Here is a 144,179-nt window from a genome sequence, read left to right as displayed (position 1 = left end):
ATTTTCAGTTAAAGGTGCCATCGGTTTTGATGTAAGCAGTACGCTACCAATTACCTCAACCTCCTCCACCATTTTCTCCAGGAAGTGTTCGATTACATTTGGCCCGCGGTATATATATGGTTCATTTATTTTATCACGTCGTACAACAACATAGCCGAAACTATTAGGTTGATGAAGCTGGTACGGCGTTGTGCAGGAAATTTCAGGATCCGGTTCGCAGTAGGAGAGTGGTTTCAGGAAAGACTCGAAATCTGCGACGATGATTGCGGGATGTTCTAACAATGCCTTGTGCATTTTGAATTCTTCGACTTCGTTCGTTTCGGGCATCAACATTCTAGCCGGTCTGTTGTCACCGCAATATATTTTATGTTCGACAAGTTTATCGATAGCAATTTGACGTCCGGTGTAATTTTGATAATCGAGTTGTTATCGATCGTCGAACATGGTTAGGCATCTCGGACAAACTTCGATGCAATGTTCATGCTTGGTTGTTTGGCTTCCTAGTAATCGAGACATTGAACGAATTAGCGTGTAATGATAGACATCCTCGTTGGAAATGAGAAGGAGATTTATTACACAAGCATCGTCATCGTCGATATCGCTTATCCTGACGGGATGCACGAGATATTTATCTGACGTGAAGGAATATACATTAATAGCGATGCGATTTCCTGCACGATTTTCGAACTTTGTTATATCCGACAATGTCACCGGGTATTCAATGTCAGACATTACACTTTCAAACTCGGACTCGTATTGTTTGTAATGTCCAACCCACTGTGGAATATTTTTGCAATAAACAGGATGCAGTGCTGCCAATATACACCAAAGGAAACACTTGTTATCGCTGTTCTGTATATTTAACACAGCCCTCTTGTGTTGAATGTTCGGTGGAAAAGGAACGTAGCTTCAAGCGCGAAGAGGCGAGAATTGGTTCACGTAAACGGTTAACGTGTGAGGACTTCCACACAGAGACCATCCCGACCCTTTAGCCTCGAAATCGTCATGTTTCTTAACCAGTTCATTTGAAAGATCAGAATAAAATTCGTCCAAATTATCGACGTTCGCCAAATGAAGAGCCTGGTTTTTGTTCGATGATAAAAGACTCTTGTTGTACCATCGACTTTTTCGTATTCGGAAAATAGATCAACGTATACTTTTATGGAATTATTTTCCAATTTATTTTTTAAAATATTTATCACGGATGTTTTCGTTTCACGCAAGAAACTGAGAATGTCGCGGCCTGGTTCCGAAATAAAAGGGAAATCCTGAATATGACTGTTAAATGCAGATCTAATTGGTTTGCGTTCATCGGATAATTTAACTTGTTTGGAAGTAGAAGCTTCGGTTCCTGGATCATCGATTTTTCTTTTCAATGTTCCTTGTTCGGTCGATGGTTTGCAAATTTTCAGGTGTTTACTTAAATTTGTAATGCTGATCATTTTTCCGCATCGAGCACAAGGCTTAGAAGGTAACGAACGATTAATTCTCGAACCTGTTTCGCTACATCTTGCCCTGTGTACCGATAAATTGTTCCTTGAGATTAGCTTCCCACAAGTAACACATTCAGTTTTATTATTTTTAAGATTGAAACTGGTGCTGGATGCCATTGCTTTCTCCAAAATCACAGAAATCAAAAAAGTCTAGTATATAGCGATACAATTTTCAGGTATGTTATTTTATATAGAATTTCTTGGGTGTGAATACAAAACTCAAGAATTTCAATCTATACTGTGAATAGAATTTCAGGTATGTTATTTATATATAATTTCTTGGGTGCGAATACAAAAAACTCAAGAATTCAATCTATACTGTGAATACAATTTTCAGGTATGTTATTTTATATAGAATTTCTTGGGGGTGATTACAAAACTCAAAAATTCAATCTATACTGTGAATAGAATTTCAGGTATGTTATTTTATATAGAATTTCGCGGGGGAATACAAAAATCAAAATTCAATCTATACTGTGAATATAACTTCCAGGTATGTTATTTTATATAGAATTTTCTCGGGATTCATACGTCCCTCTACCTGAGCGTCATGGTTGCAGCGGGTCTCTCGCCACTCCAAGTTCACGTTAAAGGGCGTGAATTCCACACCGGAACCACCAGGCACGGAAGTGGACGTTTATCGCGGCAGCACGAATCCCAACCGGCTGCACGGAAGCGGATCTCCACGTGTATTTTTCTCCCGACACGCTCAACGCTCTGTGCATCCGCAAGATCATGACCTTGCGTAAAAAAATCAAGGAAGCCAAGAACTGCAAGACCCTGCCGCCGGGCAAATTGCTCGAAATGGACGCGAAACAGAACACTGCGAAGTTGATGATGAACAGCATGTACGGTCAGATGTACGAGCTGAAAGACATTCCTGATGAAATTCGCGCTCACGTGAACCAACCTTACATTCGCAGGCCGTACGGGAAAAAAACGTTGGGGGCTCGTTCGTTTCGAAGAACACCCCGTTTGCGCCTCCCTCGTCACTTTTCTGTCGCGAAGTTTGAGAAAAAAACAAAAAAAACACGTGAAACTCTACAGAGGTGTGGTTATCCATAACCGCAGCCGTTAGAGAACCTTTTTTGGGTTGGGCACCACGCACTCCTGGCGGGGTTATAGGGGCCAGGAATCCTAAAAAAAACAAAAACAATTATTATTTGTTTTGTTTGCTTGCGTCACAATACAGAAATAATGAGAGGCGCGCGCGCGTGTGTGTGGCACATCGTTCCCGAGAGGTTTACAAAATGTCACGATATATAAACATGGTCCCGGACTTAGAAAATTACGATAAGGCGCATTCATCCTTCAAGGATGAGAAAGTGCATTTACTCGTACCGGCTTTTTTTCTGCGCTGTGAAACATCGTCAGCGCAATAAATAAGGCGCGGAACGTGGAGAGAAAGTGAGTTTTTGAGGTTTTGGTGAAATTTTGTTAGAGGTCAAAAAATCAGGGGTGGGTTGGCAACACTGAACCCCACTTGATGACGTTGAAACGGGTTGATTTTCTGCGCTGTGAAACATCGTCAGCGCAATAAATGAGGCGTGGAACGTGAAGAGAAAGTGAGTTTTTGACGTTTTGGTGAAATTTTCTTGCAGGTGGGTTGGCAACACTGAACCCCACTTGATGTTTGTGAACTGTCCTTACCCCTCTACTCTCTAAAGTAGGTCAAAGCACGTAGAGGCTCTCGTGTAGTTTAGCAAAAAAAATGAATAGGTTAATTTATATCACGTAAGATCGTGATATACCTACAAGTACGAGGTGGGAAAAAAAAGTGGTGCATTGAAAGTTGTACTAAAACATCGCTAAACGCTAAAACATCGACAAAAAATTGTCAAAATATGTCAAAAACTGATATTCAATTGATAAAAAAAGAGGATACCTACAAAGTACTACTTAGAAACAACAAGTTTACACTACTTTCGATGCATCGTAACCAGGCGTATGAGGATTGTTGGCGAGAGCATGGCGTCGGGGACATTGGACAATACCACCGCTCTCCATGAAAGCATACTGTTCTTTCTCTGCGATGAGGCCCAGTTCTACGTTGGTGTATTTCATCATAGATTCCCAAGTCAATCCCGGCGTCGTGAAGAAATACGCAGGATCCAACTTGTAGATCGCGATGCATCTCTTACGAAACGACTCGAAAATGTCCATGAGAAGGGTCACATCCAATTTCAGATACAGGTCGTGAGAGTCGCGAAAAGTTTGGCAATTGAAGGCCGTCCACACACTACGAGCGTGTTCGTAGTCCTCTTCGGAACAGACGTCCTCCGTGAGATGAGAATAAAATGCCTCCCGGGGTGGAAGTTCTGTCTCGTCAAATTTGTTGAAATCATTGACGTACTCGTAGGGGTAGACGCCCTTGCGACGCAACAGATTCAAATTCTCATCCCCGAAGCATTGCTTGGTGGCCACAAGATCTTCGTCGCCAAGTTGAGTTGCAAGGGTGGCGAGGCTGGATGACAGGAAATTGTAAGAGTCCAGGATTCTAACTTCCACACTTCCTCCTTCTTCAAGAGGGATCCACACTCTTACTGCAATATACTTCTCGCTCGTTCTAGGGATGATGCTGATTCGAGTCGTGATATTGTACAACTCCTTGATGAACAGATGCGTGTCATATTTTTCTGTGTAATGCAGATACACGGCAACAAAATGCGACTCCTTAATTTTAAGATTACAGGAATTACAGATGGTGTTCAGGAAAAATCCATTCTGATGGTTATGGTGTACGACCTTGTGATTTTCGGGGGTGAAAGCCTGATTACACTCCGCACATCTTGTTGCCTTGTCATGTCTCCGTTGTTCTTCCGTTGTGAGAGGAGGTGGAGAAACGTAAGGGCCTTTCAGGCTGGGTGCAAGTTCTCTTGCACATTCCGCTATCTTCTTAACAAAATTTATTGCCGCATCGGGTCCGCAATACAAGATGACATCATTTAATTTTTCTCCGTAAAAAAAGAAACTGCAAGGTTCGTGGTGAAAAATTTGTATTGTGCTTGAGGTAGAGGGATCAGGGTTGCAAGACGTCATGGGAACTTGGAAGCTTTCAAAGTCGGCATAAAGGACAACGGGATGGTGGAGAAGAGCTTGGTGTTTCTGAAATTTCATCTTGGTTCCGGGTTCCGGCATAACATATTCGGGTTCTGCATTCACGGAGCCAAAACACTTGTGCTGTTCTTTCATCTTCTTTCCCCCGCGAAAAATTCTCAAACACCGATCGCAAATTTCAATCTTATCGTGATTCTTGCTGATCTGTCTTCCGACTAGGCGAGAAAAATTGCGAATCAAACTGTAACGGCCATCTACAAGCAAGAGTCGAATTACATTATTCTGGCTTCTCGCAGGTCTTAACACACAAATGTCGCCGCAATCGTCAATCCCGAAAACAGAAATATCGACATCTTCTTTTTTTCCGCTCTATAGTATTTTAAAAATTGATTGATCTTATTCAGGGGCACAGGATAGGAAATTCCTTTCATCACATTCTTATATTTCTTTTCGTATTGTCTGTAATTGGACAGACGACTCAGTTTATTATTATTAACAGGGTGTAATGCGGCGATGACAGACCATAAGAAACTCTTCGCATCATTACTTTCTATGTTTAACACGGCTTTTTTTTATGTCTGGTGCAACATATTTTTTTTTTTAGCGCTGCGTAACGGTTTGAAGTTGCACACTCGAAGCTGTAACATGTGGCTGCGACCGCAAAGACTCCATCCACTTCCGAGACCTTCAAACTCTTCTTGTTTTTGTCCCAGATGCTCAAATAGCCGTGTCACAATCTCGTCAAGATCGTCGTGATTGCCCTCATGTAAGCCTTCGCACCCTTCGTTAAAGCTGATAGTGCTTGTCTTGAACGAGACAACTTTCTCATACAGCAGGGTCAAGACGAGATGAATTTTAACTGCAACATTAATGAGGAAATCCCGTAATTTATCAACTACCAGAGATTTCACATTGTCGAGGAACGTGGCCGAGTCACACTTTTTGTTACTTCCAGATTTATACGTCATGATGCGTGCACTTTTATTCAAAGCACCGCCTTCATGCGCATCAATACGAGATTTCTTTGCCGGGGGGACATCATGTTCCGGTAGACGACATTTTTTCAAATGCCTAGCAATATTAAGTTTAGAAACCAGCTTCCCACAGTTGCGACATGCTATTTTCCCGGAGGGGCCTGGTTGCGATTCCATTTCTCTGTATATATATAGTCTGTTTTTTATATACGTGAAATTTTTTGGGGGTTGGTGGGGGGGAAAGCGCACTGAAACAGAAAAAAAATAGAATCAAAAAACCTGAAAAGTGCTTGACATTTTTTCCTTCCACAAGTGCATATATATATATATATATATATATATATATATATATATATATATATATATATATATATATATTGGATAAAAGCAAGGAGGGCCAAAAGGGCTAAGTAAAAATCAAATAAGGTAAAAGGAAACACTCACCGGACAGTAGGAAAATTCAAAATTTTCGCTAATTTATAGCATCATCGGTGTGAGAAGAAACAGAAGACGGAACCGGTTCCGTCCGGTTCCGTCCGGTTCCGTCTTCTGTTTCTTCTCACACCGATGATGCTATAAATTAGCGAAAATTTTCAATTTTCCTACTGTCCGGTGAGTGTTTCCTTTTACCTTATTTGATTTTTATATATATATATATATATATATATATATATATATATATATATATATATATATATATATATATATTAGACGCGAACAGTGTATGTATGTGTGTGTGTGTGCACTGTTGTAGGATGTAAAAAGAAAAAAAATGTGCAACATATGTGTGTGTGTCAATTTTTATGACTCCTCTGAATATGTGAGTATCACACGCAAAACAAAATAAATATATCATGAAAAAATAAAACACACTTGAAAAAAAAACTTACCTTTTAAGAGAGAGACTTCAAAAAAAATTTGTAGCTCACCGAACTTCCACGATGATATATGTATACTGCCAGACAAACAATTAAGAATACTGAACTGCCACGATTGACGTTCACTATGATAATGATGTACAAAAGGAGAAACTGGTGCGTTATATAGGAACCCCACCCACGCGACCCCTTGGTTAAAACACAATAAGCACTATAGTCAATGTCCTAGCAATGAACCCCGTTGAACGATTCACTCATGCATGTATGTGTGTTTTGCCCTGGTACAAACGAACAATGCTATACTTCCTATTTTTTTTTCAGCAAGACCTTTTGACACGCACATGTCCTGGGGGACAAATGGCAAAAATGTTCGTTGACCGATCTACCCATTTCGGGCGTTGGTCTGGTACAAAGAACAATGCTACATCATACCTTTTTCAGCGGACCGGATGTTTCTAAAGCAAAAAAATGACAAATGATCGTTGACAGATCCACCCACCCATGAGTATTTTGGCTTGGTACAAAATGACAATGCTATACTTCCTACTTTTTCACCCGAGAGCAATTGACATGAGAGAGAGAGAGAGAGAGGGTGATCATTTTTCCGACATCATGAATTGTATTTCGACGAATCCGACCGAGCAGCAATTTAGATTACGACGGCGATCACATAATTCAGAATGTCACCACGGACGTCGTGCCCGAAATTCACTCTGCTTACACGAATCACTTGATGTTTCAAGGGGGATGATCTATAGTTGCGGTATGTTCACCAATCAATTTTGGGCTTCCGATTCTTTGGCGATTTTCAAGAAGATCACGGCGAGAGTTTTTCTTACTATGTTTCCTACACGTGTTTCAAGTTGCAGGCTTTTTACCAAGCTACGAGCTCGAAGAGGTTTTATAGACCGGCTCAACAATTGCTGCGCTGAATGTTTCACTGAAGGCCAAACTTGTTTTTCCTTCGATGACGTTCTCGAATTATTAGATAGACACGAAGAAGCAGCGGCACTTGAATTTGACGAGACGACTTCCCCCCAAAATAAAAAAAAAACCTCCCTGCACTTCCTCGCGTCCGTCGGGTTCTCTCACGGTTCACACCTCCAAACCATCCTGGAGCAAATTTTCTCTTCGATAAATTGTCCTTGCGAAAAACGTGCAATTACTTCAACGGGTACGGCGCCTCGTGTCTGTGGGAACGTTTTTCCCCAAGAGTAGAAGTGCCCAAGTGGATTTCTCGCTTGCTCAGCATCCCAAAGGATACAAGATGTTGCAGTGGTTGTTCGGCACGCCCGAACGCTGATTTGGAACGATCACATGCAGATGATCGAGATCATGTCCAAAAAAAAATCCAGAGGGAGAAAAACGCTCGTCTACCTGAGCAGGAACGTCCAAAATTTCGTGAAAATGGACGATCAGATTTTATTCATGTGTCGCATGTACGATTATTTGAAATCTCGACATTCTCTTACCGATATACGCGCAGCGTTGCATAAAGATGCCGTCACGACCGAACCGGTCCTCATCCGCTGTTTATTATACGTGTTGGATGTTGTAGACAGGATAGAACGGCATGGACGATGATGATGTAAATTATTTTGTCGCCTGCGCGACGAGCAATGTCGGATTTGAATTTCGGATGGTTGATTACCAGATCCTTCGTTGGAACGCTAGGGTGAAAGAAGCGAAACAAACCGAAGAATTCGACGCATCCGTTAGAACCTTTTTTTTGGTTGGGCACGATATATAAACATGGCCGGACTTGGAAAATTAAGATAAGGTGCATTCATCCTTCAAGGATGAGAAAGTGCATTTACTCATCACTGCTTTTCTTCGCTGTGAAACATCGTCAGCGCAATAAATGAGGCGCGGAACGTGGAGAGAAAGTGAGTTTTTGAGGTTTTGGTGCGGTTTTCTTAGAGGTCATCATTTTAGGGTTGGTGTAGAAGGCACATTTACTGTACTACTATAGATGTTTTAATTTCACTCAAGAAACTAGAAATATCACAGCGTGGGTTCGAAGTAAAACAGAAATCCAAGAGTTGGTTGTTGAATGCAGATCTAATCGGCTTTTGGTTATTTGATATCTTAATTTGTTTAGAACTAGAAGCTTCAGTTTCAAGATGATCAATTTTTCTTTTCAATGTTCCATGTCCGGTTGATGCCTTGCAACTTTTCATGTGTTTACTTAAATTAGCAATGCTAATTATTTTTCCATATTGAGTACAAGGCCTAGTAGGTAACAAACGATATATTTTCGAACCTGCTTCGCAACATCTTGCCCTATGATTGCTAATATTAGTTTTCGAGATGAATTTTCCACAAATGACACATTCGATGAAAGTGGTAGATGACAATTTTTTTTATATGCTTTAAGTAAATAACAAAAAGACGCACAATCAAGTCAAATTTCAATGAGATTTTTTTAAACTTACGATAATAGATAGAATGTAACTTAAATAAGACAATAGTTATAATTACAATATTTTTTCAGCTCTGGTATTTATATACAAATTTTCTCCGAAAAAAATACAAAATTCAATACAAATACAAATTCATACAAATTCAATCTGTATGAAAAACGACTTGAACCCTCTTCAAAATAAAATAATTTTAGCTATTACGACAAAATTTTCAGCTATGTTATTTATACAGAATTTCCAGATACAACAAGTAACTCAAGCTGATCGAAATTACTATGCGCTATGTAGCATTAAAAATAAATTGAATACTTAACTTTTAACAAAAAAAAATATGATCAGCACTTCAACAACACGTCCGCACTCTTCAAACGCTCTCAAGATATTGACTGACCTGTAATGCTTTCGCATTTAAATAACCTCAGCGCGGACCGCGTTGAAAACATCAGAAACAGTGAGCCAATCAGAAAACAACACGTCTTCGCGTCTCGTCATAATCCAACCAATCAGAAAACAACACGTCAGATACAAGGTCATCACAATATTGCTTAATAACTTGTTACGCAACATGATGCAATAATTTACCCTTACATGCCATCGCAATGTAGCGTAATAACTTGTTGCGCAACATGATGCAATAGAAGTAGACCGGAAGTAGACCAGAAGTAAATTTGCGTGGGTGTGGGTGGGTGTATGTGTGTGTGGGTGTAGGTGTAGGTGTGCATGGGTGTAGGTGTAGGTGTAGGTGTGCGTGGGTGTAGGCGTGTGTGCGTGTAGGCGTGTGTTAGAAATTATGACATTCATACGAAGTACGAGAAGAAAAATTACAGATTTGCAATAGTATAAAATCGACAAGAACGTCATCAAAATAGGTTTTCCATTGTGCTTAAATTAATAAAAATAATAATGGGCCTCGTACCACTCGTATCAAGTACGAGGTGAAAAAACACAGATTTGAAATAGTATGAAATCGACAAAAACATCATCAAAATAGGTTTTCTATTGTGGTTAAATTAATGAAAATAATAGGCCTCGTACCAAGTACTGTCGGTGAACCGGCTAATCTACTCTACTATTCTGGATGTCAGTTAATTTGCAACCCCTTGTCCAAAAAAAACTCTGGTAGCATGTAGAGAGCGGAGATGAACGTACAAAAGCAAAAATATTGCAACACAAATATGTACGTCTAATCAGAAATCACAAAGTTTTAACATCCATGGACAATACCGTACTGCGACTGTTGGAAAGATTCACGGCCACCCCCCTCCCCATGTGTAAAGTGCTTTCCTTTCTCGTTGGCTGAACGCGAAGATGAGGATTGGAAGATGCTCGAGACTCCCCGTTTATTCGGGGTAGGGACATACGTATAACATCTTCCCTTTCCTAAAGCTCCATTTCCTTTTCTGTAAGAGAGGCATTATTTTTAGATACCAGGAACACCTGTCTGATGTGACCGCTCTCACTGTCCTCTCTTTGCTCCCAAATTTGCCACTTGACCGTTAGAGTAGTTAACAAGCCAACTTTTATGCAAATCATAACCGTTGGGTGATGTGTAAATATATTCAGCGATACTGAAAACTCACAGTCGTCATGATGATTCAAGCAAGCATGTAAATACATCTTATTAATACACACAGAGGAAATTTCTTTCAGCCTCGCATCACGATACAGCTATATCCATGTAAAAATAATTTTCATCAGACACAGGCAAAGGGGTAAAAGGTAACATTTCTCTCCTTCCCTCGCTCTTAGCCACCTTAAAAAATTATCGTCTAGTGTCCTAGATAGCAGATGAAACCGTGACTAGCGAAAGTATTGAAATCGAAATGTGAATTATGTGTTATGGTCTCCCTCCCTTCTTCGCACAATGCACAATGCACGCTCGCTGACATTGAAATAAGCGGAAACGCACCGCTATGCTCACAAAAAAGAACGTCTATTCATTGCCAGATTGTACAACTGTATAGGTCAAGGTTCATTACGTGGAAGGACTGCAACTCGTCACTTTCGATTTACTCCATCATGGTTATTTATTACACGTTGATCTCCACAACGGCGGTGGGCGTGGGTCCTTCGAAATCCACCACCTCGCCCTTCTCGTTGTTTACCGCCAATTCTATGTTGTCTATGGGGTTGCTACACACGGGAAAGTATATCTGTGACGAGAGTGTGTAGATAATCGGCTATATGAACTCCGAGTTCGGTTTGAACGTGGCGATGAACCCCGTCTGCTTGTGGCTGCCTGGGATGTCGTCCGAGGACTTGGTGATCATGCCTTCCGCCACGTTGCAGTGCATGTTCAGAGTCTCGATGGCTAGAAATTTAGGAATGTTGGCGCCGATGGGCTTGATGCCACGTTCAAGCTTGGTGTCATTCTCGAATCTCAGGAGCTCTCCGACAGTACTTAGGTCCACAGTGTCTGTAGCAGACACCAGTGCTACCCTGTGGGTTACGGAGTTTCGTGAGAGCAGCACACCTCTCGGCAAGTGGGCCTGCAAGGCAGACAGGTTGTACTGGACGGTGGTGACGCTGGTCCATAAGAATCATCTCGCACGGTGGACAAAATTCTGGCGCTATTTTGCTTAACTCGACAAGCCTCGCGACATCCTCACCTCCGTCGAACGTGTACGCAAAAATCTTGTGCAGCAGTTCGAGCGGTAGGTCTTTTATACGAGATGCCATTTTCACGAGGTGTTATTTAATTACAGTCCCAACCAAAATATTCGTTTTGTGTTCATTGCGATGATCGTGCCCAACACAGCGACCCGCTCACCCAGCGAGGCGTCTCTGCTGACGAGTCTCCCGAAAGCCGCTTGCTGTCTGCAACGAGCGTCAAGATCGGTGTGAGCATTGTAGGCAATGTCATGATCCTTGCATGCAGCTTCCAAGGTATTCACACCCTTGTCTCCTCTCTTCATTTGCTGTTCGAGTTTGGTACCAGGGCCACAGTACTGGTAACCTGGCAGGTGCATCTCAAAGGGCAACTTGTTGATAATATCGTTCACGAGACCTCCACCCTCGGCCACGTTCCAAAATTTTGGAGGCAGCGTGTTGATGATGTTGATGAGGTACCCTAAGCCTTTGCTGTCGTTCACAATAAAGTTGGCGAGCTTGGAGCTGATCGTGTCCTTGATGCCCACCTTCTCGTTGTGGAAATTACGGTTGCCAGCATTCTCTTCACTTGCAATGACCAGCAAACAGTCCACGAGCTTCCTCACGTCGTCCACCCACACAAACTCCTTGGGCAGAGTGTTGTAGAGTTTGACGCCACTGCCAGTCTTGAGCTAGGTCCATGTCGGTTTGATGAGGTTCTTGTACTTTTCGCCGCTACTGGATTTGACGCGATTCTGATCAAAATTTCCGTGTAACTTTGGTAATCCTCGTCCTTGTAATCTTTGGGTCGCTTTTTGGTGATGAGCTCCCACAGTCCCACCGTGCCCGGATACATGATCCAGCTGTTCTTCTCGCCCAAATTGACTTTCACGTCGTCGCCCTCGAACGTCACTTTCGATTTTCCGATCTTCCAAACCACACCCTGGTTGAGTTCCATAGTCGGGCACAATCCGAATACCTCGTCCTTTTCGAATTTCCCGGTGCTTAGGTAATCCCTCGCCAATGGATCCAACTCGACTAGCATCTCCGAAGAGATGCTGCCTAGACCTTGACGTTTCGGTGGCGGTGCGAGTTTGAATGGAGTAGTGTGAATGCTGGATATCGGCGTGGGTACGGCATAATTTCGAGCCGTGAGCGGCATAAGCTCGTTGATCAAGTCTTTGTTTTGCTAGGTGACATCCTCGATTTCTTTACCGAGTCCGATAGTGGCATCGATGATAGGTTGGTCGTGGCGCTTTTTCTCTTCGTAAATTCTACGATTCTCTGATTTCCACCCCATGAATCGTTTCGCTAGGTAGTCGCGCAGCTTCAGGTTGTCGTCTGCGAGTTTACGTTTCGCTATCATTTGGAAGTTATGTTATTTTATGGAACGTTTCAATGTTCGTGAAGTCGTTGATTTTGTTCCTGTACTTTCCATCTTTCGGTTTCCTCGTCATGTCGATCGTTGCATATTCAAAGTCGTCCCGGTTCCAGCACAACCCGCAGAATTTTGAAAAATCGTTGTAGAGCAAATCTCCACCCACATAGTCGTGCAGGCCTTAGAGATGGGTGGCATCCTGACGAAACAGGCATACAATATTGGCGTTGTCCCGGAACAGCTGGTTGGGAATCTTGGAGAAGGTCTGAGCAAGGTAGAAGCAGTCTGTGCCTCTATGGCGACCTTCGGTGAAGAAGTTGCGAATCTCATTCTGGTTTTCGAAGATCACGTTGTCGAAGAACACAACCGAATTTTCGAGGCAGCAATCCAGTGGTATAACTTCAGAAGCGAACGTGGCTATACTCAGTCCCTCGTACAGTTTCGACAGCTGGCGATATTTTGGTTGCTCTAAACTTTTAGAGAAAACGTACAGGTGCGTGTTCTTCCAATCCAGTCAGTTGGACGCTAGCAAAACATTGTCCACAACCAATATTGTCTTTCCGCATCCCGAAGAACCGACGATGAGGCAGCGAATGTTGTCAGGGAGCAGCTCGCCATTTCTCCTAGAGCGTTCCCAGGAGGAATCGGGCAGTCGCCTCACCACGTCCCACGCACCAATCACACGATCACCTTCTTTCCTCGAGTACCAGCCATTTGACCAGCAGCTTCTTTCCTTTCTTGCGCAGAACCTTCTCGATGAGGTAAGCGTCCCGATGTCTCGTCTTCGAGAGTTCCTCCTCGTAGAATCGCCCTTTCAAAATTTCGTCGCGAGCATCCTTTATTAGGTACGTGTGCCTCGTCCCTAGCATAACCCGAACAACGGTAAAAAGTTCCGTGCTCCAGTTTCTGGTGAACCACTTATCAAACGTGCGCTTGAACTTGCTGATCCTCACCTGGTCTCCTACTTTGTATTTCGGTTTTTTGGTAGTAGGTCGGTACTTGGGACAGTAAACAGTGGCGATCATTCACGACTCATCAAACCTGGTAACGTCGGTAGGTTTCATGCGTAACGTACGGTGGACCGAGTTGTTGTAGTCGTTCACGAGTTCCTGCAGCACGTCGACCCACTTGTAGTTACCCTGAAGCGTGAATTGTTTCCACATGTGATGTTTCAAAGTTAGATTGAAGCTTTCTACAATGCTGGCCTTCAGGTCGCTGAAGGTCGAATAATGCTGGATACCATGCTTTTGAACAGACTGTTGGAATATCGAGTTGTAAAATTCCTTACAGTGGTCCGTTTCCAGGTAGCATGGTAATTTAGAACCTTGCTCGAAAATAGATTTGAATGCTTCTGTAACGCATGCACCGGTTTTGGCTTTGAGTGGCAGAGCACATTTGGAAAATGTGTCTATGACTGTCAGGAGGTACATGTAACCCTTGTTGACTTTGTGCAAGTTCTTCAAATAACCGCTGATCATTTAGACTAGTTCCGCCTGCCACAGGTCGTCGATGCCCTTGTTGACCACCGGCAAGCGTTCCTAGTTGCGACGTGCTGGTTTGTGCAGCTCGTCCACGAGAGCTTGCCTACACATTCAGTGAGAGATTTTGTCTGAATGAGAAGATTACGGAAAACGGGTTATCCTTGGGGTACCATTATTTGACTTCGAAGAATAGTTTGTCTACCATTTTATAGTGATCTCTTCATATGTAATTTAATAAAAATAAAAAATTTAGCTGCTTTTCTAAGTGTAAAAAGTGTAAATTTGAAAAATGCAGTAGTACAACATTCACTTTTTATAGGGTAAAACCGAAAGATTTAGATAATTTCCCCTTATTTTTTAAAAAATTTTACTTTTTAAAAAATTCTAAGTGTAAATAAATAACTAATTCTTAAAAAATGTTATTTATTTGTTTTGAGACATTGAGACGATGAATTTCAAATCCAGATGTTTCTAATTTAAGAAAACTTTTTCTTAAGCAGTAACTTCAAGCAAGTTAAATATTAACACAAATGTTGCAAGAATTCTCATGTCGTGCATTCCAAACATTCCCGAGTGTGTGTGTGCGTGCGTGTAGAGATTGATGTGCCATTGACCTGTTAAGAATGTCACATCAATAATACTGGCTCGGGAATTCCATGACCTTCCTTTTCTCTATAAAAGAGAGAGAGAGAGGGTCATGTAACTTGTGCTGATTTTGGTTGGCTAAGGGGAATTTCCCGATTAATAGTTTTGTCACGATAATTATTGCATTCCAACATTCCTGAGTGTGTAGAGATTGATGCATTTACAACTGTGAATGAACATTGAGGCATTAACCTGTTAAGAATGACACATCAATAATACTGGCTCGGGAATGTCATGCCCCTCCCCTGTGGTCATCTTGTCATGCTGACTAGTTGCCTAAGAGTATAAATAGAAGGTTGCTGTCTATTATTCTCACCTTTGCTGGATTGGCAAGGGAACGCACTTGTGGGTGATAGAAACTGAACAGACTTCACCAGAGCATCGGAGACTCAAAGCAGATTATTTGGTGAATGAATCTAAGAAGGGTCATAGGTTTTTCGTAGCTTTTATTAAAGGTTAGCATGTCTCACTGACCTACCGAAAGTGACGTTTGTGTATGGAAATTAGTGCCAGAGGATCTGAGTGGACATGTCAAGGGATAGGTTGGCGAAACTCTATATAAAGGTATGGGGGAAAAAACGAGAAGAAACATGATCTGCTCAATAATTACAGCTTTAAGTGCCATGTATTCTTTCTTCGTTCGTAATAAAATTAACAAGTTATAAAAAAAGGATAGCAATCCATTTACGAAACTTGTCATTTGAACTCCTTAGCGAAGCATATTCTAAAAAATGAAATTATTAAAAGTTTTCAGTTGTTTTCATTTCGCGATTTATCCTCATAGCCACGATAAACTTAAGAAGCACAGGCTTATATATATTCCATCTTTCGTTCGGAGGGGCAACGTAAACCGAGCACCTAACTAACTATTCAATGATAATAATATTCATGAATTTGTTTGGATCCAGAAAGCAAAATTTATGAGGAAAGAGCCACCTCCATTTGAATATCACATCTGCTCTGAAGCATTCATTCGCTGATCATATTTTCCGTCCTTAAATTATAATATGTGTTTTGCCTAATAATTGATTAAATTAAGTACCGAACATTATCGGAAAGCAATTCTCAAAACATTATACTGAAATGTTTACATTACAATAAGTGTCCTTGCATAGCCGTTTCAGTCTTCAAACTGCTCCCAACACGGCTTCTGCTTGCTTTTCAATAAAATCTAAGTTATGTGCAGTTCAATTTACGGTGCTAGCGTGTCTCACTGTTACACGGAAAATCCTACAGAAGTTTATTTTTCCTGGAGGTCTAAGACTCACCAAACCCCATATGGTACTGACTATCCTCATCGTTGCGATGTAAAGAAAAACATGAGTGTCTGTGTTGTGAATAAAAGAGCAGAAAATCGCATGTCACGGCTTTTGATGTTATATGTAAATAAGCATAACAAGAGCAATGATCATGTCGGAAATAAACTTGTAGAAGGCGAGGCTTGCAGCATGAAGCTTCGAGAATGCCAGTTCCTAATTAGCTCGGTATTAACCAACTAATTTTCTTGCCTTCTTAAACCCGAAGGTTTAGCAACAAAACCCTTCCATCTCTAACCCTATTCATAAACAAGATCAATCCAATTTGTATCCTAACGATCCGTAGTGTCTTTTAATTATTATGGACAAAGAACTCCAACTTCCAGTCATTCAACCATCGTTTTCCAATCAGGAAATATTCAGAAACATCACAGGAATGCAGTGTCAGACAGCCCTGAATCTCTTCCTGGTCATCAGCGGTATGTAACAGGTTGCCAGATTGTTAGAACGTTGTCAAACAGTAACTCACAACAAGCACTAATGAATTAAACTCAATTAATCGAATCACGACATAAATCATTGGTACTTTACGGGGACAAAAATAAATTAAAATTCCGATTGCTTTATAGGCACTACCCTATTTTCTTTCTAGATTCTGGGATAAACCTGATAGCTTTCACGAAGCTATTTTCATCATATTTCTTTTTGTATTTTTTCCACTAGGAATTAGCATTTTAATCATATTTTAATGGGTACAATATAAGAGTTTATTACTGGTTTAAGTATATTTCAATTGATAATGGCATTTTTAAATTATGAGTGGCAAAATATTATTCTTGAGTGTTGTACCAAAAAGATTGGATCAAAATAATCTTTTCCCGGAAAAAAAATCCTATCTTAAATCTACGCTAATATTACCATTACCTTAAACCTGTCTCAAATTCGAAATTTATCAGCTGTCAGCCAGAGAACAGCCAGTGTCAGCCGCAAGGGAAACAATTCGGCATTCCCAAACCCGAAAGGAAAATGTCGAACCAGGAACCACTAGCAGCATCCAGACAGCATTCGCCAGCTTGGGAGGCAGAACACTGAAACATGTTCCAGCTTTACTATACAAAGGATCAAGGAACCCCCCCCCCCACTCCTTGTTAAGGCAATTCGTAAAGTACACCACGACGTGCCACGTTCCAGAGAATCTACACAGCCCCTCAAAATTGTCGTGCTACGTCTCGAACAAGATCTTCAATAGAATCTACAAGTCAGGCAGTAAAAAACTTTACAAACAACGACATTTTCCAGAGGGTAAACTACATGATTCCTCCATTAAAGTGTCATGCTACACTACAAATATACATATTACTTGACACACTTTCATGTCATGTACAACTCTACGAACTTACGTATATTCTTCTTCACAAAGCCTCAAAAGAAGAATAGCCCAACGAAGTGTTAGCAGAACAAGAAGTTTTCACACCAAATGTTCCAGTTTTTTCATCAAAGTGGTAAATTCATTGGTCTACCCCACGAAGTTCGTCTCCAAAACAAGCAGTACACATAGTGATTATTCCTCCAGGAACATAGTTCTCCCATTCCGAGGACACATACGACCACACATTCGATTGGTCGTTATATGATACACTCAGCAGCAAAAGTGTATTTGTCAATATTCCAGTGCAGAACAATTCTCTTTGCCAGAAGAAATCACTTTTCTACCCTTAAGTTTGAACTTCCCCAAATTGTACGAGAAACGCAGACAGCAAAACTCTACAGGGAAGATGTTCATTCAGTGTGCATACAGTGATAGACAGAAGGAAATGTACAATCCAGGCTTTTTTTTCCTTCTAACGAAAATTTTACGTTGTTTTTGGAAATTGCCTAAAATTTCAGGGTCAATACGTACCAAATGGTCCAGCACAGCACCAAATGGACCATTTTTTAAATTTTTCATTTGTTTGTCGTTGTAACTCCTGTAAAAGGGTAGTTCAAAACAGGCATTATTTTTCTAAAACTAGACTTCGTTTGAAAATGGCGGCCATTTTTGTTTCATGACTTGCAACATTTTGAAATTTTTAGGCAATTTCCAAAAAACGTAAAATTTTCGTTAGAAGGAATAAAAATCAAAAATTTTATTTTTTGTAGAGAAAGAGCATGTCTTTGCAATGATTTTCAACATCAAAAGTTTTTGGTTCCATCCTACCCACATGATGAAAATTCAGATTTTCGTAACCTAGTTTTCCCACCACAAAAATTAGGCTACAAATCCATTATTAGTCTTTTTATAGGCATTTGTAATTTTTTTTGAGTGCGGATGTATTTTTTTCTGAAATCCTCATTATTTCATTGAACTTTCTGTAAAATTTCAAAGATGTCCGATGATTGGTTAAGGAGAAAAGAAATAAAATGTAAGCAAGGATATCTTGTGTCGAGGGTCTCAAGAGTGACAGACAACACTGATTTGATGGCATTTCAAAGTGCTGTAAAATGAAAACTGTTTGAGATAGAGTGAAAAAAAATATAGGGGGTTTCTTTCAACCATGAAGGAAAGATGTATACCAAATTTCATCGCAATTGGAGTTGGTGGGTGTCAAAATCTTAGTTTTTGCGTTGATTTGATATGGAATGACCCTTATCCTAAATGGACAATGTTACGATTCATTTGTTCATCGTACTTTAGGTGAACGACATCAAAGGTCAACGATGTTGGACGTTTCACTCTCAGCGTGTGTTCAATGCATGTTTATGGAATTATCAACGAACAATTTTAATAGAAGAATAAAGACAATATTGATATGCAAAAGGTGTAACAATTGCGATGCTTAAATATTATTTCTACGTGAATTATTAATTCATATATGAGTGTGTACATATTTCACATCATAGGGCGGAGTTGAATAAGTAAATATATATTTCTAATATAAAAATAAAGACGGTGATCCATCGATAATAATAATACAGGAAAACTATAGTAATACCTGCTACGATTATATTTATGTGCGGTAAACTCAGTTCGCAATATTCGGCATACGTGTTGGCCCTATTAACCAAAAATTACTAGCAACACAGGTGAAACGAATTATACGTATATTTATACAAGTGCTTCGATTTATTTCTTATTCAGTGCTCCACATTATTTACCGTGAAGGAAGGCTATTAGTTATCTATCATTTAATGTTAACACAACTTTATTATGTAATTTCGAGTCTCTTACCTTCAAACGGTGCAATGACTGTCTCGTGTAGACAAACACGTTTTGTGTCGCAAGAGGCTGGTCAAGTTCTGACGTGACGTATTAAATGAGTGTGTTTTGACGGCCGACGCCATGTGACGTCAGTTCTCTACATCAACAAATGCATGGATTATGTTATGTCCAGAGCTAGGAATTTTAGGTGCAAAACTTTGCTAATAAAGGTGCAAAAAAGGTGCCAATTTTTGTACAAAAAAGGTGCTAAAATAGGTGCTAATTTTCAGATGTAAAATTTATTGTGAGCAGTGCATACATATATGATTCAACTTGTCTGGATAATCACAGAGTATTCTCTGGTTTTAAATCGTTTAATATAACTAAACAAAGAGAATTCTCTGATACATTAGAAAGCGACATAAAGGAAAACATGCTTCTTCTTACTTGCTTAGAATTAGTCATCTAGAAAACTGTTAAAATAGATTCCATTCAAAATTTCTATGTTCTTCTGAGTGAGGCTACATCTAGGGTCACTAAGCAGATACTTGTAAGTTGAAAAAGAATGATCAACGTCAATAGACACAAGTGATGCGTATTTTGTTTTCAACTGGTAATCCACATCCTTGTTGGTTGCGACTTCTTGAACATCAGGGTTTTTGGCTAAACTTTGTTCAAACATCTCTTTCCCGACCCTTTGCGGTTCTCGTTGCACATCCATCAGAACAGCCCACTGTGCTTCCTTTTCAGGACACTGCTCCTCCAGTTTTGTGATTGCAGTAGTAAGGAAAGGGAAGCCATGTACAATAAGGAAAGGGAAGCCATGTACAATATAGAGTTCATCTTGCAATTCCTGTTTAAGTGCAAGTTTTTTGGCTTTTTTTACAGCTGAGGAATCACTAGGCAAAGCATCTAAAAATTTCGATATTGTATGGAAATGATTGCAAATATATACTGCAGCTTTTAACCATGTACCCCATCTAGTGAGATGGGAGAGGGTGGTAGTGGAAGTTTTGTAATTTCTACGTACTTCTGTATTCTAGAAGGAGCCATTTTCAGTATTTTCTTAATGCTAGAAGCAAATTCGTTCACATATGTATATTCATCTTTACGAGCTTCACAAACTCGATGCAAATCATGAACAATGCAGGTCACATGTTTTAAGTTAGGACACATATTCTTCAGATTAGAAAATGCAGCTAACATGAAAGATACTTGGTCTGTAAGAACTAACCACACTCTATCATATTTTACGCCCTACGGCCACAATACAAAACATACATCATTGAAACTTTGCATTACACTTGCATTATCTGTTTTGCCGAGAAAATAAGCTTTTAAAAGCATGGGCTTCACTTGATGTCCATTGAGAGGTGCTACTAAAATGTTCAAAACGTACCTGTTTTGCCTATCTGTGGTTTCATCTAGTATGAAATAGACTGGATAGTCAGCTACTACCTGCTTGATCTGCGAGATTTTAGCTTCATAAAGAGGTTGAATGTAAGATTTTCTTAAGGTGCTCTCATCTGGAACTGACTTCCCAGTTTATTTTTGCAAATATGATTTCATGGCAGGATTGTTAAGTTTCGAAAGAGGTATTCCACACGCTATAAATGTCCTTGCTGTCTCACTGAAAAATTCATTTGTAGTTCTGGAACTTGAAGATGAAAGCGCCTCACCAATGAATTGCTGTCGCTTCCCACCTTTACCATCTTGCAGTTCTTTATTCCTGCAGTTACCTTGCTCGCTGAGACGGGAGAAGGAAACGAAAACAAAACAGCTTTCCTACAACAATTCGTAAACAATACAGCATAGGACAAAAAGAGCACAACTTCTAGCAATTATTGGCACTGTTTAAGGTCCGCGCGCTTACTACATTAACGTCCAAGAACTGAAGAACGCCGATTCATTGTTGTGCGGTAAACAAGAATCGCGTGCCAAGAAGCCGTGCCTCGAATGTGGGTGGGGTTAAACAGCGCGCGAGTTGTATTTAAAAAAATGATAAAGATGCAAAAAGGGCGAAAAAGTGCAAAAGGTTCTGAGATTCTGAAAAAGGTGGAAAAGGTTCTGAGATTGTGACAAAGGTGCAAAAAGGTGCAACCGAAACACCATGAGTAGAGTTCAATATGTGCTTATTTTGGGGATGAGTCACTTTTTTTACCCATTTTCACACAAAAAAATTTAACGTGCAGCACCTAAAATTCCTAGCTCTATATGTCACGCTGATCCACTCACTTGTTCAGCAGAAATAATGCATTGTGTTATATGTTCTTGTGTGTCAGTGGGTTTATAGGAAATTCACTTTGGATGGGTTCATGGTATTTACTTTAATATTTTCATGTTTTGGGTATTTTATTTTTGATTTTGTTTCTTATTTTATAATAAACAGTACCCCTATAAGATTGGATCAGACATAAAGACGAATTCAAAAGGGAATTCCTTTCCAGAGAGGGACTTCGTAACGATCCGTAGTGTATTTTAATTATTATGGACAAAGAACTCCAACTTCCAGTCATTCAACCATCGTTTTCCAATCAGGAAATATTCAGAAACATCACAGGAATGCAGTGTCAGACAGCACTGAAGCTCGTCCTGGTCATCAGCGGTATAAACATGTAAACGGACGAAATCCAGGAAGAGTCTACAGTCCTGACTGTGCATTTGTATAGTAAATTAAATTGCAATAAATGTCTGGGAGGCAGAGAGTTTGGGGTGAGTTCTAATTGAGTTATTGAGGAGCAAGTTACGATTGAATAGAAAGAGAGGAGTAGGTTCTAGGGAGAACGTGTTAACGCTAGTCGCAAGTCAGACTCTACGTACAGTCACAAGCATAACCTCTCACGACAGATCTTCAGTTGCAGTACAGAGACAGGTATATCCTTACATTAGCCATGCTGATCCAGTCTTTAGGGGTGTGAAACTCAAGTATGATGTGTTCCCATTCCAGTGTGTAAATTTAGTACCTCTAGCGCCTTACCACCAAGCTCTCCACGAGCAGAGAGTGCTTTACCATCAAGGATGAATGATGATTAGTGAGCTACATTCCGAAAAGATCATCCCATACCTAAAGGTATGATACGGTATTTAATTCTGTTCAAATCACACGGCTAGAAGCTTGCGTGTATCACCCTCACTGTTTATTCTTTTCGCCATCTTTTGACCTTGACTATTGATCATGCATTTTTATTGCATGTTTCCCATGTCAGCACAAAATATATATTTTTCTCTTGGATTAATTTTGACTATGAGGATGAGAAGATCAGAATAGAACAATGTCATTTAACAAGCAGTATACGTATATGTTAAAAGTTCGTAGAGAGGGATGTATTTGACACAAGAATATAATTACCAGGAATGAATTGTAGTTTTTAGTCTACTTTAAGCACGGAAAAGCTAATCGGGATCGGTGACAACGCTACCACTGCGCCATCGGCAAGGCATAATTACTAGAGAATAACTGCAACCAAGACAGTGAGACGGGTCTTCATAATGTAAAGCAAGTTTTTCTTCTTACTATTAAAAAAATGCCAAACATTGCAGGACATCCGGGAAGCCTTAAACTATTCTTGTTGAGACTTAGTGACAGTGCTGTGAAGTTAGTCGCTCGGAGTTTTTTTAGTATTAAGTCACCAAGCCCGTGGTAACCATTCTAGCATCTTAGAAAAGTAGTTGAGTCGATATTTCACTGGAAATTATGTTTTCCATTGTTGAGGGGGAGGGGGGAAGCAAGCTTCCAGTTTGTATAAATAAGCTATTTCATCCACTCCTGCTAGGTCACCCAGCAAAAATTTGAAAAAAAAGTTCCTTGAAGAGGAAAAAACAACATATTGCTTCTTGTCACATTTCTACCAAGCATTAAACACACTTACGTACATAAGAAATATGCATAATTTATTTATTTCTTCTTCTCTCTTTCTGAAGGCACACGCGCATCTTATTCAAGAACCAGAATATTTGTGACTTTCCTTTTTATATTTTAATAGAATTTAAGAAAGGGTAGAGAGAGAGAGAGAGAGTACCATAACAAATAGCTACTAAAATTTTAAGATATGTCCTACCATATTCCTGCAGAGTTTTGTATGTTCCCTCCTAAGTCAGTGTCTCATAATTGTGTTTTTGGTTTCCAATGTGGACAGGTTAGAAATGATTGTAGTAAATAAAATAGTGAAATAAAAATCCCTTGGGGCCTAATCCTTAATATAAACGTTGATAAGCATATTGTTATTATTATTCTGCTGGAAATGATGTTATGATAGCATATGTGTGCTCCGTCGCCATTTCAGAGTGGCAAATATTTAACTCCATTAATAACATTAATTGTTGAATTTTATTTTTCAACGTTCAATTAGGTTAAAGAGAACTGTTCTGCATATTCAACAAATTTATTTGATTACAATGCAACTATGTTTTATTATTACGTCATATGTTTCAATGTTTTCGTAGTCGTCTAAATACTATTTGACAAAACATTTTTCTTTTTTTGGTTACGAAGATAGGAAGTGAAAAAGAGAGTGGTTGAATAATTTCGAAAAGTATTTCTTAATAGGGGACATGGTTTTTATTTTTTTTCTTCCTTTCTTTGATGTAACCACTATGTTATCGATGGGAACAAGGCAAGACCAACATTACCACTATGCTATCGTGGTGAAGGGCATTTTTCCATTATCAATTGTGTCCACACACAAAATTTAGTACCCGTCTGCATCCATACACATACCAAGAGAATCAAACCATGTCTCAGTCCCTTGTGACTCATTTAATTATTTACACTTGTGCTCGTATTTGCTCTCTTCGGGTTTAAGAAGCCTATAGAGTTAGTTAGTTAGTTGTTTCCCACTGCACTATTTGAATTTTGAATAATCACATGTTAGTTAAGAACGCTTCGTTAACATCATGTCTGATCATATATGTGTTTGGGTTAAGGCTTCGTATCTGCCCGCAACATTTATTTTCTTCTTTTTCTTGTTATCTGCTTTCTATATAGAATATTAGAAACGACACATTTCCATTAACAGGATTTCATGTTATGCAAACATTGAAGTCTATACGCCATTAGAGAAGTGATTGCAACAACCTTACTACTACGTCATCCGAAAAAGGCCAGGATTGGTATTGTTATATTTTATTGCTCAGGTCATTTCTTTTTTTAATATGTACAGATATAGGTGCACATAGTAATGTAAGCACTTAGAGTCGTAAACCGACAAAAATACACCTCTGTTAACTGCGTTGTGTGGGGGAAGGGGGGGCAATTGTAGCTGTTGATGCAATACACTTTGAAGCAGACGTGTGTTTTCTAAGTTCCCAACAAATTTTTGTACTGATATCTGTACGCCCTGGGCTTTTTCAGATTAACAGAAATTGTCTGAAGTTTGAACTCGTGACCCCTCTCTATACCGTTGCAAGCTTTTTTGTGATTGTTCTCCTCAATTATTCAAAGTGCCTCATTTTCGCATATTCAAATACACACAAGTGAGAAGATTTCATATCACATTAGTGATTTTCTTGGGGCCATGCACACACTTTCTAACATTGTTGCCTGATATTGAAATAAACGAAAACACACTGCTATGCTTAATAAAAAGAAACATCTATTCATTGCCAGATTGTACAACTGTATAGGTCGAGGCTCATAAGCCTCGTCCATCTCATTCCAGGGACAGCATATTTTGTATACAGTTTATAGTGGCATCATATTCCTTCACCAGATTTCAAACTCGAGAGACTTGCAAGACAGAACAGGTCATAACTCATTATTAGGTCTGTTAAAAAAAATCGTCAGTATATATGACAATTCTTGCTGTCCATGATGAAATTTTTATGCTGTTTAACCTAACAGGATTCGAATCCCTGAGTGGACTCAAGGACTGAGCTTTTGCATTCCACATTAGCAAAACCTTTATATTTATAACCTCAATTTACTAATCGGGAAATTCCCCTTAGCCAACCAATCAGTACAAATCACATAACCAGTATTATTGATGTGACATTCTTAACAGGTCAATGTTCATATGCAGCCGTAAGTGCATCGATTTCCACACACGCAAACACACGCACACTTGGTAATATTGGAATAAAACTTGCCCCATACCTTTATATAGAGTTTCGCCAACCTATCCCTTGGCATGGCCACTCAGATCCTCTGGCACTAATTTCCATACACAAACGTCACTTCCGGTAGGTCAGTGAGACATGCTAACCTTTAATAAAAGCTACGAAAAACCTACGACCCTACTTAGATTCATTCACCAAATAATCTGCTTTGAGTCTCCGATGCTCAGTGAAGTCTGTTCAGGTTCTATCGCCCACAAGTGCGTTCCCTTGCCAATCCAGCAAAGGTGAGAATAATAGACATCAACCTTCTATTTATACTCTTAGGCAACTAGTCAGCAGGGGTCACATGACCACGTGACCACATGACCAGATAACCACAGGGGAGGCACATGACATTCCCGATCCAGTATTATTGATGTGTCATTCTTAACAGGTTAATGCCTCAATGTTCATTCACATCAGTAAGTGCATCAATCTCTACACACACACTCAGGATTGTTTGGAATGCAAAAATTATCGTGACAAAACTATTAATCGGGAAATTCCCCTTAGCCAACCAAAATCAGCACAAGTTACATGACCCTCTCTCTCTCTCTTTTATAGAGAAAAGAGAAGGTCATGACATTCCCGAGCCAGTATTATTGATGTGACATTCTTAACAGGTCAATGGCACATCAATCTCTACACGCACGCACAAACACACACTCGGGAATATTTGGAATGCACGACTATTGATTTTGTCTGAGTAAAAACTAGGTTACATGAGAATTCCTGCAACATTTGTGTTAATATTTAACTTGCTTGACGTTACTGCTTAAGAAAAAGTTTTCTTAAATTAGAAACATCTGGATTTGAAATTCATCGTCTCAATGTCTCAATATCTCAATGTCTCAAAACAAATAAATAACATTTTCTAAAAAATTAGTTATTTATTTACACTTAGAATTTTAAAAAAGTGAAATTTTTAAAAAAATAGGGGGAAATTATCTAAATCTTGCGATTTTACCCTATAAAAAGTGAATGTTGTACTATTGCATTTTTCAAATTTACGCTTTTTACACTTAGAAAAACAGCTAGTTTTTTTTATTTTTTATTAAATTACACATGAAGAGATCACTATAAAATGGTTAGAGTTGGGGGGGTGATATGAAACACACAGTTTTCTCTACTTGTTGGTCGCGTCGTCCCAATAGGTATTTGGAGAGCTCTGAATACCCCGTCCTTTCTTTGCATGGTGAAGAGCGGCACTTCCGGATGCTTTCCATTTTTCCAGTATCTAAATTTAGGAAACCGAACGGTACCGTAGACGAAAAATTCGTGAGAAGTTGGCCAAGGCCGATTCCTGATTCGCCAATCTGGAGCTTGAGGTTTGCAACGATCTGCTGCAAGCTTTCCTCAAGCCTTAATTTGGAACTTTGGGTCGCGAAGTCGTGGACTTGGGTCCTGACCTCAGCAAACAGCACGTGGAGGTCGGCAACATTCTGGTTGATGGGTAAAGCAGCGACCGTGTCCTGAAGTTGCGCGATTTCGGCTTGTATGTTTTTGACGTCGTCGGATTTGAGTATTTGGTTCACGGCCCTCTTCACGACTTCAGTTCCTGCGACGTGGGAATGGTGGCCACCGTGCCTTGAAGCGACTCCAAAGCCTTTTTCAGAGCATCCAGCTCGGTGCCATCAGCCACTGTACGAATGGCATCTTGAAGTTGTGCCATGTCATCCTGGGTGGGCGTCATCGCTGCAGTGTTTCCAACTTGTTCTGTATGTCGTCTCTCAGGTGATGGAAATGCGAGAGTTCGGCTTCGGTGTTCAGACTTTCCAGCTTGGAGATCTGCTGTTGAACGGTGGCCAGAGTTTCGGCGATGCCAGGCAATTTCGATTCCAGAGCTTCCTGAACGTTCGAGAGATCGATTTTCATGGTTGCCAAGGTATCCTCGATGTGGGCTACAGTACCTTGAATTTTCCCGAAATCCTCGTAGTTCTCGAGCTGGAGTTTGATGTTGGCTACGCTGCGAGCGATGGCGTTCAGTTCGCCTGACGAAGGCAGGTTGTCTATGAAGCTTTCCAGCGTTTGGAGTTTGTCATGGACCTTGGTGATGGCGGCGTGCAGGGCATCCGTTTGAAGTTCCATGTTGATGTTTTCCAGCGTGGGAATTTCCAATGACAGAAACTGCTCGCGTATATCTCCGTAATCATCCTAACTTTTGATACTCTGGACGATGGATTGCAGTTCGGTCTGGATGTTGCTTGTTTGATCCTCTAACCGCTGCTTCAGTTGTTCCACATGAGTTCCATGTTTGAGTTCCTGTTCCAACTTGCCGACGCTCACCTCCAAGTTTCCAAGGTTGTCGATGGACGCGAGGTCGGTGTATTTTTGCAGCAGGGATTTATGCTCGGCATTGATTTTGAGGATGGGGTCCAGGCACTGAGACTGCAGGCTAGCTATCTCGGTCTGGAGGCTGGTGTTGAGCGTGGACTGCAGAGCCAGCTGATAGGTCCGAAGCTTCTATACCCTGACGTCGAGCATGAGAAGCTCGTCGCCGTGATCGTCATGCTTGGTGTGACCAAAGATGTCGTTAGGCATTGGTACTATGCTTATTTATTATAGGGTAGGTGATTCGTAACTCGACGAAGAGAGGGATGAGTTTGTCGTAATCACCAAGAAGCTCAACATACAGGCAATCGTCGGCATACACATCGTACGTGGTCGCGCTGTCCATCCTATCGTGCTTAATGCGATAAATGTTCTTGCCAAAAGAGACCTTGACTTCACCCGCATTCTCGGGATTTACGATTATCTGAAGTTTGCCGCTGATCTGAATTTTGTAAAAATTTAAATTGTTGTTGAAGACGTAAAAGGTTTTGCCAACATCATCATCGTATTTCGTCCAAATGCTGTTCAGGTGAATGATTAACAACCCATTCAGTATAGACAATATGGATGGCAGCAGGTCGAAGCTTGGCAGTGCAGCCTGACTCGGTGCTTCCATGACACTCTGTCTCCTGAACCCGAACAAGTTCCTAGGCATGGTTATTTTTTATGCGTGCGAGTTGAAATGCCACGTCAACGCTGTGGATGGGGGTGCATGCAACTGCTAAATAACCGAGACGAGCCACACCGCGATAAGATAAGATGCCATCCATTTTGGTTAGATTGGGTCGTAGTAGAGTACGATGTTAGTTTAGATTAATCTGTGAAACAGTAACATAAGTCAGTAACACTGATTCGGTTGCTAGGGTAACATGCGTTGACAACACTGTTTAGTTGCTAGGGTAAACATACATTATAAAACACTACGTCGAGGGCCCTCAAAATATACATCGTAGAAAAACTACGCCGAGTTGGCAACACTGCGAGCCCCACTGTGCCCCATTTCCAGTTTCTCAACCCGAGCACCACCACTACTATCGTCTATTTCTAACTGCAGCTAACTGTCTTTGCTTTGCTTTTATGATGCAAATTCCTAACGGAATTTGTCACGAAAGTCTGCGTAATCTATAATGTTGTCAATGTTTCCTCACAGCTAATATTCAGCTTTGCCTGTGAAAACGAGTGGCAATAACTCTAACCGATAGTTCTGAAGGAGTTGCAACAATTCAAAACTAACATTCAATTCCCAAAGATATCTTTCCGCAGACTGGTGTCTAATATCCCCGTTGAATTTTGGAATGTGAGCTATGTCGGCCAGGCGAGGCATCTAAAATCCCTGGCGTCTTCTAGGTGTGAATTCATCAGTGATTCATCCCTCACTGGTTATCTTTCTTTCCTCATTAATAACTGGATCTTTATGGCCAGAATGTTTTCTAGTGGAAGGAGATAATTCAAATGTACATGCTTCTGGATTCAACACTTGTAACTCTGAAGAAACTAGTGTAGAACCCTCAGGTATCACAACTTCGGCTTGAATTTGAAAACTATGGAATTGCATCTCTAAATCGTTAACTCTTTCGACCAACAAAACCGGTCTGTTCCTTGATTTCTTGTCACAGACAAACCTCAAACTTTCTAGCGTCATTTTTTAGTTCTTTCTACTATTTCCTCATGTTGCTGCACTGATTTCTTAATGCCTCCTGTTTCTTGGTTCATGGTCTGAACAGCAGCCTGTAATCCTTGTCCAATTAAATCTACTGCGATCTCCAGCGTTATCAACTTTTCGGGCCGGAAATCAACTGGTCCTTCCTTATTTATAACTATCTGGATTAATTCAAGACAGGTATTTAAGTTTTTATGCACTTGCTCTTTCCAGTCACCCAGAGTTTGTAACTGTTTTTGGACAGCCAGTCCAACCTTCTCATTGACTCTCTCGGTTACCAACTCAAATTCTTGCTGGATAATTATTCTAATTTTCTGAAGCTCCTTTCTCAGTCCTTGAACTTGGTCTTCCTCAAATTGTAAAAAGAGAGCTCTAAGTTCATTCATATCCGCCTTACGTTTATTTTCTTATTCTTCTTTCTCTTACCTTCTCCTTTGATCTTGCTTCTCTATCAAAGACTCAAGTTCTCGCCTTCTTTCAGCTTCATCTTCAGCTTTCTCCTTCCTTCTCTTTTGTTCATACTTCTCTATCAAGGACTCAAGTTCTCGCCTTCTCTCAGCTTGTTCTTTAGGTTTCTCCTTTACTTTTTCCCTCTACCGTTCTTCTTTTTTTTCTTTCTACCGTTTGAGTCACTCAAGGATCAACCATTCAGGAGGTGACAGCGTAGATAGGATTACCTCTGGCTCAATATCTTTGGGAACAGTGGTGACAGTTACTACAAATCAGTTCACTTTTAGAACTTGCCACCTCTTGTCAATCACAATTAGAATGTTTATATTTCAATCAATGGGAACACTGGAAGTAATCCTTGTCGTCTGCCAGATCTTTACTCTACGTACAATATCCAAACAATAATCATACCATCTAAAGACACAACGTACTGTCATCCTCTTGATGTATTTTCTTCGCCAATATATTGCACGACACCTGAAAGAGTGTATACGAGGTGTGATTGAAACATTCTTAGAGACTGGGCATTTCATTTCCAAATGACAACACTTACAGGTTACGTTCACCTTCAAAGTGGTCCCCTCCTGATTGAATCCAACAAATCCAACGGTGTTTCCTCTTTGGAAGCATTTCTGGAAGTCCACTTTCTTGAGGGGGTTAAGCCACTTTCCCTCAAACCGCTTCACTTTCAGCAGCAATTTCAAATCAGAAATAGGTAGATGTCTGCTGGGCCTAGATCTAAAGAATAGGGTGTTGGAGAAGCACAGGAATTTTGAATTTGGACAGAAATTCAATGATTTGGAATGCACGATGAGCAGGTGTGTTATTGTGGTGCAGGATCCAATTCTTGTATCCCCAAAGTTCTGGCTTTCCTTCCGCATCTTTTCACGTAACTGCTCAAGAACACTTTGTAATATTACTTGATGATTGTCTTTACCTGAAGGGCATATTCCTGGTTCACAATACCGGTAGTATTGAATAAAAAGAGTAACGTTGCCTTTACATGCGACCCACATTGCCGCGCTTTTTTCGGCCATCTTTAAATTTACTATACCAGTTTAAAACACTTGTCCTACAAGCATACGTATCCACAAAAGCTATTTTCAACAGTTCATAGGTTTCCGAAGCTTATTTTCCGATTTTGAAGCAAAATTTTACGAACGTCCATTGTCCTGCAGACACAATAATCCGCAGAATATATTACAGATGTCCAGACTCAACAGGCTGTAGCTCGCAACTAAACAAAGATAGAGGCTTGATTTTCTTTCAGGATACTTCAAGGACAAAACACGCAACCCCTAGAAAGCCTAACCGTTTAACCGTGGGGCCTGTAGTCTACGAACTTTTCAATCACACCTCGTATGTTATGATTCGGAGTATTCCGTCAACCTTGCATGACACAATCTTCATTTAGAGGTTATCAATTTTTCACATACATTTATGATGTGCACCATCATACCAGTTATGCTGAGCTGTGTGGAAATCGTCTGGATAAGTTCGTAGTGGCAATCGTCATACCATTTTTTACGTGCCTCTGGACGTTTTCTGGCTATTTTATTCGATTGTATTCGGGAGGTCCGACAACCTCATTTGTAAGCCAAGACCACTCGATGTGAAAATTTGCTCCACAAAAATGATTCAGAAATTATATTATTAAATAAAAACAATTCTAAGCATTATTTAATAATGGTGTATATTTTTCTTCCGTCATGATTGTAAGAAAAGTAGTATTTATGTTACATTATCTTCGCTAATCGATAACAAGATCGCACAAATTGCTGGCAGTGATTGGTACATATTGGATATTAAACTCATGTAACATTCTCTTCCATACCAGCCACAACAATCATTATGGTAACTAACATATAGTATTTTGGTAATTGATATAGTTAATCTACTCTCTGCAGCATTGACGATATCACTCTAAATCCCAGCGTTCTTCAGGATCCAGTTTCTGTATGAAGATACGCGTGTGTAGACAGTTGGTGCAACGGGTTTAGCACACAAGTCATCATCCATGTCCGTGAATGAACCTATTCCTACCAGAACTCCATCCAGTGCCAACGATACGCCAAAGTCAAACTGGAAAAGTAAGACATAAATAAATTTTAGTATTATAATATATTCGAAGTTTCAACGAAGATTGATTGATTGAATTTAAAACTTTGGGTGCTTCAGCACTTAAACTATTTTGAACCCGTCACATTATACGGGGTCCAGCTCCTTACCTTATCTAAAATATAACTAAGAACTAATGTCGGAGACTTAAGTATTCTGACTTCAGTTAAAATCTGAGGTTGTAAAGGGACACTCATCACACATAAGGACAAAACACAACATACACACACACACAGTGCTACGACGGTTGTACTGGTCGTAGGTCCAGACACCAGAGCAAAATGCAGTTCAGGGTGTACTATGTAGAAGTGATTTTTATAATTGTGGAAGGGTCACCCCTTCACCCCAAGTTTCAACGTGAAATTACTACATTAGTAAAATAATGAGATCTAATTTTATGGAATAAAGTAAAAATACATTTAAAGATAATATTAAAATAATCCATTTTATGTAACGTACCACAAATATTCGAATCATAACTAGTCATTCAACACTAGTCAAAACAATTAGAGGGACACCTTTTGAACGTGATTTATTTCATAAACTATTTCGTTGTCAGGGAAAACACAAGTACATTCTAGTACACCAATCTTTCATTGTCAAAGAACAGAAATGTCATTTACTTGCCACTTGAAGTATTCCAATTACAAACGAAAGTGTGTGCCATGCTGCTAAATCAAACTGAAACGTCCTTACAATGAGACACTAGTTCTTGATGAAACACTATTTAGTACTTTGTATTACCACCATTTGTCACTAATAGTTCCGCACACCTTCGAGGCATGCTTCTGATAAACCTCCCGATGTCCCCTTTGAGGAAAGTTGTCCATTCCATGTGTAGGGCCACTTTCAGTTCCTGTCTGGGGGGCTCTTGGGCGGTTGAGGACACTTCTATCCAAGATATACCAGATGAGTTCAATCGGGTTTAAATGTGGGCTCTTAGCAGGCCAACCCATCGTCCGAATATCGAAGTCGTGTAGGACAGTTCTTGTGGCCACTACAGTATGTGCCAAAGCATTATCATGTTGCAGCAGAAACTCTGGGCCTCTATCCACTGCAATAGGCATCACATGATCCAGCACAACCTCCGTAATGTACCTGTCTGCATTAAGTCGGCCTCTGATGGTGGCAAGGTCCGTACTGTTGTCTAAACTGATGCCACCGCAGACCATTATCGAGCCGGCTCCAAATCTAGGACTGCAGCATTTGTAAGACGCTCACCAATGCGACGATAAACACGCACCCGTCCATCACAGTTTGTTAGGCGGAAACGAGACTCGTCGCTAAACAATACATTTCTCCAACAACGAAGTTGCCAGTTTCTGTGCTCTTGAACAAACACTACTCGACTTCTCCTATGCCAGCCTCAAGTCTTATTGTCTGGGGGCCTTCTTGATCGCAGACCCAATTCACTAAGCCTATTTCTTACAGTCCAAGTACTTACATTTACTCCAGGAGCGGCCCGAAGATCATTTACATGATCTTGAGCAGTTGCAGTGCGGCGTCGAAGAGCACAATGTTTCAAATAAAGGTCCTCTGGTGCTGATGTCTTCCATTTACGGCTTTACCCTGGTTTTCGTTTCTAACTGCCTGTTTCTGTCGATCACAGAAGGGGCCACATTAAACTCAGCCGCCACTGTTCTGATAGAACTCCCCCCTTCCAGCATTGTAACTGCTAGGGCCACATCAACCTTGCTCAGATGCCACCTGATGACTGACTAGTTGTACGTCATGGACAATGCCGGCTTGTAATAAATACATTGACTTTCAATGGAATCGTTACAAGCCGGCAGTGTCCGTGACGTACACACACCACAGAAATGTTTACACAAACCTACGTCCCCTAGACTGTGCTTGGCGTATGGACCTTTCCTGTGCGGCCACTTTGATTTTTCTCCGTTCTTGCTATGTTTCTTTCTCCCTGATTCATGGTCGCACGAAAAATTTGTTTGGTTGATGATTTATGTACACAAACCATGAACAATCAATGTGCAACATAGTTTCTAACTGTAACCTTGGAATGTCTTCCGATTTTCGCAATGACGACAGTGTCCCTCTAATTGTTTTGACTAGTGTGTATGCTTATGTACCATAAGACATGTTTAATCGTAAATTACGGTACACAGTACCGGCACCTTTTTATGAGTAAGAATAAAACTTAATGTTTAACGCTCACTGAGACGCAAGGAAACGTGGCAACAGAACGCAACAGACACGTTTCCGGAGTCTCAGTTGACGATAACCTTTAAGATAGCCTGTAGACTTCTGGCACAGAAATTCTTGATTCTGTTCCGCACGTTTCCCTGTAGTGAGCGATACACCATTTGGTTTCAATAGAAGCAGACAACAGAAGTTCTTAGTGGGTGTTAAACTTAATAGCATTTTATTTTAACGAAAGAAATATGTTTCTGTGCATATGTGTGCTTTGAGTAATCCTCATCGTGAACATAGTAACAAGCTACATTTGAAGAGTACTAGAACATTTCCTCCCAGAAAAAGAACACTGTAAGAACACACATGAACGCGTTCAAATTGACCAATGAAAAGTGTTTTGTCCATGTGTTGCATCAGGAAATGTTCGGTACATGAAATTTCCTGACACACCAAGAGCCTCGAATTCTACACACCATTCCCACCTCAAGTGGTTGTTCTTGCATTTCTCGAATAAAATCTGGTAATTTTAAGATATATCACACTTACAACGAAGAAAACATGGAGAATAACCATTTTAACCCTAGCTTACCCAAAGGGGAGTGGTGGCTGTCAGGTCAACCACCTCTATTCTTTAGATTTTTCAACTGTGAAAATTTTTATAAAAAATTGAAGATCAGTTACATTGTTCCCATAGTGTTCTGAATATTCTGTATTAGTTTTGTTCATAAAAACATAAATGTAATGTAAATAGGAGGCAAAATGCACTTGGAGGGCCTATGAGGCACCATCTTTGAATGCGTGTTTCTCGAGACACACATGCCCGCGAGAGTGTACAATTGCTTGATAATGATGGTATTTTTGTAATTATTAAGATTAATAAACAACTGCCTCTCTATAAACAAAGAAGCATTAATAAAAAAACTATTATGGTTTCTGTGAATTTAAGCGAATTGTAAAATATGTGTGTGACAATCATGCAATAATTGGTTATAATTTTTTATTAATTATGGTATTTTTTGTAATTATTGTAATTAATAAATAACTAAACATATGCAAACAACAAAGCAAGTAGCGATTCAATACCAAATTGGTTTCTTAAATATTAGTGATAAAAAGTTGTGGGCCTGTGAGCGCCCCTCTACCCCTTAGGTAAGTAAGTTTCTCTTGTGCCACGGGTAAGCTAGAGTTAAAATACTATTGACCGGGTTGTCCAAGGTTCGTTAGTTTATTATGAAGCGTTAAATTAACGTGTCTTTTTGTGCAACTGTGAATGTTTTTCCCAAGAATAAGCTCTTTGGAATGTAGTACTCCACACAAATAATAGTGTAGTATCAAAATTCAGATTTTTGCCAAAACTGGGCAAATTAAAACATGAACAATGCCATTTGTGTGTACATAACGAAGCACTAAGAAATTGATTATTAGATTAGTTAGTGGCCCTTGACTCCGGAGAAATTCTTTGTAATTCTTCTTCTTCTAATGATGTACTTACGAAATGGTTTGCAGTAGTTTACAGCATTAACGAAGAACTAACTATGACATTAATAGGTTCATTAGTGTTCTAAGTGAGATGCCAACGTAAACTCAGGCCCCAGAAATTTCTCTGTAAATAACCTGTTCTTCTAATGAAGCTAAAATAAAATGGGTGGCAGTAGTTTTGAGCATTGTTAGATACATTAAATAGTGTGGCGGGGGAGAACATAGTCAAATTATGACCGATGTAATAATTACCATTTACCATTACCATCGGTCTTTCTACGCACTTCCCCCAAGATTTCATTTTTCTGCTCTCTGAGAAACGGACAGCTGTCTCAAGCGAACCAGCGTTCTTTCCCATGAAGCCCTGCATATATCACAGCACCTACTTCGAGAGAAAGAAGCCAGTGTGTTCCCGCAATAAACTCTGATATTCATCCAGTTCACGACACCTTCAATTCATGTTTGGCTTGATGGTTGGAATTTAGGGATGAAGGTGGCCAACAGTCAGATGCCGTTAATCACGAAACATTCAGGCATTTTAAAATTTAAAAACCCCAACGAGACTCTCGCCCTCGTCCTGAACAAGGACCATCTCTTCTCAAGGGAGTGCGCAGCCGGTCAGGCCCGGAATCAAAACAATGGCTCCACACATAACAATCTCTAACAGACGACATAGTTTCTTTAAGCGCGCCAGCCAGTCTGCAGTTTGGACATTTCCTTGTCCCGAAAGTATCTCTTCGCCTCAGTGAAGTTTAGACAGCCATAGAACGCATAACGTTAACGAACTTTAACCAACTGTCTGCATAACTTTAACGAAGTGTCGATCTGTGAGCAGTAAAAATTAATTAGAGCGAAATACTTTTCGTCCTCCAAATCAACTCTCAAACAAGGTGTTATTGTGTTTCTGTGCCACGCGATTATCACCCTTCAGTGCAAACTTTAAGTTACGTGGGGGTGGAGCTATGGCAGATTGACCATAAGCGAAGAAGGCATTTTTCCACCCCGATGTCAGCGTAAGGAGAATCAAGGAAGAAACCAGGATACATCGAAACAGTTCCGATACATCGCTTCAACCTTCGAGGAGGAAAAAACTTTGCTCGATATAGTTTTCGGTACATCACTTGAAGCTTCAACACAAGACTCAGAAAAGGATTTTCCTCTTCACTTCAGTGTGAACAGTCGTAGTAGTGTAATTGGGCCGGTTCAACGCCACACTTTGTAGGTATCCCTTTTTTTTATCAATTGAATATCAGTTTTTGACATATTTTGACAATTTTTTGTCGATGTTTTAGCGTTCAGCGATGTTTTAGTACAAATTTTCACTGCACCACTTTTTTCCCCACTCACACTTGGTAGGTATATCACGATCTTACGTGATATAACTTAACCTATCTTTTTTCTTACGATTTTTTAATTTTTTTACGATCCTAAGTGATATAACTTAACCTATCATTTTTTTTATTTACGCACCAAACTAACCTACAAGGGACTCTGTTTGTTTTAATATTTCAGTATTTTAAGGTTTTCACAAATTTTATATAACCTAAAATGTGTTGGGTGTTGATTTTTTTTTTTTTTAGTATGTGGCAAATTTTTTAATGAATTTTAAAACTGTTCCGTCACCCTCTCGTTCTTCACGTCGTACGAGAAGAACTTCTCTGCAATGAGGATGACGCTGCATAGAGTATCGGCAGGCAGCGCGTCGTGGAACTCACAAACGATCTTGATGTTAGTTCGATCGTTGACCACGACCTGCTTCCTCTTTGTTGTATTGATGACGAACATGGGTCTGTGGGTTTTGAATTCGCTGGGTGTGTAGTACATGTCCATGTTTCCCTCTGTTACTCTCTTGTAAGCGGTGTACGCTTCGTAAAGTTTGAGGTAATCATCTTTGGTCATGTCGAGGTTGTAATTCTCGCGCGGGAACACTTCGTTCCTGCCATTCTTGAGATAAACGTTCTTGATCTTGCAGTCGTCGAATCAGCAAAGAAATTTTTCCTAGGTCTTACCGTTTCCAAGATAACCCCACTTCCGGTCGCCATTTTCGATTTCCGAACATAGGTTCTATTCATACTTTTTCTCACGTATAGGTGTACATGATGAATCCGCAAACAGATTTTTCCTAAGTCTTACCGTTTCCAAGATAACCCAACTTCCGGTCGCCATTTTGGATTTCCGAACATAGGTTCTATTCATACTTTTTCTCACGTATAGGTGTACATGATGAATCCGCAAACAGATTTTTCCTAAGTCTTACCGTTTCCAAGATAACCCCACTTCCGGTCGCCATTTTGGATTTCCGAGCATAGGTTCTATTCATACTTTTTCTCACATATAGGCGTACATTATTTTTACTAAGTCATGAATTGGAGGGTTCTATGACAACCTATATTAATTCTCGTAAGAGAACAGAAAACACAAAAAAAAACAATACTGTGGTCACTACAACAAATAGTCTTCTTCAACCCCAATCCAACAACCCAAAAATCATCATCCTAACTAGAACCATGTAACTATCTGCCATCTGTTAGAGGTTTTGTGAACTAAGTGGTGCTTTGTTTGTGTGTAAAAAAAATGCAATGCTTTTTGCACTTGGTTATCATCACCTAAAATGTTATTAATTGCTTTTTAAAATTAATTACAATTGAAAACTAATAATTAATATTATCTAAAGTTACTAATTAATATTATACATGTAATTGATATATTTTTTTTGTTCTTGTTGCTAGTGTTGGGTAATTATAGTTGTTGCAAAATATAGCTCTCGCGTATGACAGTTTCTGAGTTATGTTGGGTATATAAGAACAATTATACACGAACTCTCTCGGTTCTCCTCCGTAGCCGTGCGTGTTAGGGCGTTCACTCGTTCTTGTCATTGTTCGTTCTACGTGTGGACTATAGGTTCGAACCCGGTCGTGGTTCGAAAGTTTTTCAGTGTGTCTAGGAGTCTTGAACAGTGTGTATATTTACTTCTGTCTGTGTTGAGTCTACGGATTCTGAACGGGGTGGTATAATGTATATGTTGTTCTTGATATATATATATGGTGTTCATGTATGTATCCAAAGCACATTGGAAACAATATTCGATCATTAGCTGCGTTCAACCACTGCTGCGGAGGAGTGACCACCCCCTGTCCCTGGACCCCTGTCCCCGGGGTCCTATCCCTGTCCCTGGGCTCGTGTTCCCGGGAGTCCCTTTTCCTTTGTCCCTGGACCCCTGTCCCCGGGGTCCTATCCCTGTCCCCGGGCTCGTGTTCCCGGTTAAGTTGTCTAATGTCTATGTCTATGTGTAATGTATATGTCTATATGTAATGTCTATGTCCATGTCTCTGTCTTTGTAGGTTGTTTTTTTTGTCCTAAGATTTTTTAACGCAGGACTTGGAAAAAAATTTCGATTGATGAAAAAAAATGGTTCCATAACGACCTATGTTTATTTTGGTATGGGAGGACAGAGGACACCGAGACTCGACCAACGCACTAAACCCGACCTCTCTACGACTATTCGTTCAAAAGTTACGAGTGATCAAAGTTTTTGGGAGGGGGTGGGCTAACTTCTTACCCCTTGACCCCAGGACCACCAAAACTTGGTACACGTATTCTACACCTCCAAAATCGACAGGGGGCATCTAACCATGTCGTATGGGGATGTTTTTCGATATATTTTTTCGATAACTCTTACCATTTTCGAGATATTTGCAATTTAAGATTTTTTTAACGCTGTGGACTTGGAAAAAATTTTCGGAAAATTTTTGGTTCCATGAAGGTAAAAAAAAAAAAAAAAGGTAAAGTGTTCCCCTGTGCATAGCACCACGCCATGAAGGCGTATAGGGGGTGTGGGGGTAACGCCCCACACTTTCTTGATCCGGTCGTGAGTGTGGGGGTGATGTGATCAGCATCACGCCCCTGACCGCCTTTACCCCCCAGGGTTTCCCCCAGGTACCCATGTTATTCGACGCTGGGTGGGCGCCGGGGCCGCTTTCACCGTTAGAAAAGTTCCCGGATTTGAACCGGCCGGGGATCGAACCCGGGACCTATAGCATGGTAGTCAGACCTATGTTTATTTTGGTATGGGAGGACAGAGGACACCTAGACGATGCTAACGCAAGAAATCCCAGCTCTCTATGATCATCCTTTCGAAAGTTACGAGCGATGAAAAAAATATTTTGGCAATTGGCCCACCCTTGACCCAGGACCTCTAAAAATTTTGTACACGTACTCTGCATCACCAATATCGACAAAAGGGTCAACGGGGAGGATATTTGCACTATCTCTCTTTCTCACTGTTTTTCGAGACATTAGCAATTTAACGCTGGACTTGGAAAATTTTTTGACAGAGGTGTCAAATTAGGTTCCATGACAACCTATGTTTTTTTTTGTTAGAAGATCAAAAAGGACACCGAGACTCGACCGACGCACTAAACCCGACCTCTCTACGACTATTCGTTCAAAAGTTACGAGTGATCAAAGTTTTTGGGAAGGGGTGGGCTAACTTCTTACCCCTTGATCCCAGGACCACCAAAACTTGGTATACGTATTCTACACCTCCAAAATCGACAGGGGGCATCTAACGATGCCGTATGGGGGTGTTTTTCGATATATTTCTTCGATAACTCTTACCATTTTCGAGATATTTGCAATTTAAGATTTTTTTAACGCTGGACAGAAAATTTTCGGTACATTTTTTTTTTGTTCTATGACGACCTATGTTTATTTTGGTATGGGAGGACAGAGGACACCGAGACTCGACCGACACACTAAACCCAACCTCTCTACGCGTACTCTACGTCACCAAAAAAGGTTAAAGGTTCCAAATAACAATAGTTAGATTTTCCCCAATCTAGTAAAGTGGATTGGTTGAAATCTCCAAGGCGTATTTTGCATTTTTTTTTTCAAATATGAATACGTTAAAACTGAACTGTCTCGGATTTTGAGTTTTGTATTCGCCCCGAGAAAATTCTATATAAAATAACATACCTGGAAATTATATTCACGTTAAGTTGAATTTTTGATTTTTGTAATCACCCCGAGAAATTCTATATAAAATAACATACCTGGAAATTATATTCACGTTAAGTTGAATTTTGATTTTTGTAATCACCCCAAGAAATTCTATATAAAATAACATACCTGAAAAATATATTCACGTTAAGTTGAATTTTGATTTTTGTAATCACCCCGAGAAATTCTATATAAATAACATACTTGAAAATTGTATTCACAGTAGATTGAATTTCTTGAGTTTTGTATTCACCCCAAGAAATTCTATATAAATAACCTACTTGAAAATTGTATTCACAGTACATTGAATTTTTGAGTTTTGTATTCGCACCCGAGAAATTCTATATAAATAACATACCTGAAAATTGTATCGCTATATACTAGACTTTTTGATTTCTGTGATTTTGGAGAAAGCAATGGCATCCACCACCAGTTTCAATCGTAAAAATGATAAAACTGAATGTGTTACTTGTGGGAAGCTAATCTCAAGGAACAATTTATCGGTACACAGGGCAAGATGTAGCGAAACAGGTTCGAGAATTAATCGTTCGTTACCTTCTAAGTCTTGTGCTCGATGAAAAAAATGATCGGCATTGCACATTTAAGTAAACACCTCAAAATTTGCAAACCATCGACCGGACAAGGAACATTGAAAAGGAAAATCGATAATTCAGAAACGGAAGCTTCGACTTCCAAGCAAATTAAATTATCTAATGAACCCAAACCAATTAGATCTGCATTCAACGACCAACTCCAGGATTTTTCAATTAAGTCAGAACCAGGCCGTGACATCCTTAGTTTCTTGGATGAAACAAAAACATCTGTACTAAATATTCTGAAAGATAAACTTGAAAACAACTCTATAAAAGTATACGTTGTTCTGTTTTCTGAATACGAGAAAGTTGATGGGACAACGAGTATTTTTTATAATCGTACAAAAAACCAGACTCTTTATTTTGCTGACGTCGAAAATTTAGACAACTTCTATTATAAAGTTTCCAACGAGCTGGTTAAGAAACATGACGATTACGAGGCTAAAGGGTCGGGATGGTGTCTATGTGGAAGTCCTCACACGTTAACTGTTTACGTGAACCAATTCTCGCCTCTTCGTGCATCCAGCTACGTTCATCTTCCACCGAACATTCAACACAAGAGGGCTGTGTTAAATATACAGAACAGCGATAACAAGTGTTTCCTTTGGTGTGTGTTGGCAGAACTTCATCCGATTCATTGGTCAAATCATCCAGAACGGGTTTATGATTACAAGCAATACGAGTCCGAGTTTGAAAGTGTAATGTCTGGCATCGAATACCCGGTGACATTGTCGGATATAACAAAGTTCGAAAATCGTGCAGGAAAACGTATCGCTATTAATGTATATTCCTTCACGTCAGATAAATATCTCGTGCATCCCGTCAGGATAAGCGATATCGACGATGACGATGCTTGTGTAATAAATCTCCTTCTCATTTCCAACGAGGATGTCTATCATTACACGCTAATTCGTTCAATGTCTCGATTACTAGGAAGCCAAACAACCAAGCATGAACATTGCATCGAAGTTTGCCCGAGATGCCTAACCACGTTCGACGATCGTGACCGACGTGATCATCAAAATCTTCATAGTCGTCAAATTGCTATCGAGAACCTTGCCGAACATAAAATTTATTGCGGTGACAACAGACCGGTTAGAATGTTGATGCCCGAAACGAACGAAGTCGAACAATTCAAAATGCACAAGGCATTGTTAGAACATCCCGCAATCACGTCGCAGATTTCGAGTCTTTCCTGAAACCACTCTCCTACTGCGAACCGGATCCTGAAATTTCCTGCACAACGCCGTACCAGCTTCATCAACCTAATAGTTTCGGCTATGTTGTTGTGCGACGTGATAAAATAAATGAAGCATATATATACCGCGGGCCAAATGTAATCGAACACTTCCTGGAAAAAATGGTGGAGGAGGTTGAGGTAATCGGTAGCGTACTGCTTACATCAAAACCTATGGCACCTTTAATTGAAAATGAACTTCAAAATTACAATTCCACTGAGGTGTGTCCGGTATGCGATCAAAGTTTCACTGATGAGAACAAAAAAATATTCCACCACGATCATTTCAGCGGAAACTACATAGGTGGAATTTGCAACACGTGCAATCTTAAAATCCAGAAACCTAAATTCATCCCCATATTCTTTCACAACGGAAGCGGATATGATTTTCACCACCTGGTGAGACATCTTGGCTACGATCCGAAACGTATAGGTGTCTTGGCCGAGAATGAAGAACGCTACATTAGTCTCAGCAAGCAAGTGTCGATTCCGGGAACGAAAAATACAATCGAGATGCGCTTCCTGGATTCGTATAGATTTCTCTCTGCAAGTTTGGATGCTTTAGCGAACAAACTCACCGACGATCAATTTAAAATAACTAGAGCTAGTTTTCCCAACGTAGACATAGAACTCGTTAAACGTAAAGGGATTTATCCTTACGAATATGTTAGTGATAATTCTAAATTTAATGACGACGCTCTCCCACTTCCAAGAGAATTTTACAGCAGACTCAGAGAGAAAGGAATTACGGACGAAGAATACCAACACGCGCAACTCATGTGGGAGAAATTAGAATGTAGGACACTCGGAGACTACCACGACGCATACTTAAAATTAGACGCAACGATACTCGCGGATGTTTTTCAAGCGTTCAGGAAAACGGCAACGAATATTTATAAATTAGATCCAGCGTATTTCTATAGCCTACCGGGATTAGCGTGGTCGGCAATGTTATTCCAGACAAAGGTCAAGCTGGAACTGATATCGGACGTTGACATGTTGCTATTTATCGAAAGAGGGATACGAGGTGGAATGGTGCAATGCGTACAGAGACATGCAAAAGCTAATAACGTACACATGAAAGAAGATTACGATTCAAATCGAGCATCGAATTACATCTTCTACGCCGACGTTAATAATCTCTACGGACAAGCCATGGTTCAGAAACTTCCTTACGGGGGATTCGAATGGTTAGATCCCACTTCAATAGACATTATTCATTTCGAGGATAGCGAGTGTGGTTTCTTCGGAGAGGTAGATCTCCAATTCTCCGACCACCTGCACGACACGTTTTCGGATTTGCCTCCGACTCCCGAAATCAAATGTCCACCCCACTCGGTTCAAGACAAGCTTTTGTTAACATTGGACCCTAAACAGAGATACGTCGTCCACTACAAGAATCTCCGGTTTTTGATTGGGAAGGGTGTTCAGATAGTAAATGTTAGAAGAATACTAAAGTTTAAACATTCCACGTGGTTAAGACCTTACATAGAAACTAACACACAACATAGAACAACTGCCACTTCCGATTTAGACAAGGACTTCTTTAAATTAATGAACAATGCGGTGTACGGAAAGACCATGGAGAATGTTAGAAAGCACGTAGACGTGAAATTAATTTCCGATAAGAATAAATGTCGGAAGTGGATAGCCGATCCTAGATTCAAGTCGAGAAAAATTTACAACGAGAATTTGGCACTTTTCAATCTAGATATAAAATTGATGACATTCAGAAAACCAATTTACGTTGGCGCAACGGTTCTCGACTTGTCGAAACTTTACATGTTCGAATTTCATTATGACGTGATGAAACCCTTCTTCAATGATAAAATATCACTTTTGTACACGGACACCGACAGTTTTATTTACAGCATACAAACACCTAACCTATACGAAGACATAAAAAAATCCTTCCATGCTTGAGTATTTCGATACTTCTGCGTATCCTCAACCCAACAGATTTGGAATTCCATCTCGTAACAAAAAAGTCCTAGGTAAACTGAAAGATGAATGTAACGGTGATATTATTGTCGAGTTCGCGGGTTTGCGTTCGAAGTTGTATGCCATGAGAACAGAGAGTAGCGTAACGAAGAAAACAAAAGGTGTGGGCAAAAATACGGTGGAGAAAAAACTCACCTTCCACGATTACATCGATTGCCTTTACTCACAATCGACGATACTAAGTATAGAACAAAGAATCCAGAGCGTCGACCATATCATCACCACAAACAAAGTTAGAAAAATTGCGCTGGATCCCGATGACGATAAGAGGTGCGTCCTCGAGTGTGGTATTCACACATTGCCTTGGGGACATCGTCGTTTAGAAATAAATAAGAATTGCGCACAGTGCAAATAATTAGCACTCACCACCACACACAACAATTTTCACTAACTCAAAAAAAAACATTTTGTTACTCAGTATAAAAAAACACTTTGTCATTACAAAATAAAACTTTGACCGTATCCTTAAATAACCAGCATGCCTATGAACGTGTTCGGTTTCAAAAAACAGATCATCATGGAAACTGCACCGTCCATACCAGATCATGAAATCTTACCTTCCGTGTTACCTAAACTCAACGGTCTGTTGATCATTCACCTCAACAGCATTTGGACGAAATTGGATGAAGACGTCGGCAAAACCTTATACATCTTCAACAACAATTTACATTTTTACGAAATTCCGATCGGTGGGAAACTTCAAATCACCGTGAATCCGGAAAACGTAGGCGAAATCAAAATATCTACCGGCAAGAACATTTTTCGAATCAAGCACGACAAGATGCTTTCTAACATTACGTACGATGTTTCCGCAGGAGATTACCTGTACGTGGAACTCCTCGGAGATTACGACAAACTCATTCCTCTCTTCGAGAGAATTACGAATCGTCTATCCTATTATAAATAACCGTTAACAAAATGCCTAACGACATTTTCGTCCACACCAAGCGTGTAGACCACGCAGAAGAAATACTCATGCTGGATATTCGAATTAAAAAGTAGAGGAGCGATTTGATCGCTTTGCAGGAGACATTAAACAAAAGTTTAGAGTCAGAGATCGCTACGCTCTAAACGCAATGTCTCGCCCCTATTCTGAAAATCGATTCCGAGCTGAAAACGCTAATAAAAAATTATGTTGATGTACCTTCTTACGACAACGTTCAAAAAATATACAGTTGAGTGTGGATTCGCTTCAAAATGATTTGGCCAAGTTACAGCAATTTCAATCGAAAGATTTGGAAAAAATGAAACTCGAAATCGAAGAACGAACTTCCGCAATTGAAAAGAATTTCTCTGAACTTCAAACCGTTGTGAATGATATCGATGTAGAACGGTTGCATGTCGTCGTTTCTAAATTACAAGAAGAATTCACCAGAACGTTGGAAGAAATTAAATCCAAGTTACAGACTTTGGAAGATACCATGAAGAACCTACCATCGTCAGACGAACTGCAGGTCATCGGTAAAAGCGTTGCGAACATAAAAATTCAATTGGAGGCCTATCAAGATTTCGAACACATTCAAACCACCATCGCTACGCTTCAGGCGTCTCTGGAGTTGATCAACGAAGAGATTAAAAATATTCACGTTCAAGCGAACGCGTTGACGAGTATTCAAGACACGTTAAGCACGGTTCAGCATAAAATCGACTACCTGGAAAATTTGAACGTCGAAACGAATCTTGCTCATTTTCATCACGTACTCGACAACATACAGGGCGACTTGGAATCGTTACGGACGAGTGTACCTTCGAAGGAAGATTTGGAAAAATTGAAAACGGCAGTGACGACATTATCCGATTCGAGTGACATCAAAAATTCATTGAGCGATCTCGAAAGCATGGTGGCCAATCTCCCCACCTCCAAAGAATTACACGCTTTGAAAAGGAACATATCTCGAATGCTGAAACGACTAGAAACGGAAACGGCAAACGTGGAACAGTTTCGAGATGAAATTACTTCGCTGCGAGACACGGTTTCCACGTTGCCCACTTCGCAGAGCGTCGCGGATCTTCATACACAGTTTACAGAGATGCGAAGCATCGTGAACGATCTTACCGAGAAAAGTTCGAAATTGAATCAAGTTGACAACCTTCAGAACATTGTCGTCAACATCAGAGATCAAGTTGGAGTGCTGGAATCCACGCAAGTAGTGGGATTGGCTATATAACCAGGACCGGAAAGTATGAACCCCCCTCAGGCAGATTTGCCTACACTTAAAACTAGCTCAACATGCCCATATGAGCTTTTTGCTCAAGTGTGGAATTCTGTCTAATCCAAGATTTTTGTAAAAATGCCCTCGAGAATTTCTCGGAAAGTATGACCCCCCTCAGATTGATTTGCCTATACTTACAAAAGGCACTTCTGTGAGATTGTTGTCCATAAATTTGTTAAAAATATGCCCCTCTTGATATTTTTTTGGCCACACTTAAAACTAGGCCACCCTCACCCACACACACACATATTTATTTCCGGTTTAAGTTCAATTGGGCACCAGGCTCAACTTGTATATCTAGTATTAAAATAATGTAATTCTTCTAGAATTGCTCCGTGACTCTCTCATTTCTTACATCATAAACATATGATTTTTCACCTATGAGAATAACACTACATATGGTGTCATCAGGTAATGCCTCATGGAATTCACAGATAATTTTAATGTTTGTCCTGTCATTAACCACAACCTGTTTTCTTTTTGAAGTGTTGATTACAAACATGGGTCTCTGTGCTTTGAATTCATCTGGTGTGTAATACATGTCAGTATTGCCAGTAGTGACCCTTTTGTATGCTGTAAATGCTTCATATAATTTGAGTAAATCATCCTTGGACATGTCTAAATTATAATTTTCTCTAGGAAAGACCTCATTTCTGCCATTTTTAAGATATATGTTCTTGATGTTGCAGTTATCAAATTTACTTGAATTTTTTTCCTGATTGTTGTGTCTTCCAGTCTGAAACAGTACCACCACAAAATCCGGCATGTCATATTGTATGCTGGAGAAAGAATTTGTAGCATCAAACTCATAATAGGTACCAGATGCGGGCTTCTGTACACATTGATATGTATAAAATTGTAAAGGAATCTGTGGATTTTTTATTACATCAGCTTTGTATTTAAGAGCATAACTGGCTTCATATTCAACAACTGCCACTCTTAGCTCCATAGTCTGAATAATGCATTTGCCCTCATCAGGTAGGGTATTAGGCAGAGCTTCCCCTGTAGAGTTTAATGCACTGTACCTCATCAAAGCATTATTATCATTTGCAGCTCTTCTAAATGTGATTCTTAAACCACCCTTCCACATAATATCTTTGTAATCTGAGAAGAATCCTGGCAACAGGCGCATAGGGAACAGCACTGTGTGGTTCTTAGATAATATCTAATCACCAGCCTCAAATCCACCTATTTTGTAGTAAGAAGCCTCGGTTTTGGATAATGTTTGTGTGGCCAAAGCTGTGGAGGTAATGCCGGGATAATCCACTCTGTTTATAACAACACCATGTTTTCTGACCTCAATTTCAGAGAATAGATGTGGCACAAAATTGTCCACCAATCTTATATTTGAATTTGCCGGATAATCTGTTCCATCGAGCTTTACAACATCAAATTTGATGTACAGATCTGCTCTGTGGGGGTGTATAAAGCCATCCCCTACATCAAGATCAACCTCAATCTCTGTGTTGGGTTGATTTAAATTTGCAAATGTCCTCCTGTTTGGAGGGAATGATTGTAGCTCATAACTCTCAATATTTTCCATTTTTTCTTGTATGTATTTTTATTTAAATATTAATCTCTATGATTGCAGTTGTTGTGGCTCCAGCAAAATCAACTAATTCTTCTTTTTCATTAGTGACCATCAATTCAATATAATCTATTCTATTATGGCACACAGGAAAATATAATGTTGGGGATGGATTGTAGATGATGGGCTCCATAAATTCAGAATTAGGTTTGAATGTTGCAATGATGCCAGTTTGTTTGTGAGTGCCTATGCCATTTGATTTGGTGATCATACCCTCTGCCACATTACAGTGAATATTTAGAGTCTCTATGGCTAAGAATTTAGGTATATTCATAGCAGTGTGTTTGATGGCTGCTTCAAGTTTTGTGTTGTTCTCAAAGCCTAACAGCTCTCCTATAGTACCCAGATCCACTGTTTCTGTAGCAGATACAATCTCTACTCTGTGAGTGACAGAATTTTGACTTAACACTACACCTCTGGGTAATTGAGCATTTAAAGTGGACAGATTATACTGCCCTGGAGTGATGACAATTTTTTTATCCCCTACTGCAATTTTGTTGTTGTGGTGTGTAATATTAGGGATCAAGTACATGCCATAAAATGCTCTGAGAGCTATTGTTTTGGGATACACTATGTCATCATGTAATTTGAGTTTCAATATTGAATTTTGGCTGGTGAGATGGAATACCCCCATGATGTTTTAAATACCACAAGGCTTTTTGAAAATCTTCAATTGATGGTTTATTTATTTGAGACATATATCTAAGAACAGATAAACACAAATGTCCACAATTAACATCTTTGAAGTTTTGAACACGGGCATTATTGTAATAAAGATTAGCTGATTTTAGATATTTTATTAAATTTTCAGGTGGAACACCTCCAAATGAATCAAACACAAATGCCTCATTTTTTAAATATTTAAGATAACAGATCCAGTGAGTGCCCTGATTTTTGTACTTATCCAAATTAACAATGCCACACTCTTTGTTGAGTGGTTGTTCTGGTAAAGAATCAGACATGTACACACCTCTAAAATGTTTGATGCCCAGTGGCTTGATTAAAGCTTCAATATCTTGGTTTGTAAGCGGCTCTTGTTTTTTTTAAACTTATTCATGGCTCTCTTAACACCTTTGCCTTGTTTCTCAATGGCCAGGTTATGGCGCTTCTGCTCATCTAATTCTGCCCTATTTTTTTTTGGCATCTATTACTGTTTTTGCTATGGCAGCTGATCCCCCGGCCAAGCTCCCAACAGCCCCGAGAGCAGCTAAGATGGCAGGGATGGTAAATATAAATCCCCCCACATGTGATTTTTTTCTTGATTGCTGTAATTTTTTTAATTGGGGGGTGCTAAGCAACAATTTCATACCATGACCCTTGGTAATACAAGAATTTTTTTTCTTGCGCTGCTTTTTGGTTAAAAGGCTATCAATAGGCCCAAGAGATTTAAGACCTGCATAAGGTATTTGATACATAACACCCTTGGCCTTCATTGTAGGTTTATTATATACATATTCACAACCCCCACCCCAATTTTTGTTTGGTGCTCATAGCTATGGTGGTCCCCAATGCTGCTATTTTTTCACTTAAAGAAGCATTTTTGCTTACAAATCTACCAAATGCAGCCTCTTCTAATTTCTTGTCTGCAACATGTCTCTTGTCAAGATCAGAATGTGTGTTGTATGCTATGTCATGGTCTCTACAAGCAGCATCTAGGGGATTAATACCAGGATCACCTCTGTTTAATCTATGGTCCAATTTTGTACCGGGTCCACAATACTGATAACCTGGAATGTGTAGTTCAAATGGCAGCTTGTTTATAATGTCATTAACCAAGCCCCGGCCCTCAGAAATATTCCAAAATTTAGGTGGTAGAGTATTAATTATTTTTATAAGATACCCAATCCCCTTAGTGTCATTTACTATAAAATTAGACAATTTTGTGCTTATCATGTCCATAATTCCAACCTTTTCATTGTAAAAATTGTGGTTGCCAGCATTTTCCTCCCCAGCTCTCACCAATAACCTATCTACAAGTTTCCTGACATCATCAACCCACACAAATTCTTTACGCAGGGTGTTGTATTGTTTGATTCCACTGCCAGTCTTGATCTGTGACCATATGGGCTTGATTAAATTGTTGTATTTTGCTCCACTGCTAGACTTGACTCTTTTTTGTGTGGGATCATTGTTCTGGTATAGAGCATCTGATTTTATTAATATTTCTTTGTAATCCTCATAGTCTTGATCTGTATAGCTGCCAGGCCTTTTCCTAGTCATCAGTTCCCACAATCCAGGTGTTCCGAGATACTTAACAAAACCACCCTTTTCTCCAAGATGAGATTCTGAATATACAATTATATCATCTCCCATAAATGTTACTCTGAAATTGCCAATTCTATGTATGATGCTACCATCACGCTCTGTGTCAGCATATAAGCCAAAAACCTCATCTTTGTTGTCTTTAGGTGTGCTTAAATATTTTTGAGCAAGAAGACCCAATTCAATAGGATCCTGAGTAGCTTCAATTCTTCTAGGAGCAATAGGACTAGGTGTATGGATACTGGAAAGTGGGGTGAATGGATAATCTAATATGTTCCTAGCAGCTACAGGTACAAGCTCTGTGATCAAATTTTGATTTTGCTCTGTAACAGTTTTGATATTTTTACCTAATTCACTAATAGCATCAATAACAGGCTGTTCTGTTTGTTTGTGTTTTTCATAAATTCCTCGGTTCTCTGATTTCCATCCCTTAAATCTTTTTACAAGATAATCTCTTAATTTAAGATCATCAATAATTGGCCTTTTCATGTTTATTTATATATGTTTCAATGTCTAGAAAATTGTTGATTTTATTTCTGTATTTGCCACTATTGGGTGTTCTTGTCATATCAATTGTGACAAACCCATAACTGTCCTGGTTCCAGCACCTGCTGCAAAACTTGGAAAAGTCATTGTAGCTCAAGTCCCCACCTACATATTCATCATGTATGTGTTTGAGGTTGGTATGATCTTGATGAAACACACATATAAAATTGCTGTTGTCTCGGATCAGTTGCTTCGGAATTTTAGAAAAAGTCTGTGCCAGGTAGAAGCAATCAATGTTTTTGTGTCGGCCCTGTGTAAAGAAATTTCTAACCTTGTTTTGATTATCCAGTATAATGTCATCAAACACAACAACAGAATTATCGAGACATTCATGGAGTGGCTTAACATCTGGTTCAAAAGTGGCAATATCCAATCCATCATATAGCTTCATCAGCTGCTGATATTTTAATTGTTCCAAGCTCTTAGAGAAGACATACAAGTGCCTGTTTTTCCAGTCTAACCAGTTGGGTGCCAATAAAAAATTATCAACCATTAGTGTAGTTTTACCACAAGCAGATGGCCCAAAAATAAGACACCTAATATTATCAGGTAGCAACTTGCCATTTCTCTTATTCTGTTGTTCAGGTTCTGGCAGACTCTTTATAACATCCCAGGTGTTCATATTATTATTTTGTTTGCATCGATCCAGCTGTGTTCTGGGAGTCCTAGCCATTTGACAAATAACTTGTTGCCTTTTCTGCGGATGATTTTTTCTATGAGATATGTGTCAGGCTGTTTAGTTTTGCTGAGCTCTTCTTCATAGAACCTGCCTTTGAGAATTTCTCCTCGGTGATCTTTTATTATATATGTGTTAAGGGTCCCAGGTTTTATTTGAACCACTGTAAATAATTCAGTGCTCCAGTTTCTTGTAAAGCCCCTTTTGAATAAGTGCTTATATTTACTGATTCTTACTTGATCACCCACCCTGTATTTGGCCTTTCTTGTTGTTGGTTAGTATCTAGGATAATAAACAGTGCTGATCAATTTTTGCTCATCAGATGAAGTTACTTCAGAGGGTTTCATGTTGATTGTGGAATGGACCGAGTTGTTATATTTATGTAGAAGTTCTGGAAGAATATTAATCCATTTATAATTACCTTGAAGTGTAAATTGTTTATACATAAGATTTTTTAGGGTTCTGTTGAATCTCTCTACAATTGAGGCCTTGAGATCACTGTAACTCGAATAATGTTGTATTGACTGGCTTTTAATAAATTGTTGAAACACTGAATTATAAAATTCTTTGCCATTATCTGTTTGCAAATAGCGCGGTGATCTTCCACTCTGATTGATGATTGTCCTGAAGGCTTCTGTAACACATTTTCCAGTCTTGGATTTGAGTGGCACAGCCCAGGCAAATTTTGAAAATGTATCTATGACAGTGAGTAGATACTTGTAGCCCTTGTTGATTTTGTCTAAGTTTTTCAGCTGTCCACTTGCCAACTCAACCAAGTCGCACTGCCATAAATCATCTATGCTTTTTGTAACTACTGGCAGTCTCTTATAATTATGTCTGGCTTGTCTGTGTAATTCATCAACAATAATTTGTCTAGACATAATATGTAAACAAGAATATTGCAACTATAGGGTGTTCAGCAGCTGATACTACAGGATTTTCTAAATATAATTTGTCTCCTATTTGTATTTTAAATTCCAGAGAGCATCATCTTCAGCATAAGATGTTTCTAATGTATTGGGGTCTGTAAAATCCTCCAATTCTACAATGGTGATTTTTACTTTGTTATCAGCATTTGTTATTGATAATGTAGGGTAGTGGTGTGCCTGTGGTTGAAGCCAATATTTGATCTTGATTGGTCTCAATGTGCCCCCAACAAAAAACTGGTAATAAAATTGTGCAGGGGACAGCATATATATTTTGCCACCTGGTGTAAATGGTGAATCATATTCTCTGTTGGGGATACTGTACAATTCAAGAATTACTGTATGTTTTGGATTCTCAATTATGCCTGTTATTTCTTTTTCTGCTGTGAGCAATCTACTTGTTACAGATTCAAGGTGCTCATTGATGGTCCTAACAACATCATCATGGCCTGGCTTGATTTTTATGTCCACAACAAGTCTCTTGTATTGTTGCACAATTTCTTGTAGCTGTGTGGCAAAAACAGACAGAGCATTTGCTTGATTGGATTCCATGGTCCCTAGCTGTTGCTTGATATTAGCTACAATTTGCTGTAAATTTTCAACAACTGCCAATTTTGAATTTTGAGCTGTAAGATCATGGACCTGTCTTCTGATATCCTCAAACAGGGCATGCAGTTCATTAATATGTTGATTGGTTGGAAGAGTGGCCACTGTCTGAGTGAGTTGTTTGATCTCTGTTTGGATATTCTTGATATCTTCTGATTTCAATATGCGATTCACTGCCATCTTAATATTTTTAAGTTCCTGTGATGTAGGCAGATTTGATACAGTATTCTGCAAAGATTCAAGTGCAAATTTCACATTGTTTAATTCAGAAGCATCAGCCACATTTTGCATAGCATTTTGGAGCAGGGCTATATCTGCCTGAGAGGGTGTGGATTGTTGTAAAATTTCAAGCATTGTTGGGATATCATCAATCAAGTGATGAAAATGAGATAGCTCAGATTCAGTGTTGAGGTTTTCAAGCTTTGTGATTTGTTGCTGGACACTGACAAGGGTATCTAGAATCCCAGGCAATCGGGATTCTAGAGTTTCTTGTACATTTGTCAAATCACTTTGCACTGCTGCTATTGTACCTTCAAGATGGGTTATGGTACTTTGAATTTTTCCAAAATATTCATATGTTTCAAGTTGCAGCTTAATGTTTGCAACACTCAGAGTTATTGCATTCAAAGCATCAGAAGATGGCAAGTTGTTCATAAAATTTTCAAGTGTCTCAATTTTTTCTTTAACCTCGGCTATGGTATTGTTCAGAGGGTCCAGATTAGGTATTTGGAGTGACTGAATCTTTTCTTTTAGAGTGGAAATCACTAGATCAAAATCTTCTTGTGATTTTATGCTTTTGACAATTGTTTGGAGCTGTGTCTGGACATTATTAATCTGTTCCTCCAATTGTTGTTTCAATTGCTCAGAGTTGGTGGCCTGGGTCTTAAATTTGGCTTGAAGAGCTGCTACAGCCTCTTCTAAACTTTGAAAATTATCCAATGTGGCCAAATCAGTATATTTCTGAAGCAGCAATTTGAGTTCAGAATCAATTTTAAGAAGAAGGTCCATGCATTGTGATTGCAAATTTGTAATTTCTAATTGAAGACTGGCATTGAGTGTAGTTTGTAAAGCTTGTAAATCACTTCTTAATTTCTTGACTCTGACATCAAGCATCAGAATCTCATCACTGTGATCTTCATGTCTTGTATGGCCAAAAATATCATTAGGCATTTTTGATTTAGTAGTTATTTATTATTGAATATCTGATTCTTAATTCTATAAAAAAGGGTATAAGCTTGTCATATGATCCCGGGACCTCAATATATAAGCAGTCACCAGCAGAAACAGTATAAACAGTGCCAGAAATCATGTTTGAGTGCTTAATTCTATAAATATTTTTCCCTATTGAAATCTTGACATCACCCTCAGGGGTTGTAATAAATTGCAATTGCCCACCTACAGGTAATTGGTAATGATTTAAATTATTGTTAAATATGTACAATGTTTTGCCTGTTTCATCATCAACATCTGTAAGTATGCTGTTCAGATGAATAATTAACAAGCCACTCAGTTTAGATATTATATCAGAAGAGGGTTGTGGTGTTGGCAGCTCCATAATAGCCTGTTTTTTGAACCCAAATAAGTTCATAGGCATGTTTATTTATTTCAAATCATGCTCTGTAATTGGGCATTGATTGCCATTTTTCAAATCACAATGACCCCATGGTAGAGTATGTATGCCACATGACAAAATGCATCTCTTATCATCATGTGGGTCCAGAGACACTTTTCTTACAATATTGCTAGTCAATAAGTGATCCACACTCTGAATTCTGCATTCTGATGTTTTGATTGTGCTACATGATTTGAGGCAATTTTTGTAATCCTCAAATTCAAGCTCTTTGTCAACAGTCACTCTGCCAATGCCCTTGGCTTTTTTGGCAACAGCACCACTACATGTCTCAAAACTGTACATCTTGGCACTTAACCCAGCAAATGCCACAATAACATCACCAAGTGTCTCATCTTTTAACTTGCCAGGCACCTTTTTGTTGTGGGGTTGAATCTTTGTATGTTCACTAGTATCAAAATATTCAAGCAATGCAGGCTGTGCTATATCTTGATAAACATCTTCTGTTTGAATATCAAGAATAAAACTATCTGTGTCCATGTACATCAATTTTACACAATTACCATAAAAAGGTTTCAACACATCATAATACCATTTTAACATGTGTAATTTGGCCAATTCCAATATCACAGCCCCTACATAAATAGGTTTATCAAACTTAATCTTTGTTTTTTTCATGTTGAAAAGTGCCATATTTTCATCATAAATTCTTCTATAATTGAAATTAGGCTTTGCAACCAATTTTTTGCTCAGGCTGGGGTCAGTAATTATTTTAACATCAGTATGTTTTCTGACATTTTCAATTGTTTTGCCATACACTGAATTGACCATCAATTTAAACAAAGATTTATCAAATTGGCTCATTGCAGATGTTCGAAGCTCTGTGTTTGTATCAATATATGGCTTCAACCATTTTAAGTGCCTGAACCTCAAAACTTTTCCAACTTTGGTCACTTGAACACCATGTTTCATCAGGAACTGGAGGTTTTTGTAATATATGACATAACCCTGTTTTGGCTCCAGTGTCATCATCAATTTCTTCTGTTTAGAGCCAGGTGAGCACTTAACCTCAGGAATTGGGGGCAGATCAGAAAATTTGTTATGTAAATTATCTGGAATTGTCAGATCAACCTCTAAGAAGAGGCCATAGTCACTGTCATCAAAATCCTTAAGATCTTCAATATTGAAATCTTCAACCCATTCAAGCCCTGCATATGGCAGTTTATCCATCATAGCATAACCATAGAGGCTGTTTGCATCCACATACAATATATAATTTGATGGCCGTGCTGGATCATAATCAGGCATATATTTGTTATTTGCTCTGGCATATCTCTGAGAGCATTGCACCATGCCTCCTCTTATACATTGCTCCATGAACAAATACATGTCCTGATCTTGGATTAGATCCAATTGCTTTTTAGTATTTAAAAACATTGAAGACCATGCTAGGCCCGGGGCACTGTAAAAATATATTGGATCCAGTCTATAATTTTGCATAGAAGATTTTCTGAATGCCTGCAATATATCAGTTAAGAGGGTCACATCAAGTTTTAAATATGCCATGTGATAATCACCAAATGTCTGGCATTTTAAATTGTTCCACATCAACTGGGCATGATAATAATCATCATCAGTGATTCCAGATCCTCTGATTTTGCTGTAAAACTCATGTTGCAGTGGCAGAGAACACTCATCAAATTTAGAAAAATCTGTAACATAGTCATATGGATATACACCCTTCCGCCTAATTAATTTCAGGTCCTGATTTGGAAACAAGGCACATGTGATTTTGAATTGATCATCAGATAATTGAGTGGCCAGTGTAGCCAGGCTAGCAGATAAAATTCTGTAGGAATCAAGAAATCTTAAGTGAATAGGAACACCATTAACTTTAATTATTTTGCTAATAGCAATATATTTCTCATCATTTTCAGCTAAAATATTTAAATTCTGCTTGTCAAACCCCTCGTACCTGATCAAATGATGAAAATCATAATTGGATGCTCCATGGCAAAATATAGGGACAAATTTTGGTCTCTTGATCTTAATATTACAGCTATTACACAGGGCCAGTTTGAATTTACCATCTGTATGAGAATGGTGTTTCACCTTGATATTTGTATCTGAAAATTCAGAATCACATACCGGGCATTTTTCTGCATTGTTGAAATCTTCAATCTGTTTCTCTGTTAAAGGCAACATAGGTTTTGATTTTAATAAGATATTAGATGCTATGTCATGGCACTCATTTTCTATTTTATCTGCAAATTTTTTGATGGCATCTGCTCCCATGTATGAATCTTTTTTACTAACAACACCATCCTGTACAACAACATAATAAAAACTAGAAGGTTCATGTAGCTGGTATGGTGTAATTGAAGATTCTTCAGGATCTGGATTGCAGAATGCAAGAGGTTTGAGATTTGATTCAAAATCACAAACTATATATGCTGGGTGTTCCGACAAGGCTTCAAACTTTTTGAATTCTGCATTTTCACTTGGCATTGGCATCACCATATGAACAGGTTTATAGTTGCCACAGTATTTCAGATGCTCAATTAACTTGTTTTTGGCAATTTCTGCATTCACTTCCCGAACCCCATTCACCATTTTTCTACCATCAAATACACTTAAACATCTTCTGCACAACTTGAATATTGTTTTGGATTGGTCTATTTGCTTTCTTACTAAAGCTTCAAGATTATGTATCAGAGTGTAATGATATGTGCCATCCCCTTCAATTAAGAGCAAATCAATCGGAACAGCAGATTCATCAACAAATGTACTGATTCTGAGAGGTTGTATCAAGCAATTGCCACGGCCAGTGGAACAAATAAATACATTAATAGATAATTGTTTGCCATTGATATTCCTGGCCTTTTTTCAAATTTATCAATATTCTGAACAGACATTGGATATTCGAAACCCTCCATTGCCTCATCAAAATCGTGCTCATGTTGTTTGTAATAAGTTATTCTCTCAGGATGCCTTAAAACTGGAAACAAAGCAGCTAAAATACACCACAAAAAGCATTTATCATCATTATTTTTTATATTAACCACGGCTTGTTTGTTTTTTATATTGACAGGTAATGGCAGATATGTGGAACCTTGTAATGGGCTGAATTCAGAAATATTAACATATAACTTGTGTGGAGAACCGCATAGGCTCCATCCAGACTCTTTTGCTGCAAATTCAGAGTGTTTAATATTTAATTGATCTATCAAACTGCTTCTTATTTTGTCTGAATTTGCATTTGAATATACCGGTACAGTTTCTGTTATGTGGGGCTGTGTAAATTTTGTGCCATTTGGTTTCTTATATTGTGTAAACAATTTGAGGGACAGCTTATAAGAGTCATTTTGTGCATTTAGAATTGCCTGCAGATCAGGATTTATATTGTTCAAAAAATTCTTAATACCACATCTTGGCTCTGATACAAACCGATAATCTCTTAATTGGCCATTAAAACTGCTATGGATGGGTGCATAGCGTGGCTGTTTTGCCGGTCTAGCATTAACAGGTGCTTCATGCTTTCTTTTCAGACCAGATGTAGATGGTTGTGGGGGCAATATTGATGACTGTGCAGAACAAGTATTTTTATGTGTATATGTGAAGTATTGCATGCTATATTTTCTATGGCATTTAGGGCATATTTTTGTGGGAGTTCTGTATTTGTCTGGATTACAAATCTTTTGGTGCTTGGCCTAATTGGGGCTGGATATATTTTTTTTGCATTGATTACAATGTTTTTGATTTGGCATTTTTATTATTAGTTTATTATATAAAATTTCTTGGGTTTCAAATCAAAATTCTATGCTTAATAAAAAATATCAGTTGGGTTCAGCAGTGTGTATGTGTGTGTATGTGTGTGTGTGTGTGTGTGTATGTGTGTTAATATTTTTGGCTTTGGTATTTATATAAAATTTCTTGGGGTTCAAATCAAAACTCTATACTTAATAAACCTATGACAGGTTGTCAAAAATTCTGTATATTAAATCAAATAGATTTGTAATTCAATTTATAGAAATCTGCAATATTTTTGTGTTTAAAAAATATGAGCAGCTCTGCAACAACACACCCTTTCTCTTCAACAGCTCTCACAATACTGGCTGATATGCAATGCAAAATCTCTTTATATAGCCTAAGCACGGACCGCATTGAAAATATCTGAAACAATAAGCCAATCAGAATAAAACACATCATCACATTATGTCATAAGCAACCAATCAGAAAACAACACGTGTCTAATAATTTATTGCAAAACATGATGCAATATAAATAAACCAGAAATAGGCCACAACTTGGCCACAAGTGGACCGGAAGTAGGCAAACCGGAAGTGGACCGGAAGTGGACCGGAAGTGGACCTGAAGTAGACCGGAAGTGGACCGGAAGTGGACCGGAAGTGGACCGGAAGTGGACCGGAAGTAAATATGTGTGGGTGTGTGTGGGTGGGTGTAGGTGGGTGTGTGGGTGGGTGATATACAAGTTGAGCCTGGTGCCCAATTGAACTTAAACCGGAAGTAAATATGTGTGTGTGTTGGTGAGGGTGGCCTAGTTTTAAGTGTGGCCAAAAAAAATATCAAGAGGGGCATATTTTTAACAAATTTATGGACAACAATCTCACAGAAGTGCCTTTTGTAAGTATAGGCAAATCAATCTGAGGGGGGTCATACTTTCCGAGAAATTCTCGAGGGCATTTTTACAAAAATTTTGGATTAGACAGGGTTCCACACTTCAGCAAAAAGCTCATATGGGCATGTTGAGCTAGTTTTAAGTGTAGGCAAATCTGCCTGAGGGGGGTTCATACTTTCCGGTCCTGGTTATATAGCCAATCCCACTACTCACGCAGGACTCGACGCTGGCCTCTTTCGGTGCCAAGTTGCAAGAACTCAACGAAAGTTACAAGCAGTTGAACGTGGAAGTGAAAACCAAACCGTCATTTTCTGCCATAACGGATCACGTTGCAGAACAATTTGTACCTTTAGAAAACACACTGGGTCAGCTTCACAGTAACCTGCTCAGCGTCGATACTAAAATCGCCAAATTGCATTCTCTGGATGCCATCGAAATCAACAGCGTACCCAATCAACAGAGAATCTCTACGTTCGTCGAAGGTAACAAACTGTACATGTTACATCCTTATCATCCGTACTACAAGTTTCTTCTCGATGGCACGATTCAGATAAACGAATTTTCGTACTGGTCTCACGGCAGAAAAGCTAGCGTCCCCACCATGACGTTGATATCGAATCGTGGTGTCCAGAAAGCAGGAAACATTCCTCTGGCACGTTGGAACGAAACGCGCAACATATATGAAATACACGAAGACGAAGATCTTACTGTGTTCGATGTGAGTGCAGGTGATAAGCTTATCATTCAAAACACAAGTGAGGTGCCACCTTCATTGAATCCCATCACGCTGGTCCTTCTCTTCAAACGTAATCTTCAAAATGTCCAGGCAGGCCATCGTCGAAGAATTGCATAAACCTGCACGCCGCAACTACGAACGTTTGGCTGTGGTAACCAAGGGAATCGATGACCTCTGGCAAAGTGACCTCGTGGAGATGAGCAGCGGCAATTTAAAAAATGTACATAAGTTGAACAAGGGCGACAAGTACCTCCTCACCGTCATAGACACATTTTCGAAATTCGCATGGGCTCTACCTTTGAAAGCCAAAACGGGAACATGCGTCACGGAAGCATTCAAATTAATTTTTCGCGAAAGCAACAGACGACCACGGTTTCTGCAAACAGACAACGGTAAAGAATTTTACAACGCCGTATTCCAAAAGCAAAAACATGACATTCGACATTATTCGACCTTCAGTCACATGAAAGCCAGCATCGTGGAAAGATTTAATCGAACCTTGAAAACACACATGTGGAAACGATTCACGCTTCGGGGAAATTACAAATGGGTCGACATCCTGCCGGAACTCGTCGACACCTATAATGATACGGTACACAGAACGATAGGCATGAAGCCAGCTGACGTTACGAAATCTGACGAGCAGCGTTTAATTTCTACCGTTTACTGCCCAAAGTACACACCGACTACCAAGAAATCAAAATTCAAAATTGGAGACCAGGTGAGGATCAGCAAATTCAAACGCACCTTCGACAAGGGATTCACAAAAAATTGGAGCACGGAACTTTTTACGGTGGTTCGAGTTCTACCCGGAAACCGACACACGATTATAATAAAAGATAGTAGCGGCGAGATTTTGAAATGAAGATTTTAAGAAGAAGAACTCTCTAAAACGAAACACCCCGACACGTACCTCATCGAGAAAGTATTGCGTAGGAAAGGTGACAAACTGTTTGTCAAATATATGGGACTTCCGGAAAAGAGTTGGATCGACGCGAACGAGGTGATCTTGTGAGTACGTGGAACGTGGTGAAGCGTCTACCGGATTCGGAAAGTCCAAACGAAAAAAAAGAACGGCGAGTTGCTTCCCGACAGCATCCGCTGTCTAATTGTAGGTCCTTCAGGGTGTGGGAAAACGACACTGCTCGTGGACAATTTTCTCCTCGCACCGAATTGGTTAGATTGGAACAACAGGCACCTGTACGTGTTCTCGAAAAGTTTGGAGCAATCCAAATACCAGCAACTGATGAAACTGTACGATGGTCTGGACATTGCAACGTTCGCTTCGGAAATAAAACCACTCGACGATTGTCGTGAAAATTCAGTCGTTGTGTTCGACGATGTTATCCTGGAAAATCAAAATGAAATTCGTAACTTTTTCACGCAAGGTCGTCACAAAGGAATGGATTGCTTTTACCTAGCTCAAACGTTTTCCAAAATTCCAAAACAGTTACTACGTGACAACGCTAATTTCATATGTTTGTTTCGTCAAGATCACACCAACCTCAAGCACGCGTACGATGACTACGTAGGCGGAGACATGAACTACAATCAATTTTCGGAACGCTGCTCTTCTTGCTGGAACAGTGACGATTTCGGATTCGCGACGATCGACATGACGAGGAAACCCAACGACGGAAAATACAGAAACAAAATCAACGACTTTCTAAACGTTGCAACGTTGTGAGAAACGACGTGTATAAATAACGTTATGACGAAACGAAAAATCGAAGACGAAAATCTTAAGCTTCGCGATTACCTCGCGAAACGCTTCAAAGGTTGGAAATCCGAGAATCGCGGATTCTACGAAGAGAAGAAACGTCAAGATCAACCTGTGATCGATGCCATCAGCGATCTAGGTAAAGAAATTAAAGGTGTCACGGAACAAAATAAAAATTTGATCAACGAACTCGTACCACTTGCAGCTAAAAGTTAAATTGTACCCACGCCCATTTCGAGCATTCCTTCGACACCGTTCGAACTGAAGGACGTACCACGACGTCGAGCCATAAGCAGCACGTCTTCGGATAAAATCGAGTTGGGACCTTTGGCACGAGACTACGAGAGCACGGGGAAATTCGACAAGGATGAAGTGTTCGGATTGTATCCGAGCATGGAAACCAACGAGGGTGTGATTTGGAAGATTGGGAAATCGAAAGTCACCTTCGAAGGCAACGACATTAAAGTCAATTTAGGCGAGAAAGATAGTTGGACCAGGTATCCGGGTACGGTGGGACTGTGGGAGCTCGTTGCCAAAAAGCAGCCGAGAGATTATACCGACGAAGATTACCAGAGTTACAAGGAAATTTTGATCATGACGGATGCCATGTACCAAAACAACGATGCCTCGCAGAATAGGGTGAAATCGAGCAGCGGTGAGAAGTACAGGAATCTCATCAAGCCGATTTGGAACGAGGTGAAAAGTGGAAGCGGCGTCAAACGCTACAACACGTTATCCAAAGAATTCGTTTGGGTGGACGACGTGAGGAAGCTCGTGGACCGATTGTTGGTGATAGCCGGCGAAGAGAATGCGGGCAATCGTAATTTCTACAACGAGAAGGTTGGCATCGTGGACATGATCAGCACGAAACTTTCCAACTTCATCGTGAACGACGACAAAGGTATCGGCTATTTGATCAAAATTATCAACACGCTGCCGCCGAGATTCTGGAACGTGGCCGAAGGAAAGAGACTCGTGAACGACATCATCAACAAGTTACCTTTCGAGATGCATTTACCTGGCTACCAGTACTGCGGACCGGGTACCAAACTCGAGAAAAGATTGGAGAGAGGAGACAAGAGTGTGAATCCGTTGGACGCTGCATGCAAAGATCACGACATCGCTTACAACAACACTCGCATCGATCTGGATGCACGTCACGAAGCAGACAAGAAATTGGAACATGCCGCTTTCGAAAGGTTCGTCAGCAGAGACGAACGGGTGAACGGGTCGCCGCATTAAAAAAAAATTTGTCTCGTCAAAAAAAAGTTGACGTGGAAAAATTATCACCGTCAGAAAAAAGTTGCCTTATCGTAAAAATGTTTTATCGTCAAAAAAAAATTTGTCACGCCAAAAAAAAGTTGACGTGGAAAAATTATCCCCGTCAGAAAAAAAGTTGCCTTATCGTAAAAATTTTTTATCGTCAAAAAAAAATTTGTCACGCCAAAAAAAGTTGACGTGGAAAAATTAACACCGTCAGAAAAAAGTTGCCTTATTGTAAAAAATTTTTATCGTCAAAAAAAATTGTCGTAAAAAAAAGTTGTAAAAAAATGTGCAACAAAAAAGTACGTGTCAGAAAAAATGTACCTGTCAAAAAAAAATGTGAAAAAAGTATAGGTGTAAAAAATATACGTGTCAAAAAAATTATGACAAAAAAAGTTGTCAAAAAATGTGCAACAAAAAAATGTACGTGTCCAAAAAATGTACGTCAAAAAAATATACGAGAAAAAATATACGTGTCAAAAAAATGTACAAGACAAAAAAATGTACGTGCTAAAAAAAATGTACAAGTAAAAAAACTTGATATATAAATAACACATCGTGAAAAAAAAATCTACGAGATCAAAAAAAAAAAAATTTCGGTATATAAATAACACATTGTGAAAAATTAAAATTCTCTAACACACACACTCTGAATTTCTCCTTCGATATGACTGAAAAAAAAATGAGTGACCTCTAAGCATTAAAACAAATGCTAAATTTGTCAGTCGAGTATATAAAAATTCAGGAATTGGAAGTCGACAAACCTTACACGATAACTTCCGGTTCAATCGTTTCTACCCAGTATGGTCCCAAGGTGCGTCTGTTGCTCAACGGACAATACAGTCTATTTTTACCAGATCGATACGCTAACATGTTATCCGACGAGAAGCTATCTATTTTAATCGAGAACAAAACTCGAATCGTGTACAAGGGGACAAAGGAACTTCTTGGTAAGAAAACGAAGCACGTAATAGAATTTGTGTAACAGCTGCGGAGTATATAAAATAACATACCTTGAAAAAAATTACACGAGAGAGGGAAACAAAAAAAAATTCTCAGAACATAAATTATATATATAACATACCGTAAAAAAAAACATGAAGCCCAAGGGTGTCGTGTACCAGATACCACATTCGAATCTGAAAACGCTGGGTGCCCTCGATGGGTTACTCACCAAGAAACAACGCGAGAAGAAACGTTCTTGCTTGTCCAAAGGACATGGAATGAAATTGCTGCTCAGCACTCCACAATTGAGACGGTTGCAGCGTTCGCGGAAACAGCAAAAGACAGGGGGGTTCATATTTTGCATCCCGGCCATCCTGGCAGCATTGGGGGCCGTGGGAAGTTTGGCTGGGGGTAGCGCCGCCATCGCGAAAACCGTCATCGACTCGAAAAAGAACAAGGCGGAATTGGAAGAACAGAAACGTCACAATCTGGCCATGGAGAAGAGGGGGAAGGGGGTCATGAGGAAGTTTAAAAAAAGAAACAGCACTCACCAACCGAGACATTGAATCTCTGATCGAACCATTACAAATCAAACACTTCAGAGGAGTTTTCATGTCCGACTCGTTACCTTCAACCGTTAAAAGAAGAGAATGTGGAGTAGTAAACTTGGACAGTCAAGAAAATACAGGCACGCATTGGATATGTTACCACAAAAATGATAAAGCATTTGTTTTCGATTCTTTCGGAGGTGTTCCACCTACAAATTTAGTCCATTATCTTAAAACGAACAATCCTATATACTACAACGACGAACGCATTCAAAATTTCGGAGACGTGAACTGCGGTCATCTCTGTCTCTCCATGCTCGCGTTTCTCTCTAAAATAAATAAGCCATCTGTGGAAGATTTTCAGAAAGCATTGTGGAACCTTAAAAACGATGGGCGTGTTCCATCTCACGAGCGAATCTTCGATCTTGAAACTCACGCTGCACGACGACATCGTCTATCCTAAATCCGTAGCTTTGCGTGCATTCTACAGCATGTACCTCATACCTAACGTCACGCAGCACAACAACAAAATTAGCGTCGGAAGCGAACATATCGTCGTCACGCCAGGTCAATACAATCTTTCTACTTTGCAAGCTCAATTACCCAAAGGCACTTACCTTTCTCAAAATTCGGTCACTCACAGAGTGGAAATCGTATCCGCGTCGGAGACCGTGGACCTGGGCACCATAGGAGAACTTTTAGGTTTCGAGAACAACACCAAACTCGAAGCTGGCATCAAGCACACGGGAGCAAACATTCCTAAATTCTTGGCCATAGAGACTCTGAACGTTCACTGTAACGTAGCGGCAGGAATGATCACGAAATCCTCGGACGGATTGTTAGGAAGTCACAAGCAGACGGGAATCATAGCCACTTTCAAACCAAGTTCCGAATTCATGGAACCGATCATCTACACACCCTCTTCGCCGATCTATTTTCCAGTATGTCGCAACCGCATAGACAACATAGAGTTGGTGGTGACGAACGAGAAAGGAGACGTGGTGGATTTCGCAGGTGCCACGACGACGGCCGTCCTGGAGATCAACGTATAATGAATAACACACATAGTGAAAAAAAATGGAGCAGATCGAAAGTTACGAATTGCAATCTTTCCCTCCCAACCGTCGCACGTTCGCAAATTTGAACGAAGCGAACAGGGAAATCAAATACGACGTGGACGTAGGGGATGGGTTCGTTCATCCTCACAGAGCGGACCTTTACCTTCAATTCGAAGTGGTGAAAAAGGAAAGCGGAGAAGCGTTTCCGCCCAATGCCAATTTGAAACTCGTGGACAACTTCGTGCCTCACCTGTTCTCGCAGGTGGAGGTGAGGAAACACAACACCGTCATCGACAGAATCGATTATCCAGGCATCACGTCGACGGCAGTGGGTACATTGAAATTATCCAAAACGGACGCAGCATACTATCAGGCGGGAGGATTCGAAGCGGGGACGAAAATATCGACGAGAAGTCACACGGTAATCTTTCCCATGCGTCTGCTTCCGGGATTCTTCTAGGACTACAAGGAGATCATGTGGAAGGGAGGACTGAGGATCACATTTCGAAGAGCGGCCAACGACAACGACGCACTGATGCGATACACCAACTTAAACGCCGACGGCACGCCGATAGCCAACACTTTACCCGAAGCAGCCAAGTGCGTCATCCGGAGCATGTAGTTGAGAATGCCGGTGGTGGAATACGAGACGAACTACGCCCTCAAGTACAAAGCGGAGATCTTGAAAAGTCCACAGGTGCCGATTCACTTTCACGGTTACCAGTGCGTGCAGAAGGTAGCGTCCGGAAGTCACATGGAATTCGACGTGACGACGCAGTTCAACAACATACAGTTCGACATGCCAGATTTTGTCGTAGTGCTGTTTCAGACCGGGAGGGACAAGAATCAGGAAAAAGATTCCAGTAAATTCGACGACTGCAAGATCAAAAACGTTTATCTCAAGAATGGCAGGAACGAAGTGTTCCCGCGCGAGAATTACAACCTCGACATGACCAAAGATGATTACCTCAAACTTTACGAAGCTTACACCGCTTACAAACGCGTGACCGAGGGAAGCGTGGACATGTACTATGCGCCCAGCGAATTCAAAGCACGGAGACCCATGTTCGTCATCAATACAACAAAGAGGAAGCAGGTCGTGGTCAACGGTCGAACTAACATCAAGATCGTTTGTGAGTTCCACGACGCGCTGCCTGCCGATACTCTATGCAGCGTCATCCTCATTGCAGAGAAGTCCTTCGCGTACCACGTGAAGAACGAGAGGGTGACGGAACAGTTTTAAAATTCATAAAAAAATTGCCACATACTAAAAAAAAAACACCCAACACATTTTAGGTTATATAAAATTTGTGAAAACCTTAAAATACTGAAATATTAAAACAAACAGAGTCCCTTGTAGGTTAGTTTGGTGCGTAAATAAAAAAAATGATAGGTTAAGTTATATCACTTAGGATCGTAAAAAAATTAAAAAATCGTAAGAAAAAAAGATAGGTTAAGTTATATCACGTAAGATCGTGATATACCTACCAAGTGTGAGTGGGGAAAAAAGTGGTGCAGTGAAAATTTGTACTAAAACATCGCTGAACGCTAAAACATCGAAAAAAATTGTCAAAATATGTCAAAAACTGATATTCAATTGATAAAAAAAGGGATACCTACAAAGGGTGGCGTTGAACCGGCCCAATTACACTACTACTAGTCGTGTTCTCTCTGATATTCAGTCAAACATTATTGTTCATTAAGAATGCTTCGATATTAGTGTCTATGAGTACGGAACGTCGCAAGCGCGACTCGTGACTGTCTCTTGTTTTTACACAGTTCATGATGGGACCGTCGACTCTTTGCGACAGTCATCTGTTTCTATTAGGGTAATGTATGTAGTGTGATGTGACCATGTAAGTATTTGGGCAGTTCATTAAATAATTTCTTTTCATATGTCTCAGTGTCCTAATTTCTTGTAACATACAACGATAATTACTGTCATTTCTGAACTTTGCTTGTGAATAAAGACCATCGAATGAGGACTTGAATATCCTTCTCCGCTGGGCGAATTAATGGTCGTTATCATTAAACAAGTACACTTATTTGATACTGTATACATGCCATGAATTTGTATTGTGTATTTTCTTGCAGTACTAGAAATTAACATAACATCCATGCCTAACGTGCAACGATCGGTTTACGAACCCATATGCTTACATTATTATTTAATTATAAATGACTTTTCCCGAACAGGGACTTGTTGACAAGCCAAATTGTCATTTGTTATGTACTTCTAAAATTTTAAATTTGCCCTAAATTTTCTAAATTAAAAGAAATCAGGAAACTAAAGTAGTTGCATGCCTCGCTAGTGTATTAACATCCGAGTAACATAACATAATCACCAATTATCTTTTTTCTTTCTTTCTCCTAAAGTAAACTTTGAATGCCAATAACCAGAAAAATGGAAACCTCAATGAAAGAGCTCAGAGATTCCATGAATGAAGTGTTAAAAGCAATAGGGCAATTAAACCTAAGAATAGAATCCACCAATGAAAAGATAGATGCAAGTAACGCAAGTTTGAGCCAAAGAATAGATGCAAGTAATGAGAAGTTACACTCATTAAAAAGGGGAAATGAGGAATTGGAAAACAGAATAGAGGCACAGGTAAAGAAATGTGAAGTAACGAGAGGGAAAGTAGACCAGTTAGAGAAGAGAGTAGAGAAGTCAGAAGGAGAAAATAGAGAGCTAATTGTTAGAGAGGTACAGCAGGCAGAGGGTAGACTTAACAGGAAGGCTGTTAGCTACATGAATTCATTAAGGGATGCCAGGGAACATGAGTTCAATACTTATAAGACTAGCTTTGAAGCAAGGAGCAAAAAAGAGCTTGAAGTTATAAAACGCAGGGTAACTGGTATCGAGGATCTCAATAAGGAAGACAGCGATCAAGTGAATGATAGGTTGGGTGAGTTAGAAAAGGGAAATACTAAAATTCTGAATATATTACAGAGCGGATTAGATAGAATTGAGAACCTATCTAAAAATGTAAAGGGAAAGAAAGATAATAGTGGGGAAATTGCCAAGTTAGAAAAGGCTATTGAAGAACTTGAGAAGAAATATGAAAGCAACCAGGGGGAGATTAGCCAGATAAAACTAGAAAAGGGGAAACAGGCAGTTAAGCCTAAGGTTCAATCCAACAGCACCCCTTATGCTTCCTCGGACTCTGACAGTGACTCCGGGGTAGAGCATAAGCCAAAGCATAGGAAGAGAACTACCACCAGGTTTGGGGACCTTGAAAAACTCCCCAAATTCAGTGCTGCAAGGCCCGAGTACCTAGCCTCTCAGTTTCTTCCAGACATTGAAGAGTCTTTTTGCTTGCTGGGTGTGCAGGAGGAGGATATTCTATCCTACCTGCCAATGTTGCTAACTGGGGTAGCAAAGAACTGGTATTTAAAGTAAAGGGGATCTTTGATACATATTCAGGTTTCAAGGCCCTGTTTCTGTCTGTCCACGTATCAATCAGATACGTGGAAGTCTACATACCTAGACAAGGTGATGAATAGCAGATACACTGGCCATAGCATGGGCTCCATGCTCTCGTATTTTTGGCAGCAAGTCAACTTGCTTAACAATATACAGACTGGCATCACAGACCAGCAAAAAACAGTCATTATTGCAAATCACCTCCCCAACAAAGTAAAGGAAGCTCTGTTGATCCACCCCTACATTAGCCTAGAGATGGCAGCAGAGATTGTGGCCAGGCTAGATATTGTGTCACAATCTAGACAAAGGGAGGACCAAAGGAGGTTCCAACCCCGGTACCCCCAAAATAGGCAAGACAACTTTCAGGCCAGGCAGGTCAGTGTACAAAGACCTAGGTTCAGACCCTCACAAAGGTCTGAAAATAACATCCGTCGGGGCATCAATTGGAATAACAACCCACGACGAAACAATTCATACCGGGGCAGATCAAACTCCTACTCTGATAATCATAACAGGGGAGGTAGTAATTTCAACTCCCGTAATGGGAGAGGTAACTCCCCGGTACGAAGAAACGACAATCAGACTAGCCAGGGTCGGGGTCGCACTTATGCACAAGTGGTGGCTGCGGATCGAACCCGAACACCTGAACAAGGCCCCACCTTAAACCCAAACAGCCCTCCATTTAGAACTGGTAACCAGCCCACCAGATCTTTAAATGCTTAGGCTCCCCTCTTACAGAAAGTAGGCAAGAGAGAAGCTCAATTGATACCGATGACAGGGAAACACAAATCAAGCAACTGGTGAATGATGACAGTAAATATGAAATTCGTAGGGTTGATTTAAGTTTTTATGAGGATTTTGAAGATAATGAGGAATATTATAGTACAAAAAACCTTTCATTGCCAGTAAATATAAGGAACAAAGTAAAATGTAGTTCATTTGTTAATGTAAGCTTCAATAAGAAAGAATATAAGGCACTTGTGGACTCGGTAGCAGGAATTTCCGTAATGGCAGAGAGCGTTTGGAGAGAAATAACAAGTGAAATTTCAACACCTACCTTGCTTAATCCTGATAATATAATGCTGATAGATTACAGTGCAAAAAGGAGGCAAAAATCTCTAGGGAAATTTATTACAGATGTGAATATTGGGGGTAAGGTAGTAACAGTACAGTTTTTAATAGTTAAGGAACTACCAGCAAGAATTTTGATTGGGTTGGATTTACTTTTTGTACTAGAGGCTAAGCTAGACCTGAAGGAAAGAGAGTTGTTACTAAACACTGAACAAGGAAGTAAGGTAGTACCATTGTTACCTCTACCACTTGCTGAAGGCACTCAGGATTTAGATAATCCTTGTAACCACTTACGAAAGCAACCTAGGCATACAGTACCAGTTGGGAATACTCATTGTAATACACAGGCAACATCCCAAGAACTTTTTCAAAATGCACAAGATGCAGAAATTCTAAATCTACAGAAAAGGATATACTTTTAGATACATTATTAGAAATTAATGACCTTTTTGATGATAAGCCTGGGTGTTGCAATAAGTATGTGCACAAAATAGAGGTAGATACTGCAGAACCTTTGGTAGCGAAGACTTATCCCATACCATATAACTATAAGTCTCAAGTCAGGGAACACTTAGAGAAACTTTTAGAGTGGGATATAATAGAATCTAGTGAATCTTGTAACTTCAACCCCCTGGTGGTAATACCGAAATCTGATGGGTCGCTACGCATTTGCACTGACATGCGTAATGTCAACTTGCACCAGAAATTAATTCGAACAAAGCCTATTAGGATAGCTGAGGCTTTGCAAGGTTTTCAAGGCAAGAAGTACATAACTACCAAAGACATGTTTTCAGGTTTTTACCAGATTTTAATTACAGAACAGTCTAAACCGCTTACAGCGTTCAGTTCCAATGGCAAACTATACCAGTATAAAAGGTTAGTCTTTGGTTCTTCAAACGGAGTGCAAGCTTTTACTGAAGCTATGAATAGAACACTGGGGGATACACTTTCAGATAAGGTAATGATTTATGTATTAGGACAGAGACTTTCGAAGAACACATAGAGCTCTTAAGAGAAGTATTTTCAAAGATCAGGGCTGCTAACATGACCATCAAACTGAAGAAAAGTTTCTTTTGCAAAGAGAAAATAAACTATTTAGGCCATACAATTGATCAGAAGGGAATTCACATGAATCAAGATAGGATACAGTCAATTGTTGAACTTCTTAGACCTAGAACTAGGAAACAACTACAGAAAATTTTAGGTGCTTTTGGTTGGTTGGGAAAATTTATTCCCAGTTATTCAGAAATTTGTAAACCACTAACTGACTTGCTTAAGAAAGACAAAAAGTGGGAGTGGGGTAGAAAGGATGAAAATATTTTCTTATCTATGAAGGATGCCATAGCCAGAGATGCTACATTATATCACCCTGACATGCAAAAGGAATTTTTCATACAGTCAGATGCAAGTGGAATTGGCATAGGTAAATATCTATTTCAAATTCATAACGGGGAGCCTCGTGTCATCTATTATGTAAGTAGAACATTGAAACCATATGAGGAAAAGTACACTATTACTGAACTAGAGTGTTTGAGTATAATCTTTAGCATTTCTAAATTTAGACAATATGTAGCTGGTACTAAATTTACAGTCATTTGTGACCACCACGCTTTGCAGTGGCTAAACAGCTCAAAAAACTGGAATGCTAGGCTAACCAGGTGGTCTTTACAGTTGCAAGCCTAACAGTTTCAAGTACATTACAGCAAGGACAAAGAAAATAGTCTGGCAGATCTGCTAAGCAGAACATTTGAAAATAAATAAACTGAAAACTTACATATAAATGCCACAAGTGAACCGTTCCGTAACGAGGTACTTCACTTTTCCGTTGACTTCGTAGCTGCGGAGCCACGGAAGGACCCCATACTTCTCCCTATCATACAGTTTTTGGATGGTACACACACAGAAAATTCAACCCGGTCTAGAAATTGGTTTAAGTTTTACAAAATTTTGCCAAATAACTTATTAGTTACCAGGGATTATCATTTTTTGAATGAATGAAAGTTCGGCATACCAGAATCATTTGTACCAGTAGTTCTTAGAGCTTACCATGACAATTTAGGACATTTTAGGGTAGATAATCTGATGAGGAGGATTTTAAAACTATAATTGGAGAAATATGAGGAAAGATGTCAGATCTTATGTTGCAGACTGCATTATATGTCAAAGTACTAAAGATAACACCCACCCACCTAGACAAACGCTGTTAATGCACAGTATGGAAGGTAGAGATATTGTTTTATTCATAGATATTCAGGACCCATTACCAAGGTGAAAGAGAGGTGAAAGGTTCTTACTAACTATTCAAAATGCTAAAACTAGGTTTCTAACCGCATACACATTACGTAACAGTAGTAACGACAGCATACTACGGAAGCTAATTGATGTTTAATTTTTACATTTCGGGATCCCAAATTTAATAGTGAGCGACAATGGAGTTCAGTTCAAGGCAAAAAAATATGTACAGTCACTAGCCTCTCTAGGCATAAAGGTTGCTTACACCCCGGTATACAAACCAAGCAGTAACCTAGTAGAGAGGATACACAAAGATTTGAACCGGCTTATGCGAGTGGTCTGTGAGGGCACGCATAATGCCTGGCCAGAACATGTCACTAAAGTTGTTAACCTGTTGAACAGAAGTGTCAACCATTCCACTGGTTTTGCACCCATAGAGCTTCAGCTAAATTATCCCATTGACAATGCAGTAAAAACACACTTTGACTTGCCAGCTGTTGAAGAAATGAACTGGGAACACAAGCTGTACATGCTTATATTAATACAATGGCTGAAAGGAACAAAATAAATGCCAGGATAAATGTACAATTGTCCCAAAGGCAAAATGTCATTATAGGTAACCTAATCTTTTTGAAAACACACTTTCTTAGTAGCTTATTGGATGCCATTACCAGGAAATACTGCAACACCTTCTCCGGTCCTTATTACTGTTATCAGGAGGAGCGAACAGATGTTTTCACAGTGTTGGACTGCTGTACCGGCCAGATGGTAACCAATCAGCATGTGGAAAATATGAAGCTGTGGCATTGTACTGAAGGTAAAAGGACATTATACCTCGGGATGTTGAAGGGTAAGAGACCAGATCTTTTTCCACAGGATATTAATGATACACATTTTACATAACACACATGCTTTACTAAGGGAAGTCATCATAAAGGACTGGAGGCTGGGAGATTCTTGAACACTTGATTCTCAGGATGGCGTGTATAGAATCTTGTTCTTTATTTCTTTTTCAACCTAAAAATTTGTTCTTAAAAACAATATTTGGCTTATTTTTCTTTTTTCAAACTTAAAAGCGTTACGCTGTTAAATAAGGCACTTAAAATGAATTTTCAGCATAAAAGCTACAATTTTTATAACAAATGTATACATTTAGAACTTAATAATAACAATTTAACTATAAATTACTTATATATAAAGAGTTAAATTTGTATTGCTTCATAAAATTGAGCTATTGTGACTTAAAATCCAAATTTTGTCTGAATTAGTCCTTTTGCGGAAAACTTGAATTTTAATCCAACTATAAAATGCTTAATTACAGTTAAATCTTTATGAAAACTAATTAGTGGAGTCATAAATAGACTACCCTTGAGGAAAATTACTAAATATCAACCAGAACTTGCATCATTTTATTTTTCTAATACCCAGTTTTTATACGAAGATGTCATTATCGGAGGCTCGTAAACCGAGAAATCTTGAATTTATGTACAAATTTTACTTTCATTTCATGATATCTGTTTCAAACTTGTTTAATTATTTAATATAAGTATTCAGTGTGTTTTGCAACCAACTACCAGTTAAAGTTAGTGAAAATCAGTGTTGCCAGCAAACTTTTTAGAAAATTTTCGACGTTCCGAGGATTTTTTTTTTTTAAATCACCTTTCTTCGATGTACTGATTGGACCAACATACCTGTGACTTGTGTATTCATACAGTATAATACTTACTAAATTCATTATAAATGGTTTTGCAACCATCATATTTAATTTTTCTCTCAGGATGCATACTTACATGCTGAATGCGACGGATGACCTGATGATAGATAAGATCTTATAATGAAAGGGAGACCAACTTCTTCGTTTTTATATATCTCCCTAGGGTTAATTTCTTGCTATAGAGAACCTCAACATATCAAAATTTCTATTCTCAAAGGAGACTAGAACCCAAAATTTATTTCTGCCACCATTTTGGAATACTTTCGATATACCCCGGGTAACTTGGAGAGACTTTTTTTGGTGTGGAAGTTAAGGAGTTAGGAAGAGGAAGACTGGAGCACACCACGTGTCACCTGCCCTCCCAACAGCTCATAAGATGCTATGGCAGCTTGAGCTAAACATGATTTTAAATATGGAATTGGCTTAATCATTGCGGAATTCGACAGTTTTCATGCGAGAACCATATTTTTTCCTTACACTTTGCCTTCTTTAGGTTTTAAGGGATATTTTTATCAACATGTTATCTTGCTGTCGGATTCAAGGGGGACTCTTTTATATATACATGCGGGTTGGGTTTGGACGTATTCGGTTCCTAGGTTCTAGCAGCCACGTGATAGGTCGACATCTGGCTGCTATACCTTAGAGGCTAACTACATAGTCCTCATAAAATAGCCCTGTAGGGCTAAAACATTGCAACAATTACTTAAGAATAACCATGATTACAAATACACTCGATCAAAAGCAAAATTCATACACATACTTGCACTTGTAATATAGATGTATTTTGATCCTTTTTATGTTTGTGTTTTATGGTGTAACTAACAGAAAGAGATATTAGGTCTTCTGTAATGTCGGTATTTGTTTCATACCTTTGTTCATATTAACTTCTTTATCACTTTAAAAGGTGTAGCTTGGTATGTTTGTTTGTATTTTTATACTTGTGTGAAATGTGTTAACAAGTGCACCAATATATCTATGCACATGTGACTCTGTAGGTCAATATATATATATATATATATATATATATATATATATATATATATATATATATATATATATATATATATATATATATATATATATTCTTAGTGATAAGTAAATGGTTAGTTTGTTTATTAAGGGTAATTAGCATAGTCATAGTGCCATGTAATCTTTTTATTTTCCTTAAGAGAAATAGATTTTTCATTTGTTTGTCAATATTTATAGGAAAATATTAATATCAATTGATTATTGTTTGATCTATTCCTATGTTTTATCAAAAAGTGTATTTTGATTTATTATAGTTAATATTAGATAGGCTAGGCAGACCAACCTAACCAGGGCATAAAATGGCCAGTGATGGATGATGAAGAAAATAAGTTGGGTCTGTATAGTAAAAATAATAATTATGGTTTTGATAATAAAACTAGTTTTCATGCACCATTTAGCTTTGATAATGAGAAAATCAAGATTAGATCTCCACAATAATTATTCACTGTTTACTTTTATCTTGATAATGAGAATATTTATATTTTCTAATCTTTAGTGGCTCAAGTTGCATACTTTTACTTAGTGTAAGGTGTAAGACACAGAATAAATACATCTACCAAATACACTTGCCAACAACACATAACAAGGATTTTATTGTCGTAAGAAGGTTGTTCATAAGTTAGAGAAACTTATTTTGATTTGCCCAGGGAGGCCTATGATTTACATAGCATAAAGAATGTGCCTATGATGCATGCATAATTCCTGCCATATAGCAGAATATTTGCCCACGTTGGCCATGTTGTTTTAAATATTCATATGTAAGGGGCTGCGTACCCGTGCATTAAATAATGTTTAACCTGTGAAGTGTATTTGTGAAATCGACTTGTGTTAGTAAAACCTTGAGCCCAGTAATTGACTTTGAAAGAAGCTACAGAACTATGATATAGAGTTGGAGAGAAGGGTGCATGAAAAATATAAAATAAAAGGAATTTTTATTTCAAGACTAGCCAACAAATTTTAATATAATATTTTATTAAATCCTGTATTAATTTTTATACCTATACTATTGATGTAGAAGCTACAAATTCTTGTAATTTTCATTGCAACAATGTAAAAATAAGGTCTTATTAATGCCTCTCAAGAGACATAGTGGTCAAGTGCATGAAGACAAGGAACTTAAAGTGGTTGAGAGACTTGAAGTTGTGACATGTGAAGATAGTGCATGAAGATAAATTAAGACTTTCAACTAAGCAATATTCTAATGCCTATGAACTTTCGCAGAATCGGACGTCAATATTGTCACCACGTGTACCAGCAGAGGACCCTACAGCCATACCCTACAGCCACTAAGATGGCAGAAGAAGATGCTGCATGGGAATTCCAGGCCCATCTTTCCAGCACAAGATTTCCAGCTTAGCAGTCCAGTTGGGAAGAAGATGAGGCTAGTAGACCTTCTTACGGGAGATGGAAGACGGAAGATGATGCCATGGACACCAGGGAAGCAGTGGGGGCGCCACTCACTTGCCCAGAGCCAATCCAGGCAGGAGGAGAGAACAACAGCATAGGGAGAAAGTATGAGACAGGCGGACTTACCAATAAAAGGCAGATGTAACACGAACACTTAAGTCTACAGGTGCTAGGGTTACATTCTGACCTAAGCCAACATCATGAGGCAAGAAACATCAGAAGTCCTGCGTGAGATATCACAGCAGCAAGCTGAAAAATTTGCTTCAGTACCATTCAGCAAATTTTATTCGGGAGTAGGTGGATGTATGATCGATGTACCAATTACCATTTACCATTACCATCGGCCTTTCTACGCACTTCCCCCAAGATTTCATTTTTCTGCTCTCTGAGAAACGGACAGTTGGAATTTAGGGAAGAAGGGGGCCAACAGTCAGATGCCGTTAATCACGAAACTTCAGGCATTTTAAAATATAAAAACCCCAACGAGACTCTCGCCCTCGTCTTGAAAAAGGACCCTCTGTTCTCAAGGGAGTGTGCAGCCGGTCAGTCCCGAAATCAAAACAAACGCTCCACACATAACAATCTCTAACAGACGACATAATTTCTTTAAGCGCGCCAGCCAGTCTGCAGTTTGGACATTTCCTTGTCAATGTGACTGATATGAAAATCTGAACTACAACCCTGCCCGAAAGTATCTCTTCGCCTCAGTGAAGTTTAGACAGCCATAGAACGCATAACGTTAACGAACTTTAACCAACTGTCTGCATAACTTTAACGAAGTGTCGATCTGTGAGCAGTAAAAATTAATTAGAGCGAAATACTTTTCGTCCTCCAAATCAACTCTCAAACAAGGTGTTATTGTGTTTCTGTGCCACGCGATTATCACCCTTCAGTGCAAACTTTAAGTTACGTGGGGGTGGAGCTATGGTAGACTGACCAATAGCGAAGAAGGCATTTTTCCACCCCGATGTCAGCGTAAAGAGAATCAAGGAAGAAACCAGGATACGTCGAAACAGTTCCGATACATCGCTCCAACCTTCGAGGAGGAAAAAACCTTGCTCAATATAGTTTTCGGTACATCACTTGAAGGTTCAACACAAGACTCAGAAAAGGATTTTCCTCTTCACTTCAGTGCGAACAGTCGTGTTCTCTCTGATATACAGTCAAACATTATTGTTCATTAAGAATGCTTCAATATTTGTGTCTATGAGTACGGAACGTCGCAAGCGCGACTCGTGACTGTCTCTTGTTTTTACACAGTTCATGATGGGACCGTCGACTCTTTGCGACAGTCATCTGTTTCTATTAGGGTAATGTATGTAGTGTGATGTGACCATGTAAGTATTTGGGCAGTCCATTAAATCAGTGTTCCGCAACCGGTGTGCCGCGGCACACTAGTGTGCCGTCACAAGGTGAAAGGTGTGACGCGAACTTTTACCTATTATTGTAATATTGTAAGAAATTAATTGTCGATTCTAAGTAAGAAGGTTCTTGTTCATTTTTGCTGATAACTGTTATATGTTCATAGAAATTAAATGTAATTTATTTACTCAATATTGTTATAGTTTGCTCATCTTATATGTATTCTCGCCTGTAATATTGGGCCGGTTTGATGGGTTACAGGTGGCAAGGTTTGTGTTCACCGCAAAAGCCGCGTAAGACTTTTAGCGGCCCGCACCAATCATACAATAGAGCTATTCAAGCGAGTTCTTTGTTTGTAACACTGCATCTTTTGTGTACGGCTGGCTGTTTTGTGCCTGTTTGTCGGCGCTTCTTAAACTTCATTGCTCTTTTCCTTCGCCGAAGAACCCACACATTGTCAGACAACAATTACAGTATTTCAGTTCAGTTCTATCAGCTGTGCTCAGCAGTAGTGTGAATATTGGATTGCTACACCAGTCTTACTATTTTCTTTTTTCGATATGGATAAGTTCCTTGTACGGAGTGGTCCGTCCTCGAGTGCAAGTAGTGAAACCATCGAGCCCGAAAAAAAAGAAACAGAAAGTAGTTCACCGGCAATATAGTGATAATTATTTATCTTACGGTATTTTTTGGTGTGGTGACAAAACATGCCCAATCCCTGAGTGTGTTGTGTGTGGTGAAAAACTCAGTAATGCTGCTACGGTTCCCAGTAAATTAAAACGACATTTGTCGACAAAATATTCCTCTCTGTTAAGTAAAGATGTGAATTATGTTCGCCGGTTGTTGGAACAAAATAAAAAACAAGTGACGTTCATGACTACGTCGGTACGTGTTTCGCAAAAAGTTCAGGAAGCTATATAAGGTAGCCGAACTTATCGTAAAGGGCAAAAAACCACACACAATAGCAGAAACGTTGTTAATGCTCGCGTGTAAAAAAATGGTAAAAATAGTCCTGGGTTCAGAAGCTTCTACTGAAATTTAAAAAATTCCTCTCTCTGCTGACACAATCAGCCGCCGAGTTAGTGACATGTCCAGTGACATCGAAGACATTATGAAGGAGAAAATAAAGAGCAGTCGAAAGTTCTCACTTCAGATCGACGAGTCCACCGATATTAGCGGTCACGCACAACTTCTTTCCTACATAAGGTATGTTGATGGGGATGTAATTGCAAGTAATTTCTTTTTTGCAAAGAAGTACCCGAGCGAGCAACCGGTGAAGAAATATTTCGTACGACTAATGAATCAACATGGGAGGACTGCATTAGTGTTTATACAGACGGAGCCGCTTCTATGACAGGCCGAGTGAAAGGATTCGTGGGTAAAGTACGCGAAGTAAATCCTAACTTACGAACCGACCATTGTCTCATTCACAGCGAAGCCATTGTTGCTAAGTCTTTGCCATCTTCTCTGAAAATTGTGATGGACGAAGTAGTAAAAGTCATGAACTTCATCAAATCGCGGCCCCTAAATATGCAGATATTTAACGTTTTGTGTCAAGGAATAGGATCAGAGCACACTACACTCCTGCTACATACAGAAGTACGATGGTTATCTCGAGGTAAAGTGTTAACGCGAATGTTTGAACTTAAAGATGAGATACTTTCATTTTTGACTATTGAGGGGCATGAGTATGCGGATTTATTTGCAGATGATGAATGGGTATCTAAGTTGGCATATTTTTCCGATATTTTTGTACACTTGAATGAAATAAACAGAAAAATGCAAGGTAGAAACGAAAATATTCTGAGTAGTATGGATAAGATTCAAGGATTTATTAATAAGTTGAACTTGTGGATACAGACAATTGAAAATGGATCGTGTGAGGTGTTCCAAACTGTATGCCTCCTTGCTAACGATAACAAGGTGTTAATGCACTTAATTATAGAACATTTAGTACTCTTGCAGAAGACTTTCAAAAAATATTTTGGAGAGCGCGTTGAAGATTTTGACTGGGTTCGTGATCCATTCAGTATGGATTCGAAATATCTTCCGAAAAATTTACGCTTACAAGAGGAACTGGCAGATTTGAAAGCAGACAGAACATTGAAATTAAAATTTTTCGAAGTGCATTTGGATACATTTTGGTTGTCAATAAGCAGTGAATACCCGGTTATCTCTGAGATGGCAGTTAATGTGTTATTACCATTTTCAACTACTTATTTGTGTGAACTGAGTTTCTCGACGTCGACTGCAATTAAAACATCAAAGAGAGAGAGACTCAAATCCATCGATGAAGAAATGAGGCTTGCTTTGTCAACGATTCCGCCACGAATCAGCCGTCTGTGTGCAGCTAAGCAGGCTCAGGTATCACATTGAAGGTATGAGTAGAGTTATTTACTTTAAAATTCGTATTAGAAATGTGTATTCTCTACAGTGAATTAAAGTTAATAATTTTTTAATAAATGCATATTCATGTTTTATAATAATAATAATAATAACAACAACAACAATGATAATAATAATAATTGATTACATACCGACGTAATATTTCGTAATTATATTAAGATTTATATGATTTTGAGGGGGACAGACATTTTGGTGTGCCGTGTTGAGTTTAGACCCATCTGGGGGTGTGCCGTGAGTAAAAAAAAGGATGCGGAACACTGCATTAAATAATTTCTTTCCATATGTCTCAGTGTCCTAATTTCCTGTAACAGATAACGATAATTACTGTCATTTCTGAACTTGGCTTGTGAATAAAGACCAGCGAATAAGGACTTGAATGGCCTTCTCCGCTGGCCGAATTACTGGCCGTTATCATTAAACAAGTACACTTATTTGATACAGTATACATGCCATGAATTTGTATTGTGTATTTTCTTGCAGTACTAGAAATTAACATAACATCCATGCCTAACGTGCAACGATCGGTTTACGAACCCATATGCTTACATTATTATTTAATTATAAAATTATCTCCCTCTACAGCTATTTATTAAAAAATTCTCCTGCTCTAGTCGAGCACTAACTAAATAGTTTGCCATAGTTTAAAGCACAAACGAATAGAACTACTAGATTCGTTACTTTCTTATGTGTGAGAGTGCAATATGGACTTACCCACAAACCTTTCTTTACCAAATTGTCTTAGATTTGTTAGTGGCTTATGTTAGAGGGGAAACTTGAAACGAGCCCACCAACAGTTATTTTGTAATTATTCTTAATCTAAGAAGCACTAGTGAAATTGGTAACAGTAGGTTAAAACACTAAGTATTGTAACTATTAAATTCGTTAGTGTTCTTTTATCAACATCGCCTGGTAATAGAGATATATTACTACCCTTCTTCTTCTTCATCATCATCTTATTATTATTATTATTATTATTATTATTATTATTATTATTATTATTATTATTATATTATTTCTGCATACTTACATAGCACATACCGGAGTAGCTTCCATCAGTACATATATTGGTATCCTTTACGGCGTCTCCAAAATAGGAAGAACAATCGGCATTGCTTATAATAGACACAGTCGCACTTATAAGGTCTGCAGAATAACCATTAGAATCTGTAAGTAAACGACATATTAACATGATTTTGTAAGATGTACTCTGTGTTTCCTTGATTCAGTCTGTAGGATGATCCTGAGTGGGTGATCTCATTTGGAACTTTTTAAAGACAATGTCCATGAATAAAGCAACACTAGGGCACACATATGAGATCCATTTGTACCTGGTACTCAACGTATAAACTCCGGACGGAGTATGGTTCTGATCACCTCTAATCTAACTAATATTGACAATGTATTACACTCTATTCAGACTCTGTATATGACTTCATGGCAAAGTACAATACATTGTATTATAGAGTACAGATAATTTCGACAAAAATAAAACTCATTTGGCACGACATAATTTTTAATTATAACACTATTAAGCCTTGTTTACATGATATGAAAAACTCAATATACTGACCAAGGAAAGCGGTCATTAAAACTTACAGGAAGAAAGGACGAAGCATCTTAAGAATAGCAAAGAATGCAAAGAAGAAAAAGGAAAACAGAGAAATGGAAGAGGAAGGGATTATCTACGAAGTGAAGTGTAAAGAATGTCAGAGTATGTACCTAGGAGAAACGAAAAAGAGGCTGAAAGATAGGTTAGAAGAACATAGGGATGATGTATGACTTAAGAGAGACATAAATGTGATATTTAAGTACACGAGAGAAACAGGATATGACATGAGTGTGATGAGACTAAGCAGATAGGAAGAGAGAAGAGAGTACTAGTGAGAAAATGGAAAGAGGCCAAGAAGAAAGGTGAAGAAGACACAATAAACTGGAATGGGGGACTGAAGATAAACAAATAATGGAAGAAGGTGTTAAAAAGGGTGGAAAGGGAGAAGAAGGAAGAGCAATGAAGAAAGATAGGATAAGGAAAAAGAGCTTGAGATAAGGAATCCAACCACTTTCCAGATGAAAGGAAATGTTGATCTAAATCGCCTGTCAGGTGAAACAACAGTTGACAGGGGAAGGCCACCTGCTGGAACACCTGGAAAGGAATGTTCCAGATAAACAACTTTATAATAATATTGTGTCTGGAGGGGAGTGTTTTTTGTGTATATATTGTCACACTTCAATATATCTTCCTGTTTTGTACCTTATTTCATTTGTACTTGGTACAGAGTCTGAAGAAGTCCTTGCTACAAGGTTAAAACGTAACGATAAAATTATGTTTTAAAATAAAATTAATTCTGCCTTGGTAAGCATATTGAGTTTTTCATAATTTCTAGTCGTTTCTGGTTGAATTCTGTCTATTTGAAGAGAGACAGAGAGAGAGAGAGATTATTATATTTCCACCTATTGTCACGCCATAAGAGCATGAAGTTTGGTCAGATTATACTGGCTCTATTTGTGTTTAGCCCTCCAATAAGACACATTATATTTGAATAGTACTTCCAGCTAGAGATAATATATGGCAGCCAAAATGCAAGTTTCTGCAGGGTCATCGTGTAAATCAAATTGATTTACTTTTGTCCGTAAGTATTTGTAAAAATTGTAAGAAACAAGTATGACAACGTGGTATAAAACAGTTACGTAGAACACCCTACTCCAGTGGTTCTCAGACTTTTTTCTCATTCTACCCTTTAGTCGTAATTAAACGTTTTCTCCGAATAGTGGGTTTTGGGGATTGTTTTGGCTGCCTGATCGGTGGGGTGTTTTTGATATGTTGGAAGCGTGTATCTGCAATTGAGCTAAATGGTATTCGAGCTGTTTTTGGAGAGATGGTAAGCAAATAAACATTAGAATCCTACGTTTATTATTTTATTGAGCGTTCCTACGTGCACTATGTTTATAATTAGTTTCAAAAATAAAAATGCGAAACACGTGTATGCTAAGATGTACATACAAAACTTTAATTTTCATATTTTTGCAGAGTTATTGAAAAAAGTAAAGAACAAACATAAGTTTGTAAACACACTGTCAAGCACAATTGTGTAGTAATTCCTCAGAGTTTCTAGTGAGAAGGATATGCCTGCATAGCCTGACAAAGTTTCTTTATATCTGGTTGTGCACTCGAAACTTTCAAGCGGATTTTTGGCTTTAAATTTCGGTACTTTTTTTTTGTTTGGGTATAGCATCGATTAAAACCCACTCTCAGAGCTGATTGCGTACCCCGTTTAAGTTTTCCATGTACCCTGGGGGTACTCGTACTACAGTTTGAGAACCACCACACTACTCCATTTAAATATGTTTCTCAAACTGATTGATTAATTTTGTTAATTTTACATCGCTTTTCTGCCACTTTTGGATGATTGCGAAAATTAGTATGAGCAATGATTAGAAATTTATGAATATGCTCACATGTATATGTTTCTCAAAATATACATGATTCATTACTTATCTAAACATTCTAAGAGCTGAGGCATTAACGAAGTATAAGGGAAGAGGAGAAAAAAAAAGTAAGCGAATTCTCAAACACGTACATCATTTCTCTGCTTCTTCTTTGTTCAGAGATTGTTGTCTAATCATGTCACAATATACTTTGCAACAACGCAGTTGGAGCGTAGAACATTATTTCCGATGATCTTTGGCTGATGTATGCAATGGTTTTGAGGAACATTTTCATTTACGAGCACCACCAAAAAGAACCATATTGCAGTGGGTGGAAATGTTCAGCACAACTGGTTCAGTGAATATTCATAATGCAGGACGATCTGGACGACAACGAAGCACAAGAAGAAACGACAACACTGGTCGAGTGATGAACAACGTTCTCCAATCTCCAAAGAAAGACATACGGCGTATTTCGAAGGAATTATCTATAGAAAGAACCAGTTTCATGTGTATGGTTAAGGACACTGGAGTTCACTCCTATCGCATACAGGTGTTTCATGAATTGAGACCTCAGAATTTCCGTTCTCGCTTGCAGTGTTGTGAACGTGTGCTGGTAATCTTTATGAAGACGAACATTACATTGAAAATTCGTGGAGGTCTGATGTTTGTCACGTTCTCCTCAGCGGACATGTAAACAAACAAAACATGCATTTTCTTGGCTGGGAAAAGCTAAACGAGTACGTGCAAAAACCACTTCACTCAGAGAAGGTAACTGCGTGGGCCGCAGTTTCAAACCACGGCATTATTGGCCCCTATTTTATAGAGGATAGACATGGTAACACAATATCCGTAACCGCTATGGCACACAGGCAGCAAGTCATAGAGCGGTTTCAAGCAGACCTAAGGATATTTTGTAAAATTAACAATATGGATTTTGACGAGCAAGTGTTTCAGCAGGACGGAGCCACCGCACACATAGGGCGAAGGAACTGAGAACTGTTAGAGGAACTGTTTCCACATTGGCTTGTGTCAAGAGGATCTGAATTTCCTTATCCATCTCGAAGTCCACACCTCACAATAAAAGATGCATTTCTGTGGGGGCAGTTAAAAGAGAAGTGTTTCACACCACCTCCACAAACTCTACACGAGCTTCACACAAACATTGAATCAGTTCTCTCTGACATAACGCCCGAACAGCTGTCTGGAATGGTTTCCAGAAAGAGGACATGTATAACATGTAATTGTACGACAAAGAGTTCTAACTTGAATAGTAGAGTGTATAAATTCATATAATACAAAATAAACAAAGTAAACTCAAAGTAAAATTTCGGTTACCTTTTCTTGCACCACTCTGTATTATACGAGTATAAAATGTATTTTTAACCAATCTAAATTTTGAACAGATAATAATAATAAATAGTGAAACAAACATTTGTTGATTAACTTTATTTAAATAAGAGATTGTTTTAAAACACAAGCCATAACCGCTAAGACATAGTATTCCAAAAATAATTCCCTTATTTTGCTGTTTATAACTTTCAAATGTGACATGAAAACCTTTTACTCATGTATGTAATAGTTTCCATGTATATGTGTACAGGACATGTTGTGTGTGTTTGTGTGTTCTGTGAGCAGTTGAAATAAGGTAATTATTTTTGGAGCACTGGCATTTTTCAAGATTGTTTTTCCTTGAAAGTATGTAATAGCATGTAAATCATTGCAACTCTTTGAGAGCGCACTAAATCATTAACACGCGTCATATTATATTTTTCTAAAATATTGCGCTGGATCATAACGAATCCTGTAAATTGATTTGAACAATTTAATATTCAAATCTCAAGTAGAATTAAGAAGATTATTATTACCTTCTCCCGTTAGAATAGCTTGTTCACCTTCGTAAGAATCTGTTGTATTTGGAAGCGTAATCGGAGCAACGTAATCTGCAAAATATCAAATGCATTTTACATTAGACTTTAGAATATGTACACCAGTATTTTGCACTATATAATATACGTGGATTAGTCAATATTGATTGAGACTTACCTGTACAGTTAAGATTGTCAAAATGCTAACAGAAATTTACGCCTTATGCTTTTCAAGATACTGAAACAACCGTGCCCAGACCGATTTATTTGGGGATGACTAAAGGTGAGTTTTAATAGCCGACTTAAACTATATAGACCTAATTATTATAAGTTCCTGTTCCTTCTTGAAAGAAAATATTAAAGTATATGAAGGTGAAAATTGAACATAAGGTCTGAGTATGTTTTATCACTTTAGCACAGGTTTTCCTATTATTGTGACGATAATCGTATTATTTGAATAATGAAAGCAAAAAATGAAAAAAAACATTGGCACAAAATTACTAACTTTAACAAATGTAATACAATATAAGCCTATATCTCTCTACAATTAATATCAGGTGAAACCCTCTCATTAAGTAAATAAATCACAACATCTTATCATAATTACTATTTGCCGTTATTATACCAAGGAGTATTATTATCAGTTTACAAATTGCACATAGCTCCTCCATACACATGTTTGGATTTCTTTTTCTCGTGGGTGCGGTTTTGATTGCTACTGCAATCTTCTTGTTATGTATAAATATATTTAAATAAATAAGCTTTGTGAGTTGAAGAACGTGGCTTTAGTAGTTGTCATCTACGCCAAAGTTGGTATTTAATATTCATAATTTGTTTGCATGTACTTAGAATTTATTTGCATATAATTAATAATTTATTTGCATAATTTAGAATAAACTTGCGTATCATTTAATTTACATTTATGTATTTGCATATTTATCACTTTTAAGAATATATAATTATTTATTTTATGAAAAATATGTAAATAGAAGGTAATTAATTAGTGGTACTAAACGCTATACATATGATTTTATGTTTATTACTGCAAAGTATGTAATGTATGATCCGATAATATTAATGTTTATAATATTGAATATAAGAGTTAATGGTTTATGAAACGCTATGAAGGGTGTTAATGGTACAAAAGAAGACGGTCCCGGTATTCGAACTCACGATATGTAACGGTAATAAATGGTTATAGTGTACTATGTAATAATAATGTTATTATGGTATGAAAGACGGTGGTCCGAGACGCTAGACACAATACTATCTCCGAACCTGAACTCCGCGCTGAGGGTAGACAGAGAGATTGAATTAATATTCCGCACAGGTATCAAGAATGAAGCTTTTTTTTAACTAGGTCCAGGCGAAAGGGTTTCTGGCGAGATGGGTTGTTGTGACGGAAGAAATACACGACAAGTCATTTTGGGGAAAATATATTTGTTAGAAATACAAACCACTTCGATTTTAGGTACAAAAGAAAATGTATCACGGGGTGATTATGTCCCTTGAAAAATACAAGAGATCGTAAAATGATAATTTTAAAACTCTCCCTGTAAGGGGAAAAGCCAGTATATGTGTGGTCGATACGGGCAGTAACATAGCAATCGGCACGGCAGGTAGAAAAGTTGGACGAAAAAAAGGTTTTTAAGTTAAAAGGACAGGAACTGTAGGTGATATAATTCAAGTCGGGTGGATGTAAGAAATGTATCTAATGGAAAGAGAGGCGGCGGGTTTTAAATTCGTATGTCAAGAGTTAGCGACTTCAATCTGCGTGAATTTAAAGAAATTGTTTTTTCAAATGTGGAAAATAGGGGTGGCTGGAAGAGGCCTCGAATTTTTGGCTGTGCTTTCGGGGGTATTTAAACTCGGGAATCTGAATTTATCCTCAGATTTTTGTTATTTTTTGTTGTGTTGCTACTGAGTGTTTTTACGTTTGAGAAAGAGAAGAAATATCATGCAGATGCACGTTGTAAGTATTGCATTTTTTTATCTAAGTACAAGTGTTATACGAGAATGGAATTTGACTGGTGTTTTAGGTGAAATACAAACTAACAAGTCAAGTTCTAACTCGGTCGTGTGTTTTTTTTGTTTTAGCGGCCATGTGTTTAGCGTGGCGAGACGGGATAAAAGTGAATTGTAGTAACAGTCGCGATTAACCTATTTGAGATTTGTGCAAAATCCGTAACAAGGATCGAACCTAGGACCGCTTGCACCAACAATATTAGCTTTTTTACTCTACATATAACTATAAGCCTCTTATTTTTTATTTCTTAAAAAAATAAATTAAACGCACAAGTCTATTACATACAAGTTAATTGTTCTAAAATTAATCTGTTACAAAATGAATACAAATTCAAAGTAATTTTACAAAAGGTTATATATAGCGTTTACACAACGCTTTACACTTTTTTTATAAGTCAGGTTATACATATACAGAATACATAGCGTTCACACAACGCTTTTCAGTTTCTCAAGCAAGATTGTACATAGAGAGTAAACAGCTTTAACACTATGCTGTTATATTTATACATTATAACTACTCAAAGTACAAAGCTTTTTTTTTACTTTGTGGAACAAATAGCTTCCCAGAACTAATTCTTCTAAGAACGATCATGTATGTGAACAGGGTGCGAATCTAAAGAACAAATAGAATCTGGTATATAGATAGGTCCCTGCCCTCAAAACTGAAACTTTTTTGTTGGCTTTTCATTATATTTAAACAAACAGTGACGTACGAAATTACCTTACAATTCCCTTCTGCGTAATGTCTGTACTGGCGCCCCAGAAAAGTACACATTATTATTACACGTGATAAATTCATTTATATATATTGCACCTTCTTGTTCTGTTTTTGCTTTGTTTGGAGCCCACAAATCATTGCATGTATATGTAATATGGTGATTATTGTAGAAAAATTTAGTATGAAGAAATTTAGTATACAGTTTCATAACTATTTCGATATCAACACTGTCCACTTTAGCATCCAACGCCTCTCTGTCACGTATAAATATCATTTTATGATCCATCTGGAAGTTGCAGCAGATAACGCCCTTGTAAGATTTGATCAACTGTTTCATTTTATTCTTTTCTATGCATTCGAGATTTAAACATTTCTGGAGTTCTTCTTTTGGTTGACCAAGTGCACATTCAGAACATATAGGGTTGGGATAATTTTCAACTATTGCTTGTACAATAGTGAAAAAAATACACCGGTCTTCGATGCAGTATTCACTGCTGGCACACTGTAAATTAAGGAAAGGCACTTGAGAATTTTGTCCATACACTTCTGTCACATCTTTTAAGTTTGTTCCAAATAATGACAGAAAATAGGTTAGGGGTAACTCACGGCACATATAATGTAAAAACATAATACAATAAATCTCACATTGAAGAGTTTGGGTTTTGAACCACTGTTTCACTGATGCACCATGAAATACAGTTCTTTTTTTTTAAATTTTAGTACATTTGCACTAGGATGCTGACCAAAACTATCAAAGTACATGGCCTCGTTATTACAGTTTAGAAACAAATTTGTCCAGTGTATCCCTGGACCAGATTCATTGTCGGTGTTAATAATAAATGCAGCAGATAATTGCAAATTTTTTGGCAATGTATTATTAGCAAAAACACCTCGAAAAATAAAAGACAGATATTTGTCTGATTAAACAGTTTTTTTCAATTTCAATGTTATTCATTGTTCACTATCCGAAAATGCACTATTTTTGGAACAGCAGCCTTGCTCAGATAAATAATACACACTTGAAGCGTCGTTGTAAAACGATGCTAATGATGAATATCCACTGTCCAATGTTGAGGTGTCCTCTTTAGGTGAAGTACTTGTGGCTTCTCCTATAATATGCTGTTGGAGCATGAAGCTACGGAGATAAGATGCATATAAATGAGCGTCTCTAAGAGCACATTTGATTGTCCTTAATCTGTGATAATTGCGAAAGCAATTTTGTGCAGGGAAGGCTAAGAGCGATATTTTAGGGCATCCTAGGTCCTCGAGGTTAACCACAGTGCGGTGCAGTACTGTAATCAGAAATTTGCATTTGTCAGCTCCAAATGAATAAATAACTGAGGCCCTTTCGGTGTACTGGGAAAGGATAGAAGACAATTTTGAATAATAAATTTCCCCGCTAGGCCATTCCAGACAATGCTTGTTTTGTGTTTGCCACATATTTTTGTTTTCTGCTCGAATATCTAAAGTATCCCATGCGTAAAGTAGTATAAATATCCATGATTGCATACTATCTGAGTCTGCATCGACAATAGCGAGTTCTTTAGGAATAAAGTTGCCAGAATTGTCTCGGAATGCTTGAAAAGCAACGACAGCCCTCATATTGTGATCCGTACTCCTTCCAGGCTGGAACTCAACTGACGTTTATTTTGTATCATCTGGGAAGATACCACGGTGGTTATCTATTTGCAGTAGAGAATCAAATTCTCCATAATTAATGCACGTGACCGGCGTAGGCAATGAAGCAGAGAATGACAGTTTAGCACTTACACTCCCATCACGTAATATGTCCCAAGTAGAGTCAATTTCCATTGTGGGTGAAAGAATAAAGGGATACAAAGCAAATCCATTATCAAACTCTTCTCGGAAGAGACTGTTTCCTGCATCCTGGTAATGTATTCCTGTTCCAGAGAATAAATTGTAATATGCTTGGATAATATTTTTGTCTGTGAAGTTTGGGCAGAGAGGTTGGTTTGGAATGGTTCTAGTTCCAACTTGGAGTTGAATTTTATTCAATCCAAAATTAAGGAAATTAAAGGGTTTTTTATGTATTTGGCTATTGAAAGCTGAATTTTCAACAAAACCTAATATTACACGTTTAGGAACAGTGCATAAAAATATATCATCTAGATTATAAGAAGTAATATCTTGAGGGATAGTTATTGATTTTATTTTCACGCGTGTAATTGGGTATTTAGCTGTAGTAGTTTCAAGAGCGTTTGCATGAGCAAGACCTATATCTGCTGATACAGAAACTCTCTTTACATAAAAAGAAATGTCCTGTATTTCTACACGAAGAGAAGTATTCTCGGCTGCCATCAATGAAAATGCATCGTTTAATTTAATTCTCATGGACACATTGCTCAAGAGAAGACGATGTTGGCACATAAAATCAGAATACAGTCGACCATACATGTCGAATGACCGACTTTGCGCAGCAAGACTCATTCGTTTTTCAATTCCTTTATTTTCAGTTAGATATTCTAATTTTCCAGGAGTATCGCGATACCAGAGAGCCGCAGTGAGGTATGATTTTTAAGCCTCATTAGAATAGTTGAGTAATGCTTCAATATATGCTCTGTAAGCGTAACACCCTGCAGAGGACGAAATCAATTTGTCATTTAACGAAACATCGACCTGACTGAATGCTGAATGTTGAAAATTGTTTCCGGGGGCAACCAGGTTATCGGCAGCTAAGGCCGTACCATCTGGTTTAGTTATTTTACTTTTTAGGAACAGATAAATGTGTGCTGGGTCAATGTATTCTCCACTGTCTCCAGTAATGGCAAACTCGATTGCACTGTTACTGGTTAAAGATGAAATGGGACGATACTCCACTAAACAAGAATTGCACTAAACAATACTTGTTTGAGTTAATGGCAGAGAAAACAAATCCAATTCTGTATTGGTGCATTCCGATGAGTTACAGTTTACTAACGACATGGTAGTTAATTAGCGAATATATCTTTGTGTACCCTTCGCCTCTTTTTGCGAGACTGGCAGGTAATGAATGGTGGTTCGAATTTTATAGCTTTAGCCTTCCGTTTTTGTTTCCCTTTCCCTGAAAGAATCTGAGAAATTTTTCTCCCCCTTTCACGAAGAGCTTGCCCGTGTTGATTTACACGATCCCTGAAAGATTCCTTGAGAGGTCTGTTTTGTAGAACATTCCCAACAAACTCCATTCCCGAATGTAAAGTTTGCTGGCCAATTGCTTTAGCTCCTTGTTATAATAAAGGAGCAGCAAAACGAAACAAGCTTTAAAATATTGAACCGAGGGCCTCGTGACCTTTCTGATACGAAGGACCGGGAAAATAAGGTAAACCTGCTCCCGCCTGGTTGAGATAATAATCACGATATATCTGACGCCTATTGTATCTCATTGTCGCTTGAAATGTAGTTTAACACTCACATCTCCGAAGGCAAATGAGAGTGTACGCCCTGTGTTGTCTCTTAAAACTATTCTATTGTATCAAATAAATATTTCGATACAAGCATATAATGAACAGGGTTAAATATTATAGATTGTGACCGTCAATAAGGGACTGAAGAGAATGTAAACATTCATAAAAGAGGTGCCTTTGTATCTCCTACAAACTGGTAACTGAGTACATTAGTGTAAACCATAATTTGCTGAGGGTACTCAATATTTAAGTTGGTTTGTTTCGAACTATGTTGTTGCTTAACAAGATTTCTATTTGATTCGAATCCTAACTGCAGAGCCAAAATATCAGAAAAGTTCAGTGTAGATAACTGAGTATTGTATTTTGTCTCAACAATATTGGTGGACTGCTTATAACCGAATCGAAAAAGCCCTGCTCTAATATGATCTTGATTTAAAACTTGTAAAACAGAGTCCACACTTGAATAATTGTTTTACCGCTCTGTTCACTTGACTGATCTGACTCTTGGGTCTAAAAAGTCCACATGATTTCATTTTGTCCTTTTTGAATTTCAGACAAACCCACTCACCATCCTCTGTATTGTACTGTGTTGCCTGCACATTGTCCTAGTACACGAACTAGTCCTGGTGTTGCTCGTTGCAAAAGGCGTTTCCGTTGAATAGGTTTTAATTTGCACAATAATTTAAGTGCTGGAGCATGTTCTTTTAGTTGTGATGTCATTCTGACGTTCGCACAATAAATGGTTTGTTTACATGCTTTCCAGTGGCATAAATAGTCAATTGTTCATCGGGGAAAATATGCGCCTTCATACGTAAACTTTCAGGTGTATTTTGTGTTAAATCGAACATTAAATAACTGTGTGGTGTTTCAGTTGCATCTAGAAAAGCTTCCAAAACACTTTTACAATTGTCAGGTTTGAAATCTCGTGCTAAATGATATATTTGGTGTTTGTTTCGTGGATTCTTGAATATCACAAAATAGTGAGAGTTGAGGTTTTGTCTCTCATTTTAGCACCTTTGTGAAATACGTTTTGTACTATAAAAATAACACTTATATTTTTGTGATGAGAATATTTTGTATATACCATATCTCTGCAACAGCTGAATTTTTGCTGCTTTCATTCATCAGATCATCAATGAAAATTAATCCAGGAGTTTCAATATCCGTATTTGCTACATCAGGGATTTCTTCAATAAACTGAATATTTGTATTTTGGGTTAATTTTAATCTGGGAGGAACCACACTATACACCCATATTACTGTCTTTGGAACTTGTGTAAACATTTTAAGTTTATAAAATAGAAGCTTATCCACAAAAGTGGTTTTTCCAGTTTGTGACGGCCCACAAACCATCATTGCAAAAGGGTGTGTAAAACGCAGTTCCATATTGAACAACACACGTTCTCTGCTTGAAGCGCAGCCACACAATGGCACATTTATATATTATCATAAGTTTTACAACTAACTGTAAAACACAAATTAATTTTATCTTTTCTTTTCAGGACGAAATCAAGAGGGAATGCACAATAGGTTGGGCAGTTGTGTTCAGGGGGAAGAAGGCCTTTATAATTGATTTGAGGGCGGAACACCGGCTTCTGCCGGTGCCCCCACCACCTCGCCGGAGGTGAAGGGCGGAGGGAAGATGTGGGTATTGTAGCAGGCAACGCCTTAACTGAGAGTGTCCCTGGATACAAAAACTAATAGCGACACTACAGAGGACCATAGTAGTAGAACAATAACAACCTCTAGAAGATAATTTTTTTAAAAAAATGTGACTTAAATCAATAAAAAATGAAACAGAAAACACTCGTTTTCTTATTTAGATACCATATGACACAGTATTATAATTTTCCATTTTTCTACGTTTTATGTAGACTGCTTGGTGTGTTTTCTGCTCAGATGCAGAAACAATTTCAAAATTAGCTTTTCTTTTGATTTTACGTGGGTTCCCAACAACTCGCTTTTCAATTTCCCTTTTGACCAGTTGCTTAAAACAATCAAAATTAATCTGGAGTCGAGTTCTGTAATTCATGATAATGTCTCTTACTTTTAATAACATGTTTCTCATCCAGAGGATCATGTTTGTTCTCCATATTATATGCATAGTTTTTGGGACCACCACCCAAAAAGCATGAAATTTGGTAGGGCTCTATAATCTAATCCGTCATTTCACCAAGAAATGAGCCCGTAGGAATAAAATTTTCATGTTCATTTTCTACATAGAACACAGAGTCCTTATCCATGAAATGATATAAATGCATCCTTCCATAAACAGTAATAAACGAGAAGACAAGTACATTTGAGAGGACTGACGGTTCATTTTTGGTTTCAAGATCAATATAATCAGTATAATTCTGAAATAGGGAAACATTACAGATATCATACTGTGGATTAAACACTATATCATGGAATTTCTGTTCTGTATTTATAAAAATAGACTTAGTTTTTAAAGTATCTTCGTAAAATTTCCCGTACATAGAATTAAGCAGAATTTTGGAAATAAAACGAAGCCAGGGTTGGGTGAAATTTCATCTTTTACAAGTTGAATTCTCTCATGATCGAAATAATCTTGAATATACTTATCTTTGTCATGTTCTGAACTGCATCCAGAAGGATATCCTGAGGACTGTTGTTTTAGTCTAAGAAATGTGTCTACATAGTCTTTGAACACATTATCATTCTGGTCAGTCGAAGGAAAATCACAAATCTCATATATTTTGATAATTTTGTACCCTTTTTTTACAGCCAGTTTCAGTTCTTTCGATACCCAAGTGCCATGTAAGTGACTTTCTTTATCTGTGTGTGTACATTGTTCTTGATTCTCGCTTTGTGCACAAGTCCTGCAAAAAACAAACATTAATTTGTTATTGCATGACATGTCCAGTACTTTTAAATATTAATCTCTAGGGGGAGAATATCACATTTGACAACCAGAAACACATTATCCAAGGTAGAAAACTCTGACGTGTAAATCACTGGTTTCCATGTAGGCATTTTTCTTTGCTTCATCATAGCAGTTTCATGCTCGTATTTTCATTAACTTGTTTTTCATAAACAGCCCTGAAAAGTTCTGTGCGTCCCCCATTAAAAGCTTGTTTTGGGATAAGTGGGTTATTCAGGGAATAACAATTCTCAGCAATGAATTTGTGTAATTCTGGATCTCTTTTAATCTCTTCATTAAATTCACATTCCCATTTTTCTACAACCGTGTACCCATTTGCTGTAATATTTCTTTACGGGTAACAGTACGTTCGTACCTATGGTCAAGGGTCTCGCCAGTCTCGTTAAGAGGCTTATCTCTGTTTTCAGGAAGGCTTTTCCTACAAGCGTTAAAATAACACCCATGGAAACTATAAACAATTTTGCTTTCTTCATGCAGCCCGTCCAACTTGTCACGTTCTATTTTAGCCTCCCCAAGATTGCATGCATGCTTTAGATTTTTTCAGTATTTTCAACCCACTTTAACAATTTTAATGCAATTAGAGACTGATGGTCTTGTTCACGAAATCCAAATGGCGGAACTTTAATAAGGGTGTTTTCTTTCAGATATTTACTTCTAAATGTCAGAGACGGCAGTGATGCAAGAGTCGCGCAGCGAACAAAGCACTGCATTCCAGTCAGATCATCGATAAGATTAGAGGATTTAATACATGCAGCACCAAGAATTTCCACATCTTTAATACAGTATTCGCGCAACTCTTTTTGAAAATCAAAAATGTTCCCTGCTTGCACTGTTTCCTCATGCCATTTTAGCATCTCTTCTTTTTCTTTGCGGGACTTGGAATATATATCATAATACTGAATATCTGGGAATGGACCTATATAATTCTGATTTGCAGGGGTGGAAAACAAATATAGAAAATCGCCTTTCTGCAGATCTTCCGCTAGTCCCAGACTTGCTGGCAGATCTATCAATTTCATGAGCATGAAATTCAACGAGTCCCTGAACACTACTTTCTTTGTTAGTGACATCTCTATTTTTCCTACCCTGCATAATTACGGATGGGGTAATATTCTCTTTAGTAATCAGGTAATTTAAAACAAAATGAGAATCATATCGCCCTGCATTATGTGAAATACACACAATTTTATCAAACCCTTCCCTCGGTGTTTTTATATAGTGCATAAATTCTTGAATATTGGGGAAAATATGTACACGGGGGCCGCACGTCTCGCAGAAACCTGCATCAGTGTCTTTACACACATGACAGGCTTGCTTAGCAACAGCCAGATTGACTTCGTGTTTCTGGTCATTCTCACCCTCTACCAGCATACACTAAAAATCATAAAAAATGTAGAGTAATTTTGCACTTGGTTCAGGCTTAATAGGCTGAATATAGCATTTGTGTGCTGGCTCAACAAAAGCATTACAGCTTTTACAAAAAAAAATATCGCATTTGTGTGGTGCTTTGCGCAATCTCTTGTTCACTACTTTGTAACATACATTACATTGGTGAATAGCTTGACAAACGTTTCATTTCCGCCCTGAGGTGCGCAAATGGTTTTCATAATATTTCGGGAACAGAAATTTCCTGTTACATGCAGTGCATTTTCTAGGGATAGTATTAGTGGACTCATTGTCATGACTGTTTTCACACAATGCACAATATCTAGAGCATTCAGTATGTTGATATTTATTATTAAATCCTACCTGACCATTGGGTCAGTAATAATTTTTCACAAGACGTTTAGGGACAGAGTTGACTATATCAAAATTCTGATCGTGATAGAGTAAATTAATCTGTTTAGGGCATAGGGAGTGCATCGAATTGCTTCATACTCTCTATCCCCCTCTATCATTGAAAACACAACAATTTGGTACTCTGGTACCAAATGGTTCTAAAATTTATGAATGTCCTCTACAGTGCACTCATTGGTTGGATAGACGCGTGCTTCATAGCATAACCGCATAGCCGCTTCTTTAAATTTATTATCATATCTTCGAAACAATGGGATCTTCTTAGTAAGCAAGCACAAATTGTCTTCATTAGTTATAATACTAAAAGCAATCTGTCTCTGGTTAGGATTGTTTATTGTTAGTAAAGGTGCGTATTTTCTGTAAAGAGGACATTTTTTCTTCACTCTAACGGGCTTTGGTTCAACAATATGCGCCATACATTTCCGAAGAAACATCAAACAGAATATTTCTCATTAGAAATTGGAACATACAGCCAACCAAATATTCAGGGTCCCTCACAACCTGATAAGGTATTTCAATTGATACCTCCCACCCTACCATTCCAAACTGTCTAAAATATTTTTCTCTTTCATCTACAATTGAAATAATATTGAAATATCGTAATATGCATTAACCAGTTCCAGTGGGGAAATATACATTCCATAGGTAAAATTGCGTATAATCTCGTCTTAAGTACCCACTGCAGTGTGGTTAGCCTCGTTGGTAGAGCTTGCAGACGCCATCTTTCACTAACAGTTCCTTCCACTCGCACGTACACAGAAGATAGAATCACCTGTAAAAAATAGAAAAATAGTTGTCGTACTTGTTCATATTACAAATATTTGTTTCTTGCTTCGGTTCATTATTTGAATTTACATATTATTTAAAAACACAATACATATATGTAACAATTCACTTACCTTAATTATAGCTTCTCTTGAGTTCTTTGTCTGAAACTCTCAGACAATGATCGGGAGTTGATATCTTTTCTGACACAATGCTTCAGAAATTCTTCTCAAACTAACATATTTTCCCTTTTACGCGTATTTTTATACTTCGTAAGCAAAACCGACGCTTTCTCTGATTGGTTGAAATAAAACCGACGCGTTTTCTAATTTGTTGAAATAAAACCGACGCTTTCTTTGTTCTTGCGGTCTAGTTCACCTTGAACTCCTTCCCATAATCCTTTGTTCTAGTGTTCTAGAAAACCTTAGCCTACTTTGACATAAACATATTTTAGCATACAAGCGGCGCACAGTTTCAAAAATTTGACCCTGCTCGCGCATTCCGAGACATCATTTGTTGTCTGGTTCAATCCCTCCTCTGCCCTACGGCGTTGGATACCTTTCCCCTGTTCTTGCGTTCTGGTTGACCTTGGAAAAAACCCGGTTCTGAAAATCTACCAACGTGTTCTCTGATTAGTGAAGCAGGTTCTCGCGTTCTTTCTTTGTTCTGGTGTTCTGATGTCATTTGACCTTGACCGCACATCCCCACATTCTTCGGTCTACCCTCAGCGCGGAGTTCAGGTTCGGTCTAGCGTCTCGGACCACCGTCTTTCATACCATAATAACATTATTATTACATAGTACACTATAACCATTTATTACGTTACATATCGTGAGTTCGAGTACCGGGACCGTCTTCTCTTGTACCATTAACACCCTTCATAGCGTTTCATAAACCATAAACTCTTATTTTCATTATTATAAACATTAATACTATCGGATCATACATTACATACTTTGCAGTAATAAACGTAAAATCATATGCATAGCGTTTAGTACCACTAATTAGTTACCTTCTATTTACATATTTTTCATAAAATAAATAAGTATATATTCACAAAAGTTATAAACATGCAAATACATGAATGTAAATTATTCTAATCATATGCAATTTTTTTCTAAAATTTGCAAATGCATTCTTAATTATATGCAAATAAATTCTAAGTACATGCAAACAAATTTTGAATATTAAATACCAACAGACGTTAGCGTAGATGACAACTACTGGCGTTAGCAATTAAGGCTGTGCTCAGAAGAGGAATAAAATGCGGGTCGATTTGTGGAGGAACTCTGTGAGATTTACAAAATAGAAACATCTGCTTTACTACGTGACAATAAAATATGACATTGTTTTGAGGTGTGTCTCTGTGTGTGTGTGTGGGTGTGTGTGTGTGTGTGTGTGTGTGTGTGTGTACGAGAGAGAGAGAGAGAGAGAGAGATAAGGTGGAGTGATAGAGAGCGGACACCTCATGTGAGAAAAACTACTTGTCTTCTCTAAACACTGATATTATGTTAATTATTTAATGGTAGTTTCTACATTTTTATTCTTTTGAGGATATGTTAGGAAGTACCCAGGCACCCTTGGTACCCACCTTGAGCGAACATGAGCATGCTAGCGAACAACACTAAACGCACGGCCATGGAAATAGGCGGCTGGGCAGAATTGCGCCGTTGCCAGATATGGGAAAAGTAAAGCGAGAGCGCGACAAAAGTCGCTGTTTCCAGCGCACACTGTGGCAAGGTCAACCGAACTGCGTTGCCTAATTCGAGCACTCCGGGGCGTTCTGGGGCACTTTTGTGTCATCCCTGACCTTTCGAGCGAATACTGCCAGTTTGTATCGTATGGATTACAAAGACCAATTCTACAACGAGATCTTTCATTCTCTTAAACCTCCGAACAAACGGGGTTGTGCTCAGAGGTGGCAACAGCGCCAACTTCTACCACCCGCCTAATTTCATGGCCGTGCGTTTAGACCTTCGTAAGAGTTTGACATTTTCTGTACACAGAGAGATTTTTCTTTCCGTTGAAGAAAAACTAGTGGGATAGAACCAAATCAGGTAAATCTGCTGAATGGTATAGACAACTAAAAACCAAAGGTTACTAATGTCCCACTAAGGATGTGTGTGTACTCAAGGCTCAATCCCATGTCGACAGATTCACAGCTAGTTCTGGAACTCATCAATCCGTCTGAATACTGTCGCGCGACTTCGAACTGCATCACTCACTGCATTTAGTCTTCTGCAGCAGGTGCTCCTGCTTTCCACTTGAACGGAGCTGTTCACCTTTGAACATAAAAACCGCCTTACATCACACACATGAATGATATAAATCTACTAGTTAACGTGCCATCAACTATACATGTGACCTCATAGCAATTGGTGGTACATAAGGCAGGAAGTATTCATAACGACTTTCACAAATATATCACCTGCAGTTCATGACCAGATGCGTTCTTGGAATCCATGCGAACCAACTAAAGACGTTACATGACCTCCTTGCTGACTGGCACATTGTAGCATGTAACTCATCTCTAGTGAACACTTGGTCTCCAATATTCTTGTCGTATCCGCGCAATATTTCTCGCATAGAAACAAAACATCCCTACACGTTGCGATTCTCAGTTCGATGTGTGTCCAGCATTTATTATATTGTCAGCAGTTTGAGCTCTTTAGCAGAGGAGTAAAACATATATGATGTATTCCGTCCTCTTCGTCTGCCATACAAAGTTAGTGACATCTAACAAAGATTAATCAACATTCTAAAGTAGATGACAGGCATCACAATAGTCGCAATTACTAAGTATCCTAGTATGTCAGATGTATTAGCATAGTATTTTCTACTATGTTTCCAATAACTAAAAACTTGGAACTCACTTCGCCCAAATAGAAATCAATGGTAAGGCATTGTAGCATGTAACATTTCAACTCCCTCGGCGTAAGTAAAAGTTTGCTGATGATTCTGGATCTTGTTGAATTCAATGAAAGCAATCTTATAAATCTCGAGTCTATAATCGCGACGTGGCACTGCATATCATTCGTTAGATTATTGTGCCTGTTCTCGATATACTGAAATTACTCTGTAATGTTATCACCGATATCTGAATAGAAGATCTTTTTTTCCGAAGATCTACATATTGTGACTTATACTATTCGTTCAAGTACTCAATTTCAAATCGATTTCCATCCGTGCAAAACTTCTATCTACACTCACCTCAATTAGTACTCGGACAGTTTGTTTCTTTATACAGCACATTTGCAGAAGAAAAAATTCAGATCTATGAATATACGCTCTATAAAACAAAAAAATATTACTAACTTCGCTGACCCTGTACAGGACTCAACAATTGAGGTAGCTGAGACGAAGAACATGATATTGTTTGAAGATGTCAACAACGATTTCGTGATGTTCCTAAGAGCATTGTACACTGCCTTCCAAAAGTTAAGCAATCAATGCAAATTTTCGAAAGCTTATTTGAATTTGAGTGGCTGAAAATAACTGCGGATGTAGATGTCAGTTTTTGTGTGTAGCTCCCTTTTTTAGTAGAGAGTGAATCATCTGTACCTAGGTGCTTAATCTGTGCTCTTGAAATAGCATAAAAGTGAGGTTTTCGTGCGAGAATCAACACACTTTCGTTGAAGATTCCAGAATTCTGAAGGCTTTGAAGCATCACCTTCTCAATCTGAAAGCCTGATGGCTTGCTCCGGTCACGTGACTAAACGTCATCAACTGGAGGAGAGATAGCTGCCATGTTTGATTTGCTTCTTCGGAATCAATGTTGGACCTTTTTAATGAATATGAAATTGTAATGCAAATTTAAGAACTGTAATCGAGTTTGCATGACGTGTAAATATGCTTAAATGTGGAAGAGGTATGGTGTATAAGTCTTGTGTACTCAATTGCAGAGGCAATTACAATGAAAAAGGTAAGAGTAACATTCACATTTCTTCAAGATGTTGTTAAAAATGATAAATTTTTAGGGCAATTCCATGTGATTCAGTCACTACGAAAATATACAAGTAACAAATGTATTATACTAAAAAATAAATAATAGTAATAGTTCATGATGTAAACATTTCATGTGTCCAAAATAGGCATCAAATATACTCGTAAATGTGGACAACATGTCAACATTTTTTTTAGAATTATCAAATAATTTACCCTGAATTACAAACGTTGGTTAATATTACGTCTACCAAAGCAATTTGTTAGTGTAAATTTTATGCAAGCATTCGATAAATTATTCATATTATTTACACAAATTTTCAGTTTCAAAATGTGCTTAATGAAAGAAAGCTATACAACGGGGCAAAGTTGATACATGTGTACATTTATTCTTATTTTATCCCGCTTTATGCTTCTTTATGCTAATCGGAGGCTAATGGAAGATATGTTGTACATTTAAATACAAAGGTGCGATGTGTAACAAGAACGTCGATGAAATATTCGTGTGTAAAACTATCCAAGAATATATTACTTATGTTTCAAATACAAATGTTTTCACACAGAAAGCATTTTGTTACCTAGCTATGTTAATATGAAGTACAAATGTATTAAATTTTTAAAACTGTTTCATATGAACTGCTTTTTATTTTTTGTCTTTGTGAAGCTTCAATGTTCGTAACTTTGATTATTAAATCAGTGATAATGTTTATTGTTTCATAATTTATTAACATTCTTTACGATTTTTCTAATGGAATGTAAAAAACAGTGTAAGGAAATATTCCAAATTTTTATTTCCCAAGTGAACGTTAAAATGGAAATATTAATCTGCTTTTTTTCTCAATGAAACTCTTAAGTTATTGTCACAAATCTTACTAACGACAATGAAAAGATTCAATTTGTTTATTATCTTTCGTTCAATAAAGTCAATTGGATCGAAATTACAATGTGACAAATTATTTACGTTTAGTATTTATACACAGAAATGTAACATTGCCCTTGTACCAATTTATTTCGCTTTTGCTGCATGAATATAGAAATTAAGGTTTTGTATTGAGATTGTATAGCTACACAGAATATCTGCATTATCTGGTTGATTAATTTTGGGTAAACTTAAAGACAATTTAATTGATTATGTAACTTGGAAAGTTTACGGTCAACCTAACATGTTTTTTATTTAATCAATTGATTTTACATACAAAAGTTCATACAAAAGCGGTCACGAGTTTTACTGTAGCTGACCAATATTTCCGATAATATTTTTCAAAGAGATACAATGTTTAAATATTTCCGACAGGAAGTTTCTAACGGTTTTCAACTCTTTCTTTGTGCTATGGTAGGAATTTTTGTGGTAGCCATAGTGACTTCCTGAATGAAAATGTTGGTGTAAATATTCAATATTATACATTTTTCTTCTAACTATATTCGTCGGGAGGGTAAATGTCAAAATTTAACTTCATAAGAGAAATAAATATACCTTAATTATCTACGGTAAAATTACGTCAAGGAGTTTACAGCGTTAAGACGATCGCCTCCAGATGATGATGACGTCTAGACTGAGCGCTGTGGCCTGAATCTCAAGATGGTCTTGTTTGAAGTGCATTTGGAAGCTGATACGAAGTGCTTATAACTTTTGTAGGGTTATTTTTGATAATATTCGCGTTTCTATGACTGACAAAATACGAATGAGAGAGAGTGAGCTCTGCCATGCCGTCGGACGCATTGAAGCAGGACAGTCAATCAAAGATGCTATTTTCCTTGGCGTTGGTCATTTGGTAATTTATCGATTAACGAAACAATTCCAAACAAGTCAAAGAGTTGTCCGGGGACCTGTGTCCGGTCGTCTAAGGGTTACCGCCCCCTCTGATGATGGATATATTGCTATAGTAGCCAAGCGGAATCAACGAGCGACCTCCACAATTGTTACATCCATGGTTGCAGCGGCACTTGGTAAGACAATATCTGTCAGTACTGTGCGCCGAAGGCTCCACATGAAGGGATTGTACGCTCGAGTACCACGTGTTTGTGTTGCACTAACCGTACAAGCCAGAGGGGCAAGATTAAAATTGTGTCGTCAACATGGCAATCGACTGTCGCAGATTGGTGCAACGTCCTGTTAACGGAGTAGTCCAGATTTGCCCTGGCATCAGATGATAAGCGTGTAAGGGTCTGGAGGGTGAGGTGTTTAAAGTAATGAAAACATGAAATGTGCATGCATGTTTTAGTCCATAAATCTAAATATCAATCAACTTCTAGAACATCATCGAACATCACGCATTTAGAGGTGGCAGCGTCATGGTGTGGGGTGGAATTTCAATGGGATATCGCACCGAGCTGCACTTCTTAAAGGCGGTTTTGTAACGGCTGCGCGGTATCGGGATGAAGTCCTAGTCCCCATTGTTAGACTCTACGCTACAGCAGTTGGTCCTGATTTCCTCCTTATGGACGATAATGCCCATCCCCGTCGAGCCAACATCGTTGACGAGTACCTGGAAAGTGAGGGCATTTCTCGTATGGAGTGGCCGGCGTATTCCCCCTACCTTAATCCTATTGAAAACCTTTGGGATACCCTCGGGCGTGCTGTGTCTGCACGTTCACCTCCTCCAGCCAGTCTCAGAAAGTTGGAAACTGTCCTAATGAAAGAATGGCCATTGTTCGCCTCTGCGATAGTTGATCACCTCATTGAAAGCATGGAAAGGTTTGTGTGAAGGTCCGGGGTGGTAACGATATGGTCAGCGGCAACGCCAGGATTAATCATCTATGGGTCCTAAAGGGGTGCGGAATGAAATTTAGAGGGTGAGGTGTTTAAAATAATAAAAACATGAAATATGCATGCATGTTTTAGTCCATCAATCAAAATATCAATCATCTTCTAGTAGGCATCTATGGTAATATGCAAAATATTGTGGGTCCGTCTCCATATGTTTTCTATTCGTAAGTGCAAGCTTGGGAAGGAGTATGATTTATATCTACTAATGTCGTTAACACTTACCGGTCTGGCGGTTTTCACGCGACTTTTAACTGTGGACGGACGTTTTTGAGCATTTTTTTCAAAATCCAGAAAAATACACTATTAATGGTATCACAATGTATTATACAGGGTTAGTCAAAAGTATCGGGACAGGCCAGTAATAACGAGATGCGTGGACGGAGCAAAATCACATGTTGCAAGTGGGTATTGGTGCGGAAACTGAATTGAATAGGGGTGTGGCCATCATGGCAGCCATCTTGGATTCCGCCATATTGGATATCACACAATATTTTCAAATGGAAAGGGGTATGTATGACACATCAATTTAGGCTAGAATTGTCCCACCAACGACAATCCGAACTCATTTTTGACCTATCGCCATTCCTGGAAGAGACAGGGTGTGCTACGTTTGACTGCAAAAAATTAGATTTGTCTGAGAGAGACGTTTGGACGGAGGACAATCACATGTTGCAAATTAATATTGGTGTGGAAACTGCAATGAATGGGGGTGTGGTCATCATGGCAGCCATCTTGGATTCCGCCATATTGGATATCACACAATATTTTCAAATGGAAAGGGGTATGTATGACACATCAATTTAGGCTAGAATCGTCCCACAAACGACAATCCGAACTCAGTTTGGACCTATCGCCATTCGTGGAAGAGATAGGGTGTGCTACGTTTGACTGCAAAAAAAGCAAAGCAAGTGCTCAAACTGCTTCCCGTCGACTGTCTGACAATATGCCAACCGATCGTAAAAACTGCAAAGTGCACGTTGCAGCATATCCCGAGAAAGTCCTCTTGTTTCGTCCAAAATGCGATTCCGTAGATCATTCAGGGAGTGTGGTTTGGTGCGATACACTTTGTCCACCATGTGCCCCCATAGAAAGTAATCCAGTGGTGATAGATCGGGAGATCTTGCAGGCCATTCAATCACACCTCGTCTTCCAATCCATCGTTGTGGAAAGGTTTCATGTAAGTATTGTCGAACATCCCGTCCATAGTGTGGCGGCGCTACGTCCTGTTGGAACCAAACACGATTAAAGTCCTGTGTGGACACTTGGATGGCAGGGACAATCTGTTCACCAAGCATTGTCAAATACTTCTCACCTGTGAGATTGCCGTCAATGAAGAAAGGGCCAAGAATGATGCCTCCCATCATTCCTACCCAAACATTCAGTGGATACTGCGTATGATGTTCCATCATCCAATGCGGGTTTTCATCGCTCCAATAGTGACAGTTATGTCTGTTCACCTGCCCGTTTAACATAAATGTCACTTCATCAGAGAATACAATGTCATTGAGGTGAATACTATCGTTATCTACATTTCGCATCATTACTTCGCAAAATTCAATACGGTGATCAAAATCATCTTCCGTCAGTTCGTGCACTAAACTCACTTTGTTGAGTTTAAACTTACTGCACACTAAAATTCCTTGCACTGAACTCTGGGAAATGTTCAGCTTGTTGGCAACGCTGGTTGTCGATGTATGCGGGTTTTCCACAAAAGACTGTAACACATCTAAAGAAACTGTCTCGTTGCTACACGATTTCGGCCTTCCTAATCGCACACGGTCCTTAACACTTCCACTTGCTGCAAAACGTCGAATGGTTCTTTCGACGGTTGACTTTGAAATTGGGTTACGTTCAGGGAATGTAGCATTAAATAACTGTCGCATCTCGGTATACGATCTCTTGCGATCTCCATAGCCACGCATCATTAATAACGTAATACGTTTTCGTTCACTGAGCTCCATTTTGACCACTGACACAGACACAAATCTCCTTCCTTTGGCTCAACACTCACCAACATGAGCGACATGCAGAACGTTCGCAAGGACGATAACAAATGCAACTGACCTTCGAGGAAGTTGACTATAATCTACAAGGGATGTTTGCAGGTAGAGTCCATATCCAGAGGAACACTGTTATTGCTGTCTGTGGAAGGGAAAATAAAACAAACACGTACCTGATGCTCTTAATTCGTCGAATAGGATTGTTAGCTACAAAAGAGTATGTTACGCTGTTGTAAGGAAGGATTGTTTAGACTGGCATTATTCGGTTATTTGCAATATTATGTTGCTTTCAACATACAATCATAACAAGCCGGGGAAAGGACTAGAGGCAGAAATGGAAGAAACGAAGAGAAGTAGAAGTCACGGCCTCGATGTAAGGTTCCATCCCGGCATTCGGCTGGGGGAACTGAGGAAAACCGATTTCCAGATCTATCACCACTGGATTACTTTCTATGGGGGCACATGATGGACAAAGTGTATCGCACCAAACCACACTCCCTGAATGATCTACGGAATCGCATTGTGGACGAAACAAGAGGACTTTCTCGGGATATGCTGCAACGTGCACTTTGCAGTTTTTACGATCGGTTGGCATATTGTCAGACAGTCGACGGGAAGCAGTTTGAGCACTTGCTTTGATGCATTCTGTAACTCAATGTCATGTTTTCTTGTTCATGCTCTCTGTAATTTCCAGTGTACAGTTACCGACAGGAATACAGTAAACAATAATTTCAGACCAATCTCATTTTTTTGCAGTCAAACGTAGCACACCCTGTCTCTTCCAGGAATGGCGATAGGTCAAAAATGAGTTCGGATTGTCGTTGGTGGGACAATTCTAGCCTAAATTGATGTGTCATACATACCCCTTTCCATTTGAAAATATTGTGTGATATCCAATATGGCGGAATCCAAGATGGCTGCCATGATGGCCACACCCCTATTCAATGCAGTTTCCGCACCAATACCCACTTGCAACATGTGATTTTGCTCCGTCCACGCATCTCGTTATTACTGGCCTGTCCCGATACTTTTGACTAACCCTGTATATCAAATGAAAGCTTAGATTATGTTCTAATAGATAATTCAATTAGATGTTACATTTTCATAATTTACACATTGCAATATTTATTGAAAATTATGTATTTTTTTGTATTTTTGAAAAATCAGCATAAAAAAGCACTGTGCACGTTATCAAAAAAACAAGAAATAACGGTATGCCTTTATCCAACCAGCGTAAGATGTTCTCTGGTGGCGAAAAATAGAACTATCTCCAAGCCTGTGGAACGTCGCATAAGGTTCGGGAAATTACATTTAAACGCAACGGAAATACGTCGGTCTTATCCTAGTAGATTGGCGACTGGAACTTTTGTTTTATTCTGCTCGCATCACATCCGATTCCCGACAAGAAAGTGTCCAACTGAGATAATTCTGTAACTTTGCATTCAGTTGCATTTGCATTTGTTCAGTACCAACTTAAGAGTCTCTGTGTGTTGTCGTTTGAAGGAATATATCAGATGCAACCACGCATACATATATACGTGGGTTGGAAATTTAATGGTGGAAATACTGCTGTATATACGCCATGAAACGGAACAAGTTAGTTTGATACCTAAGCTACCTCCCCGTAAATGGACTTTTCCTTCCAACACTAGGCGCATGCGCAGTGACGAGTGGAATAGAGTATCGTTGGAGTTGGCGATCTGAAGTTATGTAGTCAGAACCACACTAATGTGAATGTTTTGGTGATTTTGGACAGATCCAGGACAGACCGTCAATGAACAGTATTACTGTTCATTTTTGCAACATATCCCGCGACATGCGTTACGAAAAAAGTGGGGACACTTTCTGCTGAATCCTCCCGTCGTTTTGCAGGACAATGCTTGGGCGCATGTAGCGTAACCCGTTAGCGCGGTGGGACTGGCATTGCTCTTCCAGTCCCTGTGACTTTGATTGGATCCCTAAGATGAAGCTTCCAAACTGTTCCAGAGATTCTTCAGGCAACAGACCGCTCCATTCCAAACATCAACAGACCAGACGCTGCCACAGAAATACTACGACTTCCACATTCGCTGGCAACAGGTTGTACACAATTCTGGTGACTACATCGAAGAGCTGTAAAAGTTTCACAGAGGTATCTGTTTTGTATCATTTGAGAATAAACAATTGCCACTATTAAATTTCCAACCCACCTATTTCTAAAAAAACTAACCTGTGATAGTGACTGGATCGTATAATTTTACCAAGCCAATATCATTTTCGTGCGTTTTTTCGTTGTACAATTCGTGAATTTTAATTTCACTGCCAACTCCAATTTGGATGTCTTCGTAGTCGTAGTAAAAGTCATCAAGTGATCCTCCCAAAATAACTTCTACATTAGTCGCTCTGTAAAAAAGTCAAGCATATTTAGGAATTTTACTACTTTTTCTATTCTAGCTGTTTTAAGCTAAATACGCATAGTATACTTAAATAGATTTGTAGCAAGGCTGAAAGAATTTCCCCCCAAACGTGAAGAAGACATTTTTATCTTAAAGCTAAAAGATTCTGCAATCCTTATCTTGCAAATGAATGTACGTACTGCACTTTGAATCGGGCAGTCCAATTGGCATTTTTGTGTTTTATTGCCTTTTCTATAGATAGATGACATACACAAGCACACACACACGCACCGCGCAACGAACACACACACACACACACACACACACACACACACACACACATAGATATATATATGCGACATTCCACGAAAAGTGGTTCTATTCCATGCTAATAACAAAATTAATTAATACGGAAATTATTATTGTTTTTAATTGCATTAAGGTTTAGATGTTTGTGAATGCATATAATTTACACATTTCGCCAATAAAAGTTACTAGCATAGCTATGCAGCCTATATGCTTCACAGACAAATGAAGTCAAAATTTGTTACATTTTTAAGGAGTCACACACGTAACGCAATTTTGTTAATGCTTTTCATGCATTCAGCTTATGTCATCATGCTCATCTTTCAGTGGTTTGCAGACACCACAAAGTATTTCATAATTGTATGAAATCTGTTCATTATGAATATTTTAATCCAATCTCATGACTAGAATCTTAAATTTTGTGTGTAAAATGTCACGCACGTAACACTCGATTGCCCCATATACTACACTGTGCGAATTAAGCGTTTTGCTTTTGGGGGATGTCCACTCAATTTTTTGTGGGGCCTATGAAAATTTGTATATATGTTACAGCCCCATAAATAAATCTTATCTTCCAAAATGAAACCACAAATTTTGGTTCTTACCTAGTTCATTTAACATTATGATAATATTTACACGTTATTCAGAAACACTATATTTGCATTCTAAGTAACCAAAACTCTTGCACAAAACTTGGACCAAATTTAAATTGCCAAGTTCAAACTTAGCGTCCGTCTAACCTACCTACATGTTTCATGCGAACACTTTAATGGTGTAAAATATGAACAGTATGCAATGAAAACTTAAGTGGAAAACAGTCTGCTGTTGTCTCGGTTTGGTGAGGTTGGTCATTTCCAGAATGGTGTCCTTTATTCCACAAGGCAGGGAAATCTTTGATGACTGGACATTCATGATATTTTAATTGCGGTTGTTACATCCTTAAGAAATGGTGTATATATGCTTTCAATTAAATGTTGTTTGAGAGGGAAAATTCATCTTTGGCAGGAATAAAAATAATTTTGTTTTGCCGGGGATATTTTTTTATGCGGGGGAAATCCCTGGCACACCCCCCCCCCCCCGTTAATTCGCACACTGTATACATACATATACAGATTGTCACATATGACTTGGCAAATCGAAATATCGCGAGAAATATGCGTTGAACGAAAAAAATCTCCATATGAAAGTATAGTAGTATTGGGGGGGGGCAAGTCACCGACGCTACAATGAATCCACCCCGCCACACCCGGGGGGGTGTAGCAAGGGGTAACCTTGAAATGTTAAAAGGGAACCCCTATTTTTTATTGCAGATTCGAATTCGATGTCCGAAAATACGAAGTTTTCTACCGACACATTTTGTTCCATTCGTAAGCGCAACGTGTTGGTTTTGTTTCGCAAATGCAGTGGCTAGCAAGTGTGTGAGGAGAGGTACTGTGGCCTACAAGCATTGTGCTCGTGCTCTTAGTAGTCAGTGCAGCGTGACCGCAAAGAGTCGAACGGCGCAGTTAAGTGGGGTATTCAACATCATGGATTCTCTCTCCGTAGAAGAAATAGTTGAAATGATCTTTATTTATGGTGAATGCAGAAGGAACATCGACGATGCTGTGACCCTTTCTGCGGAACGTTGTCCTGAAAGCCTACGATCGCGTTCTTCGTTTGTTCGAGTTGTCAAACAGTTTCGAATGCAATAGTAGCACGGGAGGAATGAAACCGCATGTTCAATGGTCGTTGGATCGGTAGAGGCGGACCTGTTCATTGGCCTGCCACACCGCCAGACCTTACGTCGCCGGATTTCCTTTTGTAGGGATATCTGATAGAACGTGTTTATCGAGATGTGCCAACAGCCCGCGCAAAAATGATCGAACGAATAAGAAATGCTTGCAGATACACTACTGCGTTGTGTTTCATCATTTGAACAACGGATCAACAAATGCATTAACGTTCGAAGACATCTTTTCGAGCATTGCATGGAGTAATTGCATCTAGCACCCCGATGGTGAGAGGCGAGGGGACTCACCCAAAACAAGCACCCCGATGGTGAGAGGCGATCGGACGGCGCCATCTATCTATCACGAATGGAACAAAATGTGTCGGATAAAACCTACGTATTTTCGGACGTCGAATTCGAATCTGCAATATAAAATAGGGATTCCATTTTAATATTTCAAGGTTGCCCCCTGCCCCCCTTCCTCCCGGGGCTGGCGGGGTGGGTTTATTTTAGCTTAGGTGACTTGCCCCCACAATACTATTATACTTACACTTTCATATTGAACATTTTTTCGTTCGATGCATATTTCTGGCGATATTTCAATTTCTCAAGTTACATGGGACACCCTGTGTATATACACACACGCACGAGCGCCCACAAAAAGGTGGTTGTTTGTATATGTGTGTCTTCGTGTGTCTTTGTTTACAGGGCACATATGAACCGCCTCGTGGACGAATGCATTGAGTGGTTGGCTCTCGATTTCGCCACTGGAAATGTCTGGTCCGTGTCATTTTGTTCATACATTAACAGATTAAATAAGTTTTATATATATATATATATATAAGTATAACATCCGAGTAGCTATAGCTATTCTGTAAATAGCCGTGCGCACAGGGGTCAGGGACGCGAGTTAACTCTGCCCCTACTAATCATGGACGTCCGCAGATTTTTTTTTTTTTCACGGAGGGACAAGCAAGGAATTTTTCCATGGGGCATATTACCCAGATAATAGTGTTGTCCCCTCAAAAAACATCTTATCAATTTGAAACTATCGCATTAATGTAATTATACGTGTGAAATATATATCCTTTAGTTGAGATTCGATTTCTAAGGAGTAGGTGTGGCCATCCTTGCCCCCCACCCCTTCCAGACGTCCATGTTCCTACATTATTATACTTTGACCTAGAAATTTAGTGTAGAGGCATCTTATCGCCGTTATTAAATAATATTATACTCTTAAAGGAAATTACAAATTTTCAAGCCGATTTATGTCAAAGCAACAACGGGGAAGGGGATGATGCAGTGGCGCAACCACAAGGGGGCAATGGGCGTTACCCCTCCACAACCTTGGACGGAAATCAATTTAAGGGGGCTAAGGGGGCAAACATTGAGGCAAATGAAAACAAGACTAGTAGAATCTAAGAGTAGCAGGACAAAAGGATACTCAAGATGGAATTAGTTTGCACGTCTTTGTTGGATTATTTATTTCTTCCAGACGGCCAAGAGCGCCTGCAGCGGGGAACATTTTGTAAAATTTTCTTTCTCGCTTCGCTAGCAGAGCCGTAGCTAGGGGGCGGAGGGACTTGGCCCTTGGCGCCGAACGACCTAAATGAAAAAAATGTAAAGAAGAATTCCATGGCAGCCCATTATATTTGTTGTGCCTTAATAAATCAATATTGATTTCAGTTTGCAAAGATTTGGATCTAATAATTTCCTTGCTCGCTTCGCTTGCAATTTTATTGTTGTCTGTAATGCATTGTAAATTACCAGAGATAGAAGTTATAAATACTAAGTACTTCAGACTCTTGCTGCTAAACAGTTTTGTGTTAAATGCATGAACACAATTGTTTGGAGGATAAGGAGCGTGGCACATTTATTTATTTGTTATGGTGCGCCTATGTTGCTGCATTATATATGTATATCGTAACATTCCCTCAGGAGCTGGGATCGAACCTGGGACCTTTAGATGTCCCGATGGGTGGTGTAGCTCGAAAACCATTCATCCTCATGACAAAAGAGCACTCTCCTCTACTCATAGCTCAGTGGTAAGGAGCGAGAGGTAAAATACACACTCAAGAGATGCCAAACCCAAGTATTTGAATCTCAAACTTTCAAGTCTGGATCACACATGGTGAGATAAGGTAAATACCTGTCTATCGTCGACAACAAGTCTGTTCCTCCAAGTTAAGACTTAGGCGTGAGGCTCGACTGTCACTCCTAAATACTACCTCGCTGTTTACAAGCCAGGCTCTCCTCAAAAAAAACAAAGACAAAAGACCCCTCACCGCCCGTTGCACTCAATACTTATTTCCTAGCCTTTCTCCATAATGCCAAGTCATTTCCCCACAATACCTTTTGGTCAGCACCTTATTTACCTGATTGCACTACCATTCATTCAGGAAGATTGCTTAATTACTGACATGGCATTCTTTAGATACCTGAGAGTGCAACGGCTGGTGAACGGGTGTAAAAACTTCATGTCTGATAAGTTTCTTATTTTTATGGGGGGATGCAATGCAATGAAACTAAAAAAACAGATAGGAGAAAGTGATGTTTTTCTTTCCCGACTGAACTTTTATCAAGACTCTTGCCCGCCAGCCCTAATCAGAGGGTCAGTGCACGCTTTTGATTTTGCAATGACGATTATGTCACTGCAAGGTGAACTTCTCCCAGAGCATGGTTACTGAATTTTGTACATACCCCTTTTTCACCATAGCAATATATAAAGGACGAATGACATAGAACTGGATGCTAGTAGGAATGCTCTAGTTGGCGCTGGACTGGCTAACCATTTGCTAGTTTTCGCCTCACACGATACTTGTTACACCGTACTTGTCGATAGTCTTTTGTTCCCATAATGGCGGCCGCGTGAGATGTAAACAACGTATCACTTCACACTTTCAAAATACGATAACTATTCGACCAAGAGGAATATCGTATTAAATGGTTTTAGGTAGAGAAGAATGGAGCTGATAAAATACATACTTTACAACTTTTGCTATACACGTATGGAAGAATATTTTAGCATCTTCAATTGTAAACACCGTGCACTCACCATAGACGGTGTAACTCGACGTGCCTTTCGTGCTGTATGTATTATACATTGTAATTGGAACAGCTAAACGAAATGATCCATGAAATGCTTTGGTGTAAAACTGTAAAGTACTGTCTGCTATAAGATTTTTGGAAGCTTTTACATAGCATTTATGCTAGCAAAAATGTTAATGGAAATGCTTTCGTCTAAAGCCAGCTTAAAGATGGACGAGCAATTGAAGAATGTTGTAGGATTATTACTGCTTTGTGCTTTTATTAAAAAAGGAAAAGTATGAACTAGAGATTGGTTCGAAAGAAAATGGTAATCAATGCGTACCGAACAAGCTTTTTAACTCGGGTATGAATATTCATACATGAGATTCGCAGGATTCATTCATATTTTTTTTTTAAAGAAATCAAACATTTAATTTAATACACTTGTAATAATAAAGATTTTCATTTTCGGCTAATCATATTTGTCACGTACACATCTCATCGCTTTGCATAAATACCTAAATATTAATGAACTGAACACGAATGTACTGCACGTCATCTCTTTCGATTTTTTTTCTATCGAGAAACTAAACAAAAACAGCCAACACTCGGAGACCAAACCACAGACAAAAAAACTCCCCTTGCAAATTCACAAATTATCTTCACATGGCCAAACTTTGCTCTGATTGGCTGTTCCACAGAATCCAGTTGAAGAAAGCCGTAGCAATTAGAACATGTGCTATTCCTCCAAACCAGTCAAGCAGCTAGCCAGGCAGCCTTCACATCCGGGCAGGTAGCCAGTTCAGCTATCCAATTCCGTGCGATTCGGCCTTTAGTTGGCGCTGAACTGGTGGGGATCTTGGCCGCCGGGCTGGCTGTTTGACAGGTATTGAAGACTATTCTAATTGCAACTGGCCTTCCTCGACTGGATTCTGTGAAAAAGCCTATCAGAGCAAAGTTTGGCCATGTGAAGATAATCTGCGGGTTTTTCCAAAGGAAAGTTTTGGTTCATTGTTTTGGTTTGCTTCTCAATAAAAGAAAAAGTAAGAGATGATGTCCATTCGTGTTCAGTCCATTAAAATTTAGATATTTGTGCAAAGCAATGAGATTTGTGCGTGTCAAGTATGAATAGTCGATAAGAAAAATCATTATTATTGCAAGTGTGTTAAATGTTTGACATATTTAGTTGAACAAAATACTTTTTTTATGAATTAATCGTGCGATTCATTATGCATACCCGAATTCATTAAGAAGATTGTTCAGTACGCATTCAATTACCATATTTTCTTTCAAGCCAATTTCTAGTCCATACTTTTCTATCGCAAATTTAAATAACAGCATTAATTATATTACGTTCTTCAAATCGCTCGTCCATCTTTCTAGATTGTCTGTTCTGCTCAATGTCTTATGGTAACAAGTACGACAAGTCCGGTAACAAGTATCCTGTGAGCCCAAAACTAGCAGGTGAGTAGCCTATCCAGCGCCAACTAGGGCATTCCTACTGGCTATCCAGTTCCGTGTGATTCGGCCTTAAGTAAACATACTTGCCTCTGGATACATTGAGCCCCAGTGAGAAGAGTGTCCTTTGAAATCAATGCTCCAGGACATCCCAAAACACCATTTATGATAAGCACAGCAAAGTATGGAATCTCTTTCTGAGATGCCTCTGTGCCATTTGAAATTCTCTCGTTCATGTCTGGAATTGTATACAAAGTTTAAATATTAATTTAGTTATTCTACATTCGTATTTAACTTTAACATCTATCAGCTTAAGCATTACTTTAGGAAATACAATTCATTAAATCTCGTTCTGTGGTTGAGTATTATTTCTTTAATGTGTGTAAAACTTAAATTTTGATTACAACATCTATTTTCAAAAGATAAAGCATATTCACCTTGAAATTTGGCCTCACAATGTAATGGAGGAATGTAAAGAAAAATTCGGAAATTACATTCCGAATTGATACTAGATTCTTGATGGGACACAAATATTTTTACTGTTTCTCTCGTCCATTTCATGATTTTTCAGACACCAGGTACTTCTTGTATATCACTCTCTCTCTCTCTCTAACGCCATTTCTTAACATTTTTGTATTACCTTAGAACAAACTTTGTCAAAGAATAATAACGTAAATGCTTCCTTTATATCTGTCACTACACACACTTTCGTTGCTAATTAATAAAAATAATAATAATAATAACAACAACAATAATAATTATTATTACTATTATCGAATCATTCTCATTTTCTTTGAACCTGAATCATGGCTGGGTTTAGGTTAGTTACCTGTCTATCTGAAGAAAGAAGATAATTTCGAAGAATAAAAATAAAATATGTCCTCTGTTGGCTTCTTTACAGGTTGACCAGCGCGTCGTCTCACTTTTGCTCCACTCTCTCCTAACCTCTCCACTCTCCACAATCCCAATCCAAAGTCAGTCCCCTCTCAGCCTCTCTCACCTCTATATTACCCAGGCCATGGAGCCCTTCCTCCATGACGAATCGTGATTTTAACTGCCACTATGCAAACCGCTGACTCCATAGACAGATGGAACTTCCTATTTCCTGAATACCTCAGGAGGTTTACATAGCACAACACTGTGCCTTATTCACATGCCTCAGAGGTTGAGACAACTGAGATAAACAAGTGAATGCCCTGGTCAACATGAAGCATCAGAGAGGCTTTAAATAAAATATAATCTTATGGATTGATATGTTATATTATGGAGACTCTTCTACGATTACACCACATGATATAATAAAAGTCAGTTTTTGTTAACTTTTTCATACTTCATGCCATTAATACCGGGTGGTCCATTTATAATGATAGTATGGAATATCGCATGCAGAATGCATCCAATCGAAAAATTGCACAGAATAAAAGTTTGATATTATTGAGGGGGTAAGTCAATGCCGCAAAAATTTCGTCGCCGCCACCCACCCCTTAGGGGGGAGAGGTGGGGGGTAAATTTAAAATTTCAAATGGAACACCCCCATTCGTTTTACATATTTGGATTCCGTGTTGAAAAAGAAGAATTTTGTAAAATAATTGCAAATTTATAAACATTTGGTAGTTTCAGATTCATTTTGTTCCCTTTATGTAATAACGGTTTTGGTTTCCGTTGAGAACATTGCATAAACGAATTTTATTCAAAAAATGTGTGGAAAGAATTCGGCAAAAGAAAATTGTTTGCAACTTATGTTCTTGTGTAACAATAAATAATATTAATTTGTTCCAACTCTTTGGTTTCAAGGAAAAATTTCGTATGAACAACAAAACTAAGTGTGTTACTACAAATTAGTTATCATTTGAGGTACACAAATAAATGTTTAAGGGAGTAAATGTTCAAAATGATGACCATTCGATTCAATGTATTTCAAAATACGGTGTCTGAAGCTCCACACTGTTCGTCCCAAAATGTCAGGAGTGATAGAGGCACAAGAATCAATAATTCTTTGCCTCGTGTTTTCTGGCGTTGTTGGAACTTCGTAGTAGCACTTTCTTTAAGTAGTCCCCAAAGGCAGAAATCAGGCGACGTGAGATCGGGTGAACGAGCTGGCCAAGAAACGGGTCCTCAATGTCCTATCCATCGACCAGGAAACTTTGTGACCAACATGGCTCGAGCCTGAATGGAGTAGTGAGTAGTGTTGTTCATATGAAATTGTTTCTTGAAACCAAAGAGTTGGAACAAATTAATATTATGTATTGTTACACAAAAACATAAATTGCAAACAATTTTCTTTTGCCGAATTCTTTGCACACATTTTTTTAATAAAATTCGTTTATGCAATGTTCTCAACGGAAACCAAAACCGTTATTACATGAAGGGAACAAAATGAATCTGAAAGTACCAAATGTTTATAAATGTTCGAAGTTTGCAATTTTTTTACAAAATTTTTCAAACAAAAAAATCTTCTTTTTCAACACGGAATCCAAACATGTGAAACGAATGGGGGTGTTCCATTTGAAATTTCAAATTTACCATTATAAATGGACCACCCGATATAATGAAATACAGTCACATTGTATTTTGTTAACAAATATTATTCACCTGAATCAAGAACAATCTTTTAGAGTTACGAGGTAAATTGTAGTATTGAAGTTAACGTACGTATTTTGCTTCGCACATAAAAATCTTGTTTTTTATAAATTTGGTAACTCGTGAACTCATTTATTCCTCGGAATTGGTATGGAAATTTGAAGTTCGCGAGTAGTGTAAGTGGGTTGTTTCAAAATAGCACTTTGTAGGTATGCATTTGTAGCCTCTTTTTTTTACTAATCGAATATCAGTTTTTGACATATTTTGACAATTTTTTGTCGATGTTTTTGCGTTTAGCGATGTTTTAGTAAAATTTCCCTTTTTTCCCACCTCGCACTTGGTAGGTATGCATTTGTAGCCTCTTTTTTTACCAATTGAATATCAGTTTTTGACATATTTTGACAATTTTTTGTCGATGTTTTAGCGTTTAGCGATGTTTTAGTAAAATTTCCCTTTTTTCCCAATCATACTTGGTAGGTATATTACGATCTTACGTGATATAACTTAACCTATTCATTTATTACGTGCTAAACTACAAGAGACCCTCTACGTGCTTTGACCTACTTAGGTAGTAGGTGGGATGGTATGTTCTGGAGCTACCCTTTGACCTCCTTTTTATTTTACGACGTTTTACGGACTAAACTAACCTACAATGAGAGAAAAAATGGACAGAAAAAGCTCTGGCATCACTTTTTAAGCTATTCTTTACCTCCTGCAAATTTAGCTCTTATGCTACCTCGCCCTTTGACCTACTTTTGAAATGACTTACGACATTTTCCTATAAGGAGGCTGTCTCCTCTTACTGTAAGGTCCCTCAGTGTAATCTACTACGACCTGCTAATATAGGCTTCTGCTCTCAGTGTAATCCGTTTTTTTTTACGGACTAAACTAACCTACAATGAGAGAAAAGTGGACAGAAGAGAAGCTCTGGCTTCATTTTTTTTAGCTATTTTTTACCTCCTGCAAAATTTTGCTTTTATGCTAACTCGTCCTTTGACCTACTTTTGAAATAACTTAAGACATTTTCCTATAAGGCTGTCGTCTCCTCTTACTGTAAAGTTCCTCAGTGTAATCTACCACGACCTTGCTCTCAGCGTAATCTGCCAAGATGTTTTTTTTTTAAACTCATGTGTGATCTTCTACAATGTGTGCCCTCCACCCCCTGCTACGACCTAAACGGAACACCTCTCTCCTACGATGTTTTTGGGCCCCCTCTCCTTCTGCTACGATGTTTTTCTCCTCATGATGCAAAAAAAAATTTAAAAAAATGATATTGTAGCGACTGTGCTGGGTGAAGGGCACATGTTCAGTGAACAAATAGGAGAGTGGGAGAGAGTACAAGCAAGCTTCCCCCCCTCAATTTTTTTTTTTCAAGAATCGAGTGTTTCGAGAGAGAAATTTATTTGCTGCAGCAACTCTAAATCCGAAACGTTTCGTAACTTGTCGTAATGGATGTTCGTGCAAACGTCGGGCATCAGCGCGTAACTCGAAATGTGATGGACGGGATCCTCGAAAACGGCAATTCCGTGGCTCGGGCATCGGATGCTCTGATCGCACAAGCGAGCAACGAATTCTTGCTTCTTCGCAGGATCGTTGAAGCGCTGCAGCAAATCTTTTCCATTCAGCACGTCCGCAAACGAACAATCGATGCCCGGAGCGAGGCGAAACAGCATCATGCCTCCGTTCTCGCTCAGGTGTTGGGAAGCAACCAGAGTAAATTGATTATTATTTTCGGCCGTCCATGCGGAATGATCCGGTGCCTTGAGTTGGTCGTAGGAGTTGCAGTAATGCAAGCTTCTTTGGACGTTGTTACTCAACTTGTCAACTTTGCATTTTCTTCCTCGTTTCGAGGGGGAATTTTTGTAGGTTGGATTCGACACGAATGCCCTGGTGACCCAACCGTCGATGGCAAATTCGAGGCACAGGCGATCATCGAAACTGACGAACAAAAAATTTACGTTTCCTAATATCGTCGGTTCCATGATGGACGCTTCCAATATGCATCGGTGCAAAGTCAGACCTTCGTCAAGATATGAAGGCTGCGGGAAGTATAAATTGATTTTCAAATCCCGGACGACCCCGTAGTTTTCGAGCGTCGACAAGATCCACCCAACGCTGTTAAAATTTTTAATGTATTTCACCGATGGTAAATTCGGACCTTCCATACCGTTTGCGCTCACGCACACGGCAAAATCCACGCTCACCTATCCACCGCCGAATAATATACTGACCTCGCTCTCTTTTAGGCGTCAATCCTTCGCAGATTTCGAGCATATTCAAGATGCGATTTTATATTTATCCAAAATTCATTTTTGCGTCTTCACGATGCATTATAAATTGTACTTCCATCTCGTCGCCAAGCACATCTTAAAATCAGATTTCAACAACACCATCATGCCCATCGTTTTGGATACAACGAGTTACGAAAAATGTACGTGGACGCCCATGGTCAGGGATGCTAACCGATGGTTGCAGTATCCCCCGATCAACGCACCGCTCGCATCTTGTTGCAAGGCGATAGCATCGAATCAAATTTACGGATACACGCACACCACTTACAATCTCAAACATTTTTTCAGCTCCAAAAAAAATTTTCCCATCATCGTTTCGGTGACGACGCAAGACCTCTACGAATATTACGTTAAAAATTATAAAAAATTGAACGCTCAAAATTTGGTCCCCATTCCGCCGACTCAGTTGAATGGTTTGATAGAGAAAGATACCATTTACATTTTGCTACCTTCGATCTACTTCATCACTTTGGTCAGCGTGCGCAGCCAAATTCGTCAATACGTTCTTCAGCAAAGTTTCGGTTTGTTGATAGGGGGCAAATTGATGGACATGAAACACATCCCCATCATAAACTTATCGTTCACGAGTCGATACCTCAAAGGTAAAAATAACTATTTTCGTCGATATACCTGAAAATTGTATTCACAGTATAGTTTGAATTCTTGAGGTTTTTTTTTTTTGTATTCGCAAGCAAGAAAATTCTATATAAAATAACATACCTGAAAATTCTATTCACAGTATAGCTTGAATTCTTGAGTTTTTTTTGTATTCACACCCAAGAAATTCTATATAAAATAACATACCTGAAAAATTGTATCGCTAGACACTTTTTGATTTCTGTGATTTTGGAGAAAGCATAATGGCATCCACCACCAGTTTCAATCGTAAAAATGATAAAACGGAATGTGTTTCTTGTGGGAAGCTAATCTCAAGGAACAATTTATCGGTACACAGGGCAAGATGTAGCGAAACAGGTTCGAGAATTAATCGTTCGTCACCTTCTAAGCCTTGTGCTCGATGCGGAAAGATGATCAGCATTACACATTTAAGTAAACACCTCAAAATTTGCAAACCATCGACAGAACAAGGAACATTGAAAAGAAAAATCGATGATTCAGAAACGGAAGCTTCCACTTCCAAGCAAATTAAATTATCTAATGAACGAAAACCAATTAGATCTGCATTCAACCGTCATATTCAGGATTTCTCTTTTACTTCGGAACCAGGCCGGGACATTCTTAGTTTCTTGCGTGAAACGAAAACATCCGTGATAAATATTCTAAAAAATAAATTGGAAAATAATTCCATAAATGTATACGTTGATCTATTTTCCGAATACGAAAAAGTCGATGGTACAACAAGTATTTTTTATCATCGAACAAAACACCAGGCTCTTCATTTGGCGGACGTCGATAATTTGGACGAATTTTATTTTAATCTTTCAAATGAACTGGTTAAGAAACACGACGATTTCGAGGCTAAAGGGTCGGGATGGTCTCTGTGTGGAAGTCCTCACACGTTAACCGTTTACGTGAACCAATTCTCGCCTCTTCGCGCTTCCAGTTACGTTCCTCTTCCACCGAACACTCAACACAAGAGGGCTGTGTTAAATATACAGAACAGCGATAACAAGTGTTTTCTTTGGTGTGTGTTGGCGGAACTTCACCCGATTCATTGCAAAAATAATCCACAGTGGGTTGGACATTACAAGCAACATGAACCTGAACTGGAAAATGCAATGGCTGGCATCGAATACCCGGTGACCATTTCTGATATATCAAAATTCGAGACACGAGCACGAGATGCAGAAGGAAAACGCTTAATCATCAACGTGTATTCCTATACGTTGGATAAACATGTCGTGCATCCCGTCAGAATAAGCGATGTCGACGATGATGATGCTCGTGTGATTAATCTTCTTCTAATTTCAAACGACAGTGTTCACCATTACTGTCTCATTCGTTCACTATCACGCTTGGTCAGAAGTCAATCAACCAAGCATGCAAACCACATCGAAGTTTGCCCGAGATGTCTAACCACGTTCAACGATCGACAACAATCCGATTATCGAAAATACACCGGACGTCAGATTGCTATCGAGAAACTTGCCGAACATAAAATTTATTGCGGCAACAACAGACCGGTTCGAATGTTGATGCCCGAAAAGAACGAAGTGGAAGAATTTAGGATGCACAAGGCGTTGTTGGAACATCCCGCAATCATCGTTGCTGATTTCGAGGCGTTTCTCAAACCACTCTCGTACTGCGATCCGGATCCCGAAGTTTCTTCCACAACACCTTACCAGCTTCACGAACCAAACAGTTTCGGTTACGTTGTCGTGCGACGGGATAAAATAGATGAACCGTACGTATACCGAGGACCCGATGCAATCGAACGCTTCTTCGAAAAGATGATCGAGGAGGTTGGGAAAATTGGATGCATGCTGCAAACATCGAAACCGATGCTTCCGTTATCTGCTATCGAACTTCAAAATTACTATGACACTGTCAAGTGTCCTGTGTGCGATAACCACTTCACGGACGACAATCGTAAAGTGTTTCACCATTCGCATACGGACGGTTGCTTCATAAGCGGAATCTGTAATGCATGCAACCTCAAAATCCAAAAACCAAAATTCGTCCCCATATTCTTTCACAATGGCTCTAATTACGATTTTCATCCCTTAATTAGGAAACTCGGATACGACGCTCAAAAAATAGATATTCTTGCTCAAAACGAAGAACGATACATCTCTATAAGTAAGAAAGTTATGATTCCTGAGACTAAAAATACCATCGAGATGAGGTTTCTGGATTCGTACAGATTTCTGTCTGCCAGCCTGGACGCTCTTGCCAGCAAACTTTTAGACGAACAATTCAAAATTACAAAAGCTAGTTTTCCCAACGTAGACATAGAACTCGTTAGACGTAAAGGGATTTATCCTTACGAATACGTTACTGATAATTCTAAATTTAATGACGACGCTCTCCCACCTCCAAGAGAATTTTACAGCAGACTCAGAGAGAAGGGAATCACGGACGAAGAATACCAACACGCGCAACGCATGTGGGAGAAATTAGAATGTAGGACACTCGGAGACTACCACGATGCCTACTTAAAATTAGACGTAACGATACTCGCGGATGTTTTTCAAGCGTTCAGGAAAACGGCAACGAATATTTACAAATTAGATCCAGCGTATTTCTACAGCCTACCGGGATTAGCGTGGTCGGCAATGTTATTCCAGACAAAGGTCAAGCTGGAACTGATATCGGACGTGGACATGTTACTTTTCATCGAGAGGGGGATTCGGGGCGGGATGGTACAGTGTCTCTCAAAAGTTTTAGGACAACGACATTTTAAACTAGGCAACCCAATTTACACAAGCCGTTGGTGGGTTGCGTGCAGAGTTAGGCTCAATTTCAGGGTTGCCACATGCACAATAGATATTTATAAAACACGCGAAAGAAATATAAACAAGTATTATTGTATAAAATTATTAAAAATATCACTATTATATCGCAAATGACAAAATTCTTTCTGAAAGAAAAAAATAGGTTTTCTAGTATTTCATCGCTGATGAGTCTACAGAAAGGAAAAGAGGTGAGAGGAAACGAAAGGTCACAAAGGAGAGGAGAAAGAGAAAGCGAAAGGAGAAGAGGAAAAGTAGAGGAGAGAAGAAAGATATGATAGACGAGGAGAGGAGATGTAGTGAGGAGAATGGAAAAAGATTGGAGGAGAGATGAGGAAAAAGAACAAAGAAGAGAAAAGAGGAGGAAAACGAGAGGAGAGGAGAGGAGGAGACGAGAAGAGGGAAGTGGAGGGTAGAGTAAAGGAGAGAAAAAGAGAAGAACGAAAAAAGAGAGAATAGTGCAGTGGAGTCGAAAATCTAAGACAGGAAAGGAGATAAGACGAGTGGAGAAGAGTGGGATGGAGATAAGATGCGAGAAAAGTAGGGAAGGCGATATGAGATAAAAGCAGAACGGAAAGAGGGGAGAGAAGAAGGAGAAGGAACTGGAGAGAAGAGGTAGTTGCAGAAAATACCGTCTGAGCGTCAAGAATGGATGCATTGGTCAAATTATCGACATGAAACATTCAATAACATTTTGAAATGTATTGGAGAATATATTAGATCGGTGCGAAATGCCTTTTGGCTGAGTTCAGAGCAAATTAAAATCCTCCATGTAAGATCTTTGATTTTACCTGCGATTACACCACTAAAAAAATGAACGTAATTTTTAATATTTATAAGAATTATTCAATTTTTCTCCACTTCTCGGTTCGTTGAAATAGAGATTTTGTAATTCAATATTTCCCCTCCCCCATCGTTAATTCCAAACTGAATCATTCCGTTTCACACGGCGTGGACAATGAACACAATGGGATATGTCTAAAACTTACGAAAATTTTCTGCCAGCGGAAGGGTTTGAACCTACGACCATCAGATTGACAATCCTGAACGGTAACCACTACCCTACAACCTTTAGCTCCTTAAACCAGGTAGAAGAACCACTACACTACGCCTTTACCTTCGAATGAAACAATATATTTTTTTAAGTATTCTGTCCCTCCAATATTGTAAATGTCGTTTGGTATACGTGTAGTTGAACTTTTACTTTAATTTTGATTTGCTTTCTTGTAGTATAACCGATATCTTCGAGAAATAATTTTCGAAGTAATTAAAAACGAGAATATTGGTAGTTGTGAAAATGCGAGTTATTTCTTCTAACTTATTATTGTGATTAGGCATTACTAATGGAAAATATCTAGAGGCTTGAATATTACAGGACGATGTTCTTTTCCTGTGATACTCTAACAGACAAAATGCTTGTTTACTGATGCAAGTCTTGTGTCCAGAACAGTCTTATGAAATGTATTTGCTGTTGCGTAAGATAACACGAAATAATTACACCGTTTGCGAACTACCAAATCTGTGCAACGTTATACGTAAACAGGCGGAAAATTTTATTCATAAAATCACTTCACATTTGACAGTGTTAGTCAAGAGAGACTCGTGGCACACTGTGTTAAGGTGCTGGACTAAATCCTTCTAATTTTTCTTCCTCGAGGAACAACAATTTATAAGGAAGAGCAACAGTGATGATCTTTCTTATTTCTTTTAAATGCTTACACTTTCCTTTAATTGGGGTTAAAAATAAATAAGAATATTGCTTGCATTTCTGTCATTGACGTAGACCAGAGAGAGAGACAGACAGACAGACAGATATTACAAAATAGTTCAAATAGTGCGAACGCCATTAAAAAGTCATGATAATTCTATGTTGCGTACTTAGAATTATTCATACAATAAAAAACATGTCTAATTGTGAGTTAACAAAAAAAAAAAAAAAAACAATAATAAAGAGACATTTTTGCATCACGATTGCAGTTCGAAAAAGTCGGGACAGGGATTGAAAGTAACGCACTATCCTGACTAAATCGGTGAATCGGACGTCTGGTAGCCTTGCATCAATGATTATAAAACTAAAACCACCCAATATTGCAGCTTGAAGACTTTTGCGCAAGAAACAGATTCATTTATACAAGAGCAAAATTGAAATTCTTACACATTTCGAAAATCGACGATGTTATTTTCATATTTATTTATTTATAGGTTCACAGTTAAATATTTTAGGGTTCGAGGGGGAAGCATGGCCCACATGGCCCCTCCCGTGGGTACTGACCTTACGTAGACAGTGGAAGAGAAATTTTGGAGAACCTTTCTATTAAATTTAGTATTTACATTCACCTTATGCTCAGATAGGTTAAACCGTTTATTGACAATCGTGAACTTTTCGTTTAATAGATAATATTTGGTTTTAAACGACGGGAGAACATTGGTCGAATTTCCTTTCTTGCTCTTTTGAGAGAATATATACTTCTACAATAGCAATCGCGTTCGGAAACCGTGAAAAAAAATGACTTGGTTTTCAAAGGCAGACAAGCTTGGTAGTCTAGCTTGCTCGCGATCAAAGTGACTCACTCACGCTATTCAAGGCCGCTTCTTATCGCACCCAGCACGTTACAAGTGACCAGAGTCGAATTTTAAAGAGAATCTGAAGAATGGTAGATTTCAACAGAGGCGGCTAGGTAGGCACCAGCTCAACATGCAATAGTTTAAGTGATAATTCCTGACAAACAAAAAAACGTATTGAATAATTATTGGGATAGTAATACGTGTATCCGCTCTTTTTTTAACAATGTAAGCTCGAAGACAATCTGTATTCCATTTATTTATATTGGCAACTTGGTCAACCGGAGGTTATTTTATCGCCTTCGATAATCGAATTGTCTGATCGATTATTTTTTGTTTACCCAGGAACATGCCCCATAGGAGATTTCCGAGACCTCTCTATCATATCTTTCTTCTCTCCTCTACTTTTCCTCTTCTCCTTTCGCTTTCTCTTTCTCCTCTCCTTTGTGACCTTTCGTTTCCTCTCACCTCTTTTCCTTTCTGTAGACTCATCAGCGATGAAATACTAGAAAACCTATTTTTTTCTTTCAGAAAGAATTTTGTCATTTGCGATATAATAGTGATATTTTTAATAATTTTATACAATAATACTTGTTTATATTTCTTTCGCGTGTTTTATAAATATCTATTGTGCATGTGGCAACCCTGAAATTGAGCATAACTCTGCACGCAACCCACCAACGGCTTGTGTAAATTGGGTTGCCTAGTTTAAAATGTCGTTGTCCTAAATTTTTTGAGAGACACTGTACAATGTGTGCAGAGATATGCAAAAGCCAAAAACGTGCACATGAAAGAAGATTATGATTCAAATCGAGCATCGAATTACATCTTCTACGCCGACGTTAATAATCTCTACGGACATGCCATGGTACAGAAACTTCCTTACGGGGGATTCGAATGGGCATCAGTAGACGTAGAAAATTTCGACGATAGTGAGTATGGCTTCTTCGCAGAGGTGGATATCGAATTCCCCGACCATTTACACGATCTGTTCAGCGATTTACCACCGGCATCCGAGTTCAAATCTTCGCCTCATTCTAATCAACGCAAGCTTTTATTGACTCTAGAGGGGAAAAAGAGATACGTTGTTCATTACTCGAATCTCCGATTCTTGATCGGGAAGGGTGCTAAGGTAGCGAATATTAGAAGAGTCCTCAGGTTTAAACATTCCGAGTGGCTCAAACCGTACATTGAAACAAACACGCAACATAGGATGGTTGCCATTTCCGATTTAGACAAAGATTTTTTTAAATTGATGAATAACGCGGTGTATGGCAAGACGATGGAAAACGTGCGGAATCATGTAGACGTGAAATTGGTTTCGGATAAAAATAACTGCATGAAATGGGTGGCCGATCCTAGATTCAAGTCGAGAAAAATTTACAACGAGAATTTGGCACTTTTCAATCTTGATATAAAATTGATGAAATTCAGAAAACCAATTTACGTTGGCGCAACAGTTCTCGACTTGTCGAAACTTTACATGTTCGAATTTCATTACGACGTGATGAAACCCTTCTTCGATGATAAGATATTACTTTTGTACACGGACACCGACAGCTTCATTTACAGCATACAAACACCTAACCTCTATGAAGACATAAAAAATCCTTCCATGCTCGAGTATTTCGATACTTCTGCATATCCTCAACCCAACAGATTTGGGATTCCATCCCTCAACAAAAAAGTCCTAGGTAAACTGAAAGATGAATGTAACGGTGATATTATTGTCGAGTTCGCAGGTTTGCGTTCGAAAATGTATGCCATGAGAACAGAGAGTAGCGTCACGAAGAAAGCAAAAGGTGTGGGCAAGAATACGGTGGAGAACAAACTCACCTTCCACGATTACATCGATTGCCTTTACTCACAATCGACGATACTAAGTATAGAACAAAGAATCCAAAGTGTAGACCACGTGATTACAACAAACAAAGTTAGGAAAGTAGCATTAGATCCGCATGACGATAAAAGATGTATTTTGTCTTGTGGAATCCACACGTTGCCTTGGGGACACTATCGTTTAGAAATTAGTAAAAATTGTAGGCAATGCAATTGAAAAAAAAATAAACTTAAACTGTCTCACATACACAATAAGTAACTAGCAAGGACAATGAATCTCTTTGGTTTCCGAAAGCAAACAATGGAGACGTTGGTAAAACCTTTTACGTCTTCAACAACAATTTACCTTTTTACGAAATTCCGATCTAGCGGCAAGAACATTTTTCGAATGAAGCACGACAAGGTACTTTCTAACATGGCGTACGATGTTTCAGCAGGAGATTGTTTATACGTGGAACTCCTCGGAGATTACGACAAACTCATTCCTCTCTTCGTAGAATTACGAATCGTCTATCCTATCATAAATAACCGTTAACCAAAAATGCCTAACGACATTTTCGGCCACACCAAGCGTGTAGACCACGCAGAAGAGATTCTCATGTTGGATATTCGAGTTAAAAAGTTGAGGAGCGATTTGATTACTTTGCAGGAGACAAGTGAGGTGCCACCCTTTTTGAATCCCATCACGCTCGTGCTTCTCTTCAAACGTAATCTCTAAAAATGTCTAGGCAAGCCATCGTCGAAGAATTGCATAAACCTGCACGCCGCAACTACGAATGTTTGGCGGTGGTGACCAAGGGAATCGACGACCTCTGGGAAAGTGACCTCGTGGAGATGAGTAGCGGCAAGTTAAAAAACGTACATAAATTGAACAAGGGCAACAAGTACCTCCTCACCGTCATAGACACATTTTCGAAATTCGCATGGGCTCTACCTTTGAAGGCGAAAACGGGAACGTGCGTCACGGAAGCATTCGAGACAACTTTTCGCGAAAGCGGCGGCAGACGACCTCGGTTTCTGCACACGGACAAAGGGAAGGAATTTTACAATGCCGTATTCCAAAAGTTTATTCGGAAACACGACGTTCGACATTACTCGACCTTCAGTGACGTCAAGGCCAGCATCGTGGAAAGATTTAATCGCACTCTGAAATCGCGCATGTGGTCACGCTTCACGCTTCAGGGAAGCTACAAGTGGGTCACCATTCTTCCGGAACTCGTTAACGACTATAATCACACGGTGCACAGAACGATAGGCATGAAGCCAGCTGACGTTACCAAGTCCGACGAGCAACGTTTAATTTCCAGCGTTTACTGTCCAAAGTACACACCCACGACAAAAAAAGCTAAATACAAAATTGGAGACCAGGTGAGGATCAGTAAATTGAAGCGAACGTTCGACAGGGGTTTCACACGAAACTGGAGCACGGAACTTTTTACCGTGGTTCGAGTTTTACCCGGGAACCGTCACACGTATATAATAAAGGACAGTGGCGGTGAAATTTTATTGGGGCGCTTCTACGTGGAGGAACTCTCTAAAACTAAATACCCCGACACGTACCTTATCGAAAAAGTTTTGCGCAAGAAAGGTGACAAACTTTTGGTGAAATGGCTGTAACTTCCGGACACGAGTTGGATCGATTCGAACGAAGTGATTCTATGAGTACGTGGAATGTCGTGAAACGTTTACCTGATTCGGAAAGTCGAACGAAGAAAAGGAACGGCGAATTGCTCCCCGACAGCATACGGTGTCTGATCGTAGGACCTTCGGGGTGCGGGAAGACGACACTGCTCATTGATAATTTTATCCTCTCACCCAATTGGTTAGACTGGGAAAACAGACACCTCTACGTATTTTCGAAAAGTCTCGAACAACCGAAATACCAGCAACTTATGAAACTGTACGAGGGACTGGGCATTGCAACTTTCGCAACTGCAATCATTCCACTGGACGATTGTCTCGAGAATTCCGTTGTGGTGTTCGACGACATGACCTTGGAAAATCAAAACGAGATTCGTAATTTTTTCACTCGAGGTCGTCACAAAGGATTGGATTGTTTCTACCTGGCACAAACTTTTTCCAAGGTTCCGAAACAACTGCTACGCGACAACGCTAATTTCATTTGCTTGTTTCGACAAGACCACACCAATTTAAAACACGCACACGATGATTACGTAGGGGCTGACGTAAATTACAATCTATTTTCTAAATTCTGCTCCCACTGTTGGAACCGTGGCGATTTCGGATTCGTGACCATCGACATGACTCGAAAAGCAAACCATGGAAAATATAAGAATAAAATAAACGTTTATCTAGACGTCTCAAAGGCTAACAAGAGGACAATTTCGGATTTGCAACAAGAAGAAAAAAATCCCCCAAAAAAATCAAAGGTCGTGAGAATCTAAAAAATAAAATTTGAAAAAAAAAAAACGTTCTTTTTTTTCAAACGTCTGACAAGCATATATAAAATAACCATTACAACAAAAAGTGAGTGTTAGAAAAAGTGGATAGTCTCAAGCGGGTGACAGCAGAAAACTAGGAGAACCGAACGTATAGGCTGAGAATTCGACGTTTCAGAAACGTTTCAACGTATATAGAAAAATGTCAAAACGTCAATTTCAAGAAGACGAAAATCTCAAGTTGCGGGAATACCTCGTGAAGCGCTTCAAAGGTTGGAAATCCGAGAATCGCGGATCCTACGAAGAGAAGAAACGTCAAGATCAACCTGTGATCGACGCCATCAGCGGTCTAGGTAAAGAAATTAAAAGTGTCACGGAACAAAATAAAAATTTGATCAACGAACTCGTACCACTCGCAGCTAAAAGTTACGCTGTACCCACGCCCATTTCGAGCATTCCTTCGACGCCGTTCGAACTGAAGGACGTACCGACACGACGTCGAGCCATAGGTAGCACGTCTTCGGATAAGATCGAGTTGGGACCTTTGGCACGAGACTACCTGAGCACGGGGAAGTTCGACAAGGACGAAGTGTTCGGAAACCAACGAAGGCGGTGTCGTGTGGAAGATTGGAAAATCGAAAGTGACCTTCGAAGGCAACGACATTAAAGTTAATTTAGGCGAGAAGGATAGTTGGACCAGGTATCCGGGTACGGTGGGACTGTGGGAACTCGTCGCCAAAAAGCAGCCGAAAGATTACACCGACGAAGATTACCAAAGTTACAAGGAAATTCTGATCATGACGGATGCCTTGTACCAGAACAACGATGCCTCGCAGAATAGGGTGAAATCGAGCAGCGGTGAGAAGTACAGGAATCTCATCAAACCGATTTGGAACCAGGTCAAAACAGGCAGCGGCGTCAAACGCTACAACACGTTACCCAAAGAATTTGTTTGGGTGGACGACGTGAGGAAGCTCGTCGACCGATTGTTGGTGATAGCCGGCGAAGAGAATGCAGGCAATCGTAATTTCTACAACGAGAAGGTTGGCATCGTGGACATGATCAGCACGAAACTTTCCAACTTCATCGTGAACGACGACAAGGGCATCGGCTACCTCATTAAAATTATCAACACGCTGCCTCCGAGATTCTGGAACGTGGCCGAAGGAAAGGGACTCGTGAACGACATCATCAACAAGTTACCTTTCGAGATGCATTTACCTGGCTACCAGTACTGCGGACCGGGTACCAAACTCGAGAAAAGATTGGAGAGAGGAGACAAGGGTGTGAATCCGTTGGACGCCGCATGCAAAGATCACGACATCGCCTACAACACCACTCGCACCGATCTGGACGCACGTCACGAAGCAGACAGAAAGTTAGAGCATGCAGCTTTCGAAAGGTTCGTCAGCAGAGACGCTTCGCTGGGTGAAAGAGTTGCAGCACTGGGCACCACCATCGCCATGAACACGAAACAAAAATTTGGGTGGGGTGTATAAATAAATAACATACAGTAAAAAAACAACATGTCTTGTATAACCGATTTGCCGCACGAACTGCTATGTAAAATATTTAAACAGGCAGTAAACGGAGATGTTAAAAAACTTTTAATCGTAGCGAGATCAACGCCGGATTTTCGCATCCCTTGTGAAATGGCTGTCAAGGACCGTCTTCGGGAGATCAGTTGCATGAGGTGCGGTGATCTCGACACTCTTCTTTCGGCCGCAGGGGAAAAATTAAACGATAGGTTGGATGAACTGCACGAGGCGAGGCAGGGGAGAAGACGATACACGGATGATTGGCGCAAGTCTAAACAGGAGACCGAAGAAATCATCACGCACATCATCGCGTTTTCCGAAGCACGGACTTTCTTCCTCTAACACACACACAAAAAAAATCTTCGATACAAAAATCTCGTGAAAAAAAAGTATATGTAAATAACACACATAGTGAAAAAAAATTAAATTTCTCTAACACTCTGAAAATTTCTCTTCGATATGAGTGAAAAAAAATGAGTGACCTCCAAGCGCTAAAACAAATGCTAAATTTGTCAGTCGAGTATGTAAAAATTCAGGAATTGGAAGTCGGCAAACCTTACACGATAACTTCCGGTTCAATCGGTTTCTACCCAGTACGGTCCCAAGCTGCGTCTGTTGCTCGACGGACAATACAGTCTATTTTTACCAGATCGATACGCTAACATGTTATCCGACGAGAAGCTATCTCTTTTAATCGACAACAAAACTCGAATCGTGTACAAGGGGACAAAGGAACTTCTTGGAAAGAAAACAAAGCACGTAATAGAATTTGTGTAACGGGGCTGCGCGGAGTATATATAAAATAACATCCCTTGAAAAAAAAAATTACACGAGAGAGGGAAACAAAAAAAAATCTCAGAACATATATATAAATAACATACTGTAAAAAAAAATTACACGAAACAAAAAATCTCAGAACATTTATATATATAAATAACATACCGTGAAAAAAAATATATATAGAGCATCAACATGAAGCCCAAGGGTGTCGTGTACCAGATACCATACTCCAATCTAAAAAATCTAGGTGCCCTCGATGGGTTACTCACCAAGAAACAACGCGAGAAGAAACGTTCTTGCTTGACGAAAGGACACGGAATGAAATTGCTTATCAGCACACCACAATTGAGACGGTTGCAGCGTTCGCGGAAACAGCAAAAGATCGGAGGTTTCATATTCAGCATCCCGGCCATCCTGGCAGCATTGGGGGCCGTTGGAAGTTTGGCTGGCGGAAGCGCCGCCATCGCGAAAACCGTGATCGACTCGAAGAAGAACAAGGCGGAATTGGAAGAACAGAAACGTCACAACCTGGCCATGGAGAAGAAAGGGGGGAAGGGCGTCATGAGGAAGTTAAAAAAAAAGAAACAGCAGCACTCACCAACCGAGACATTGAATCTCTGATCAAACCATTACAAATCAAACACTTCAGAGGAGTTTTCATGTCCGACTCGTTACCTTCAACCGTTAAAAAAAGAGAATGCGGCGTAGTCAACTTGGACAGTCAAGAAAATCCAGGCACGCATTGGATATGTTATCACTACGCAAACAATAAAGCATTTGTTTTCGATTCTTTCGGAGGTGTTCCACCTACAAATTTAGTTCATTATCTGAAAACGAACAAAACCTCTATATACTACAACGACGAACGCATTCAAGATTTCGGAGACGTGAACTGCGGTCATCTCTGTCTCTCCATGCTCGCGTTTCTCTCTAAAATAAATAAGCCGCAGGTGGAAGATTTCCAGAAATCACTGTGGAACCTGAAACAGCATCACCACGATGGGCGTGTTCCATCTCACGAGCGAATCTTCGATCTTGAAACTCACGCTGCACGACGACATCGTCTATCCTAAATCCGTAGCTCTGCGTGCATTCTACAGCATGTACCTCATACCTAACGTCACGCAGCACAACAACAAAATTAGCGTCGGAAGCGAACATATCGTCGTCACGCCAGGCCAATACAATCTTTCTACTTTGCAAGCTCAGTTACCCAAATGCACGTACCTTTCTCAAAATTCGGTCACGCACAGAGTGGAAATCGTGTCCGCTACGGAGACCGTGGATCTGGGCACCATGGGAGAACTTTTAGGTTTCGAGAACAATCACCCAAAACTCGAAGCTGGCATCAAGCACGTAGCAACCAATATTCCTAAATTTCTAGCCATAGAGACTCTGAACGTACACTGCAACGTGGCGGAAGGCATGATCACTAAATCTTCGGACGGGGGGTTGGTGGGAAGTCACAAGCAGACGGGAATCATCGCCACTTTCAAACCAAGTTCCGAATTCATGGAACCGATCATCTACACACCCTCTTCGCCAATCTATTTTCCAGTATGTCGCAACCGCATAGACGACATAGAGTTGGTGGTGACGAACGAGAAAGGAGACTTGGTGGATTTCGCAGGTGCAACGACCACTGCCATCGTGGAGATCAACGTATAATAAATAACACACGTAGTGAAAATGGAGCAAATCGAAAGTTACGAATTGCAATCTTTCCCTCCCAACCGTCGCACGTTCGCCAATCTCAACGAAGCGAACCGGGAGATCGAATACGACGTGGACGTAGGGGATGGGTACGTTCATCCTCACAGAGCGGACCTCTACCTTCAATTCGACGTGGTGAAGAAGGAAAACGGAGAAACGTTTCCGCCCAATGCCAATTTGAAACTCGTGGACAACTTCGTGCCTCACCTGTTCTCGCAGGTGGAGGTGAGGAAACACGGTACGGTCATCGACAGAATAGATTATCCAGGCATCACGTCGACGGCGGTGGGAACATTGAAATTATCCAAAACGGACGCAGCGTACTACCAAGCGGGGGGATTCGAAGCGGGGACCAAAATATCGACGAGAAGTCACACGGTGCTCTTTCCCATGCGTCTGCTTCCCGGTTTCTTCTCGGACTACAAGGAGATCATGTGGAAGGTAGGACTGAGGATCAGCTTTCGAAGAGCGGCCAACGACAACGACGCACTGATGCGATACAGTAACTTGAACGCCGACGGTATCACGCCGCTGCCCAACACATTACCCGAAGCAGCGAAGTGCGTCATCCGGAGCATGGAGTTGAGAATGCCGGTGGTGGAATACGAGACGAACTACGCCCTCAAGTACAAAGCCGAGATCTTGAAAAATCCACAGGTACCGATTCACTTTCACGGTTACCAGTGCGAGCAGAAGATGGCGTCTGGAAGTCACATGGAATTCGACGTGACGACTCAGTTCAACAACATACAGTTCGACATGCCAGATTTCGTCGTAGTGCTTTTTCAGACCGGGCGCGATAACAATCAGGAAAAAGATTCCAGCAAGTTCGAAGACTACAAGATCAATAACGTTTATCTCAAGAACGGTAGGAACGAAGTGTTCCCGCTCGAAAATTACAACCTCGACATGACCAAAGACGATTACCTCAAACTTTACGAAGCGTTCTCGGCTTACAAACGCGTGACCGAGGGAAGCGTGGACATGTACTACACGCCCAGCGAATTCAAAGCGCGCAGGCCGATGTTCGTCATCAACACATCTAAGAGAAAGCAGGTTGTGGTCAACGATCGCACCAACATCAAGGTCGTCTGCGAGTTCCACGACGCGCTGCCCGAGGACACCGTGTGCAGCGTCATCCTGATCGCCGAGTAGTCTTTCGCGTACGACGTGAAGAACGAGAGGGTCACGGAGCAGTTTTAAAATATATTGCCTTCGTCGAGCAAGAATGGCTTATCTACAATCCCAATTACAAAATTTTTAATCTAAAACACATCCAAAGCACTCTAATAGGTTTGCAGAATGTTTTTTAGGATCAAAAAACTAACTCGACAAATCGAATTCTTGAAAAAAAAAATTGAGGGGGGGGGGGACGCTTGCTTGTACTCTCTCCCAAGCTCTCCTATTTGTTCACTGAACATGTGCCCTTCACGCGGCACAGTCGCTACAATATCATTTTTTTTTTTTTTTTTTTTTGCATCATGAGGAGAAAAAACATCGTAGCAGGAGGAGAGAGGGCCCAAAAACATCGTAGGAGAGAGGTGTTCCGTTTAGGTCGTAGCAGGGGGTGGAGGGCACACATTGTAGAAGATCACACATGAGTTTAAAAAAAAATCGTGGCAGATTACGCTGAGAGCAAGGTCGTGGTAGATTACACTGAGGAACCTTACAGTAAGAGGAGACGACAGCCTTATAGGAAAATGTCTTAAGTTATTTCAAAAGTAGGTCAAAGGACGAGTTAGCATAAAAGCAAAATTTTGCAGGAGGTAAAAAATAGCTAAAAAAAATGAAGCCAGAGCTTCTCTTCTGTCCACTTTTCTCTCATTGTAGGTTAGTTTAGTCCGTAAAAAAAAACGGATTACACTGAGAGCAGAAGCCTATATTAGCAGGTTGTAGTAGACTACACTGAGGGACCTTACAGTAAGAGGAGACAGCCTCCTTATAGGAAAATGTCGTAAGTCATTTCAAAAGTAGGTCAAAGGGCGAGGTAGCATAAGAGCTAAATTTGCAGGAGGTAAAAAATAGCTTAAAAAGTGATGCCAGAGCTTTTTCTGTCCATTTTTTCTCTCATTGTAGGTTAGTTTAGTCCGTAAAACGTCGTAAAATAAAAAGGAGGTCAAAGGGTAGCTCCAGAACATACCATCCCACCTACTACCTAAGTAGGTCAAAGCACGTAGAGGCTCTCGTGTAGTTTAGCACGTAATAAATGAATAGGTTAAGTTATATCACGTAAGATCGTAATATACCTACCAAGTATGAGTGGGAAAAAAGGGAAATTTTACTAAAACATCGCTAAACGCTAAAACATCGACAAAAAATTGTCAAAATATGTCAAAAACTGATATTCAATTGGTAAAAAAAGAGGCTACAAATGCATACCTACCAAGTGCGAGGTGGGAAAAAAGGGAAATTTTACTAAAACATCGCTAAACGCAAAAACATCGACAAAAAATTGTCAAAATATGTCAAAAACTGATATTCGATTAGTAAAAAAAAGAGGCTACAAATGCATACCTACAAAGTGCTATTTTGAAACAACCCACTTACACTACTTTCGCGTTTCTCCGTTTTGCATAAATCTTTTGATATAACAATTGTTTTTCAGGTGGTTATTCTACAGGAATATAAATGTATTGAAATGTATAAAAAACAATAGGGAGCTAAAGTATTTAAAGAACTGTTTTATTTTAAATTAAATGTTTACTTACCTCTACTATCGTTTTTGGCAGGCGTATTCTGATTATTTTTACCAAAAAGTTTCACTGGGTTAACCTGAAATTTAAATTTTCATTTATTTATTCCAGGTACAATGTCACCATATTTAAGTGACATAATGGACATTTATACAGAATTTAAAATACAATTTGACAGATATATGATGCCCGATATGGATTTATGTTCTTAATATAGCCTCTAAAAGTGTGTTTCGTCACTGCCTGGTTAATGAAATCACAGCCCACTTTCATGGACCCAGATGCATTCAAGTTTAAGGTTGTCTTCCTTTTGTGACGTATGTACCCACTAAGAATGCATTTTTCCAAAATTGAACCCTTTATGAGGGAAACAGAGTGTTAAACCTTTTAAATTTGACACGTTTACATCCGAAACGCTTGGACCAATAAACAGAAAGTTTAGGTGTGTTAAACTTTGCAAAAAATAATATACGTCTACATAACAAACCCCCTATGTACAGAAACCTGAAAGATTTTAAGGAACTTTCTATAACAAACTAAGTACTTACAAAGAAGAGATTTTCCGCAATGCAACTCCTAAATAGGAAAAAATAGTGTTTTTTTTTTTAAAAAAAAAAGTAGTGTAAAAGTAGTAAAAAGAGAGTCGTTCAATAATTCGATAAGGTGGTTCGATACCTGGTGGAGGCACATAGTAGTTCGGATCCCAATTTAAACTCTAAGTCCAGTTCCGACTAGCCTTTCTGTGAATAAAGTGGACTTAAAACAAAAACAAAAAAACTTTAATGATCCGATAATACCCAGTGTTTGGTGATATACACTTCTACGTTTAAACTACTGAAGCAAAGGAATACTTTCAGAATGGACTTAACACGATACAGTAGTCGGGTTGTGTAGCAAACATCGCTGGTAGCAAAGGTCTTGAAACGCATTGACTGCGCAAGCTATCACTTTTCCAGGCGACGAACGCATTTTCGCTGCAAATTGTGAGAATTAATAATTCTCACTCATTACAAAGTATTGTTATATTTATTTTGCATCAACTATTTGCAATTATGTCCCTTTGTGTTCAAACGTAACGACGATTTCCCCCAGTTGACCACTAGCAAGTGCAGTGTTTCCAACCTCACAACAGTTTTTCTGACTGCAATTTTGACATGTCGAATCGCTGTCGTCACACTTAAGTTCTCAGTTTTCTTCTCTGTTAATGAATATGAATATGTTATGGGTGAATATAGTTTCTCATTTCATGCTATAGCTAACTAAGCATGTAAATGTTTTAGCACAGTGTTTCTCGTTTAGTAAAGGGACCTGTAGTAAAGTTGGCTACTCTCTGCTGGTGCGCAAGAGCTCTGTTGCCACGTTAAAGATTTGTGAACTTAGAAAAATATTCAAGGCCGCCAGGTAAAAATTGGAGAAGTGTATATTGTGCAGTATTTGGTGTTTCAAAGAAGAAGCTCACATTATTTCACAATATTTCCTTTCACACACAAAACAAAATTGGCCACAAACATGGCAGTTGTGCTCATCCTGACGTCACTTGAAGCCCACCTGTAGATACTGACCTTTAGTAGATATAAAGGTGTATAAATAAAATGTACAATACCTGAACCACCATAACAATAAAGCAAACTGCTAGCAAAGGCTTCATCTTCTGAAACTGAGCAAATTCTTTCATTTAGTTCTACCAATAGATTTTCATTCAACACAAATATTTGCTCCACTTCCAAACTGAACTTGCTTCTCCAATTTAAAGATCCATTATAGTTATTGATATTAAGTGTAGTAACATTATTGTTATCGTTGATGTTATCACAAATGATAAAAGTGTCTCAAATGGTACCTCTGTATACAGTAATCTTATCTTATCTCTAAATATTGTTCTCCATTGACAATTGTCTATTGAGTATTGTAATGTCACACAAACTGTTGACTTCTAGGAGAAGCACTCGTTAAAAAGTTGACCTGATTTTTTTTAGTGTTGCTCTTGCCTGAAGTATGGAATCAGTTTTATATAAAGAAAAGGAATTATATAACAGGAAAGAATTCTACTCATTGCACACAAAATAACTGATCCCAAATAGTTACGTATAAATATAGATATGATTATATTCTTTAGTTACCTTATGAAGCTATATCGAAATACTTAATGTGCTAACAATGACATATTGAAACTTGAAACCTACGTTAGCATTGGCGGATTTAGTGGCGTGGGGGAACAGGGGCACGATGACGGGTTTGAACCCGGTAGTATAGATGAATGCTGGGTCTCTTGACGTCATATGCTTCCGCTATTGTTGGAATGTTAGCTTCTGTAGTGTCTTGTCGATGTCTGGATTAAGTTCTAGCTCTTTCTTACAATGTCTCCCTCGAGTCTTTCCACAAAATATATATTCCACATGTCAATATATAGGGTGTCATTATTTTAATGGCGCCCACGGGCCACAGAAACGTATAGAGGACCTCAGCAACATCTTTCTCGTTGGTATGTCGTTTCGGCGCAACAGTCGTTCAAGAAAGTCAGTTTTGCCGCCACCAACACAACATGGGTGACGTCATTTCCTGCGGTGAAACAGTTAACTGCAGTGTTGCAAGGAACACACAAATTTTATGAAAAATAACAGACTACCAACCACATTATGAACTGTAAAACGAAGATTGGAATACATACAGTAGACCGAATATCTGGAGTCCTTTTTTTTTTTACAGGTCACAGCCTACCAGCCAGAAGACCAGCAGTCATCCCAGCGGAAGGGAGAAGTGAAGGTGGTAAAACGGGATTTCTTTGAACTACTGTAGCGCCGAAACGATGCACAAAATAGAAAAATGTGACTGTGAAAAGTTGTTTGTTTTGATGTCCTCTATACCTTTCTGTGGTCCGGGAGCGTCATTAAAATGACACCCTGTATGCACACACACACACACACACACACATACACATACATGTATGTATATTACGGTGATCTTCAAAATTAAAGTTAGTTTTTTTTAGCCTTGCCCTTACATTTATTCTAATTCACTAACAAAACTAATTTGCAAAATTTGGAAGAAAATAAATAATATTTATTGATTGCACAATGCCATTCTTTTCTCTTAATATATATATTTTAATATTCTCGTCAATACATCACGCAGAGTCATATTTTAATTGATAATTCTGCATAATAACCCAAATCGATAAAATGCGAACTTGAGAGAAACTATTGTTAAACGTTCTACTCTGGACACAGGATGTACTACAGATAATATTGTTATTTGATTAAAGAACTTGATACGAATCATATTTTTATATACATCAGATAATGGTTCTTACGAAATACATTGAATTGAACGTTGTGTAATGCGCTTCACAAGCAAATCACGGAACTATTTTGTTTTAAAAATAACACGTACGATTCGAAAATTTCATTTTCTGCGTGAAATAAATAATTGAATAAGTGGCGCAAAGAATGAATGCTTCATGAGATTTACTTTATCTACTTTATAATTAGGCCTTTCCTTATTCTCTTGCTTAATCAGTCCAACTGCCATTGGATCAAATATTACTCAACAATATCCAGGTTGTTTTCTTGAAATGAATAATAATTTATATGTTATTTTTTTTAAAAATAGGATCTGTCTTTCGGACAGTGGCGTACCCAGAAAAGGAATTGTGAGATCTTTTGTCGGGTCACACTTTTAGAAAATGGTTTGGTTTGAGTTGCGTTTTAAGTCCACTTTATGCACAGTAAGGCTAATCGGGACTGGATCTACAGTTTAAAGTGGGATCCGAACCACTTGTGCCTCCACCGGGTATCGAACCCGGGACCCCTTGATTACAAGGCAATGACGCTACCACTGCGCCATGGGGGAGGCCCTTTTAGTAAATGATATAGGTATGTATATATATATATATATATATATATATATATATATATATATATATATATATATATATATATATATATATATATATATATATATATATATACAACTTGTAAGCCTATATTATCATCATCATTATTTATATTGTTATCATCATCACCATCACCATTATTACTATTATTATTATTATTATTTGCATACTGAAAATGCTTTCTCGACAGTGATTTTTCGTACTTTTCGAAAGAAAACGCTTATCCCCCCCATAATTTCAACACGGCATTTTGAAATTTACTTTCCCTTTCTTTTATCTCCTGCACAGGAGAGAAGGTAGAGACACGAACCCATGAACTACTTAGGTTGTTCCAGTTACCATGGTAACGTGAAATATTTGTGATATTCTGCATTGCCAAACATATGCGTGCAATGTGCCACCACAATCGTAACTCCAGGGTATGAAGCCACGAATTGGCAACACCTTGGTCCTTGCTCCGGCTAGTCAATTGGAAGCATCAGTTCTCACCCAGGGATCGGGATTAAGGCGATCCCCAATCTACCAGGAAGGTAACCACTGAGCAGCACATCACGTCAAATAAAATTCAAATACTTTATAATTAAAATGCCCAAAAACTTTAATCACGAATCGCTCGCGTACATACTTATTCGCACAAATTTAAAATATATGTTGGGTTCTGCTCGCTCGTAGGCAGTGATAAGTACTTATTTATCACGACAGAATTCGCGCACCGCCTTCACCGTTAACAGCAAGACCTCAACTGCTTACCCAGCTTACCCAGGCGTGAGGCACAGCATAACAGATTGTTCTTTTATACAATGATACAAACTCATGCTATAAAAATTGATTGATTGTGTGTTTTAAGTCCACTTTATGCACAGTAAGGCTAATTGGAACTAGACCTACAGTTTAAAGTGGGATCCGATCCACTATGTCTCCACCGGGTATCGAACCCGGGACCCCCTGGTCATAAAAATAACTCAATGAAAGCTCATAATGTATATGACACATTAATGCTAATTAGCGATAGTAAGCTTTGATTAAGGTTGGCAACAATTAAGAATGCCAACGTGGAACTTTTGACGTCGCCATATACACGTATCGTCATTCCCGATTCCTAAAGTAAACAGCGAATAGGATAACGTTATATTATTGAAAGAGAGGGAGAAATACTTTGCTATAACGTTATAATATTGAACCAGATAGAAATAACGAAACTGATTTTATAAAATATTTCATATTTGCCCTTGCACATACACATGATTAAATGAATCCTTAGTTTACGGATTTATAACGAACACAAAATTACTTCAATCTTGTCTATTGTTGTGAAATATCGGTATTAGGAAGAAATGTATTTAACTTGTGCTAAACCAACAACATTTGCGTGAAAGTCAAATAATCCTAGCCATCTTGGATTTGACAAATAATGAAAACCTTGCATATACTAATTAGGATAATAATTAGTCTATAAAATCTAAATTAATGTTGCAAAAATACGGGAATAATATATTAAATAATAACATAAGATAAAACACAAATATATACATGAAATATGAAAACATTTAAGTATAAATAAATTAATGCAAGATATTAACTTGAAAGCATACGAATAAGATAAAACCTATGACTGAAATTTGCCTAACGTGGCGGTTGTTACATATCTCAAAGCAACTGTCTTGTCTCTCCCTGAACTCCGAGCGAAGGGTGCATGTTCAGTTTCAATTTTTTAAGGCCACTTTATATACATATAGTCTAGTTGGGACTGGGCCTACAGTTAAAAGTGGGATCCGAACCACTATGTGCCTCCACCGAGTATCGAACCCGGGACCCCTCGATTACATGGTGAATGTTAACAGATAAATCACCAACTCTCCCGTATTTCACGGAAATTCCATTATTAGGGCTAACTTTATTGGATCCTCCCGGCTCTCGTATTGCCACTCTATTTCTCCCGTATATTTCATTAAAAATGAAGATCGCGAAATTCAAATTCATTCCGATATTTGGAAGTTTGGAGTACGGTAAAAAAAAAAAGTAATTCTGACTGTAATTCTAAAGTGTTTTCTTTAATTAATATGTACAAAATTGAAATAGGTTTGGATTTGCCTATGAATAAGAAACATGCAAATTTGTAAATTTTTATTTCTATGTTATCTAAAATATAAATGAATTCTGTTGCGTAATATTATCCATCCCTTGGACATCTGAGAGAGTAACGCAGCACAGCTAAAAAAATAGCAACATTTTTTTGGAACTAAATCTCCCGTAAATTCAATTTCCATATTTGGAAATTTTCATTAAATTCATGCTTGAAAGTTGGTCACGCTGTTGACAGCAGATGTCATTTGCGACTGGGTAAAAATTAGGTCTGTGGCAACACTGCTTTATACATTTTGTAACGCCCACATGGAGACAAAAAGTGTGACTCGGGGAAGTATTATTCTGTAGACCACAAAATGATTATCCTAAATCAGTAGGCTATTGAGACAGAATTTCTTGTATCCAGAATTATACGCAACGTAGCGATTTTAGCCTTAAAAAGTATGACACTCTCTCCATCACTCGCACATCAAATTGATCTTCATTTAGCTTGCATGAAAATTGAATTTTTGATTCATTCATTCATTTGCTTTATTTTACTTCGCTTTTGTGCTACTTTTGGATAATTGCAAAGATGGAGGTGAGTGATGATCATGAAATTGATGAATGGACACTCACAAACATCCCTGGCTTCCTAACGCGATGTGGTAACCACTCCTTAATGGGGGTCGGCTTTTATGACAGTTAATGAAGTTTTCGACCTATTATTATACCCGTTCCAATTATCACTGCAGCAAGGCCGCGCTTAACGTAACAGAAGGGGAGGAAATCGAGTGGGCAGAGCAAAGCAGTACACGCTGCTGCGAAGCCTGGTAACGGCTGTTGCTTTTCCCCCTCCACGCAATCCCGTTTCTCTCACGTGTTCATTGGTGGAGCAATATTGCATTACTACTTGCGCAGATACTTGTTTTCGTTGGGCTGGTCCAGAGATAGTTGGTGCAGGGTATACCTGAGTAGGTTTAAAGTATAAGAACATTTCTCTCCCACTAGTGCAGTGAACTACTTACTAAGTACATTCCTACTTTATTTGCAAGTAAGAATGTGAAAGACTTGTGATTGTGAAATGAAATAATTGGACAAAGAAAGCTACATGTATAAAAATATGCAAAACCATGCATATTTTTAGTACTCCAAATTCAAAGATAATTCGGGAAGTTTAAAAACCCCAAACTGCACTATGACCACTTAATGCTTTTAATAAATTTATCAACGCAGAGCTACAAGGGGTTACACATATAAAATAAGGGATTGGTTTTACGTTCTGGTAAGCGATTGCAATTAATCTAGATAACTTATAATTTGTGTTGTTGCATGATGGATAATGGACATGAATTGGAACAGAATTCGGAAAATATTGAAAGCGATACGAGGCATTGTGCTGTAGTTACTTCCTTGTTTGTTTCTGTTGTTGAACAATATAAACAACTTTTCAACCAAGTCCAAGTTTCATTTCCTCCGTGTTTATTGTTACCTTGCCCCCGTGTCAGGGCAACAGTGTTTTT

The 144,179-nt window shown here is 39.0% G+C and overlaps 1 protein-coding gene across 1 annotated transcript; it reads right to left on the bottom strand.

Moving 5' to 3' along the window:
* Positions 1–31,581: 31,581 nt before the first annotated feature.
* Positions 31,582–138,443, bottom strand: LOC146000075 (brachyurin-like). Its single transcript, XM_083137405.1, has 7 exons — positions 138,304–138,443; positions 136,716–136,779; positions 114,983–115,130; positions 108,228–108,400; positions 85,702–85,776; positions 81,435–81,571; positions 31,582–31,968 (listed from the first exon to the last, which is right to left on the bottom strand). The coding sequence occupies exons 1-7, from the start codon at positions 138,373–138,375 to the stop codon at positions 31,810–31,812; spliced, it is 828 nt and encodes a 275-aa protein (XP_082993531.1). The 5' UTR covers positions 138,376–138,443; the 3' UTR covers positions 31,582–31,809.
* Between the last annotated feature and the right edge of the window lie 5,736 nt (positions 138,444–144,179).

This window comes from Lepisma saccharinum, chromosome 16 (genome assembly GCF_977018435.1).
Source record: "Lepisma saccharinum chromosome 16, izLepSacc3.1, whole genome shotgun sequence".
NCBI lineage: Eukaryota > Metazoa > Arthropoda > Insecta > Zygentoma > Lepismatidae > Lepisma > Lepisma saccharinum.
Note: the sequence above shows the minus strand (reverse complement) of the source record. Positions and strands in the feature narration are given on the sequence as shown.

What these genes read in the sequence shown, in the direction of transcription:
- LOC146000075 (XM_083137405.1), bottom strand. Translation starts at nt 138,375, where the DNA reads ATGAAAGAATTTGCTCAGTTTCAGAAGATGAAGCCTTTGCTAGCAGTT. An exon ending in TTATTGTTATGGTGGTTCAG is followed by an intron (nt 136,780 to 138,303) that starts GTATTGTACATT and finishes TTTAAATTTCAG; the next exon opens with GTTAACCCAGTGAAACTTTT. An exon ending in TGCCAAAAACGATAGTAGAG is followed by an intron (nt 115,131 to 136,715) that starts GTAAGTAAACAT and finishes ATACAATTCCAG; the next exon opens with ACATGAACGAGAGAATTTCA.